A 132,304-nucleotide genomic window follows, 5' to 3' on the forward strand; every position below is an offset into this window, starting at 1 on the left:
ATCTTCCTCTTCTCTTCGAATGGCTCGCGGAAAGAGTATCTAATATTCAAGGGCTTCCGAGTATCAAGAGATACACCTGCTGCTGGTTGTGCGTTCGTGTTTTAAAAATGAACATTTTAGTTATTCGTATACTATTTTTCACAGTATATTTAAAAACTAAATTCAAAAATCAGATTTCCCTCACGCACTTACATATTTATTAAAATTCAGGCCTAATATGTTATTTTATCTTTAAACGTTGGAAACACCTTAGTTTTGTGTCGTTAGAGAATGATGTCGTAATGTGTTCGCGCATCGCAGTGGTTCCGGAGTGTAGTATTAGCATCACCTCCCGGGTCTTACCAGAACACAGATGGCTGCACCCCCACGCCCAGAGTTCCTGACTCATCCGTCCGTGCTGGGGCCCGAGAATTTGTATTTTTAGCAAGATCTCAGGTGATGCTGATGCTGGGTAGTCCAAATGCCTGACAGAACCAATGCCTGACACTGAAACCTGTTTCTAAACTGTAAAAACCTGGATTTATATTTGAATCATCAGCATTTTTCTTACACTTTTTATTCCACGGGATACAGGTTTACTCACCCAATCTACGGAGTGGGCTTTTCCTTCTTTGGCCAGGCTGAGATTGGGGACAATGCCAGGCCTGGAACCTGAGACTGAATGTACCCTGCAAGATGAGTCTACCCCAGTCCTTTACCCGGCTGGAGAGGCTCCTCCAGTGGGATTTTGTACTCTACACCATAACATGTTCCAGTGGTTTGCTGTGGCCATCTATGGTTCTATTTTTTCTGATACAGGCCTGTCCAAGAGGCTTTTGATCTGAATGAGTTGTATTCGCAGTGATTTTGCTAGGATAAAAGCCAGTTTTGCCCCTGCTTGTTCTGAGCAGGGCCTGGGCAGATTCAAATGAATGTAAAGCCTTTAGTGATATTAATTTACAAACACCTTCTTTCCAACATTCAAGACCGATAAAATTCATATTATTCTTGCACATTAAAGTATAACAAAATACATTTTAGGGAAAAGTTGATGTATATTCCTAAAGAAAGGTATTTTTACACCACACAGCTTGGGGAGCCCTGGGGATGTAGCTCAGTGGTAGAGCACATGCTTTGCATGTATGAGGCCCTGGGTTCAATCCCCAGCATCTCCAGTTTCTTGCTGCCCATTGGGTACATTTTTGAAATGCTACATCTTAAACCAGACATACTTGGTTTTTAGGACTTTTGGTATTTCCAAGCAATTTACATTTTAAACAAATAAATCACACTTCATTCTAGTTAGAAAGTCAAATATGCTGCTGAAAAAAAAACCACTTTGCTACCACTGCCAAGAGCACTCAGGTGGGTGCTCTATCCTGTTTTGGAGGACAATTAAGAGACATGAGGGGGAGACCATGGACTGGTTTGTTTCCACTCCTGCAGCTATGCTTTTTCAACAATTCCTTGACCCTGGTCACAAGTGCTTCTACCTTACTGAGCCATAAAAAATGCTTTTTCTCATTCCTCCTATTTTAGAAGAGTTCATATTTGAAGTCAACCACTGAATAGAAACTGCACCACTGGTTTACATGGGTGAAAGCATGACTAATTTCTAATTAGTTGGCTGCTGAGAATGTGCCTAGGAGAAATTGTAGGCAAAGAACAGTCTTCAGGTATAAGAGGGGAAAGAGACATGGTTAGAAATCTAAGGCAGAGAGGGAGGGGGTTTTATTAGCTTTTCCTTGGTTCTTTTTGTAAAGTAGACAAAACTGCTTTTATCAGTTGTCATCAGGGACACAGGCTAAAGAACAGTGTTGTCTAAAAACATAGGCTGAGAAAGTTTGTTCTTGGAAATCCTATCAGTAAAAACAGAGTATCCCGGTTATCTGAGTGATGTGGCTCAAGTGACGGAGGCTTTAACAAAAACTCTGCTATGACTTTGACATAGAAACTCAGACTCGACTTCCAACCACTTCCCAGAGTTTAATAAGGATTCAGGAACATTTTTTAAAATTTCTCATAACTCTGTAGGTTTAAGAAAACAGGATGCTGCCACTTTACTCACAGTCCTGCTTTGCTTTGATTCTATAAAACTCTGCTTCAATTAAATGAAATCAAATCATATTAAATCAAAAAGTTAAACTTCACCCCCACCCCTACCCCCAAATTCTATAACTCTGCCTCTTGCTTTGTTTGGTCAAAGCCTGTACTTCTATTTGCATTGCCCCCCCTCCCCCGCTTGCTTGAGCAACAATTAAGTTCATCTTTTATGTGTTAAGACTGAGCAATTGTAGTTTATTTAACATTTTTTAATATGGAAGATAAAAATAGATATTGTGAGGTTAAGAAACAGAAACTGGTCTCTCAATAAAATTGAAATTAAAGTTCCTGAACTTTCCATAGGGAAAGCCTTCTTAAGACACACAAAAAAAACCCCACAAAACCTTACATAAATAAAAATATTGATTCACTTGCCTGGATCAAATTTAAAATGAACCTTGTGACAAACTGATAAACCAGGGATAAACTGTTAAGTATATTTACATATGCTAGATATGATGAAAGTTGTTATTAAAACCAAATAAGAAGCTTGTACAAATCAATTTCTAAAGGAAACCAATTAGAAAATAAGCAAATTTATGGGCGCCTGGGTGGCTCGGTTGGTTGGGCGACTGCCTTCAGCTCAGGTCATGATCCTGGAGTCCCGGGATTGAGTCCCGCATCGAGTCCCGCATCGGGCTCCCTGCTCGGTGGGGAGTCTGCTTCGCCCTCTGAACCTCTCCCCTCTCATGCTCTTTATCTCATTCTCTCTCTCTCAAATAAATAAATAAATAATCTTTAAAAAAAAGAAAATAAGCAAATTTATTCTTTATCTACCCAACAATTGGGACAGAGGTAGAACCTGTACTGAGGCAACCTTGACTGTTGACTATGTTAATCGATGACATATATAATTCGGTGTGTGTGGCAGATAGTGTTTCAATCTAAAATGAACTGCAAGTGCCATTTCATGTCTTTTGATTTAACAATATTTTGAACAGATGTTAATATCTTGTCTGAAACTCTCATTAGCCAATGAGCACTTGTTTTGAATTCAATCAGACAAATTATAATAATATATTAATAACTTTGTACTTCTAGTTAAAGAAAGAAAGAGAAAGAAGGAATTGACAGTTACGTCTCAAACCTCAGATACAGAGAAGACACGTTCTTTCTCTAAGTCTGTCAGGCTCCCTGCTCTCCAACTGTGAGTTACATAGTCAGTGCTTTACACTGTCTTGTCCACCAGGAACTATAAGGAACACCTTCGTCCCCTCCTGGGTTTCTCCTCTACTCTTACACGACAACCACACTCACAACACTTCTGACACCTCGTTAAGCATCTGCCTTCGGCGCAGGTCACGATCCCAGGGTCCTGGGATCGAGCCCCGCATCGGGCTCCCTGCTCCGCGGGAAGCCTGCTTCTCCCTCTCCCGCTCCCCCTGCTTGTGTTCCTGCTCTTGCTTTCTCTCTCCGTGTGTCAAATAAATAAATAAAATCTTAAAAAAAAACAAAACACATCTGATACCAGATGTGGCTGGGGTTTTCCCATATTAAGCAATTCTGTGACACAAGCTGGTGTCTTACAATTTAACTCAATTCTGACAGATATAGTTAGATCCTACAGGTTAAGGGCACAGTCCCACGAGACTGTCTCCTACTTCAGATGCCAGATGCAAAAACTGGGGGGTCCCAGGTTCCCCACAGCTTGTGTGACTTGGCTTTACAAATCACAGGTTCCCGTGACCTCCTGATTATTTGTTAGAACAGTTCACAGAACTCAGGGAAACACGTTTACCAGTTTATTCAAGGATATGATAAAGGACAATTAACAGCCAGATGAAGAGATACACAGGGTGAGCAAGGTCTGGGAGAATCCTGAGCACGGGAGCTTCTGTCCCCTTAGGGTTGGGGTGTGTCACCCTCCCTGACTGGATGTGTTCAACAGCCTGGAAACTCCCCCAAGCCCCACATTTTGGGGATTTTATGGAGGCTCCCTCATGTAGGTATGATCAGTTATTAACTCAGTTTGCAGCCCCTCTGTCTGGAAAATGGAAGGTGGGAGGCAGGGGTGAGGAAAATCCCAAGCTTCTAATCTAAGCTTAGTCTTTCTTTCTTTCTTTCTTTCTTTTTAAAGATTTTATTTATTTATTTGAGAGAGAATGAGATAAAGAGCACAAGAGGGAAGAGGGTCAGAGGGTCAGAGGGAGAAGCAGACTCCCCGCCGAGCAGGGAGCCCGACGGGGGACTCGATCCCGGGACTCCAGGACCACGACCTGAGCCCAAGGCAGTCGCTTAACCAACTGAGCCACCCAGGCGCCCTAAGCTTAGTCTTTCTGATGACAAGGCCCCATCCAGGAGCCATACAGAGTGGCCTCATTAGAACAACAGATGCTCCTAGTGCTCTTATTACTTAAAATTTGTAAGTCGGGGGGTGCCTGGGTGGGTCAGTCAGTTAAGCAGCCGACTCTTGATTTCAGCTCAGGTCCTGATGATCTCAGGGTCATGGGACCAAGCCCTGCGTCGGGCTCTGCACTCGCACTCTCTAAAACAAGTGAATCTTTAAGAAGATTTAAAAAAAGGGGGGGGGGGAGATTTTATAAGCGTTTTAGAAACTCTGTGCCAGGAATAGGAGGATCAAATATATATTTCTTATTATGAATCACAGTATCACAGAAACTCTAAGTGATGTTTCACTCAGTCATTGAAGCATTCTTAAGTTGTGGCCTGAAACATAATTCTACCTTTCCAGTTTGCTAATATTTTATTGGAATTATTAGACATTTTAGCTCAAATCCCTATCGAAAGTTTCTGAGGAAGGATGGAAGGAAGAGTAAATAAATTAGTAAGATAGTGAGTAAATGAGCAAATGAAAGAAACTTGTTTGAAGAAAATTCCATGCGTGCTTAATCCTTGTTATGGGCTGAACGGCGTCTCTCCCAAATTCAAATGTTGAAGTCCTACCCTCCAGTACCGCAGAGTGTGACTGTCCTTAGAGATAGGCTCTTTAAAGACGTAATTCGGTTAAAGGCGAAAGATTTACGCGATCGGAAGAAAAGATGTAATTAGGTTAAAGTTAGCTCAGGAGGGTGGGCCTTAATCCAATATAACTGGGGTCCTTCTAAAAAGAAGAGATTACCATACAGACACCCTAAGGCAAGACTGCACACGGATGCTGGAAGAGGGTGACCATCCAGGAGCCAAGGAGACAAGGAGACAAGCCTTCGCGATGACCCAGCCAAAACCTGCAGACTACGATCCTCAAGAATTGTGCCGAGAAAATAAATATGTTGTTTCAGCCATCCTGTCTGAGGGACTTTCTTATGGCAGCCCAAGAAACTGATGCAATTCTAAATGCTATCCAGGAAGCACTTTCTAAAAATAACACGTTATTGTTACTCTCTTCACATCTTCCCTCTGGAAAGAGAAGAAAGTAATGGCAGCGTTATAGAGAAAGCAGTCTCCTAACCTGAACCTCGTGTTCCCCAGACCGCAGGGGCAGTGGCATGTTCGGGGCCTCGGCAGTGTTACCGCTAGCTTGCCTTGTAGATGCGTCTATGCGTGGATACTTTTTAGATCAGGGGAGAGCACTAACAGGGACCCATAGGTATTGTTTGGAGTCATACTTAAAGTCTGGGCTAAAGTCTGTTTCTCAATCACTTCTGCTGATTTTGTACTAACCACCAACTTACTGCTGTAGTATCCAACTTACTGTTTTTAAATCCTTCCCGCTTAAAACATTCTGAGTGCTTCCTGTTTCCTACATTGAACTCTGAATTGTGCTTCAGATTAAGAAATATCAAAATAAATACTGATAGTAATGGGTTATAACCTATTGACTACAATAACAACCTATGAAGGAGTCCATACAAATAAACAAGTCAATGAAGAAGAAAGAAATATTCTTCTTCTTATAATAAGAAGTCAAATGATAAATGTAGAAAGAATGATGGATTTAGAAAATCGCCACTTGGAAATCATGACATTAATAATTGATTTAGGCGAGGATCATCAATGAGTGATAAATGGGTCAAAGTTGAATGAGAACACGATATTTACATAGTCTTCTCATAAGATACTTACTAACTGCAATAATAATAATAATAATAATAATAAAAGAATTATGGAGAAACCTGGCAGACATCATCATAAGCAAATGATCAAAATTAACATCACCAGTAATGGGTCAACTGACATTTTATGTCCACTGATATGATGCACTGAAAAAGACACAATATCAGTTGTCTTGTATTGCCACCCAAAATACACACCCTGAATTAATTGTGAGGAGACAGCAGACTAACCCAAATTATGGAATATTTTACAAAATAACTGGTCTGTACTCCTCAAAAATGCCAATGTCGTAAAAGAAAAACAAAGCCTACAGATGAAAAGAGAGGAAAGAGAATGACAGCTGAATTCAGCACATAATCAAAGATTTTCTTTTGCTAAAAAGGCATTGTAGGGGGAGGGAGGCTAACATCAGCAATATGGCACAGTAAGAAGCCCTGGAGCCTCCTTCCCTCCACAAAGGCACTATTCAGCAGTCATTCATGGACAGATTCCCTTTCTGAGAAATCAGAAACTAATAGAAAGACTCCTGCACCCCAGGGGGCTGTAAAACCAGCCTCACTGAAGCTGGTAGGGAGATTCAGAGTATCCCCTCACCAGACAGCCCGCCCCTGGCTTAGTGCCAAACAATCAGGAAAACGCCCCTCAACTCCCAGCTTCATACAAGGGGAGGAAAAGTTAATTTGTGCATTCAGAACCCCAACTTTTCCAGTGGGGCTCCCCAGAGAATCGGTTTTTGTCTTGTTAGCCTTGGGGCTGTGACACGTCTCACACAGCTTATCCATCTGGGGGAGAACTGAAGCAGCAGCTTGGGCTGGTAGGTGTCATCAATCCTCCCTCCTGCTCAACGTAGAGCGCTAGCAGACAGAAAAAAATCCCAGCCCTCAGGCTCCCCTGGGGAGGAAAAGAGCGATTCATGGGCCCAGAGCCCCAACGGTTTGGGCTTCCCAAATAACTAGCATCTATGTCACCAGTCCCGTTGCTCTGATGGCTCTGGTACAGTCTAGGCACCCACAGGAGAATGGACACAGAGGCGTAGGCAGGTAGAAGCAATACCTCCCCACCCACCCCTAGCACAGAGCAAGCAGACGAAAACCAAACTGCCTACTTCTCCCTCGGGAAGGAGTTGTAGAGGCACCCAGAATCTCTGGCCGAGCTGATCAGTGGAGGTCTTCTCCCACATTAGGCCATAAAGACTGAGAGAGGTTAGTGCTTTGTCTAATGTGCAAATACCAACCCAGAGAGTCAAGGAAAATGGAGAACCAAATAAAGATGTTCCAAACAAAGGAACAGTAAATCTCCAGTAACTGACACTAATGAAGTAGAATTACATGATTTACCTGTCAAAGAATTAAAAATAACTCTAATAATGAGGCTCCTGAAGGCCAAGAGAACAATGCATGAACAAAGAGAGAGAAAATGTTAGGAAGTACCGAACATAAATCATAGATTTGAAGAACACAATAACTGGACCGAAAAATTCACTAGAAGGGTTCAACAGCAGCTGGATCAGCAGAAGAAAGGATAAGATAACGTGAAAATGTCACTGGAAGTAACCGAATCAGAGATGGAAAAAGAAAAAAGAGTGAAAAAGAGTGAAGAAAGCTTAAGAAAATTATGGTACACCATCAAGCAGAACAATACACACACCATGGGAACACAAGGAGGACAGAGAAAGGAACAGAAAATTTATTCAAACAAATAATGGCTGAAAACTTCCAAATCTGGATAAGGAAAGGGACATCCAGATCCAAGAAGCCCCAAGAACACAAAATAAGAGAAACGTAAAGAAATCTACACCTAGACACATAATTAAGTTGTCCAAAGTCAAAGACAAAGAATTTTGAAGGCAGAAAGAGAAGAGTGCCCCCATAAGACTCAAAGTATTTTTCAGTAGAAACCTTGCAGATGGGAAGGGAGTGGGATGATATGTTCAAAGTGCAGAAAGAAAAATACTACCAACAAAAACTACTATCCCTAGCAAAACTCTCCGTCAAAAATGAAGAAATAAAGATTTTCCAAGATAAACAAAAACTGAAGGAGTCCATCACCATTAGACCTGCCTTACAAGAAATGCTAAAGATGGCTCTTGAAGTTGAAATGAAAGGATGCTAAATAGCAACACAACATAAAGTATGAAACTCATAGGTAAAAGTAAATGCATAGGCAAATACAGAATACTGTATGTCTGTAATGATGGTAAACAAGTCATTTTTAATTCCACCATAACAGTTAAAAGTCAAAATTATCAAAAATAACTATAATAAAAATATGTTTAAAAGATACCCAATATGGACAAATGTAAATTGTAACAACAATAACATAGTGTGTGGGAGGAGCTCCTGGCTGCCTCACTTGGAAAAGCTTGTGACCCTCAATCTCAGGGTCATGAGCCCGAGCCCCATGTCGGGTGTAGAGATTACTTAAAAATAAAAAAAATCTTTAAAAAAAAGTGTGTGGGAGAAGTTAGTGTCGAGTTTTTGTATGCAATTGAATGTACATTGTTTTTAGCTTAAAACAGACTGTTACAACTATAAGATATTTTATGTAAGCCCCAAGATAACCACACATACACAAAAATACCTAAAGAAGTGACACAAAAGAAAAAGACAAAGGAATAAAAGCATATCAATTTTAGAAAGCAACGAAACATAAAGGAAGGCAGCAAGAGAGAATAAGAGACCAAATGATTACAAGATTAATAGGAAACAACTAACAAAATGGCAATAGTAAAACTCTTCCTATCAACAATTACTTTCTTTCTTTTTTAATTCAGTAACTTTTTTTTCTTAAATGCCTATAAGATTTTGCAATTTGAAATAACCCGGTAACAGAGCAACCCTACAACCCTCAAGCCAAGCCACCCCACCAGCCCATACTCGCCCCTAGCAGCTCTGCGCTTGCGCAGACCTCCCCCTGGGGACTCTGCCCAGCTCCAGCAATTACTTTCAATGTAAATGGTTTAAACTCCCCAAACAAAAAATACAGAAAGACTAAATGGCTAAAAAATAAGACCCAACTGGGGCACCTGGGTGGCTTGGTCTTTTAAGCAACCGACTGTTGATATCAGCTCAGGTCATGATCTCAGGATCATGAGATCAAGTCCTATGTTGGGCTCCATTCTGAGCGTGGAGCTTGCTTAGGATTCTTTCTCCCCCTGCCCCTTTCCCCACACTCTTTCTCCCAAAACAAAACAAAAAAACCCCCAACTATATACTGTCTACAAGAAACTGACTTTAGATAGCACACATAGGCTGCAAGTGAAGGGATGGAAAAAGATACTCCGTGCAAATGGTAACCAAGAGAGAGCAGGGATGGCAATACTTATATTAGAGTAAGTATTATATTTAATATAATATTAGAGAGAGAAAGTCAAAATGCCACAAGAGACAGAGAAGGACATTTTATAATGATAAAAGGATCAATCCACAAGGATGATATAACAATTATAAATATATATGCACCCAATATCAGATAATCTAAATATATATAAAGGAAACGTTGGTAGAACTGAAGAAAGAAATAGATAGCAATACAAGAGCATCCAGAAAGTATGTCAATCAAAGTATATCAGTAAGGAAACAGAGGTCTTGAATAACACTACAGACCTAATAGACCTAACGGTCATATAAAAAGTACTTCACTCAACAGCATCAGAATACATTCTTCTCAAATACACAAGGATTTTTCTCCAGGATAGATCATATGTTAAGTCACAAAACCAGTCCTAACAAATTTAAGAAGATTGAATTCATACCAAGAACCTTTTCTCACTACCATGGAATAGAATTAGAAATCAAATGCAGAAGGAAAACTGGAAAATTCATAAATATGTAGAAATTAAATAACACACTACTGAACAACCACTGAGTTAAAGAAAATATCAAAACAGAAATGAGAAAAAAAACCTTGAGAAACAAAAACAAAAATACAGATACCCAAACTTATGGGATGCAGCAAAAGTGGTACTAAGAGAGAAGTTCATGGCAATAAATGCTTACATTAAAAAAGAAGAAATACTTAAACAATTTAACTTTATACTCCAAGGAATCAAAAAAAAAAAAAGAAAGAAAAACAAAGTAAGCCCAAAGTTAGCAGAAGGAAGGAAATACTAAAAAATAGAGCAGAAATAAATGAAATAGAGAACTAGGAAAACAATAGAAAAAAATCAACAAAACTAAGAGTTGGTTTTGAAAAGATAAATATTGATGAACACTGGCTAAACTAATGAGTAAAAAAGGAGAGAGACTCAAATAAAATCAGAAATGAAAGAAGAGATGCGACAACTGGTACCACAGGGACAAAGAGGGTCATCAGAGCTAACTATGAACAATTAATGCCACCAACTGGACAACCTAGAAGTGGATAAGTTCTTAGACACACATTACCTGCCAAGACTAAATCATGAAAAAATAGAAAGTCTGAACAGACCTACAAACATTATGGAGATTGAATTAAAACTCTCCCAACAAAGTAAAGCCCAGGACCAGATGGCTTCACAGGTGAATCCTACCAAACATTTAAAAAACAATGAATGTAAATCCTTCTCAAACTCTTCCAAAGGCTGAAGAGTAGGAAATACGTCTAAACTCATTTTATGAGGTCAGCATTTCCCCACTATCAAAACCAGACAAATACATCACAAGAAAAGAACTACAGGCCAATATCCCTGATGAATATAGATGCAGAAAATTTAAACAAAGTCTAGCAAACTGAATCCAACAATACATTAAAAGGATTATATATCATGACCAGAGGAATTCATTCCTGGGATGCAAGGATGGTTCAATACCCACAAATCAATCAATGTGATACACAACATTAATAAAATGAAGGATAAAAATCATATGATTATCTCAAAAGACAGAGAAAAAGCATTTGACAAAATTCAACACCTTTTCATGGTAAAAGCTCCCAACAAACTAGGAATAGAAGGAGAGCCCCCTCAATATAATAAAGTCTGTATATGAAAAGCCCACAGCTAATATCATACTAAACAGTGAAAAACTGAAACCTTTTCCTCTAAGAGCAGGGACAAGGCAAGGATGCCCATTCTGACCACTTCCATTCAACATAGTAGTGGAAGTTCTAGCCAGAGCAATTAGGCAAGAAAAAAGAAATAAAAGGCATCCAAAAAATAAGTCATAAAGCATCCAGAAAGTAAGAAAAAAGAATTGTAAACCCTAAAGACTTCATTAAAACTGTTAGAATTAATCGATAAATTCAGTTTAGTTGCAGAATACAAAATTAACATACAAAAGTTAGTTATGTTTCTATACACTAACAATGAGCTATCTGAAAAGGAAATTACGAGAAAAATCCCATTCATAATAGCTCCAAAAGAGTGAAATACCTAGGAATAAACTTAACTGAGGAAGTGGAAGGAAGACTTGTATACAGAAACCTATAACACTGATGAAAGATATTAAACAAGACACAAACAGAAAGATGTCCCATGTTCACGGGTTGGCAGATTTAACACTGTTTAAATGTCCATACTACCCAAAGCAATCTAAAGATCAATGCAATCCCTATCAAAATCCCAATGGTATTTTTTACAGAAATAGAAACATTATTATAAGTTTCATATCGAACCACAAAAGACCACTTATAGTCAAATCAATCTTGAGAAGAACAAAGCTGAAGGCATCACACTTCCTCATTTCAAAACATATCACAAAGCCACAGTATTAAAACAATATGGTACTGGCATAAAGACAGACATATAAACCAATGGGACAGAATAGTGGGCCCAGAAATAAATCCAGGCATATATGGTACTGATCTTTGACAAGGGTGCCAAGAATACCAGTGGGGAAAGGATAGTATCTTCAATATATAGTGCTGGGAAAACTGGATATTCACATGCAAAAGAATAAAATTGCATCCTTAAATCAACACAAAATGAATTAAAGACTTAAATGTAAGACCTGAAACTGTAAAATCCTAGATAAAAAGCTAGTGAAAAGCTTCATGACATTGGTCTTAGCAATGATTTTATGAATATGACACCAAAAGCATAGGCAACAAAAACAAAAATAAGCAAGTGGGACTACATCAAACTGAAAGTCTTCTGCATAACAGAAAGAAAAAAATTAGTGGAAACAAATCTCTTGGTAGACTGAAAAAGCAACTTAACAGAAGGGGAGAAATTATTTGCAAACCATGTGTCTGACAAAGGATTAATCTCCAAAATAGATAAGAAATTCCTACAACACAAAAAACAAACAAACAAAAAACTAATCACCTGATTTAAAAATGGGCTAAGGACTTGAATAGACATTTCTCTGATGAAAACATACAAATAGTCAACAGGTATATAAAAGATGCACAACATCACTAATAATGAGGGAAAAGCAAATTAAACTATGATGAGATATTCTCATTCCACCTGTCAGGATGGTTATTATAAAAAAAATAAAATACAACAAGTACTGGCAAGGATGTGGACAAATTGCAACTCTTGCACACTATTGGTTGGAATGCAAAATGGTGCATCAGCTATAGGAAACAGAATGGAGCTTCCTTAAAAAATTAAAAATAGAACTAGCATATAATCCCACAATCCCACTTCTGGGTATTTATCTAAAATAATTGAAATCTGGATCCAGAAGAGATATTAGTACTCTTTTCATCATCACTGCAGAACTATTCACAGTAGCTAATATGTGAGACATACCTAAATGTCTCTAGATCAATAGATAAAGAAAATGTGATATGGGCATACACTGGAATACTATTCAGCCTTTAAAAAGAAGGAAATTTTATAATATGTAAAACATGGATGAACTTTGATAACATGATGCTAAGTAAAATAAGTTAGTCACAAAAAGCTGCATGATTCCACTTACATGAGGTGTCTACTATAGTCAAATTCATAGAATCAGAGTGGAATGGAGGTTACCAGGGGTTGAGGAGAGGGGGGAAAAGGGGAGTTACTAATCAAGGGGCATAAGGTTTCAGTCAAACAAGATGAACAAACTCTAAAGATCTCCTGTAAAACATTGTACCTACAGTCAACAATAATGTACGGTATACTTAAAAATTGGTTAAGATAGGGGTGCCTGGCTGGTTCAGTCTCTAGAGTGTGTGACTCTTGATGTTGGAGCGGTGAGTTCCAGCCCCACACTGGTGGTAGGGTCTACTTAAAAAAAAAGATTGGTTAAGAGAAGAGATCTCATGGTCAAGTGTTTTTACCAAAATAGAATAAGAAAGTTTCTAAAAGGACATTACAGGGACAATTAACAGTCTGAATAAGCCCTCTTTATTAGATAATGGTATTGTATCAATGTTAATTTCTGATTTTGATAATTATGCTGCAGTTATGTAAATGAATATTATTATTAGGAAACATACACTGAAGTATTTACAGGTAAAGGATCATCATGGTCTACAACTTCCTCTCCAAAGAGCCATCAAAAATTTTATATATATATATAATAGGGTAAACTAAATGAGATAAAATGTTCATATTTGGGAAATCTGGATGATGGGTAAGTAGGAATTCTTTGTTCTATTCTTGTAACTTTTCTGTAAAAATAAAATTACTTTAAAAGTAATAGTTAAAAGAAAAGTAAAAGAATGAAATATAAACTAGAATAGTCAAGTCATCTAACAACGTTCCACATTTGGTTAATGGCAGATCTGGACATGCTATGCCTTTGTCACCCCAAACTCTGTGCTCCCTTCCTTCTGTGCTCAGTCACTTAAATACTAGCCTTTTCTCTGCACTTACAGGAACACAGATTCTATTTTTTACAACAAAAATTTGATCCATTCAGTGAATACTGCTTTCCCCAGAGAGAGGAAAACATCTCTGGACTGAATTCACTTGTTAATTTATGCCCAACGCAGAATCTTACAAAGTTTGCATTATGAAGAAACCGATTCAACTTTTGGCTGAGTTTGAGGAGACGGCAAAGCTCCATTAAGGCATCTTAGATAACCCCTTTCTGAGCTCAGAACCAAAACAAAGGAAGACGAAACAAAGCCAAAACAAAAAACAAAAAAAACTTAGAAGACCTGACCTCCAAATTCTCTTACATCAAATAGTTAGGAACATCCAATAAGAAACAGAATGAAGAGTGAATTTCCAAAGAGAACTCCCCATTAGCACAAATGAATGCTCAGGAATACATCAGTGAGTTCACCTATTAAGTAGAAAGAGGATAGGATTGTTCCTTACTGCTCTACAATTAAGCAGAAGGAATGGATGTATCTGCTTTTTTTTCTGCCAAAGATCATTCTAAAAGCGTCTTGAAAAGGAGTCATCTTCGAGCAATAGCTCCCTGGGAGCTGTAGAAATAAGCTTCCTCAATCTGGGGAATTGTTTCCCTAAAACTTGATGCCAATTCCCTTTAATTAAGTCTTACATTTATGCTTTCTGCACCTCCGTTAGGTTACTTAAAATATTTTTTGAAATTTTAAATCTGTCTTCCAAAAAGAAAACAATAAATAACTTAAGAAAATAAATCTGAAATTTCACACTTTTTGTCTTGGCTGTCGTTTTCCAGAATGATTATGCGTTCACAGTAACTCCCACATACACTGCAGTTGCTCTAAGTATAAAGGAAAAACACCCCAACACGGCGGATAAAAGCCTGTCATAGGTTAGCCCTACCCTTTCCAGCCTCATTTCTCACCTGCATCTGTGCATCCCTCAGTCCTCTGCGCCTTGCCTGGGTTCCTCTGCCTGGATGACTCTATGCTCTACCTCTCTTTCCTACATAATTCTTCCTTTTCTTTGCAACTCAAGTCTCTCCTTCTCTGACTTCCCTGATTAAGTGAAATGTCTTGCGTATGTTCTCCTAAATCTTAGTCATTATTTTTGTGCATTTATCATAGTCATGACATTTTCTTTCTCTTGGTGATCATGTAATTGGTTTCCATCTCCTCCTCCTTCCCGCTAAGCTCTTACCTCCTTTGAGGTGGAGCCCAGAACTGCCAAGCTTACCTTTCCATATTTTGGAGGAGTAGGCATACAATACATAATCCTTTAAATAATTGAGGGAATGAATGAACTTCATAACTGTCAGCTAAAAGAGATGAAGGTAGATCCACATCTTGGGACCGGCTACTAGAGTTGTGTGTGCATGCAGAATTCCTCCAGAACTCATTTCAGTGGTCTCAGATCCAGAAGTATAACGTCTTGAAATTGGCATGCTGGCCCAGAGTCATGACAACTCTAACCAGATGTCTGCCTGTGGTGTCCTAATTTAAGTCTACATAGAAGAGGGATTAAGAATCCTATAAAATATAACATCAAGAAGTAAAATATCTCCCCATAATACCTTATGTTTCCTTAATGCCAATTTTTATTTAATCTATTACTTTATAAAAGTCAAAGATTTTTTTCAGTGGTTCACAGGCACCCAAGAACCTAGGAGGTCAATGAACATCTTTATTCAATTAATTAACATATAATGTATTATTTGTTTCGGGGGTACAGGTCTGTGATTCTACAGTCTTACACAATTCACAGCGCTCACCATAGCACATACCCTCCCCAACATCCATCACCCAGCCACCCCATCCCTCCCACCCCCCACCACTCCAGCAACCCTCAGTTGGTTTCCTGAGATTAAGAGTGTCTTACGGTTTGTCTCCCTCTCCGGTTTCATCTTGTTTCATTTTTTCCCTCCCTTCCCCTATGATCCTCTCTTGTTTCTCAAATTCGTCATATAAGTGAGATCATGATACTTGTCTTTCTCTGATTGACTTACTTCCCTTAGCATAATACCCTCTAGTTCCATCCATGTCATTGCAAATGGCAAGCTCTCATTCCTTTTGATGGCTGCATAATATTCCATTGAATATATATACCACATCTTCTTTATCCATTCATCTGTCGGTGGACATCTGGGCTCTTTCCATAGTTTGGCTATTGTGGACATTGCTGCTATAAACACTGGGGTGCAGGGGCCCCTTCAGATCACTACATTTATGTCTTTGGGGTAAATACCCAGTAGTACAATTGCTGGGTCATAGGGTCGCTCTATTTTCAACTTTTTGAGGAACCTCCATACTGTTTTCCAGAGTGACTGCACCAGCTTGCATTCCCAGGTCAGTGAACATCTTGAAAGAATATACAAAATTTATCCACATGTCTGTGGCTTTTTGCTTTTCTTTTTGGTGGTAGTTATAAGCCAGTTTTCATCAGATAATCTAATGAGTTCATGTGCCATACAATTTTAAGAACTATTATTCTAAACCATATGGACATTGTTTGATTTTATAAATAAAATTATTTGAAATGCAAGACCATGACTTTAAACTAAGAAATACTAGGTTAAGACCCTAGCTTGATTATTTATTTACTAGCTGTGATTTGGGCAAGTTACCTCGCTTCTCTCTGATTCTGTTTTCTCATCCATAAAATGCATAATAATGCTTACTTTTATGAGTATTTTTAGCTTTAAAGGTATGTGAGAAAATACACAAAGTGAAACATAGTAAGTGTTCAGTAAATTGCAACCATTTTTCATCTATGTATGATTAAGTAAGATGGCTTGAGTTTAGAAAACCAGCAGAATCTATTTTTAAATAGCTTGAATTAAAAATTTTCCAATTTTATTTTAGAAATTCTGTCTACGATTGATCTTGAACATCCAGGTAGTTAAATCCACAGAACCATATGATAAATCACCAGTTGAGAGGCAGAGAATCATTGAGAATGCAGGTGTAATGAGAGGTTGCAGAGATCAGAGCTCCCAAGCAGTAGATCTGATATTGAGATTAAGCTGATTTCAGACTAAAAGGTTTGAATAAATTGACAAAAAAAAAAAAAAAAAAAAAGACAAAAAAAAAACCTCCCTAGGCCCCGCTGGGAGTCGAACCCAGGATCTCCTGTTTACGAGACAGGCGCTTTAGCCAACTAAGCCACAGAGCCAGCCGGGCAGCAGGTGAAGGTACTTTTCTGATCAAACTCTCCTGCATTAGGCGAAAGGCCGCGCGGCCCGCCGGCTCCAGCGCGCAGGAACGGCCCCCGGCCGGAGCGGGAGGCGGACGGAGGAGACACGGGAGCTCCGACCCCCGTCCGCACGGCCGCACGGCAGCACGCATGCGCGCGCCCTGCGCCTCGCGCAATTCCGGGCACCGGCGCGGAACGGGAAAGGGAGGCCCGCGCAGCTCTTCCATCCCGCGCGACTGCAGCACTGCGAGTCACCGACCCAGGGGGCTTCTCAGGGTGAGTGACGGGCAGCTCTAGCAAACTCGGTCACTTACAACTCTTACCAAGTGAATGGCGCTTCCGGCTGTTGGAAGAGCGCACACGTGTGCCCTGAAAACCAAAGCAAACCCAAACCGCCCGACTCCTAGCGCCTTCCAGCCGGCTCGGCCTGAGGACGCAGCAGCATCAGCAGCAGGCGCTCGCTCCGGGCTCACTGACCCGCCCGCTGCTTCAGCCCCCGGGCCCTGGCAGCGACGGGACGGAGCCCACCCGCGCCCCAGAGGGTGACGAAGGTGCAGGTGGACACGCGGCTCGCGGCGGCTGCCGAGCAAATGCCTCGCTCGCCACTCTTCGTCTTGCTGTTTGCAGAGGCTGCTCTCCTGTATTTTCCCCATGGAGCCTCAACTTGGGGGAGCTAAATACACATCACCTGATTGTCCAGTCCCTACGAAAAGCATTCATTCTTCAATGATTGCACCCAAGTTTTCTGCCTTTGATAAGAATAAGGGGCTCACAGGGAGGGACGTGAGCTCACCAAAACTAGTAAGTCCCACTGCCCGTCAGCGTGGCTCCCGCTGCCTGGTTACAATGCAACGGCGAGGAATTCTGTGTTTACCCACGCGAGGCTACAAGGGGCTCTGGGATGCTGAGGCCTTTGAATCGCAGAGCCTTTTTTAACTCCTTTCTTGAGCCAAATATTCTGGCGTTCCTATTTTCCATCCAACTCCGAATGTTTTTGTAGTGAGTATAAGCTCGGTTTCTTGCAAACCAGGATGGTCACTTTTAAATTTATGTTAGCAATCCTCTATGACCAGGACGACACTGCCACTCCATTTACTGTGTATTTACCGAGTGTGGAAAGCAGCACGCCCAAATCATAATGGACCAGGGATCATGGCATTTCTGCATTCTAATTAGCTGCACCGTTTATGGTAAGGACTGCGTAAATTTCAGTCCCAAAAGTGCAGCTGGGATGCCAACATGTACAGTGAAGCATTGCCCAACAGGAGTGCTACTTTTTAAATTTTTATTTATTTATTTGACAGAGAGGGAACAGAAGCAGGGGGAGTGGGAGAGGGAGAAGCAGACTCCCCGCTGAGCAGTGGGCCCCATGCCTGCGCAGAGCCCAGTGCTGGCCGGATCCCAGGACTCTGAGATCATGACCTGAGCCAAAGGCGGGCTTAACGACTGAGCTTAACGGCTGAGCCACCCAGGCAACCCAAGAGGGGTACTCTTGAGAGCCTACTACGCGTCAGGTGCTGACAGGAGTTCTATGCATACAGCTAGGTAGAAGATGGCCATAGATGATAGAAAATGAAACAAATTTTAATAAAGTTTGTAAATGTTACAATAAAAAATACAAGATAATAGATGAACACTTAATACGGGCTGGTAATATGGTTATGTACTCCGTACTATGTGCATGGCTCAGTACATTTTTTGGGCATTTCCCTTTATTAGATTTTTCCTAGAAAAATGTCATATATAACACAGAAACTATACAAGCAGCACTTGAAAACATCTTTGAGGGGCGCCTGGGTGGCTCAGTCGTTAGGCGTCTGCCTTCGGCTCAGGTCAGATCGAGACCCGCATCAGGATCCCTGCTCGGTGGGAGGCCTGCTTCTCCCTCTCCCTCTGCCCCTGCCTGTGTTCCCTCTCTCGCTGTGTCTCTGTCAAATAAATAAATACGATCTTTAAAAAAAAAAAAATTTCCTTAAAAAAAGACAATATTTGATACTTTCAAGTTAATTCCAGGTGTTTAACCAAAACAGGAACCTGTGCCAAGGTGTCATGAAATAAATCTGACCAAGGCCCAATAGTAGGAAGGTCTGGAAGGCACTTTAAAAAGAGGCAGAACCAGTGGAACCTAGTCTAATGAGGACCTCCCAGAAATAGACTTGCACTTGGATGTGTGAGTGAATTGAAAGAGCAAATTTAACACGAGACCGCAGAGCAATATGATGTAAAATTGTTGGATTAACATTAGACCCAAAATAGCTAAATGAGGGACATGAGTATGGGTACTGGAACATGGAGATTTTTCGTAATTGCAATGATTTCTCATGACCCCCGGTGAATACTTCTTCTGCTGAGAATAGGGTGAGTCAACGTTCTATAGCTAATAGGTGTAATCTATGAATTTTGTCCCCCTAAACTTTCATATGTTGACATCCTAAGCCCCAGTCCTTCAGAATGGGATACAGGTAGTTAAGATCAAGCTTCTCTGAAACATTATAGATATACAATGTATCTATATATATTCGTGTCCTTGTAAGAGGGGGACATTTGGAGACAGACACGCACACATATGAACGTGAAGGCAGGCATCTGGGTGATGCATCTACAAGCCAAAGAACACCAAACATTGCCAGTGAACCACCAAAGCTTGGGGAGAGGCATGGAGCAGAAGAAACAGCCCTGCTGACTCCCTGATCTTAGATTAGTAGCCTCCAGAGCTGTGAGATAACACACTCCCACTCTTTACGCCTAGTAGTTTGCCTTACTTGGTCATGGCCAGCCTAGGCATCATCTTCTGAGGACAAACTGTGTTTTTTCCTACATTTTGCCCCAAACTTAACGGAAATAAATTTATTTTAAAAGGGAACTAGTGAATAGGGGGTGATGGGAGGAACGCATGAAAGGTTTCTATACCCTAACTAAAAAGCTGAACAACAATTAAAGTGCAAAGACAGAAAAGGAAAGTAAGGGAAGGAAGGAAGGGAGGGAAGGAGAAAAGCAAAAGAAGCACGCGCCTGATCAGCGGTCCAGGTCCAAAGCTCCTGGAAACAACCAGAGGTGGGGAAAGAGTGGAAATCAATAAGGGCCCCTCAGAATTGGAATACCTGACATACGTGTGGGAAGGAGAGAGCTACGGCCTGGGAAGGAAAAGTTAGGGACTGGGGAGCATGGAAGCTGGGGAGGACTGAAGAATCAAACCGAGTAACAAGGTCAGGGACCGCTACAGGGGGAGTAGGAGCACACAGCAGCCCGCGCCTCGGAGGGGGCTGGAGACGGGGAGCCGCGAGAATGGGGAAAGCGGGAAGGTGGGTGAGCGAGATCTGAGGCTGAGGTGGCTGGTGATTCAGCAGCGGGAATGAGGGGTGCAGGAGGCACTCTGCAGGGGGATGCAGCCGGGGGAGGTGCGGCTCTGGCCACAGAGGGGGAAGGGGGCTCAGTTCCTGGGTCAGTAACACAGGCCTTTAGCATAGGGACACCGTGAAGATCTATTTGCTCTGACATGTTTTTCACCCCTTTTCTTCTTACTGGCAAACACTAGCTTCTTACAAACTTTGCTCATACTTTATGGGAGAATCTCATAATTCTGACCTTGTTCTTCCTTAATTTAAGATGAGTTACTTTAGGATACAAGAAATCATCATTACACTTACAGTGGATTTCTCATCAGCACTAGAAACTAAAAAAAGAGAAACAACAGACAAATGATGGAATAACATGATTATGGCACTGAGGGAAGATAACTCTGAGATTAAAATTCTTTATCTAGCTAAATTATTCAAGAATAAGAATAAAATCAAGACCTTTAAAAGTGTATCATTAACTAAGATCTTAGTTGAGATCAATGTGAAGTAATTAATTCGAGGGAAAAGGGAATTGAGCAAGAAGTAGTGAGATGTGAAAAGCAATGGTGAGCTAAATAAACAGGAAGTTTGTAGCTAAGTTTTTCAGAAGCATTTACTTGAATTATAATAGTAAGTAACATTTGGAGACTTTAGGAAGAACAAGGTGTCTCTGTGAGAGCTGGGTTGCACTCTGACCTACAGAACCATAAGATAATAAATTTGTGGTGTGTTAAGACTAAAACACAAAAAAAGAACAAGGTAGAACCAAACTGTTAGCAACAATGTCAGGGAAATTTGTAGGGCAATATTCATAATTACAACATTTTAAAATCCTGGTATTGCTCAAGAAGAGAAGTGGAATATTGGTCATGTTGAGTAGGTGTGATATACCTCTTGTGAATGAGCACCGGGGAGACACCAACATTCACCAGGCTAATGACAAACTGAAGGGGTAACTCTGTGTACTGAGTTTCAGGTGGTAGAGCAGTGCGCAATTTAGGACTAAGAGGCATTCATTCATCACTTAGCAAACTAATGAGGCAGAATGCAAATATAGAAGTTGACAATCAGTAGAAATTTGGACAAAGGATACAAAGACTCAGCTCCCAGGAGCGCCTGGGTGGCTCAGTGTTAAGCGTCTGCCTTCGGCTCAGGTCGTGGTCCCAGGGTCCTGGGATCGGGGCTCGATCGGAGCCCCGCATCGGGCTCCCTGCTCCACAGGGAGCCTGCTTCTCCCTCTCCCACTCCCCCTGCTTGTGTTCCCTCTCGCGCTGTGTCTCTCTCCAGCTCCCAGATGAAGAAACATAAAAAGCCAACAAATATATGAAATATGCTGAACCTCACCAGTAATTTAACAAATGCAAATTTGGAGACTACTTTTACTTTCATCTATTGGCAGAACTTTTCAAGTTCAATAATGCCAAGGCTTGGTAGAGGGTGGGAGGTATTATCATTGGTTGTTGCTGAGAATATAAATTTTGCACAAGCAGTATGGCAATATCTAGAAAAGCCAGAGATGTCCTAACTTTATAATTCGGCAATCCCACTTCCAGATACAGGATTCAGCAACTCTTTACAAACTTGTCCAAGGAGACATGTACAGTGATGTTCTTTGTGGCACTGGTTGGGAAGCAAATATTGGACATAAAGCTGTATCTTCTCCAACAGATTAACTACACAACAATTAAAGTTTAAATGTGATGTGTCTCCTTCTATCATAGGGAATTTGTGTGAAATAGATAATAGTGAACAAAAACAACATTGTAATAAATATGTACAGTGGGACAGGTAAATAGTGTAAAATTTTTATAGGCATACATGTGGTGAAATGTATATTAAAATGTACACTGGAAGGGTACACATGGAGAGAGGAAGGGAAATGAAAAGTGATGGGTGAATTATTTTCTTAGAAAAAGAAAGATTTGGGGGCACCTGGTGGCTCAGTCGGTTAAGCAGCCCAGGGTCCTGGGATCAAGCCCCGCATTGGGCTCCCTGCTCAGCAGAGAGCCTGCTTCTCCCTCCCCCTCTGCCTGCTGCTCTGCCTACTTGTGGCTCTCTCTCTCTGTCAAATAAATAAATAAATCTTTAAAAAAAAAAAGGAAACAAAGATTTGGATAATGGGTTTATGAGGCCTATTGTAATATTCTTCATATTTATACTTTATTCCATCATTAATTTTATTTTTTATAAAGATTTTATTTATTTGAGAGAGAGAGAATGAGAGAGAGAGAGCACATGAGAGGGGGGAGGGTCAGAGGGCGAAGCAGACTCCCCGCCGAGCAGGGAGCACGATGCGGGACTCGATCCCGGGACTCCAGGGTCATGACCTGAGCCGAGGGCAGTCACCCAACCAACTGAGCCACCCAGGTGCCCCTCATCATTAATTCCGATTTTAATAAAAGAAAATGGCATAAACTTTCACATTATCACATTAGAAAAATAATACAGAATAAAGCGAGAGTCCAGTACACTTGCAAATTCCAAGTATTAGCTTATTTGCCACACATGCAGTAGAGCCTCATCCATTCATCAAATATTGCTAGAATTTCTAGACTTTCAAAGCTATGAATTAAATGCCTGAGGGAAATAACAAAGGGAAGAGAAATAGTCTTTGTGCTTTTACATGGCTAAAATGTTAACTGACAAAACAAAATGTATCTGTGGTAATGATACTGTAAATTTCTCTAGAACACATGTTCTGTTCCTTCTTAAAGTGATTCTTATTTCTTCATAAATGCAGGAATCATTGCTTCCCTAGAGAATCGGCACTCTTTTGTTAGATAAAAATTTACACAAGAGAACTGCAGGATCTAAGAACAAAGTGTGACAATTTATTTTTTTGTGTCAACTCAGCTAGGCTATGGTGCCCAGTTCTTTGGTCAAAACCCAGTCTAGTTGTTGTGAAGGTATTTTGTTTAGATGTGATTAACATTTAAACCAGTAGACTTTGAGTGAAGCAGATGACCCTCCATAATGTGGGTCGGCTCCATCCAATCAGCTGAAGGCCTCAAGAGAATATACAGGGTACCCCCAAGGAGGAAGAAATTCTGCTTCCAGATTACATTTGGATTCAAGACTACAACATCACCTCTTACCAGACTTGCCAGACTGCCCTGCAAATTTCAGGCCGTTGTGTGAGCCAATTCCTTAAAATAGATCTCTCCCTTTCGCTGTGTCTCTTTCTACACACACACAATATTGGTATGTTTCTCTAGAGAACCCTGACTAGCACACAAAGTAAGAAGATGCTCAGTGGCTAAGAGAAGAATTCACCTGCTATAAATCCCAGGAGAAGACCAGCACAAACTGAGGGTTCAAGGAACTCCTAGACTCCTAAACCTTACCCTAATTCTCAACATCACTCTTTCCCCATCAGGCCCCTAAATTTCACGTATAAGACCTGGAGAACTTATAAACTTCACTGATTTAACAATTCAGCTATAGCTGAAGTTGGACAAATATCTATAGTTGAAGCTATCGATGATAATCAGCGACCTCATAATCCCTCACAAACATTATTCTATTACTACAGACACAGAAAGTCTGAGGCTTCCGCTGATGCTTTGAGCTGACCATTAGGATATTTAAGAACATTTTTTCCATTAGCATATTCAATGGATAAGGTATAACCACACCCCCTTGCGTCTCATTCACCCTTCACATTATTGTAGGGCAGAGCACCTCAGTCCCTAAAGTCTTCCTTTCAGTAGGCTGTTCATTCCAGGTGACCGGAGGTGGTAACTTCCTTGTGTTTCAGAGATTATCCAAGCATTGTCAGATTTCCTTCTCTGAGTCTTTGAACTCTCCCAGATTTGCTGCATTTTGCTGGGATCCTTTGGCTTGGAATGCACTCTGGTCATATGCAAATGTCCTAGTGAGACGTGTGATTGGCTTCTTTCTTCCGATCTGGTTTGTCCTCTCTTTGTACCTGAAGACCCAATATAGACAAGAAAGAAGAGAAATTTTTAGCCTTCTATGCTATCTATGTACCTGGACATATTTTATTGTAAATCACCAAGAGATCAGTGGTTTAAAATTAAACTGTGCCAGGACTGCCCCAATACTCCAATGTAGGTCTGTTCTGTCTCATTCTCCTTGAAATGAGAAGAGTAAAGTGTATATTTTCATGAAATGACCTAGGTTCACCTCTAATTTTCTCTAGCCAGAAGGCTTTGTAGAAACTACTAAATGCAGTGAAACTCCGTGTAGGCTCAGAAAAGTTTCATTGTTGCTAAATAAAAGGAGTCTATAGGGGCACGTGGGTGGCTCAGTGTTAAGCGACTGCCTTCGGCTCAGGTCCTGACTCCAGGGTCCTGGGATCGAGCCCCTCACCGGGCTCCCTGCTTCTCCCTCTCCCTCTGCCCCTGCTTGTGCTCCCTCTCTCGCTGTCTCTCTCTAATACATAAAATCTTTTTTAAAAAGAGTCTTTAGCCTTTTCTTCAATGCTAAGGAATAAAGATCAGCAAGTAGAATTTTCTTTTTCTTTTAAGATCTTATTTATTTATTTGACAGAGAGAAACACAGCGAGAGCAGGAACACAAGCAGGGGGAGTGGGAGAGGGAGAAGCAGGCTTCCTGCCGAGCAGGGAGCCCGATGCGGGGCTCGCTCGATCCCAGGACGCTGGGATCACGACCTGAGCCGAAGGCAGACGCCCAACAACTAAGCCCCCCAGGAGCCCCGGCAAGTAGGGTTCCCCCCATGTCAGCTCTCTGCTCATTTCTTAGAAAATAGCCCCTTTTCTTTCTATCTTTGCCCCTCCTAATATTCTTTGGGCAGAAAAACTACAGCAAATAAGATCTGGCTTCATCCAATTAAAATAGTCATCTGGTGAAATGTTGTTAAAAACATTATTAATTTTCGGGACTCCTGGGTGGCCCAGTCGGTTGGGCGGCTGCCTTCAGCTCAGGTCATGGTCCCAGGGTCCTGGGATCGAGCCCTGAGTCGGGCTCCTTGCTCAGCGGGAAGCCTGCTTCTCCCTCTCTCCCCCTCTGCTTGTGCTGTCCAATGAATAAAATCTTAAAAAAAAAACATTATTAATTTTCTATCAAGGAGCCAGAACCACATGATACATTAAAACAAGCCCTCCCTTACAAAGACTTAGCCTCAAGTTTCCAATATCAACTCCCCTTTTCTAGGAGATAATTTTATTTCAGGAAACTTAAAAGTCTAGGTCAGAGTCTCTCAGATCGCTGAGAGTACCTCCAAATTTAAATCTGGGAGAGCAGGATTTAGGGTATATCCTTTCTGTCCCAGAAGGCCCTGAATTATTAAGTGATCTGCTTTCTTCCCAATGACCAGCTTTGCCACTAGGGATCTCAGGGGTAGAGAGGGGAGGGGGAAGGGAGGAGGAGGAGCGAGGGAGAGGGAGAGAAAGGGGCAGGGGGGAGAGTGGGGGGAGAGGGAGGGATGGGGTGAGAGGGAGGGATAGGTAGAGAGAGGGAGGGGGAGAGGAGAGAGAGCATTCTTCTACTTAGCAGAGCGGAAAACGTGGACAAGGTGAGCTCCATGCCATTGACGGCCTCCATCTGCCCCTGACTTGGTCTGCAGACTGCTCACATTATCTATGGCTATCGGAGTGGTCAGTGGTGTCTGTAGATAAACCGAGCCTAACAAGAAAGGAATGAACCTGCAGATGACCTCTCTTATGCCTCGTCCCCACTTTGTGAATATTTGGAGATAATTTCAACAGAGAGTGTCCAGGCCAGTGGTTCTCAATCTTGACTGCTTATTCTAGTCACCTAGGGAGCTTCTAAAAATGCCCGTGTCCATGCCACGTTATAGACAAGTTAAACTGGAACCTCAGAGTGGGATCCAGACGTCAGAAAATGGGAGAGCCGTCAGGGTGACCCCAGTGTGCAGCCACGCTGGAGAACCACTGCATTAGCTCTAAAGACATTCAGAGCTCAGGGAACCCTAATGACGTCTATCCTTCCCCATCCCTCCCAATGCCGCCCGCACAGTGTATTCAACAAATAAAATACTTTAGGGGGGAGACCGTTTCTGAACTGTCCCTAACATTTTTATTGGTTGAACTAAAGGAGAGTCTGTGTGGTTTGGAACAGAGGAATCCAAAAAACAATCTTTGGCCAAGTTGATCACAGTCAGGTGATCGTGACGACAGAAGACAAGATGGAATAATCGCAACAAAAACGTGTTACTGTTGCTCCGTAGGGCTCTCCTGATCCCACAGCGGCGGCCTCGGCTGTGGGCAACATGCCACACGGAAAAGTCCGTGGACTCTCCCCTCAGCGACCCCTCAGCTGGTAGATGCCACGCTACTAGTTTTAATCAGCTCAAAGTGTGGCAGTATCGTTAGGGCCTGCATACATACTGGCAAGAGCAAGTGCGCTTGACTCCGAAGCTAACGTGGTGGGAGCTGCAGGGCACCGCACGGCCATAGGCCCATCCCAAGGCCTACACCTTCATTTTGTGGGGTTTTTTCCTTAAGGACTTGGGCAGCACAAGCAAAGCGTTAAAGAGTCTGACGCAAAGGATAGTCATTGTCACTGTTTAGACCGGGCTTCCTGCACCTGCAAGGAATTCGGGACATTCCCCGGGTCGCGTCCGCGGTCCCTGGGGCTCTAGAGCGGCCAGAGGCCTGCCTGGGGGAAAACCCGAAACCACGGAAAACCGTTTCCTCAGTTCCTGCGCTTGTTCGTGCGCCCGGGTGTCCCGAGTGGAGAGGCGGGGGGGTGAAGCACGAGAGACGAGACGCCGCGTTCCGAGAGCGAGCAGCGCTCCAAGCAGGAATACCGAGGAGCGGGTACAGACCGTCCTCACCCGCAGCAGCCGGGTCCACGCGCAGCGGATTCTCGTGCAGGGTCGAGGCGACCGCGCTCACGCCGCGCCGACAGTCGGCAGACTGCAAACCGGCTCCCGCCGCGCGCGCGCACCCAGCGCGGAGCGCACCCCGGCCGAAGCGCGCCTCCTCTGCTCGCGGAGCTGGACCTCGGCGCGAAGGTCACGTTCGGGAGCGGGCTCCACCCCGCGTGTCCGCAGCGGGTCCGCAGAAGAAATCCTCCTCTCTCGTGCTGAGCCTCAACGTGGAAACCCCCGGGGGGCTTTCCGCCCTGCGCCCCCGCCCCGAAACTAAGCGAAGATACGAACCCGTCCCCAAACCTTCTAATTCAGAGTTTACATGGATGAATCGCGTTTTTTCTGGAGCCGGGAGGGACCAAAGCGGCTCCGGATTCGCTTGGTGCGCGAGCACAGGCAATGGCTGCGGGCGCGAGGTGGATGCAGAGTTCACAGCGGAGAGGTCATGCGCACACCCAACCCAACTGCAAGTGCTGGGGAGCAAGACGATTAATTTTCGGAGCCTGCGGGAACGGGCTGGGCCCGGCAGCAAGAAAGCTATTTCCCAGCAAGGGGACAAAAAGAATGGAGATGCTGGGGATCGAACCCGGGACCTCATGCATGCTAAGCATGCGCTCTACCACTGAGCTACATCCCCACTACAGACGCAAGTCCTTCCTAAACTGTCTTCATGAAATGGAGCAAATTTATACCCCCCCCCCCTTTTTTTTACGTTTTAAGTAAATCTGTCTTGTTCTTTGGTAAAGGAGAATTCGAATTTCCCCCTTTCCTCTAGAAACCCACTGGCAAGGCATTCTGACTAACCCGCAGCCTGCCGGCATTCAGGACCCGCGAAGAGCACCCTGGAGTGGGAAATCTCAGTAAGAAACACTCCCATACCTAACTGTCTGAGTGCTCTTCTCGTTTTTCAAAAGGTCTGTGGGTCAAAGGAAAGATACTTCCAGGGAAGAGAAAAACGGTTTCCCCATGACTGTCTTTAACTATGGAACACAGCAAAGTAGCCCCCAATTCTCCTCCGCATTTTTGCGCCGCGTTCCCGGGCTCCAGAAACCGCTGTGACCTTTTCTAGAGAAACAAGGAGGCGGCGGCGGAAATTGTTAACAAAAACAATCTTTCACTGTCAACTTGGAGGGCTAAAGGGGAGAGATGCTGGATTGCGGCCTGCGGGCTTCCGACCCTCGTTTTTCAAAAAATGCAAATCAAATCCAGAGACTAGAAATCCTCAGACCCCGCTCTGATGCTTTGGAACAAAGAGCCCGGAAAGAAGTGAGAAACAAGTTACTTGTAAGATCGAGGAGAAACATCAGCTTCCGTGGTGCTTTATTCGCTGCGGAGGGAGTGGTTCTCCCGCCATCCAGGCGCCCCCCTCCCCAGGGGCTGCAAACCGAGGATTCAAGGCTGCCTAGCACGGCGACCTGTGAGCCAGTCTGCAAGAATGGAGGGGACGCCAAGCAGAGAGGAGGGGAAGCTGAGGCTGCCGCGCGCAGAGGCGCGGACGTGCGTGTGGCTCAGGGCCGCAGCTCCGGAGGGCGCGCTGGCGGGACCCCGAGGAGACCTGGCCGCAGACGCCGGCGCGACCCGAGCACTCCAGCACACCGCATCCTTCCGCCTTGCCTAGAGAGCCTACAGGTTGTTCCTGCAGGGGGGTGGGGGGCCCACACCGTTTGCGGAAATCACGCGTTGTCGAAGATAATTATGGCCTATCCCTTTCTTTTTGCCAGTGACTGCTGCAGTGGAAGGTACGCGACCCTCTGGTGGCCCTCTGGTGGCTGACCGACCAGCCAGTCTGCCTAAAGACTTCAGGGTTTGTCAGGATAAAAAGGGAAACAGGAGAAGACAACCACAGGTCTTCGTTTAGCTTTCCAAGTCGATTTTCAAGGAATATGGTTTCTGATAATAGTCTGGTAGCTTGAGAGAAACAGATAAAGATTATTTTTGTAAATCACGATTATTTACCCAAGAGAAAATTTTTTTAAGGCTTGCTGTGAATATTAGTTATCTACTGCTGAGTAATACTCCAAATTTTAATGGGTTAAGAACATAAATGTTTATTATCTTGCAGACTGTGTGGGTCAGGAACTCCAGAGCAGCTTGGCTGGGGTCTGGCCCCACGTGTCTTGTGAAGTAGAACTCAGGTGTCTACAGGGCAAGTGCCCTCTGAGGTCTGACTCTACAAGATCTGCTTTCAATATGTTGGGAGGGGGCCTCAGTCCCTCCCGATCTATGTCTCCCAGACTGATTTAAGTGGGAGGGAACTGCCCAAGGGTGTGTAATCAGGAGGTAAGGGTCTCAGCGGGCCTTCTTGAAGGTTACCTAAGACACTGTGTTATCCTTAATTGGATATACTGGCATAAGTAAATATTTGAATTTTTTAAGAGTGAATGAGTGAATGGATAGAGAGAGATGCTTGTATATATGAATAAACAATATTTTCTGTTAGGAGATTCTAAATGAAAAGGCAACCTACTAAAATGGGAAAAAAATATTTGCAAATCATGTATCTGGTTAGTTAGCTGATAAGGGGTTAATATCTGAAATATATAAAGAACTCCTACAACTCAATAGCAAAATCTAATAATCCAATTTAAAAATGGGCAGAGGAACTGAACATTTTTCCAAAGACACACAAATGACCAACAGGTATGTGAAAAGGTGTTCACCATCACTCATCATCAGAGAAATAGAAATAAAAACCACAATGAGATATCACTTCGCACCTGGCTATCAGCAAAAAGACAAGATTGTAGGCAAGGATGTGGAGAAAAGGGAACCCTTCTGCGCTGTTGGTGGGAATGACATTTGCGATGCCACTAGGGAAAATACAGAGGTTCCTCAAAAATTCATTAAAAACAGAACTACTATGTGATCCAGCAATTCTACTTCTGGGTGTGTATTGACATGGGTTAGGGTTTGAAGCCAACAGTCAAGAAAATTCTTGAGACATCTTTGGTGCAAGAAGGTGGTTTTATCAAAGCACGGGACAGGACCCCTGGGCAGAAAGAGCTGCACCGGGGTCGTGAGGAGTGTCCCCTTATGTACTTTCTAGTTGGGAGGGGGTAGGGACAGCACAGGCCTCCAAGGTATTTTGGAAACAAGGTTTCCAGGATCCTGAGGGGGCTAGCTACTGTTAGGAAAGTTCATTTATTACTGTTTAGTAAGAACTCAGTCACGCGACCCCTCAGATGTGTATCAGTGGGTCATCTGCTTGGGGGATGGTTGCTACCATACATTTTGGGCGGTAGAGATAAAGGAAGTTTCCAAAGGAGTTTCTATATATTAAAGTAGACTCACAGGACCCTGGGGTTAAGGTTGCCTTTTGCCCTCAGCAAAGTGTCCACATCCAGGCAGCTGAGCTCCCAGAGGAAGGTCACTCTGCCTGTTTTAAGGACTTGTGAGTGGGCTATAAGTAGTAAGGAAATTTAATTTTTCTTTTGCTTTCATTTCCCACATCATGTATATCTGTGATGTTGTGATTTTTAACAAGAAGTCTCTATTTTGTTTTCATCCTGTTGCTGGCATAGAGCTCCTAAAACCCACAGAATTTCCTAAATCATTACAGCAACAAAGGTGTCTTTTATTATGTTAATAGTGACTGCACCTCAGTTTGGGGGCTGGTTGCCAGGAGAACCAGCCCCAAGATTAAAGTTTGGAACTTTCAGTCCTACCTCTCTGACCTTCGAGGGGAAAAGGACTGGAGGTTGAATCAATTGCCAATGGGCAATGATTTAATCAATCGTGCCTATGTAGTCATGCCTAGGTATGGAGACTTCTCCACATAAAATCCCCAAAGAGGATGTGGAGTGCTTCTGGGTTTGTGATCACGTACAGATTTGGTGTGAGTGGTGCACTTGGAGAGCACGGAAACTCCATGCCTTTTCCTGCGCATCTCTTCCATCTGGCTGTTTGAGCTACATCTTTTTAATCTGTAAGTAAAATGTTTTTTTTTCCTCTGAGTAATGTGAGCTGTTCTAGCAAATTAATCAAACCCAAGGAGGGTGGGTCATGGAAACCTCTGATTTCTAGCCAGTCAGTGAGAAGTACAGGTAATGACTCCGGCCTGTGCTGGTGTCTGAAGCAGGGGCAGCAAGTGGGAGGGAAGCCGTTCTCTGCTGGATCGAGCCCTTAATCTATGGGATCTGATTCTGTCTCCAGGTAAATAGTGTCAGAATTCAGCTGAATGCTAGGACACTTGGCTGATATACAGAGCATTGCTTACTGGTGTGGGAAAATTCCCTGCACACACACAGTGGAATTTGGTGACTAGAACCACCTTTTAATATTCAAAGGAAATTAAAACAGGTATCGAAAAGGTACCTATGTTCCCATGTTCACTGTAGCATTAATCACAGTAGCAATAACGGAAACAACCTAAGTGTCCAACAGCAGATGAATGGATAACGATGTGGTCCATACATTCAATGCAGTATTACCCAGCCACGAGAAGGAAGGAAATGCTGCCTTTTGTGACAACATTCATGGACCTTTAGGCGTTATACTAAGTGAAATAAGTCAGACAGAGGAAGACAAATCCTACATGGTATCACTTCTATGGGGAATCAGGGGGGGAAAAAAAGTCAAACTCATAAAAACAGAGTAGAAAAGTGGTTGCCAGAGGCTGGAAAGTGGGGGAAATAGGTTGATAAAAGGTACAAACTTTCACCTCTAAGATGAGTAGGGTCTGAGGATCTCATGTAAAACATGGGGACTGTAGTTGGGAACACTGGACTGTGTAACTGAAATCTGCTAAGAGTAGAACTTACATGTCCACACACACAAGATAAATAAGGAAAACGATGGATGAGGGCGCCTGGGTGGCTCAGTCAGTTAAGCATCCAACTCTTGACTTTGGCCCAGGTCATGATCTCGGGGTCCTGAGAGTGAGCTCCCTGCTCAGTGGGGAGTCTGCTGGAGATTCTATCCCTCTCCCTCTGCCCCTCCCCCTGCTTGTGCATGCTTTCTCTAAGATAAATAAATTTTTAAAAAGGTGATGGATGCATTAACTAACTAGATGGGGAAATCCTTTCCCAACGTGTATGTGCACGTGAGCATATGTGTGTGTATGTGTGCATGAGTGTGTGTGTGTATCAAATCACCCACAGTGTGCACTATAAATATCTTACAATTTTATGTTAATTATACCCTTTGTGATCTATGCCTGACCCACACTACTTGCCCAGAAAACATTTCTGGCAGAACTTCCTGAGATATGTAGAAATTGCCAAGGAAAAAGCCTTAGTAGCCAATAGTTCTAAGGAAACAACAGAATGTAGGAACAGCCGCTATGGGACCAGATCACCCAATCCTATCAGAGACTGCTAAAACTCCCAGTGCTGATTCAAAAGTAAAGACTGCCCAAAGCACTTTCTTGAGTCACCTTTGCAGAACCTATAACCCTCTTTGAGGGAGATACACTAATCAACTCCAGAGAATTGATGCTGACCCCTGGGACTTCTACCTGGACTGTCACCTGAAGATGACTTTTGCCCCAGTTCCATGCCAAATTCCCCACTGCAAAAGCCCCTTCATGAATATGTATCCACTCTTAGGTTAAAACTTCCCAGTTTTGTTGTTGAGGAGACACTGCTTTGGAAAATACCCCTGGTGTTCTCCTTTACTTGTTGCAAATAAAACCATCCCTTTTCCTATTCCTTGGCTTAGTTGTATCTTTTGCCTTGACACCCCCCAAGAGACAAACCCAGTTTCAAGTAACAACAGGAGTCTGGTGTGTTTTTTTCCCAACACCACCAAACAATTCTCCAATTATCAGTGAACAGTGATGGGGCATCCTACAAATTTAATTCAGATCTGACCCTATGTACCTGAAGACAGGGTTAGATCCCACAGGTTAAGGGCTCAGTCCCACAAGATGGGCCCATTTCTTTTTTCTTTCTTTCTTTTTTTTTTAAGATTTTATTTGGGAGGCCTGGGTGGCTGTCGGTTCGGCGTTAGCCTTCGCCTCAGGTCATGATCCCAGGGTCCTGGGACAGAGCCCCACATTGGGCTCCCTGCTCAGCGGGGAGCTCATTCTCCCTTTGCTGTTCCCCCTGCTTCTGCTTGCTGGCTCTTCCTCTCTCTCTGACAATTAAGTTTGAGAGAGAGAGAGAGAGAGAGAGAGAGAGAACAAGCAGGGGGAGGGGCACAGGGAGAAGCAGACTCCCTGCTGAGCAGGGAGCCCCATGTGGGGCTCTGTCCCAGGACCCTGGGATCATGACCTGAGCCAAAGGCAGACGCTTCACCAAGCAAGCTACCCAGGCGCCCCCAGGTGGCCCCCATTTCAGCCAGGCTGTTACCTGTGCTTCTCCCTGACTGGACATAAACTGGAGGTTCACATGACTGCCTCCTCAGATTCAATTAATTTGCTAAAGTAGCTCACAAATCTCTACTCACCAGGTTATTGATACCAGGTTATCTACTTGACTGAGTTATTATAAAGGATATAATAAAAGATACAGATTAACAGTCAGAGGAAAAGATACATGGGGTGAGATCTTGAAGGGTCCTGAGCACAGGAGCTTCTGTCTGCATGGAACTGGGAGCACCCCCCTCCCAGCATGAGGATGCTTCACCAACATGGACAGTCATCAAATCTTGTTGCTCAGGAGTCTTTGTAGAGCTTAGTCTTTAAACCCTAACTTCCTAGAGGCCATTGGTTGAGGCTGAAAGTTGCAACACTGTAACTGCTCAGTCTTTCTGTGACCAGCCCATCGGAGGCTATCTAGGGGTCCCACAAAGTCGCCTCATTAGCATAAAGTCAAGTGACCTCAAAAAGAGCTCCTTATGGGTAACGAAAGACATTCCTATCATTTAGGAAAGTACAAGGGTTTTAGGAAATCAATCCTAGGAATCTGGAACAAAGACTAAATATATTTCTTATTATGCCACAATGAAAAATAATGATTATTAAGATAGGGAAAGCAAATCACTAGGGAACAATATTGGGATTTCCAGGCAGCACTGTCTACCCACTTGATATTCGTTGCTGTGAAGTTAAAATGAATTCCATGAGCATGGATGAGTATTTTTCTTTGGAAAATTTGGGCTTCCCAGGCACTGGCATAGTTAGTTTCAACCTTAAGAAACTTGCCCATAAGTGCAGCGCAAGGAGAGAAAGGAAAGTTGACTTATGGGTACTTACGAGTTTGAAGAGTGGCTAGAGGTGTATACTAGAGTGAATGAGTAGGTAAGTAGTGCATGGTTTGGAGAGGTACTGGAGAGGAGCATTGGGAGTCCTGGGTGATTGATTAGATATGTTGGAGGGGGTGGGCAGGGCAAGGCGCCCATGGAACAGCAAGGTGGAGATGTGCCGTCGGCTACATGGCTCTGACTCTTGTAAGGGACTAAAGATGTATTTTGAGAGTATCAGCTTATAGAGTGCATAGAGCACTTGCAGTACACCAGTGCTCAGGAAGACCGTGTTGAGCAGGAAGGTCATCTAGTTACGAACTTTGAAAAAACATTTACCAAAATATGTGCATTAGATTTAGAGACAAAGGACTCATTGGTGACCCTGATAACCAATTCAGGAGAGCTCCAGGATTCAAGGACACATTCGGAGAGTTGAGAAGGGAGAGTGAGATGACAAACGGAGACGCAGGTAGAAAGGGGCATTTTGAGAAGTATGGCTGGGATCTGGAGGGGAGGAAGAGAGTGTGACTGTAAGAGAACATGGAGCCAGGGGAGAAACTTGAGCCACTGTAGACAATAATGAGAAGCCAGTAGAGAGGGAGAGGTGGTAAGAACAGTTGAGAGAGCGGGGTCCCTGGGAACGCAGAACACGACGGTTTGAGCACCAGTGGAGGACTAGTCCTCAGGGGGGTTAAGTTCTTGCCACAAAAAGTGTCGTGTGGAGCCCAGCAGCACTGACATCACCCGGGAGCTGGTTATAAAACAGAGAATCTCAGGCCTTGCCCAGACCCATGGAATTTTCATTTTAGCGAATGCCCAGGTGATTCTGTATGCACATTCAAGCTAGAGTAGCCCTGAGACAAGGCATGTTTCCTTCATGTTAGCAGACAGCAATTTTTTTTTTTTAAAGATTTTTATTTATTTATTTATTTGAGACAGAATGAGAGAGAGAGAGAGCACATCAGAGGGGGGAGGGTCAGAGGGAGAAACAGACTCTCCGCCAAGCAGGGAGCCCGATGCGGGACTCGATCCAGAGACTCCTGGATCATGACCTGAGCCAAAGGCAGTCGCCCAACCAACTGAGCCACCCAGGCGCCCAGCAGACAGCAATTTAAAAAGGATGGGAACACATATAAGCACACTGTTTACGTTGGAAGGAAGTTACGTTAGTCTTCATTTGATCGCATTGCCCTGTTAATGCTTAAAGTAGGAGGCAAAGTGGATTAGATGTTTCAAGCAAGCAAATAGTCTTTAAGTAGCTGCTGTAAATCTTATCAGGGAAACACAGAGGGGGAGTGGTATCACCAAGGGTAACAGAGAACTCACCTCCCTCTCGGTGCTTGTTCTCTTGCCTCAGAGATGGAAGTTTGGACTGAAGTTCCCCAAAGTCCTCTTCAGACCCAAAGGGATGAAAGTCATAAGGATGCCACTGCTCTTGCCCCTTCTCTCCTGCGGATGACGCCCCCTGGAATCCCTACACAGGAGATGGGCCCATTGCCAAAAAGGGTGCCGTACTGACCCGGTCTCCTTGCTTTTATTCTGAGTGGGTGACGGGGGTGCAACTGAGCTTCCCAGACCTCAGGCCGGGTGGGGATGCAGGGGAGACAGGTGTGAAGGCCTGCTCACTTCTCAGAGCAGCACTAACTCCGCGGGCGGTGCGGCGTTCCCAGCAGTGTGCAGCAGTCTCCGCACAGCCACCAGGAAGCCGCGTTTGGAACCAACTACAGTTCAGACTTCTGAGGGAGGATGCTCAGTATGAAAGGAGCCTGTGGACATTCTCAAAATGTGATTGACGGCTCAAAGAATCTAATCAGGACAGTGTGTGCAGGATGCTCTAACAGAATACTACAGACTGGCCGGTTTATAAACAACAGAAATGTATCTCTCACTGTCCTAGAGGCTGGGAAGTCCAAGGTCAACACACAGGCAGATTCGGTGTCTCCTGAGAACAGGCTTCCTGAATCATGTGTGTCCTCACAAGGTGAAAGGGACAAAAGAGTTCTCTGAGGTCTCCTTTATTTTTTTTTAAAGATTTTATTTATTTATTTGAGAGAGAGAGAATGAGAGACGGAGAGCATGAGAGGGAAGAGGGTCAGAGGAAGAAGCAGACTTCCTGCCGAGCAGGGAGCCCGATGCGGGACTCGATCCCGGGACTCCAGGATCATGACCTGAGCCGAAGGCAGTCGCCCAACCGACTGAGCCACCCAGGCGCCCGTCCTTTATTTTCTTTAAATTTATTCATTTTGGGGGCATCTGAGCGGCTCAGTCATTAAGCGTCCGCCTTCGGCTCAGGTCTTGATCCCAGGGTCCTGGGATGGAGCCCCGCATCGGGGTCCCTGCTCCACGGGAAGCCTGCTTCTCCCTCTGCCGCTCCCTGCTTGTGTTCCCTCTCGCTGTGTCTCTCTGTCAAATACATACATAAATAAAATCTTTAAAAAAAAAAAGATTTATTCATTTTTATTTGACCAAGCACACAAGCGGGGTGGGGGTGGGGGCCTGGATCTCACTCATGGACCTGAGATCATGACCTGAGCCAAAACCAAGAGTCAGATGCTCAACTGACTGAGCCGCCCAGGTGCCCCTGAATTCTCCTTTATACACTAATCATATCATGAAGACTCCACTCTCATGACCTACTCACCTCCCAAAGGCCCACCTCCAAATACTATCATACTGAGGACTAGGTTTCAATCTATGAATTCTGGGAGGGCACAAACATTCAGTCTAAAGCAATATGGAAATAAGAACATGTAAGAACAGAAGATTCACAGCAAGAATGAAATGTTAAGGAACAGGAAGTTTCATTTCAGTAGAAAACCAGAAGTTGTGGGAGCACCTGGATGAAATTGCCAGGAGAGATGGATTAGAATTAGATTGTAGGCTAGTGTGCTACATAGAATGGCAGCCCCCAAAGACACCCGTGTCCTAATTCCCAAACCTGCAAATGTTACCTTATGTGGTAAATGGGACTTAGAAGATTGACAAATTTGAAAATCTTGAGATGGAGAGAGTATTCTGGATTATTCACGTGTAATCACAAGGGTCCCTGTAAGGGAAAGAGGGAGTGAAGTCAGTCAGAGAAAGACAAATACCGTGTGATCTCATTATGTGTGGAATTTAAGAAACAAAACAGATGAACCTATGGGGAAGGAGGGAAAAATAAAATAAGATGAAATCAGAGAGGGAGACAAACCATAGGAGACTCTTAACTCTAGGAAACAGGCTGAGGGTTGCTGGGGAGGGGGATGGGGTAACTGGGTGATGGGTATTGAGGAGAGCACGTGATGTAATGAGCACTGGGTGTTATATGCACCTGATGAAACACAGAACTCTACCTCTGAAACTAATAATATGCTACATGTTAACTAAATTGAATTTAAATAAAAAAAATACTGTATACCACATGGACTTAATATTTTAGCATAATATGGATTCATGCTAATATGGAGGATGGTATGGATGTGAGCAGCTACAGCAGCATGGAAGTGAAGGCTTTTGGAAAAACAGATATTGGAGGAGCCAGAAGCTGGGGTCCTGAATGACCTGTCTACACGGGTGCTCATATCACCAAACCGAGTGGAAGAAGCAGGGCACCAGTCTCCATTCATCTAGGAAGAATCTTCTTGATGAGAAATGTAACATAATTGTATAGATCATAGTTTCCCAGGGACACCTTTTTTTTTTTTTTTTTTAATGCAGATAGAAATGTAATGGTTTGGAAATTGGAATGTGGTCTCAGGAAGGGGCCAACCCATCTCCTGATTCTGAGATTGAAGAATGTGCTGATTCTACTTGAAACAGTCATGTCAATAGGAAGAGCCGGTTGAAGTTGAAGCAGGAGAGTTCATCCAGGTGGGCTGTTAAAGACGTGAGTTACAGAGAGTGGGGTTGAAGTATTCAGGTGAGAAGTCATTAAAATGGAAGGACAGAGGTATGTACATCTTGAAGGTACCAGATAGGGTGGAGAATTGGAGGGCTCATGTCTGCAGTGGCGAACTGGGACAGCAAGGGTGAGAGACAGAGGCTTTAGCTGGTCAAGTGGTCTCCAAGTGAATTAAGCATTCCCCATAGTCCAAAGGATCCCACTGAAAGTGGAAAAATGGGTGAGAAGGAGTGAGTAAGAAATTAAAAGACTGAAATGGGGCGCCTGGGTGGCTCAGTTGGTTAAGCGACTGCCTTCGGCTCGGGTCGTGATCCTGGAGTCCCGGGATCGAGTCCCACATCGGGCTCCCTGCTCAGCAGGGTGTCTGCTTCTCCCTCTGACCCTCTTCCCTCTCGTGCTCTCTATCTTTCACTCTCTCTCTCTCTCGAATAAATAAAAATAAAATCTTTTAAAAAAATAAAAAAATAAAAGACTGAAATGGGCAAGGGGGCTCTCAGAATTCAGCTTCATCCCAGAGATGGATCCCCTCCTGGACCTCAATCTCTTTGAAAAAAATGAGCTGTGCCTACTGTCCAGGTCCTTGGAGCACTCAAGCCTCTGACCCTTGCTCTGGGGTTCTTAAGGAATGGTCTCAGCTCAGGTCTTCATGTCCCGAGGCTTACTCCTGATGGAGGTCCCCACCACAGCTCCTGCTACTCCTGCAGTATTGGCTGGATAAATTTTGTTTTCACCTTCTTTCATCGCCATTCGTAATCCACTTTTCACGCTGTTTACAGAATAATCTGATTGTGGCAATGTCTTGTTTATAATGCTTCATTGTCTCCTCACTGCCAGATGGGTCCTCTGGGAAAGCATACACGGGGACACTGTCATCGGAAGCTTGTGTCTGCAGTCCTTTATTGTGCTTAGGGAATCTGACAGTTTTAAGAGTCAGATGCTTGCTCTCAAGGATACTGGCACTGATCTAAACCTGGCCAGGTAAAGATGCTTTTCCACTTAGGTTAACCATGTTCAGCGTTTGCTTTTGGCAACCAAGAACACTGACTGAGAGTCCAAAACCCTTGAAGAGCCATGTAGTCCTACATTTCCCTGTAGCGTCCTGTGATCCAGCCGTATGTAACTACCTAAATTTTTTTTAACATTGTGTGTCAAGTCTTCATGCCATGTCCATGTTTATTATGACTAGAATCACACTATGATCCTCATTTCCAGCTGCAAACCTCCCACTTATTCTTTAATACACATCACTAGTATCTTCTTTAGTGAGATTTTCCTGACCTACCTCCTCAAGAAGAATTTATCCTACCCTCCGCTGTGTTCCCAGTGCATCTCCTACAAACCTCTAGAATGCTAATTATGACAGACGGTTTATAAACTGTCTCTCCTCCTTTCCGTTATCTGATTTAGCACAGTTACGCAGTAATATAGAAAAGCTACGCAACAAAGACTTTATTAAGTAAATTGTTGGATTTCCTTTTAATAAGGGCAGACAAATACATGCTGCCATTTTACTTTATTTTTTAATGTGAACAGAAACGGTAAATTACTGTTATTACGTTATCAATATTTCAAAGCACCGAGCTGAACTGAGGAATGGATGTAAGTGCAATTAGAAACCACATAAGCCTAAAAACCCCATCTGGTGAGAGACGGCCAAGAACGGGGCTCACTGGGACCCCCAGTGCTGCCAGGCACGCTTCTGCGGGTTTCTAACCGACTGGGCCTTCCATGTCCATGAGCTATTTCTAACCTTACCTAATTTCTCAAACCTCCTGCGCTGGACCAAGACCAGCTCTCCTGCACAGAATCCGTAAGTACAGCCAAAGAAGCAGTGAGAAATAAAATGGTAACTAGGTTAGTAACCGTGGCCTATGAAGAAATTCCCCTAATGGTCTTAGGGTGGAGCCTTGAATATTGATATGCCAACTCGCACCTCAATACCAAAAATCCTACCCCACCCGCCCCTTAAAACATTACTAGAAGATATTTTACTTTTACTGATTATTTTCCAGGGGAAGTGAGAATGGATGGCCCTCATTTGAGTTAAAACATTCTGTGATGTGCAGCTGTAGTCCCTCTTCCTGGGTGCTTTCAGAGGATGAATTTCTTTTGAATTGTCCCTCTGGCTTTGTTTACTTCTCACTACATAATAAAACATCCCAGGGAAATTTCCAGAGAGCAGGGAATATGCGGCGGTTCATCAAATGTTAGAGAAATAAACATACAGACAGCAAATAGCTCTACTGAAAGGGAACGATAACGGTTAAAGATGAGAAAGGACTAAAGTGTCTCACGTGGGAATTCTAGAGCAGAGGCCGAACTAGTTAACAGTTCCGAACGGGAAAAAGAAGCTGCTCTGGAGATGCCGGGGATCGAACCCGGGGCCTCATACATGCGAAGCATGCGCTCTACCACTGAGCTACATCCCCTGGCGAGGGGCCTCGGCCGGGCAGCGTTCCTGTCCTGTCCAAAGCGCGCAATTACCCGGCGCTCTTTTGTCCTCGACCTGCGCGTGGCGGCCCGGGAGGGAGAATCCCGCCTGCAGCCTCGTCGGGTGGTCCAGGCAGCCTCCTTCCCCATCCGCGGCTGCCCTCAAGCCCGCTGCCAAACCCAGCATCAGGCCGGAAGAGGGCAGGGGTCCTCCAGGATCCTCTGAACAACGTTCTACCGGCCACAGGCTCGTGGCAAATGCCACCCCCAATTCCTTGCCGCTGGGAGACGGACTCGATCGCGGCGGCTGCCGCACCAACGGGATCCGACCCTGTGCGGATGGACGAAAACGCGCAAATCGTGCCCTGCTTGGTCCCGAGGCAACGGCTCGGCCCACACAGACCTCCGCCACCGGACCTCGAGCCCTTACCTGCAAGCCTGGCTTCCGGAGAGTCTCAGATTCCAGAAGCCGCGATTCCTTCCTTCCCTCTCTCCCTGGTCCACGGGCCAGCTTCTCTGCTCGCGTCCCTGGGCCCCGCGCGTCCGCGCCGAGGGAAGCCCGCACCGGCCCACGCGAGCCTCCCGACAGCCGCCATCCACTGGAAGGTTTACCACCTGAGACCCGGTGGCAGGCACAGAAGTCATACAGGAGAGAGAGCGACTGTTCAAAAGTAAAAATGACAGCACCAAAGGCACACGATCCGTAAAAACAAAAAAAAAAGTCATTGATAAGTCGAACTTCATTAAAATTAAAAACTTCTGCTCTGAGAAAGACACTCTCAAGACAATAAGACGACAAGCCAAAGACTGGGGGAAATATTTGCAAGGCACAGATTTGATAACAGAATGGTATCCAAAATATACAAAGAACTCTTAAAACTCAACAGTAAGAAAACAAACAACTGATTTAAAAAACAGAAAATACCTTAAGAGACTCTAACCAAAGATACACAGATGCCAAACAGGCATATGAAAAGATAGGCCACACCAAAAGTCATCAGACAAATGCAAATTAAAATAATGAGATACCAGGACACACCTATTGGGATGGTCCAAAATCCAGAATACCGAGAGCACCAGGTGCTGGGGAGAGTGTGGAAGGACAGCAACTCTGATTTATTGCTGCGATAAACCATTAAATGTGATACTATTGATGGTGGATCCATGTCTTGATACATTTGTCAGAACCCATAGAATGTACACCACCAAAGTGAACGTAATGTAAACCATGACCTCTAGGTGATAATGAGCTATCCAGGTACATGTTCCTTCTGTTTACCCTGATTTCTTCTCTTTTGTCTTATTAAATCAGCTAGTACTTCCAATGATACTGAGAAGGAGTGGTGGGAGGGGACATCCTTGCTTTACTCCTGATTTTAGCCAGAAGCCTCCCGTTTCTCACCATTAGCAGTTAGCTATAGGATTTTTGTAGATACATATTCTTTATCAGGCTGAGGACACTCCCTTCTATTCTGAGTTTGCTTAGAGATTTTATAATAAATGAGAGTTGGATTTTGTCAAATGCTTTTCTGCATCTATTGATATGGTCATACGATTTCTCTTTAGCCTGTTATATGATGGATTACATCAACTGATTTTCAAATGTTGAACTAGCCTCCATACCTGCAGTAAATCCCACTTGGGCATGATGTATAACTCTTTTTTTATACATTGTTGGATTTGATTTGTGATTTTTTGAGGATTTTTGCATTTATGTTCATGAGAGATATTGGTCTGTAGTTTCCTTTATTGGGAATGTGTTTGGTTTTGGTGTTAGGATAAAGCTGGCCTCATGAAATGATTAAGTATTCCTGATGCTTCTATCTATTGAAAGAGATTGTTGAGAACTGGTATAATTTCTTCCTTAAATGTTTGGTAGATTCCCCAGTGAACCCATCTGGTCTCAGTGCTTTCTGTTTTGGAAAGTTATTGCGTATTGATTCAATTTCTTTAACATATATAGATTTATTTAGACCTTTTTTTTAAGATTTTATTTATTTATTTGATGGAGAAGAGTCAGAGAGAGAGGGAACACAAGCAGGGGGAGTGGGAGAGGAAGAAGCAGGCTTCCTGCTGAGCAGGGAGCCTGATGCGGGGCTCGATCCCAGGACCCTGGGATCGTGACATGAGCCGAAGGCAGACGCTTGATGACTGAGCCACCCAGGCGCCCCCAGATCTTCTATTTCTGTCAGAGTAATTTTTCCTTTTCCTTTTTATTGTAGAACCTCTTAACATATATGAAAACAAAAGGAATACTGTTAGGGATTTCCACATATCCATTCTCAGTTTTATTAATTACGAACTCATAACCAATTTGCCTCATAATCAGAGTGGCTTTGATGTGCAATTCTGTTCCTATGAATGAGTTCAGGCATCTTTTCATACATTTAATATATTTAAGACTCATTTCTATTTTCCTTCTGTGAGCCATCTTTCATATTTGCCAAATTTTCGAAATTTTCTAATCGATTTATAGGTTCCTTTTATATGTATAGGAGCATAGTAATTGGTATTTTTCCAAATATGTCCCTTTTCCATTTCTGGATGCATGCTCTGAACATGTTTTTCTGCTCCCTTTAAGTTAGGTGTGACCATTTTTTTTCCACCCCAAAAGCATGTGGCTTCTCACTTCAACTTTAAAAGGCATGTGCATAATTCTTTAGAGCTCACTTTCATAATTCTTGCAGTGCTCGCTTTCCCTCTGAAATAGCAACTGACAACATTCTAGGTAGAAGCTAAAACACGCTACCTCAAAATGTCACTTTGGCAAAATGGTTGAGTTGGAGGCAAATGAGAATCAACAGATGCAAAAAGAAGCTCTTCCAGAACTTCCTTTATCTACGCAAAACCTGAGAAATGAGGACTGTCACAAATTCCCTCTCCTGGGGAGGTTTTATGGCCACGAAGAAGTGGAAAGTTGGTGCTGAGATGGAGTCACACACGACAAGCCTCACTCCATTGGTTTCCCCCACGTATTTACCTTCCCACAGTTAGCTGCCTTTGAAAGTCCAAAGCCCTCGTCCTTTATTTTGTCACGTCTCTACAAATTTATTGTTCTTTGCTAAGATGCTATATAAGCCCAAGTTTGAGCTACCCTTTTTAGTTACTCATCATGAAGTACTCCCATGTGACACAGGCTGCATGCATTAGTAAAATTCTGTTCAAGTCTCCTCCGGTTAATCTGGTTTTTGTCGGTTTAATTTGCAGGGTCCCAGGCAATGCATTTAAACTAGATAGAAGAAAAAGAGTGTTTCCCTCTCCTATACTACTTTATCGTCCTAAATCCCAGATTGAGAATACTGGGGAGGAAAGCCATCAGCCAACCAGTGAGGAAAAAAAATGTCATGTGCTAAGAATAAGTTTTTATTGTTAAGTCACTGAGATTCTGTGGCTGTTTTCTCTTACACTCTGATCAAGCCTACACTGAGTGACATGGGGAATCCTTCTGGTGATATGAATAGCAATTCTATTTTCCTAGCTTGAGATTTCTCTTTGACTTTGCTTGTGGATTTTTACTCTGTCATACAGGAGGTTTTGTTTTACTCCATGATTAGTCCAATAATACATATCTATTGCATAAAATTTGGAAAGTAGGAGAAGGGTAAATATACTAAGGAAAAATTCGCTATACTCTTACCACTCTTTCAGAAGTTCTCTTGAAATAAAATTTGCCAATATTTTCCTTTAAGTAATTCCGGATTTTTAAAATGATTTTATTTATTTATTATACAGCAAGATAAAGGGAGAGAGAGGGCAAGCAGGGGGAGGGCCAGAGGGAGAGGGAAAATCCCAAGTAAAGTGCAGAGCCCCATCCTGGGGCTTGGTCCCAAGACCCTGAGCCGAAATCAAGAAACGCTTAAGGGCTTAACCGACAAAGCCACCCAGGCGCCCCTAATCTTATGAAACACCATTTGGAATTCATCCTGCTTTATGTTGTGGAATATGGAATCAATTTTTTCTTCCTACATAACTGACCAGGGAGCAGAAGGCTAGCTGATACCCTGCAACCTTTCCCCACCCCCCACTCCTGGGTGCGACACGTGTGACATTCTTCCAGGAAGCTCCCAACTGTCTTCCTGTTAATGCCTTGCTAGAGGGAAAAACAACCTTGACTTGACAATGGCAAGGCCTCCGGTATCGGGTAGGTCCTCTTTTGCATAAGAAAGTCCTTTTGAAAACCTCCCTTTTGCCTCACCTCCCCCAGCCGCACAGTATATAATCAGCCACCGCTCACAACCCCGGGGCAGCCGCTCTTCCTGCCCACCGGTCCTGTCTCCGGGCTTTACTAACACCACCATTTTGCACCAAAGATGTCTCAAGAATTCCTTCTTGGTCGTCGGCTCCGGACTCCACACCACCAAACTTAACCTATATTCCAAAACCACATCAATAACTACCCAGATTTTGCCACATCAATTATTAAACAGCCTATCTTTACCCAGAATGGAAGATTATAACTCATAGGCTTGTAGTTATAAATCTAGCAGACAGAAATAAAGTATGCATATAGAATAGTTGAGCCTAGTTAACTAGTTAATGACAATTGGCTAGTTTGATCGAAAAATGTATATAGAACTCCTGAGAACAAAGTTCCCTCATGATCAAAATAACATTATACCAATTAAGAGTCTTAAAACCCAACTAAAAATTGTTTTACTTCTTTACCTCGTTTTCTTCCCCTGAAAGATACCGTGACTGTTTTTTCAAATGTATATCTGAGTTTCCTTTCAGATGTGAATTTTACCCTTTTTTTGATAATTTCCTTTGTTGCAAATATGTATATCTGAATCTCTTTTCAAATATATATCATCTTTTTACTGTTACACATTCTGTCTTTAAAAGCATATACATACTTGAATAGCTTTAAAAATATATTATCAACATTTCGAAGGTGATTTTGTGAACACAGGAATTCCTCTCCCCAGTGGATCACCAAGTAATTTCTGGAACACTAGGGGATTCAGAGGGTTGTGGAAAAAGCGCCACAGACTTGGAAAATTTAAATATGGCTTTCTGCCTGCAGGAAGTAATGGAGGGAATAACCATGGGCAGAGAGTCAGTGGGCTCTTTCCTTTCAAATCTTGACCCAACCATTTTGTGAGTGAATGATTTGGTTAGAAGACAGTCTTTTGTCATTCACAGAAAAACTATATCAGTCTTTAGGTACCAGAAAGAAAAAAGATGGGGGGGGGGCACCTGGGTGTCTCAGTCATTGAGCGTCTGCCTTCAGCTCAGGTCATGATCCCAGGGTCCTGGGATCGAGTCCCGCATCGGGCTCCCTGCTCAGTGGGAAGCCTGCTTCTCCCTCTGCCTGCCACTTTCCCTGCTTGTGCATGCTCTCTCTCTGACAAATAAATAAAATCTTTAAAAAAAAAAAAGATGATAAAAGAATATGAAATATGAATCACTTTATCAGAAAGAACTCAGATAACTTATTTTTTTTCAAAGATTTTATCCATTTATTTGTCAGAGAGAGAGCGAGCACAAGCAGGGGGAATGGCAGAGGGAGAGGGAGAAGCAGGGTCCCTACTGAGCGGGGAGCCCAACGCGGGGCTCGATCCCATGACCCTGGGATCATGACCTGAGCCAAACTGACTGAGCCACCCAGGTGTCCCAGATAACTTTAAATCGTGGCAATTTATGAGTGCCTAAGGATCGCCTCACAAAAATGAATGAAAATTTGCCTACAGATTTTGGAATGTGAGTTATGGAACGGCTTTCATTTGTGAGCACTTTGCATATTCTATATATTTTCTCTTGTCTGTTCAAATGTGTTAGTTCTTAGAACTCTGCTGTCCAGTATGATAGCCTGGTACATGGAACTTTTGAGCACTTGAAATATGACCAGTCTGACTTGAGATGTGCTGTCTGTATAGAATATATACCGGTTTCAGACTTAGTATGAAAAAAAGAATGTAAAACAAATATCGAGGCAATATGTTTATATGGATTACTTGTTGAAATGATAATATTTTGTATATGTTGAATTAAATAAAATATGTTATTCATTTCACCTGTTTCTCCTTTTTTCAATGTGACTACTAGAAAATTTTAAATTCTGTATATGGTTGGTGTTTGTGGCTCACGTTATATTGGGTGGTGCATCCCAAGAACACTACCATGCTTTTGCTTAATGTATTGTCCAGGGTGACAGAGCAAGATATGTCTTATAATCTTTAACATTCAATTTTGCAAATCAGTGATTAATCACACGAGGATGGACCACATTCTCCAGACTGCCCCCTCTTAGCACTGCTGTGGGCCTTGGTTTCTGGTTTCTTTCCTTCCAGAAGACGAACTCCTTGCAGTGACTAACTAGCAAAGGACCAAACACATATTGTGAGTTCTAGAAAGATTTGATTTCAGAATAATTTTTACAGCTTTTTTTTCTCTTATTTTAGAAGAAATGCATGTTCTTTGCAAAAAAAATATGGAAAAATGCAGATGAGCAAGAGGGTGAAATAAAAATCAGGACAGATTCCACTACCTCGAATTCAAATCTGTTAACATTTTGTTGTATGTGATTCCAGTATTTTTCCCTGTGTCTGGGTATGTGTTTGTTTCATTTTTTTAATAAACTGGAAACACACTGTCATATATTTTTTCAAATGTATCTAGGTAATTGTACTTTCTGTCAGCCCCACAAACCTGTGGGTTCCTTCATGTTGGGAACTGTGTCTTATTCACCCCTGTATCTTCAATGTCTAGAATGTCATTTTTAGTAGTTGTATAATATTATATTAATGTACTAAAATTTATTTCTGCAGCAGTAAACGAATACAAACAAGCAACAGTACAAGAAAGCAAAATAAAAGCAAGAGATTTAAATGATTGGGAAACAAAAAACAAGTCATTGTTCACAGACAAAAATAGCCAAGGAGAATAAAGTCAAAACAGACCTTCAGCGAATAAATGGAAAATAATGTGAATGACCCATATCGCTGGGAAAATCTTTCAATAGGAATTTTCTTTACATAATGCAATTGAATAGCTGTCTCAACTGTCCCTTGTGTTTGAGTTTTCCTGTGTCACAGTGCAAGCTAGTGGGCATATCCTTGTTACAAAGGGCCACACTGCCTCCCAAGATTTAAAAATTCTTTTTTTATAGAATTAAAAATTCTCATTTGAAACACTCAGTGTTGCAAAACTTGAACAGTGATGATTACCATCTTTTCATATTGATCAATAAATGACTGTGATAGAAATACTGGAATGCAGTGTAGATGCCTGGGTCACCACGTGAAAACAGGAGACCTCCCCTTTTGGTAGAGAGTTGCCCATAGTTGGTCAGCTAAGTTCAGTAACATGCAGTTTAGTGGTTGGTCTTAGAACTTCCATAGTTTCGACTCGTGATGAATGTAAACCACATCTGTGATTTTTCTTGATGACAAAACCACGGATACTGCCCACACTTCTGTGGGTTGCTGCCTATATTCATTTAAGGACTAATAAATTATGGTTGGAGGTAAGTAAATATAAATTTGTAATTTTTTCCCATCCAAGTTCTTAAGCCCCTGAAATCTATCCATAGACTCCACTGGGGATCATTGGGCTCTGGGTTTGCAATCTTTTTATTATTTTATCCTTGTGTTAACTTATTTAAACTTCATAAAGATCTTATGCAGTAGACACTATTATTATCCTCATTTAATTGCCCAGAAAGTGAGAGACTAAATATTCCCTCCAAATCCATATGACTAGTAAAAGGCAGAGCTGGAATCTGAACCCAGGATAATCAACTCCAGTGTATATGTCTTATTTTTCATTTTGCTTTTTTTAAGATTTTATTTATTTGAGAGAGAGCATGAGCGGCTCATGGGGAGGGACAGAGGGAGAAGCAGGCTCCCCACTGAGCAGGGAGACCCTCCCCGGCACCCCTTATTTTTTATTTTAAAGTAAGAGTTTATGTATATTTAGTCCCATATACTTTTAGCAATATCACTGATCTTTCTGTCTATTCCTGATTCATTTCCATTTTGGTTTAATTATTCTAGATTTATAATATGTTTAATATCTACTAAGGCAAACCATCCCTTATCATTCTGACATTTTTTTTCAATATTCAAACTAATTACATCTGAATTTTGAGGAAGGAATTTTTGATTTATAGGCTAATACGGGGAGAACTGATATTTGAAAATACTAAGCATTCTGACCTCAGAACAGGATATTCTCTCCATGCACTAAGATAGATATATAAGCCCCTCGTTAAGATAATGTTGCTTTTGGGGGCACCTGGGTGGCTCAGTCAGTTAGGCGTCTGACTCTTGATTTCAGCTCAGGTCATGATCTCAGGGTCCTGGGATGGAGCCCATGACCAGCTCCACACTGGGCGTGGAGCCTGCTTAAGATTCTCTCTGTCCCTCCCCACCCTCCAAAAAAGATGTTGCGTTCTTTATATAACCGATGTACTTTTAGTTTAACTTATTATTAGTTTATACTTTTATCACAATTACAAATATCTATTTCCCCTATATTTCCTTCTAATTGATCACTGCCTGTCATGGTGGTTTAAAAATGTGTACAGAAGGGGCGCCTGGGTGGCTCAGTCGTTAAGCGTCTGCCTTCGGCTCAGGTCATGATGCCAGGGTCCTGGGATCGAGCCCCGCATCGGGCCCCCTGCTCCGCGGGAAGCCTGCCTCTCCCTCTCCCCCTCCCCCTGCCTGCGCTCCCCCCCGCGCTGTGTCTCTCTCTGTCAAGTAAATTTTTAAAAATCTTTTAAAAAAAAGTTTTATGTCTTCCCTTTGGTATTGGTGTATTACAAGGGATCCCTGAGAAAACTGGATTGGACCGGCACGTAACAGAGAGTTCTTCTTCCACTCCCCCTTACAAAAGGCAGGTGAGAACATTCTGGCGCAGGATGACCACGTGTCCTCACTGAAAAGGCCCTGTATCCCTCTACCTCAGTCCCTCGTGACTATTCTGTTCTTTCTGGTACTTCTTTCCTCCAAATTCCAGAAAAGAAAAAAGTTACTTGATTTAACTTCTGACAATTGACCTGTGCTGTCATAGTGGGGATCTGTCAGTCAAAGATCCTAAGGGAAAGCAGGAACATCATCAAACAAATATTTGAATGCCTTCAATGGGCCTGGACCCCTTCCAAAAAGGCACAAAAGGCTTCTGTTTTCCCTCAGGACACAGATGGGTTAGACATACACTTTATGTTTGGGGGTTTTCTTTTTTAAGATTTTATTTATTTGTTTTAGAGAGAGACAGCATGAGCAGGTAGGGCAGAAGGAGATGGAGAGAGAGAATCTCAAGCAGACTGCACACTGAGCACAGAGCCCAGGACCCTGAGATGATGACCTGAACTGAAACCAAGAGTTGGACACTTCACCGGCTGCGCCACATAGGCGCCCCACATTTGGGCGTTTTCTGAATAGAGTATTTTGGTCACGGGTGTGTTCTGTCTTCTGATTAAAATGAGTTCCTCAGTTTCTCAAAAAATTCTGTAACTTAAGAGTCAATCCCACAGCCTTCCATTGAATAGATGTTTCAGTAACATTGGCAAAGAAAGTTTGGACATTGCCACAAAAATTCAGGGAAAATGTTTGAGGTACAGCTGGAAGTAAATGGAGAGGAAGCCTCCATGTCAGGGATGTACAACAGCCCACTCGGGGACCAGCCTGCTCCAGCCGAGGTGCCGAGTGATGACTTAACGGGAGCACTGGGCATGAGCCTAGGTGCGCTTTGCACCAGGACACAGAGCCAAGTTAAAACAGCCCATCTCCCTCAGCTCACGCCTCTCTCTTCCCCAGAGTCTAGCAGCCCAATGAGACAACTGAGAGACAAGCCCTGAAGACAAACAAGATCCTCAGAAGTTCACCATCGACTGCAGGGGACCTCTGCGAACATGAACAAGAGTCTCTTACGGGCACAGGAAGGCAAAGAGGAGATAGCAACAACCTTGCCTCGATTTCTAGGCACTTCCTGGGATTTCTAAGGAAGTTCCAAAAGCATTATGCTATCTAGAATGAATCCAGAGCCAAGATCACTCTAGCTCACAACAGGGTTTTCCATGAATACCATTAATGCGTTCCCAATCTTCAAATCACCATGAACCCTTCTCAATTCTCACTCTATGCACTGTCCCTCCCCCCTGTAGCTACATAATTAATAATTTTTTAAAAGGGTACCTGGGTGGCTCAGTTGGTTAAGCAACTGCCTTCGGCTCAGGTCATGATTCTGGAGTCCATGGATCGAGTCCCGCATCCGGCTCCCTGCTCAGCAGGGAGCCTGCTTCTCCCTCTGACCCTCTTCCCTCTCGTGCTTTTTATCTCTCATTCTCTCTCTCAAATAAATAAATACAATCTTTAATTTTTTAAAAATATTTTATTTATTTATTTATTTGACAGAGAGAGGGAACACAAGCAGGGGGAGTGGGAGAGGGAGTACAGCAGGCTTCCTGATGCGGGGCTTGATCCCAGGACCCTGGAATCATGACCTGAGCCAAAGGCAGACGCTTAACAACTGAGCCACCCTGGCACCCCACAATTAATAATAATTTTTAAAGAAAATCTTAGAATCATTCTTACAATAGCAGTTTTCAGGGATCGCTGTGGTTGTCAAATATTTTCACAAGACTGCATCTTAAATGTGTAGGTATCTTAAATTCATCAGGTTCAAATCCAAGTTCCTCTCCCCTTCTGGAGGAAACAGAGTAACCTTCCAACAAGCCGGAGAACATTCTTTTCATATGGTAAAAGGCACCTCCCTCTTACACAAGCAAAGACAGAGTACCCACTCCCCGTGCCAGGATCCAACCCCCTTGACCAGGGAGGGAAGTACCGTTAAGGCTTTTTTGGACCTGAGAATATACGAAGGAAAAAAAAAAAAAAAGTGAACTCAACGCCCGAACAGGGACTTGAACCCTGGACCCTCAGATTAAAAGTCTGATGCTCTGCCAACTGAGCTATCCGGGCTCATGTGCCTGGCTTCTTCTGACAGCCTGGTAAAGGTAAGTGTATTAGGCTATTGTTGACTTTCTTCTGCCCTTCTGGGTATGTTGACAGCAATCACTTGCACACGCAACTCCTACTCTCAAACAAACAAAGCAGCCGGCGGACCCCGCTCCCACGCTCACGAAGTGCTCCCACCACAACCAGACTCCGGGGTGGCACAATCGGGCTTCCCTCGAAAACCCAAGCACAGGGCGCGCTCCGAAGGGCTCAGGTTTGGAAGGAGCCTCCACGACGCTCTCAAGTCCCACCGTTTGGGTAAAAACGAGTGGGGTCTTCTCGTGGGACAAAAGTTTTCGTCTCACCTCCCTTAAAATACACGGGACTCCAGTATTTCTTTGTACCTAGAGGATGTAGAGAAACGATGCAGAGCTGGACACGCCCTTCCTGCCCATCTACCCAAATCCTCTTCATGTTTAAAGATCCCTATTCAAGTCCTCTTCTCCCTACTTTGCTAACCGTGTCACGGTGGGCAGTTACTGAGGCTCTAACGGATGCCCCGAGGCCCGCAAGGAGGCGGCCGTGCCCGCTGGGGGGAAGGTCCGGGGCCTGTGCTGGCAGCACCCACGAGAGGCCGGATCCCCCCGGACAGGCCCACGGTGGCGGCGCCACGACGGGAAAGCCCTGAGCAAGTGAGGAAACCCCGCTTCCAGCCCCAAGTAATAAATATTCCGCCATATAGTTAGCAACTGTCAATAAAAGATAGAAACCCAACCCCCAGGGGCGCATCTCGGCGTCTCTCTCACCTGCTCTCACATCACGAGAGTGTACTTTTGCTCAAAAAAAAAAAAAAAAAAAAAAACACCTTTCCCGCTTGTGTCGCTCATCACCCGTGCCGCGCGTCTGTCCTTAAATTCCTTCTCCTGAGACTCAGAATCTTTCTCGACATCTTCGGGTCGGGCTGGGTGGAGGCCCCTGGGCCAGGGTCTCTTCAGTTCACCCGGCGGCAGCCCCAGCCGGCCTCCTCCCTCGCCCCAACCACCCAAGCCTCACCCCCCCTTCCGCCTCCTCCTACGGGAGGCCTTCCCAATTACGCGGTCCAAGCTACCAGGTTCTGGGTTCCCAGCTCTCGGACCCGCCAGATTTTCAATCTGGGGAGCTTCTCAGGAGTATAAATCTCTGTGCACCCCCGCGTGACTACCACACAAGGGGGCCGAAGGCGGAGAGCGTGGCCCTCGGCGACCCGGGGCTGGCTGCAGACGCGCTCCGGTCGCACGGCGCACCTGGTTGGAGCCGCGCTCCCGGCGCACGGCGCACCTGGTTGGAGCCGCGCTCCCGGCGCACGGCGCACGTGGTTGGAGCCGCGCTCCGGTCGCACGGCGCACCTGGTTGGAGCCGCGCTCCCGGCGCACGGCGCACCTGGTTGGAGCCGCGCTCCCGGCGCACGGCGCAGCCGGCCGCACACGCAGTACTCCGCGCACCGCGCCCTCGCGCGCTCCTGACTCCGGGGAGTCCCCTCCGACAGCCGTTCTGGGTCAGAGGAGGGCGTTCTCCCTCCTCCGTCCGCGCTCCCGTCCCGCCCGAACAGACCCTCCGCGGGGAACGGTGCCGCTGCCCCGGGCCGCCCCGGGTTGGCGGCACGCACCGTCGCCGCGTCTGTCCCGCCAGGTGCCGTGAATTCTCACCGCGCCGCCCCCTCCCCGGGAGGGACCGGAATGCCGCCCCCCGCCGCACGGCACGGCCCTTGTCCTGTATCCTGCCGCAAGACCCTCGCGGCCCTTTCGAAGGCTTTGAATGCAGAGGAGGAGGGAGCTGGGGGGAAAGTCGGAATTTGAAGCCACAAGTACACATCCCCGTCCTGAGATTTGTCCCGGTTGGGATGGAAATGCTTTCCCGAGAATTAGCTGAGGAGCGGGACCTCGGAGCAAGCTGAGAGGAGCAGGAAGATCCTTGAAGCACAAACGATGAATCCCAGGGTCCAAAACCAGTCTCAAGCCCGCCTTTCCTTTTTTTCCAGAAAAACAAACCAACGATTCCTAACTCTCCTGCCCCAGTGGGTCTCTCTGGGCCCTCGCGGTACCCTCACTTTCAACATCGTAATACCGCCTTCTCTTTGAGAGCCACGTGAAATTCCAGGTCCTGGATGCGAGCTCTCAGCAGAATTCCGCCCAGGGATGACAGTGCTTGGCGGACGTTGTCATCATCCTCCTGAAGGTGCTTCGTTGACGTTTCAAATTCATTCTGTCGGAAGAGTGCCAGAACAGTGATTGTGGCAGACCCTTCCCCTTTTCCTTTAGTAGCTGAGATCTTCGGTCTTCTCTTTCCATCTGGACCTAGATTTTCAGAGACAACTTTTTGAATGTTTTTTGTTTGTTTGTTTGTTTTTTCCTTTGTGCCCACTCCTCTGCATTTTCCAGCAGGTCCCTGGTAGTCAGGAGCAGGGACCCTGGGGTGATGGTGTGGGAAACCCATGCTACCACGGAGATTGACCAGACCAGGTCAGATCTGGAGGTCCAAGCTCAGGGCCACTTGACCCCTGCGGCCATGTGGGGGCCAAAGATGAGGTTTAGACACCCTCGGTACTAGCTATTTCCTTTGCCTGAGAAGAGTGCCCAGCATATGGAATCCCTTGGAGACTACAGTGGCCAGACTCCCAGTGCTCTTTTGAGACTTTCTTTCATGGTTCTGCCCCACTGCCATACTTGAGGCCATGCAGAAGCTTCATATTTAATCCAGTGAGAATAGGAAGTGTAAGAGGAAAAACACACTTTGGTGCTCCTGGAAGGGAAAATATCAAGTGCAGCCTTTTGTTCTCTGCCAAGAGTTACCACAAGGAAAATTCAAGAGAACAGCTAATTCACCCAAAAAGGAATTTAAAAGCAGTGTTTACTTGGCATCTGCCCTGAAATAGCCACTGCTTTCTAAAAGTAGCTCTTAGCTGGGAGAGTCTAAAAGCAGCCCCCTTGAACACCTGTGCTTTAGGTGGTTCTGGCACCTGCTGTATAAACAGGGCATCCTGAGTCTGAGTCTGGAGTCCTGTCTTCCATTTTCCTGTGTGAATGGCCAATCCCACCCTTTCTGACCCGACTGCCTTTGAGAAGGGAGATCTTTTGTGTGTACACATGAAGCAAACCTTGTTCTGTCTCTTGAAGCTCAGCGTTTACAGATTTTCTACACCTTTGATACACAAACTGGCATCCAAAAGGAAATGAAAATAGAACTCATTTTGATACAACCACACAGTGTAGAATCATGTTTAGAAACAAAGTAGTTCTATAATTGTACTGGCTCCTCCTTTATAGGACAGTGTTTGTTTTAGGAAACACAAGAAAACTCACACATCTATCTACCCTTACCCTTCCTCCAGTCCCCACAACCCCCTTCCCCCACCACCACACTGCCCCTTTGGGCTGCATCTCTCTCTGGGATCTTTGGTGTGGCCTTAATTCATGGATTCCACTTTATGACTTTCCTTAAAGTTCTAAAAACAAGTGTTAAAAATGATTGCAGAAGAAAATTGAGGTGATGCAAACTTTAACACTTCATGAAGTGGACACTCTCAGAGGACTGCAAAAGGGGGTAGAAGGCAGGAAACTTTTATAGGAGAAAGAATAAAGAACAAGGAAGTGACAAATAGAAAATTGCTGATTGGCTGGGGCCACATCAACCTTATTTGGGGCCAGGAGGCCCAGAACTGGCCGGGCATTTGGGGAACGACTGGATACTCTCCAGGTCTGGTCAAGCGGGTCATTCACAGGGACGTGGAAGTTACCTAAGTCTAGGTTTGCTGACATGGCACTCCCCCCCACCCCCCGCAGAAGCTGCTCCGTCTTGGGCCTGGCAAATGATTTCAACCCAAGAAACTAGAATTCAGTGCGCCGAGGGAAGACGTGTGGAAGGGAACCCTAACCCTTGCGATTTTATTTCAGCCACGTGTGTGTACAGATTTGGGTGTTTTCTACCACGTGGCATGTGGAAATCTCCAATGAGACTCAATTTACCATCTGCAAGAACGACCGCTCTGCCAAAATCCGGCGTCGAACGAAATGCCTTTAATACCCTCGGCCCAATTTCCCAAATCGAGCTTTTCCTGAGGGCTGAGAGCCTCCAACTGTCTTTTCAACGTTCGCGCTGCGGTTGCCCGGTGTTTTCCCAATCTCTCCCCCAAAATGTTTGGGATCCGCCCCCTGCACCCCAGCTGCGCGCGTGAGGTGATTGGCGGTGGTTGCGAGCGGGGAGGCCCGGGGCGAGCGGAGGGGAGGCCAGACCGCCAAGGCCTGGGGGCCGGCGGTCCTCCCCGCGTCAGACCACCCAGGCCCGATGAGCACAGCTGACAGAGAACTGGCACTGAGAGGGAGCGTAGATTTCCTTTTTCCTTCGGTCTGTCCTGTCTCTGTCCTGCCCTTTCTGGATAGACTCAATAAAAGCCACTTAGAATGTGCGGGTTGGAGTGGCTTCGGAAGGAGGAGATTCTGGTGGGCTTGGTTCCTTCTTTCGAGCCCCTTCCCTCTTGTCTTCCTTTTGCAGCTGCGGGTGCTGGGAGGTGTAAGCCCCAGCGGGAGAAATGCATGAACAATAAAAGCAATCCAGAAGATTTCCTAATCCTGGAGAAAACGGAGAGTGGAGGTGCCGGGGATTGAACCCGGGGCCTCGTACATGCGAAGCACGCGCTCTACCACTGAGCTACACCCCCCAGCTCCCTTCTGGTTTTCCTGCTTTGTAAAATACTACTTCTATTTTCCCATTTTTCAAGCTATAAGAATTGGCCTGCAGAGTATCTACTGGACTAAATGTCACTCTTTTTTAAGAAATTACTAAAGTGGGTAGTACTTACAGGCTTCACCGGGTAACTAGATTGTAATCCGAATAGCGCCTTTTCTCGTGCTAAGACGCCCCACTTGGGTAGCCTGCTCCAGGGTCCGCTCACCAGCGGTGTTGGGGCAAAGCTACTTGCCTCCGCCACGAAAGCTCCAGGAACGGCCCCCGCCCGGGCCGCAGCGGTAACGGTGCGGATCGGCGCGCCTCCCGGCTCAGGCAGCCGGGCCTCGGTGGGTGAACCAGCCGTTGAACTCGGCACCTGCTGGCTGTCGCGTCGCACACTCCGCGCTGGTCCTCGGCCTGGTTCCACTCTCCCTCTCTGTCCCTCTCTTGACGATTATGTCCACAAAAGGTTTTACAAACAACAACAGCAACTTCAAAACTCTCTCCACTTTAAATGAAGTGACTTTTTCCCGCGGACTGGAGGAATGAACAGGGGCGAGGGCAGGCGCAGGGCCGCGGAGCAAGGTTGGGGGACCCAGCGAAGCAGGCAAACTGCCTTCGCTCTGAAATCCGCCGACACAGCGAGAAAGCCCGCGATAGATGTGGATATTTGAAAGAATGAAGTCACAGCCCTGGACACCTCCAAGGGAAGCCATCGGTGGGTTGGAAAATTCGGGGCGTCCTGGACCCTCAGAGCAAGTAAGACGGCTGGCCTGGGAAAGAGAAGAAAAGCCATTTGCTCTGGAATGCTCGCTTTCAGCTTAGCGTGTCCGCGGAACATCTACTCACTGACTTCAGAACCTACGGCTCTTTTTCATCCAAGAGCCTTGTGTAATATTGACAAACGTATTTTGGGCAGATTTTCATTTAAAGATTTAAAAACGTTAAGTATTTGCTAGTGAAGGCAAGAAAAATGGAAGACTCCCAGTTCTGATTCTCGTCCCTGAGTCCTCTGAAAAATTTACTGGAAACAGTGAATGCAGAAGGATGGTTGCGGTCAGCTGACATACTGTGGGAAGAAGAATTCCTTGATGTCTTTGTGGACCTTCCAAACTGGGGATCTGGGACTTGTAGACCTGTAGTCTATGGCTTTCCTGACTTATTTCCACTGCACCTCTGACTTCATGGACACTAACAGTTTTCTCAACTTTCTGTTCAGAAAGCACTGCATTCTTGGAGAAAGGGCTTTCCCTTGCTCCCTCCCTCAGAAGTTGGGATTGATATCCTGCCACATTTGGTGATTGATCTGGCCTACTGACATCTCTCTCTCTCTCTCTGTCTCTCTGTGTGTGTGTGTTTATATGTAAGGAAAATGAGGGAAGAGAAAAATCAGTAGGTAGGTTTTCTGTTCCTCAGCCTTCACACACATTCAACTGAGAATACAAAAGAAAATTTAACGAACATTGCACAAGGGCCTCTTTTTCTCTCCTTTCCTCTTTCTTTTTTTTTCTTAAGATTTTATTTTTAAGTAATCTGTACACCCCACATGGGGCTCAAATCACAACTCCAAGATCAAGAGCTGCATGCTCCACCAACTGAGCCAGCCAGGTGCCCCTGCTCTTTCTTTCTCTCTCCTGTTCCTTGGTGAACTGTGAAACCCATGGAAGGAGCAGGAGCTTATTCATGTGGCCATAACATGCTTACTCCTCTCCTTCCCAGAGATCCTAAGGGAGCATGATCTTTCTTTCTGTCTCACTCCTTCTTGTCTCTCTTGTGCTGATGCAACCTGGATGTGTACAGCTTTGAAGGGGAAAGAGAAAGGGTGTATTGAAGGAACCCAGGGAAAAAGCTGGACTCTCCTACAGCTCCCACGGAGCTGCACACCTGGATAGACCCTACACTACAGTAAATCCCTACAACGGATGATTGCCCTTATTTCTGCACTATTATAGGATCAAACACTTGGTAGAACAAGGCTTAGTGTATTTAACTTGCCTATTTCACAAAATTCTAGCCTGAAACTTTTTTCAAACCTATGTCGAGAGAAGGCTATCTGACCAAAGAGCATTTCTGCCACTAAAAGCCCCCCAGCCTAGCCCACTCCAAGGTCTGCTCACCAAAAGTCTACCAGAGCACCAGTTCTAATTCTGCACCAGGGAGAATCCCAGCTGGAATATTCACTTCTGTCTCCAATTTCCTTTTTCTTCAACTTCTGTCATGACTATGAGGCAAGGGAGACCCTGTTAAAATTAAATACAAAATAGAGACTAGACTGGAAAATTGCCTTAAAACAATTTAAGCCACATAAGCCAAACTAAATCTAGCTTATCTCATGAACACAAGTGAAACGTAGGTTATTTCTCATAAACACCTCTGATGATTGTAAAAGAAACAAGTCATCTTCCTAAAACTTGGTGTAAAACAATCACTTTCAAGCGATCCTCAACCATCAGGAACCCCCCACTGCAATAACCAATCACTATAAAAATTAAACAACTTCCTCATTTTCACATTATAAGCCATCCTGTGATGTCATGCCCTGAGCTTCCTATCAGCCTTAAATGTGAAAGCTCCCAGTTCACGAGCTATTATTATATGCACAATAAACAATAAGTACTATTTTATTGATTTGGTGGTTTTAATTTTGCTATTCTTATTTTTGATAACCCATAAGATAGTGCAGCTGTATAGAAGATTAGCAGTGTGTTACCTCGGGGAAATTAGGTCCATGTGGGAGAAAAGAAAGAAGTTGGAATAAAGTAATAATGTTGGTGAGAAATGAAGCATGGTAAGATGGGTGACCTGAGCGCTGATCTAAAAATTTAGGCTAATTTGGGGGAGATTCGACAGAAGAGGAATGAACTGATCACAAAACTTGGTCATAAACGAAGAACAGTGTGTTTTACCATCACCGCTCTCATCATCCCTGGTGTAGACCCAGTTAGCGGATGCTTCGGCTCTGGGTTCAGGAGACCCCTCACAAAAAAGGGGGAAGAGAAAAGGAAGGAAAAGCTACAATTTATTATGGAGACTTGTTTGGACAGAATTCTCCCCTAAATAAAGAAAGCTCAAAGAGGCAATATGTGAGCTGGGACAACAGGTTTTGTAGAGCTTTTGCAAAAATCTAAAACCTTTTAAAACCTCCATAGGCCTAGAGAAGTCCTCACCTGCATCACGTAAGACACAAAGAGTGGCCCTGAGTTTGCCCAATATTTTGTGTGACAGTCAACTCCCACAGGAACCTGTTGTTGTTTTTAAGATTTATTTATCTATCTTAAGAAGAAAGAGAGTGCTCAAGCCAGGGTGGGGGGAAGGGCAGAGAGAGACTCTCCAGCCGACTCCCTGCTGAGTGCAATGCCCCACGCCCCAGGCTGGGCTCAACACAGGGCTCCAAGTGGGGCTTGATCCCATGACCCTGAGATCATGACCTGAGCTGAAACCGAGAGGAGAAGCAGTCAATAATGTCTGTGATTTTAAAGTCTCCCAGGTAATTCTGTTAATCAACCAGTTTGGGAGCCACTAGCCTGGAAAATCAAGCACCCAGAGATTGGATTGGATTAATATATTGGCAAAATTTCATCCAAAAGGAGACGAATTTACAGGTGGTCCACTGTATCTTTCTCCCTAACCTCTGAACACACACATACATACACACACACACACACCCAAAATGGACAAGGTCCCCTTTCTCCTAGAGAAAGAGAAGGTGCGGGAGACGTTCGTCCCACAGGAAGATGGGACTTGTCTAGCCCAAAGTTGTCATGGCTTTGACAGCGCCCGGCTGCTGGGTACACAGGGTGAACATGTGTGGGCTGGCCCGGGTCCCTCCAGGCAGGAGCCTCTCTTATGGGTAGCTCCCACAAGAACCGCAGGAAGCCAACTTTTCTGAAACCCTGTGTGTAGCTGCGTTGGGAGCAGTGTCGAGTGTTTGATTCAGGCTTGAACTTCTCAGGTATAAGTGGGAGCAAAATCAGTGTGGAAACCTGGAATAAAGAGAAAGTATGAGGCAAAAATCCACTTGATTAGATTTCTATGATTTCTTTGCCCATGAAGCAGCATAGCTCAGCCAGTGACGGTTTAGTCTTTGAATGTGAGATTTCAGAATTTAAGCTCCATGTTAAAGCTAGTCTTTCCTTTCACCTACATATTTCTAATTCTTAGAGGCTAATTGAAACCTGGCTTTCTCTTATAGTGTGCACTTCCTTCCATACATCTTCCTGTTTTCTCAACTGGCTTCTAAGTCAAGACTCTGAGGGAGAAAACCCAGAGTTGCAATCGAGTAAGAAAACCATTGGTCAAATGTAGGCAACCCAGCAGTTTTTGTATTCTATCCTCCCACTGTAGGCAGAAGGACAATTTTGGAGACTCTTACAAGGTTTAGATGGGTGAACACATGAAAAAGAAAGATTTGAGAGTTCAAGAAAAATGTGGATTGAAAGTAGATTGACACAGGATTTAGAGCCATGTTTGGATCTGGGGAGTGAGGGATTCAGCTAAGAAAATCTTCAGGTAGCTTACCCAGACTTACATCGACCTAGTAAGTACAGAGGGAAGAACAGGAATTTGTCTAGGTTTTTGTTGTTTTTTAGGTTAATTTTTTTTAATTTTTTTTCTACTGAGAAAATAATTTATTCAGTTGTGAATCAGGAATTTTCTTATTGTTTTTTTTTTAATGTTTAAGAATAACTACTCATGAGATCTTGAGTTTGTTCACTTGGGATTTAAATTTAAATGAATAAAAAGAAATCAAGATTCCCTCAAAAGTAAACATCAACCCTTTCCCCTAATCTTTTAAGATAGATCATTTCTTTGGTGTAGGACTTAAATGCTCAACTGTCTCTACTCCAGGATGGATCCCAGAAAACTTGAATCCTGGAGAGGCAGCATCCTAACTGACGTGTGGTCTCCGTTTTCTTTCACGAAGTCCACTTCTTCAGGATTTTTGTTGGTTTGGTTTGGTTTTGCTGGGTTGTGAGATTTTTTTGGCAAGGACTAAAGAGTAGGAGATACAGTGAAATGGTAGGAAAAAATGTGGGTTTCATTTGGATCACATAAGCCCATTGTGCCCACTGTGGAGCCAGGGCAGTGGCTCTTCAAATCCATCACTTAAAAATGGAAACAAAATGACCCAAACTGGAATACAAGCAAAGTATAAATATACCTGCCTATGTAGATGTTGCCTCCCAACTTCCTTGACACTGAATCGCTTAACTTTAAAGAATATGTAGGATTTCCGAGCTTCTCTTAGAGAAGGGAACTGTATGTTAAGATGTTCAGTCATGAGGACTGGATCTCCCATCGCCATCCCTTCTGCTTGTGATATAAAAGCAATTATCCATTTTATTCACCATATCTGGTTGTTACACTGCTTTAGTGCAGACGGGGCAGGGGAAAACGAGAGTGTTTTTCCAATCCGGTCCACTCCTGGTTTGTCAGCCCTCCCCTTTGGGGTATGATGGGCTGGGGGCCCCTGAGGGTTAGAGCAGGCAGCCGCAGGACACATTGACGACTGATTGTCATGAAGCCCAGGTTTGGAAAGTGGAACTCCTAGCCAGCCTCTTCAGTCCACCATGGGCCTTTGCCTTCTCTGACACCATCCACTTCCTCCGGCCACAGAACTGAAGACACACAAGTGGCAGTCCGCCAGACTAAAAGTGAGTTGGGCAAAACAAGAGCATCTTCCATGCCAGCCCCCGCCGCTCTGGTTGTTGTTGGTCTGAGGAGGCCGGAGATCGCCCACATGGCCTCCCACTCAGCACCTGGATCCGTGCTGTGTTTAAGCACCAGCCCCGTACCCTGAGCCCCTCAGGGGTGGCTCGTCTTTTCCCACTCTCTGCCACTTCACGGCAAACTCACTTTCAGTCTTTTGTTTTCATTCCATGCTGAGCCCCCACCGGCTCATTCACATTCCCTGGGACTCCAAACCTTCACCACCATGATATCCATTGGGAATCTCCACCAATCTTCTGTACAGAAGCCAAATGACATTTTCCTGATGGGAATAGAACATGGACAGCCAATGGCCTGAAGCAGTCTGCTACTGAAACCATCCGAGGATTGCCAAGGGGGACTGTGTCCTTACTCCAGAGTTCTGCTGCCAAGCAACTCAGCAAGGACAATGAAGTCAAGGGGATGACCCCCCACAACCGGATCTTGTTGCCAAACACTTCGTTAGCACTCTTTTCTCCAGTACGTTATCCGGCATGTGCAGAGTGTTTCTGGCTTTTTCTTTGCCTGTGTCAACTTTTTTTATTTTTTATTTTTGGTTCAGTTGATAGTATTTTCCCCAAACCCCAAAAAATAAGAAATCACTGGGAATTTACATCTGATTACCATAGGTTCATTCTCCCATACTGCAAGGTTCGAAGTTATAAGGAAGAAGAGCAAATATTTGCTGTATTGGTGTTTTGTTAGTATTGTTTAAAAGTTAAGTGTTACTCTTCTGAGAAAGCCGCCAGAATCATACTCTCTCAAATTCGGAAACCTACTGGCATAGTTTAAAGTCAGATATTATTTCTAACCAAATTATACTCTTTTGTCTGCCAAGATATCTTGACAGTCTTAATATCTGAAGGCAGGCCTATGTGATAATCCCAGCAGTATTCTGGGGATAAGATTTTAGTGGGTTTGTTGAGAAGGAAATACTTGTTTAGGTGACTTTCATCATGCCACTCAGCTTCTATGTCATTTTTCTTATCCTGAAGGATTCCCTTGAAGCACTCCTGGGTGATGTTTAGGACCTGAGTGGGTGTTCCTCCAAAAATGGCTGCGTGGTGATAAAAATCCCCCTGGCCAAATGGAATGTAGGCTGCAGACTCCTTCCGCCTCTCATAGGTAAACTCATCGGGATCTGCCTTGTACCACCAGGCCTGCAGCTGAGCCACGACTGGCCCAGGGTCTCCACTCCAAAGCTATTTTGGAAGACCTGGCCCACGTCCATGCAGAAGAGGAAGTCCACTTCATGCCAGATGTGGGCCACAATGTGCTCCCCAATGGTCTTCATACGCATCATGCTGATGTCCTGCCACCTCTTCTCAGGCTCGATCTCAAACACTTTGAAGGAACGCAGAGGACCCAACTCTATCAAGGGCATCCTGGAGACACCGTCCACCATGATATAAAATATGACTCTGTGGCCAACCATGAAGTACCTATTGGCAGATATTAAGAACTCCTCCAAGTAATGCTCAATGTATCTACTATTGTTTTGTTCTCAGCCCTTCGGGGTCCTCAGCAGAACGGAGATGGAAACTGTCCTGTTATAACATTCTCCTATCTTCCAACAGCAAAAACCGTCAAACCCACAGTAATTTTCTGTTTGGCATAGTAATTTTCTAGGATGGTCCTGTTGTAAGTGTCTTCCCACACGACCAGCACCTTCCATCCGGTCATTGTCAGAACCTCTGGACGTTTCTGTGGGTTAAACCAGTCTGATAGCTGAAGCTCTTCGTTGTTTTCCTCTCCTTGTTCATTTTCATCGTCTATGTCTTCCTCTTCTTGGTAAATGCGGGTCCTGTTGTTAAACCAGCTTGGAAACCACCAGCCCTCTGAATTCTGCTGTCACCAACTTCTGGGGTTTTTGAGTGATATATCCACAAGAAAGAGCCTTCTGGGCTGTGGATATATTCCCAAAACACAACAATTAACAGTGGAGACAACCAGCATTGACAGAATCACTTTTCCTTTCACATTCATTATTTTCTCCTCATCATCTGCTTCTCTCCCCGCAGAGTGAAAGGCAAAACAACAAAGTTCTATTAAGCTCCGCTCCGCAGAAGGAGGCAGGGCTGGGAGGAAGGGAAGGTGCTGTGCTGCCTTCCAACTCCTAGTTCCAGGTAAATGGAGGAGACAATGAGGCCTGTGCTGGAGTCAGCAGGCAAACGATAAGCCGATAAGCCGGTTAATTTGTTTTTAAATTAGAAGCAAGAAACAGAAAATTCCTGCCACCATTATGTGGTTTTAGGCTTTGTGTTAGCATTGAGAACACTGGGACATGAATTAACAATGTAGCTTAAGACAATAACGATAAAACACCTAGTTCCCAACCAGCAGATTAAGAGCTCACAACTAAAATTGGAACAACACCCTAAAACCTCCTTACCTTCTTATATGAATGGGTAACTTTGAGCCCTTCCCACTACACATCCTCCGAGGACCCTCCTCTTCATAGCCTCATGAAAATGCAAAACTCAGGATAAGAGTTCCTGACTCAGAGATTAGAGCCTTCTGAAACTTCTATAAATTGTTACTTAGATGTAATAGACTCTAAAATGAAAAGAAGTGTCATGGTTCCTGCCAATAATGCCCACCTTGGTCACTAATAATGATGACTGGGTTTGGGGAGGAGATGTCTGGTCCAGGAGATAAAGTGTGCCACGAGGCGTACAGACTACAGTAGAGAACAAGGGCGGACAAGGCGTTCAGAAGTGGGCAGCCTATTTCTTGGCATGGGCTGCTGCTGCTGCTGCTGCTGCTTCTTCTTCTTCTTCTTCTTCTTCTTCTTCTTCTTCTTCTTTCTCATTTCCATCTTCCTTTCCCTTCAGTAATATTGCAGAATGGTAGCTCAGGTGAAAAAGCTGGTTAATCTAGTGGCTACTTGTTACTCATTTCTCTCTTACGTGGTCCCATTGCGTAGGGGTGGTCCACTGTTGTCAAGGAGCAGAAAATAGTGAGAAGAAGGGGGTGAACGGAGACAATGCTATATTACTGGAGTCCTGGGAAGACAGAGCAGCCCTAGATCCACCAGGAACTGAACCCAGAACTTTCACACATGCCAGAAACACGGCCTCCCATTGAACCACACCCCTGACAATGGCAGTTTCTTGCAGCATCCTGCAACATATATACATTTCGCCTATTTTCTGTGGGTCTTTGAAAGCCTATCTTTTTAAAGCAAAGGCCAGGGTGCCTGGGTGGGTCAGATGGTTAAACGTCTGCCTTCAGCTCAGGTCATGATCCCAGGGTCCTGGGATCGAGTCCCGCATCGGGCTCCCTGCTCCTCGGGAGCCCGCTTCTCTCTCTGCCCCCCCCCCTCTGTCTCTCATGAATAAAATCTTAAAAAAAAAAAAATAAAGCATCATGAGTTCAAGCCCTGTGTTTGGCATGGAGCTTGCTTACAAGAAAACCCACAAAAACTTGATGAAAAGAAAGTCCATTGTGTTAAGCTCACTATGTGTACAACCTCTAAGCTAGATCCCTTTTTTGCACCGACACAAAGGAAGGATAATACCAATTCTAGACTGCATGACACCGCTCCTGCCCCCAGAACCTTGCCTGTGTGTCCAGCCCTCTCCCAGATCCTCTTACTGGCCTAAATCCTCTTTTTATCTCATTTTCCAGCCACTTCCACCGAAGTCCCAGGATGGAATTTTCACTTCTTCTCTACAGTTTCTTTCTCTTGTGGTATAAACCAGTTTCAACCAGTCTCTCTAGACCCTCTCGTCCATACCCCTGAGTTCAAGTATTATCCGTCTGCGGTTAACTTCTGGCTTTATTTGCTGTACCAGGCCTTGCCTGCTCCACCTGCAACCAATAAAGCCCAAGAAATACCTCCTTGCAAAATCGAGAAGCACCTCAACACCAACACATACAAAATAAGAAGCGTCTCCTATTTCCAGTTGTCTTGTTTCCCTCAGTGTTGTGTCTTATGACATGGCTACAGCTGGGAAGACCAAACAGTAGGTGGTTACCAGGAAGTCTTGCGGGGTTTGATGTATTTGCCTTCTGACCTTACGTACTCCCAACTCCTTCAGGTCGGGGACTACTTCATTCACTCTGAGTCAAGTGATTAACGCAATAATTGTTTCATAATAAAGAGCAGATACATGACTTTGATTAAATTGTTGCCGGGTGAACTGGGGAGCACACCCGCCTCCCTGTCCTGTCCTGGGTCCACCACGCAGCCAGACCCAAAAGAGTCACCTAAGGTTCCTGGTTGTGTCACGAGAAGGAACTCAAGGACAGACACGCAGCACAGAGGACAAGCGACACAAGAGGGAAAGTTTATTAAAGTGAAAAGTACAATCTTCAGACCTGAGAGCAGGAAGCCAGAGAGCGAGAGCGAGAGCGAGAACTGTGCGCCCTGAGGGTTGGGTTTCTTTTACTGACAGTGGTTAACTAGGGGGCGGGATATTCATTATTTGGGGTGGGGACTTCTTGGAAGCAGGGTTTGGGGGGTTTTCTTCGTTATTTGACCAGGGGTTTCCTGTCGTGGTGCCGCTCTCGTGGGCCTGTCTGGTGGGATCCAGCTTCTCAGCTTCTCGTGGATGCTGCCAGGACGGACCTCTGACCTTCCCCGCGGCCGGCCACGGCCGCCTCCTTGCTGGCCTCCGGGCATCCCGTTAGAGCCTCACTGACCGCCCACTCTAACAAAATGAATGGAAGATAATGTGCACGGCTACTGTTTTTTTATTCTTCTTGAAGGGAAACAGTGACTGCATAATATTTTTTTTTTCAAAAAAATAATCACTAGTACTTTCTTTGGTCTAGATTCATAATTCTCCTTTAAGGACTGAGGAATTATGGCTTCAAATCTCCAAAGTGCTAGGATAATTTAAGTACTGTTGAGGTTTCGATCTTCCTCCTCTAGAGCTTCATCGGTATCATCTGGCTTCTTCTAAATCTGATTGCCGTTACCTCCTTCAATGGTAAAGAAATTTCCCATTTATATTGGGAAGTTCTCCCTTTCCTTCCTCTTTCATTTACTGCTCCTTTTCCTCCTCTTTCATCTCTCTCTTTTTTTCACTCCTGCGTCCCATGAAGCCGCCTTAGCCCCTCCTGCCAATCTAGTAGTCTTTAAGTTTTAGCAAGCACCCTTAGCGCCTCTGACTGATGAACTTAAACCTTTCTCTGTATATGTAGAGATCGTGCATTCTTTCCTGGAAAGAATGGAGCCCTCCTATAGCCGTCACCAGGCTGTCCTGCACCATCCCGGGCACCAAGGAACCAAACCCTCTTGCAGAACCTCGAGCACCACGATGATGTCTGTAGCTAGCACCATTGTCATCAAGAACTGTCATAGACCAATGCACCCCCTTAACTGATTAAATTTCTTTAGAAATTCCTGGACCAGGCAGAAGCCTTAGAATTGGCTTTTGGACAAGAGTATGCCTTTTCTCCCCAGGGGCCCGGCCTCTGAAAGCTCCTATTTCTTTCCCGTCAAAACTCTTGAGTACTGGTCTTTCAAGAGACGGGCAGCTGAACTTGGGCTTCGGCAACACTCTCTCTAAACTTTTCTGTACTTTCAATCTCTGTCTCCCTCCAATGCTTATGCTAAAAAAGGGGTTTTGGGGGGTTTTGTTTTGTTCTGTTTTAATATCAGGTAAAGTTTGATGAAGGTCAGCCCCGTTTCTTAAATAATATTGCGGCTTATTTGGCACCCTCACACGCCTCTTTAAATCATATTTAACTTCCATATAAAGAAAATACAAAATCCGATTAAGCCATCTTTTGGTGATATTTCCTTTTGTCCTAAGGTACACTCCCCTTTTGGTATCCTGTTACTCAAATTCCGAGACATAAGGAGAACTGTAATTAATACATCTTATGTTATAGGGTGGCTGTGCTGAGTTGATGGTGCCCCTCCCTCCAAATTCATGGGCTTCCTGGAACCTCAGAATGTCACTTTGTTTGGAAATAGGGTCTTTGCAGATGTAATCAAGTCCAGATGAGGCCATGAGGGTGGGTCCTAATCCAGTATGATTGGTGTCCTTGTGGGACAGACACACAGGGAGACTGGTGTGACCACAGAGGCAGGGTTTGGGGGACTGCAGCTGCAGACCCAGGAGGCCGGGGGGGCGGGGGGAGGGCTCCCAGCTCTTACAGTACTTGTGTCTGCCCCTGCCCGCCTTTACAATTCTCCCCTCCACCCCCCTTCTTATTCCCGTTCCATCAGCAAGCTCTGCAGCCGGCTGGAGCCTTGTCTGGCAGAGGGAGTCAAATCTGCACTGCTGAGAGTTCCCTATAATTGCAGGGCTCCCTAGATCAGGTTATTATCCTTCCCACTGACTTTAATCACAGTACATGAAGATTATTAAAAGCTACCCTCAGGAAATCTCCTTGAATTTTGCGCATATTCCTTTGTAACCCGATTGCACAGTAACGCAACGTCTCTTCTCTGGAGGGTTTCCGAAACAGCAGAGTTGCACGGAGCGGACCCCGACCCTCTAGCTTAAATATTGGCGCCCCAGCAGACAATAGCGGCGGCCCGTACGGTGGAGACCGAAGCATTGGCCCCGCACGGGGGGTGTAGCTCAGTGGTAGAGCGCGTGCTTAGCATGCACGAGGCCCTGGGTTCGATCCCCAGCACCTCCAGGCGCACTTCCTCCCCGGGGGATGGCGGTGGCCCCCACCCCCCCCCGGCCTGGCTGCCTCGGCACAACCAAGCCAGGAGGTGACCTCAACGCCACGACGGGCAGGCCGCCAACACGCGAATAGCGTGCTCTTTTGACTACGTCAAGTGCCATCACCGCCGCGTGGACGCAGCCGGGTTGGAGGAACCAACGCCCTCGCAACTGCATGCAACGAATTACTATTAAATTCTCAACTGTGAAAGGGAAAGAAAAAGAGCAATGGAAAGGCTTTAAAAAAGAATGAGAATCTATCGGACAAAACCCACTGGATTTCTTCCCTTTTTCTCGCGCTATTCTCGTGTCAATAGGGAAAGAAAAAGAGCAATGGAAAGGCTTTAAAAAAGAATGAGAATCTATCGGACAAAACCCACTGGATTTCTTCCCTTTTTCTCGCGCTATTCTCGTGTCAATAAAGAAAACTCTCACCCCCTTTCTCCAGGCTCTGCTCTTCCCCACACCGTCCGCACATGCCCGGCGGGGAAGCGCCACCGGGGGAAGGAGACCTTGTACGGCATTCAGGCCAGTGTCTTGGGGCGGCCGGGTCCGGGGAGGTCAGGGCCACGGAATTCTTGTGAGGGTCGGGCCCTCGTGGAGGTGCCGGGGATCGAACCCGGGGCCTCGTGCATGCTAAGCACGCGCTCTACCGCTGAGCTACACCCCCGCCGCGGGAGCCGCCGCCTCCACCATACCGGTCGCCCTATTGTCCGCAGGGGCGCCAGGTCTAAGCGAGAGGGTCGGGGTCCGCTCCGTGCCACTCGGCTCTGCGGAACCCCTGCAGAGAAGGGAAGCTGCGTTGCGAACTGCAGGCCGCGGAGCGCGAGAAGCTCTCCCCCAAGTGTCGGCGCTCGGGGCCCTGCTCGAGGCCCACCTCCTGCCCAGCACAAGGGGCGTCTCGGGACGGAGTATGCTCCTGGTCCTTCAACCTCCTTCTCTCCTATCGGCAGCGCTCGCAGACACATGTAAAAGGGCGCAGGGCAGGCAAGGACCAGCCCCTCCGTAGGACCGAGTGAGAGAAAGATGGAAGGAGAGGAAGGAAGAAAAGAGAGAGAGAAGGAAGGAGGAAGAAAGGAGGGAGGGAGGGAAGGCAGGCAGGCAGGCAGGCAGGCAGGCAGGAAGGAAGGAAGGAAGGAAGGCAGGCAGGAAGGAAGGAAGGCAGGAAGGCAGGCAGGCAGGAAGGAAGGAAGGAAGAAGGCAGGAAGGCAGGAAGGAAGGAAGGAAGGCAGGCAGGCAGGCAGGAAGGAAGGAAGGAAGGAAGGCAGGCAGGAAGGAAGGAAGGAAGGCAGGCAGGAAGGAAGGAAGGCAGGAAGGCAGGAAGGCAGGAAGGCAGGAAGGAAGGAAGGAAGGCAGGCAGGCAGGAAGGAAGGAAGGCAGGAAGGAAGGAAGGAAGGCAGGCAGGAAGGAAGGAAGGAAGGAAGGCAGGAAGGAAGGAAGGAAGGCAGGCAGGCAGGAAGGAAGGAAGGCAGGCAGGCAGGAAGGAAGGAAGGAAGGCAGGCAGGCAGGCAGGAAGGAAGGCAGGCAGGCAGGAAGGAAGGAAGGAAGGAAGGAAGGAAGGCAGGCAGGAAGGAAGGCAGGCAGGCAGGCAGGAAGGAAGGAAGGCAGGAAGGAAGGAAGGCAGGAAGGAAGGAAGGCAGGAAGGAAGGAAGGAAGGAAGGCAGGAAGGAAGGAAGGCAGGAAGGAAGGAAGGCAGGCAGGCAGGAAGGAAGGAAGGCAGGCAGGCAGGAAGGAAGGAAGGAAGGCAGGAAGGAAGGAAGGAAGGCAGGAAGGAAGGAAGGAAGGAAGGCAGGAAGGAAGGAAGGCAGGAAGGCAGGAAGGCAGGAAGGAAGGAAGGAAGGCAGGAAGGAAGGAAGGAAGGCAGGAAGGAAGGAAGGAAGGAAGGCAGGAAGGAAGGAAGGAAGGAAGGCAGGAAGGAAGGAAGGAAGGAAGGAAGGAAGGAAGGCAGGCAGGCAGGAAGGAAGGAAGGCAGGAAGGCAGGAAGGCAGGAAGGAAGGAAGGAAGGCAGGCAGGAAGGAAGGAAGGCAGGAAGGCAGGAAGGCAGGAAGGAAGGAAGGAAGGCAGGCAGGAAGGAAGGAAGGCAGGAAGGAAGGAAGGAAGGCAGGAAGGAAGGAAGGCAGGCAGGCAGGAAGGAAGGAAGGCAGGCAGGAAGGAAGGAAGGCAGGAAGGAAGGCAGGCAGGAAGGAAGGAAGGCAGGCAGGCAGGAAGGAAGGAAGGAAGGAAGGCAGGCAGGCAGGCAGGCAGGAAGGAAGGAAGGCAGGCAGGAAGGAAGGAAGGAAGGAAGGCAGGAAGGAAGGAAGGCAGGAAGGCAGGAAGGAAGGCAGGAAGGAAGGAAGGAAGGCAGGAAGGAAGGCAGGAAGGAAGGAAGGAAGGAAGGCAGGAAGGAAGGAAGGAAGGCAGGCAGGCAGGCAGGAAGGAAGGAAGGCAGGCAGGAAGGAAGGAAGGCAGGAAGGCAGGAAGGCAGGCAGGAAGGAAGGAAGGAAGGCAGGCAGGCAGGCAGGAAGGAAGGAAGGCAGGCAGGAAGGAAGGAAGGCAGGAAGGCAGGAAGGAAGGAAGGCAGGAAGGCAGGAAGGAAGGCAGGAAGGAAGGAAGGAAGGCAGGAAGGAAGGAAGGAAGGAAGGAAGGCAGGCAGGCAGGCCGGCCGTACCACGAGAGGTGCTCAGGCAATTCAGGTCCAGGGGAGGAGATAAGACTGCGGTGTAACTGCTTCACAATACGGGTGTGCAAGGAGCAGAGAGTGTGTCGGTCACTACCCTCCTAAATCGCTGCGCCCCACGTCTCTGGAGAGGGGCCGTCCTCGCTGGGTCCCGGGCACTGCTTCTCTGGTTCTGAGAGCCCCAAGGACCAGAAACAGGAAAGGGGATTAGGAAGCGCGTTCCTGTGGACATTGCACCTTTCAGAAAAAATGTTTCCGAGGGGAACTTGAAGGAAGAGAAAGAGCCCATTCCTAGCACAACACACTAAAAATCAGTCCCTTCCAACCATAATGACGGAGGTGTAGGTGGATCTTTGAACTCAGGGCTACTTCCACCAAAGTCACAGTATGAGGGGCATACCGTGGTAAAGAAAACTTCCTCCCCTCCCTCTTCCTTTGATCAGTGTAGACTCAGGCATTCTTATCTTAGCCATTAAATTCATTTACTTATTTTTGTTTAAGTGGACCCCACCGCCAGCCCATTGCGGGGCTCGAGCTCGCCCACCTGAGATCAAGGGCCAGATGCTTAACCGACTGAGCCACCCAGGCGCCCCGGATTTTCGTCCATTGTAATGCTCAGTGCTTCCAAGATTTGTCCAGTAGACGCCGTGTCCTAAGTCAGCCAGCGTCTGTTGAGCATTTCTTACATTCTGGCAGGGAGAGATGGTCCAGGCTCCTCTTGTGATTTCCCTGCCCCAAGCCTCGGGGACAGGAGATCCTTCCGGCAGCCTTGGTTCCTGCTGGTGGGGATCCGTATTAGGAAATTAAGATAGGACACCAGCTCTCCTCACTGTCACCAGGGTGTCGCTCTTTCAGCAGACAGAGCCAAGACGCGGCTCTTCCCTGACGTCTTCTCCTAACCCTTTGTGTGTAGCCCCGGATTTAAGGTGGGCTGAGCAGCACGAATGGACCTTGGGAAGGGTGCCTTTCTGTCCAGCATCATTGCCTTCCTCTTTATGCAGCCGGAAAAAGAATGCAATCTAGGGGGCTCCAAAATAAGGGAGCTGTATATAAAGAGCCTTTGTTCGCAGTCTCAGGTCCTCAGGACTCCCGGGGAGGTAGATGGCTGTGATTAAAGTGCTTCTGAAAAAAAAGGGAAAAGAGGAAGCAAAAGCCCTGGGGGTGTAGCTCAGTGGTAGAGCGCGTGCTTAGCATGCACGAGGCCCCGGGTTCGACCCCCGGCACCTCCACCTCCCCGATTCCTCCTGCACCTCCGCTATAGGGATCTTTTGGTTTCTGGATGAAAAACCCCAGGTTTCGGTCTGCAATTCTCCGTTGTGTTAGGAGGATGCTCTCTTAGCGAGCTGCCTAGACAGACATCTTGGAATACAAGGTGATATTTAATGCTCGTTTACTCAAAGTCGGCATTTTTATTATCCATCCACCCTGAGCAACCGCTGCTGTGTTCTCTAAAGTCTCATACTCCACAGAAACTGAGTTGTGTGGAAAATCTGAGTTCCGAGAGCAGGAACCTCTCCAACCTGAAAGGGCAGCTCCTAAGACAGTTAAACCATACCCACCTCGTCTTCCATGCGCCCCAAACTAGCATCTGGAACCAGGTCAAGAGGGTTTTTCCCGGATGGGAGGGAAAATTTAAAATTAAAGGCCTAGAAAATCTGAAAAAGTCAACCTGCTCTAGTACTTTCGGGGAGAACAGTTTCTTCTCTGGAACGAAGAACACGGGAGTGCCCAGTAATGAGAGGCAGCACCGGCCAGCTGCAAAATTTGCTGGGTCTTGAGCCCTGCCAGCTGCGCTGGTCACCGTCCCCTGCAGCTGGCCCTGATGACAGGTCAGGTGACAGGTCGGGGACAGTCCATCCCAGCCGAAGAAGCAGGCCGCTCTCTGTTCCCTTGCCATCTCTAGAAAGACTGAGAGATGTTCAAGGATGCCGGGTGTGAGCTTAGAAGGCGGAAGATGCTCGTTTACTACAGAGACCTGCCACACTGCCCTGCCCTGTTTGGATTCCAAAATTAAAGAGGTGACCAGAGTATGGGAAAACTTCCCTCCCACTGGTCCTGAGCTCAGACTCTGGGGTAGGAGTCCTGGGTACTTGGGGAAGCATCAAAGAGCACAGACGCACCTTGTCCCCCGACTTGGGGCGATTGCTTTATGTTGTGGGACAACTCTACCTTCCTCCAAAGGGAGTTTTGAATCCACAGTCCCGATAACAATAATAACTTTGATGAGTCCTCGTGAACTTGATCAGACCACCCAGTTCATAAAGTAAAATAGTTTTTGTGTCTGACTTACACCAGGCGAAAATATTGTACAGGGACCCTTAAGTGCAAAGCAAGAGATCTGAGTGAAAGAGAAAGGCTATTCTTGATCACAAAAGAGGTGACTGGTTTGGTTTCTGTTAATTCAGTGTCGCAAATAATGTGCCACTTTCAGGAAACCAAACCGCTGCGTCAATCAAGAGGCACTGTGAAGGTTTTGCTTCATGAGTTTAGGAGCCCCTCATCTCTCCCACCCCATAAATGTGGGCCACATTGGCAAGTCATGACCCATCACCAATTGTTCAGTGAATTAACCTACACCAACTCGAGGGGGCGTGCTCCACCCAAAGCAGACCTTCCTTTCCTGCAAGAAGAGTCGCCAAGCAATTCTGCACCTCCCGGATTTCACACAGCATCCAAGCCACGGAAGACACACCTTCCACTCTTCCCGAGACCTACCTCTACCCATCCCTCACACCTGGTGATTCCATCAAACATGTTCTAAGATTACACTCTTATTTTCCTCCAAATATCTTCACTCCTTATTTTGAATTCTGTACATATTGTAAATATGTAGTTATTCATAAAAGAAAAAAATTTTTTTTGCCACACTCCAATCTGTAAACAGTGTTGGTTTTTCAATTTATTATGAGCACAAGCAGGGGGAGCGGCAGAGGGAGAGGGAGAAGCAGGCTCCCCGCTGAGCAAGGAGCCCGATGCGGGGCAGGACTCTGGGATCATGACCTGAGCCAAAGGCAAGCGTTTAACTGACTGAACCACCCAGGCGTTCCTGCAACACACTTTTTAACTCATTGCTACCCTGAGGTTTTCTATGTGTGTGCATGTAGTATGAGGGTCAGTCAAAAGACACCTTGAAATCTCCCATAAAAGAAGTATCTCTATATTGTGTGTGGGGTGTGTGTGTGTGTGTGTGTGTGAAAGTGCTGTGCATGTTCTTATGAGAAATTATTTGACATTAGGCCATCTTGATTTCTCTGGTGACATGGGGAAAATTAATGAACATCTCTGGTCATTTTAATGAGCCTTTTAATTTTTCTTCTGCCAAACAGCCTTGCCGATGACATGCCATCGCTGGTGGTTTTGCACCAGTCTGGAATTTCTAAATTTTAAGGGCTCCAGGAAAGAACAACACTAAGCATATTCTTAAATGAAGGATAAGGTCACTACTGAGATTAGAATACTAAAAACTGAAAGCAGATGAAAGCTAAGGTCATAAAAATTCAGATATGAAAACTCAATTTCATGAATAACTTCTTTCTTGGTATTCCTTGGGTGGAAACTAAATCACCTTATTTTATTTTATTTTGCCATATATTCATTCACCATTTCTAGGTCAACATCTTTGATGCAACCCTTCACTAATGTCTTGGCAATCACAGTTTTTGATAAAGTACCATTTTGTAACAGCCTGGATCACTAATGTTATTATGTAAAATATTGAACATCTGCTCTTGGATTCAATCTTCCTTTCAAAGAACTCTTTTTGTTTTGAATATATTTCATGTTTTCGTGTTAATGTAACTTAAGTTTTAATGGCTTTGTTGCTTGATTAATCAACACATTTCTGCAAATACCCCAGCATGCATTAGCACTTCACCATCAGTGAAAACTGCAAAACTAAATTTAACCTATGAAAGATCACCTTTCCACCTAAAACCAGTAGGACCAATTTTGGTCTTCATTTTTTGCAATCATTTCTATCCTTATCATATTGAGATACTCCTGCTTTTTTGACCAAAAAAAAAAAAAAAGTCAAAATAAATCTAGTCTTCAATAAATTAGGTTTAAAAATAAATGACATGGGGCACCTGGATGGCTCAGTCGCTTAAGCATCTTGACTTCCACTGAGGTCATGATCCTGGGGTCCTGGGATCCAGCCCTGAGTTGGGTTCCCTGCTGAATGGGGAGCCTGCTTCTCCCTCTCCCTCTGCTGCTCCCCCTGCTTGTGCTCTCTCCCTCCCTCTCTCTTTCAAGTAAAATAAATAAAATCTTTAATAAATAAATGACATAAATGTATTTTTTTGAATTTTCTTTTTTTATTTAAATTCTATTAATTAACATATAATGTATTATTAGTTTCAGAGGTAGAGGTCAGTGATTCATCAGTCTTATATAATGCCCAGTGCTCATTACATCACGTGCCCTCCTCAATGTCCATCACCCAGTTACTCCATTCCCCAAAACCCCTCCCCTCCAGCGACCCTCAGTTTGTTTCCTATAATTAAGAGTCTCTTATGGTTTGTCTCCCTCTCTGGTTTTGTCTTGTGTCATTTTTTCCTCTCTTCTCCTATGATGTTCTGTTGTGTTTCTTAAATTCCACATATGAGTGAGATCATCTGATACTTGTCTTTCTCTGACTGACTTATTTCACTTAGCATAATACCCTTTAGTTCCATCCACATCAGTGCAAATGGCAAGATTTCATTTTTTGATGGCTGCATAATATTCGTGTGTGTGTGTGTGTGTGTATCTTCTTTATCCATTCATCTGTCGATGGACATCTGGGCTCTTTCCAGTTTGGCTATTGTGGACATTGCTGCTATAAACATTGGGGTGCAGGTGCCCCTTCTTTTCATACATCTGTATCTTTGGGATAAATACCCAGTAGTACAATTGCTGGGTTGTAAGGTAGCTCTATTTTTAACTTCTTGAGGAACCTCCATACTGTTTTCCAGAGTGGCTGCACCAGCTTGCATTCCCACCAAGGGAAGAGGGTTCTCCTTTCTCCGAATCTTTACCAACATCTGTCGTTTCCTGACTTGGTCATTTTAGCCATTCTGAATGGTGTGAGGTGGTATCTCATTGAGGTTTTGATTTGGATTTCCCTGATGCCGAGTGATGTTGAGCACTTTTTCATGTGTCTGTTGGCCATTTGTATGTCTTCTTTGGAGAAATGTCTGTTCATGTCTTCTGCCCATTTCTTGATTGGATTATTTGTTCTTTGGGTATTGAGTTTGGTAAGTTCTTTATAGATTTTGGATACTAGCCCTTTATCTGGTATGTCATTTGCAAATATCTTCTCTTACTCTGTCGGTTACCTTTAACGTTTTGTTGACTGTTTCCTTTGCTGTGCAGAAGCTTTTTATCTTGATGAAGTCCCAATTGTTCATTTTCGCTTTTGTTACCCTTGCCTTTGGAGACATGTCTAGCAAGAAGTTGCTGCGGCCGAGGTTGAAGAGGTGGCTGCCTGTGTTCTCCTCTAGGATTTTGATGGATTCCTGTGTCACATTTAGGTCTTTCATCCATTTTGAGTCTATTTTTGTGTGTGGTGTAAGGAAATGGTCCAGTTTCATTCTTCTGCATGTGGCTTCCAATTTTCCCAACACTACTTGTTGAAGAGACTGTCTTTTTTCCATTGGATATTCTTTCCTGCTTTGATAAATGACAATGTTAAAATTCTAATTTGGCTACCAATGTTAAACTGTAAATTTTAAAAATTGACTTAATTGAAAGTATTTAAATATAACAAGATACAAAAAGACATACTTGTAACTTCTCAGGTCTTCATATGCTCTGGGGTTAGCTGACAAATTAACCCTAAAATATCACCCGCCATAACATCGTCCCACTACACATGATGAGGGAGGGAAGGAAGCCAAAATTTGTGACCCAAAATATATCACTTTGACATAAAAATTACTTTGAGCAGAAAGCAGTTAAGAAGCAACCAACACAAGGAAAGCGCTCTCTACCCTCCCCATTTCTGCCTAAAGTCAGGACGTAAATTCTCCTTTTACAGGAGGCTGACACTTATCAGCCCAGAGAGGCACCAGAGGAATCAGCAAACAAACCTTCTCCATTACTTTCTTCCTGTGTATCTACCTTCCCAGTTTGCTACCCTTAGAGCCTAAAACTGCTTTCCTCTGTCCTGTCATTTCTCTGTAAATTTACTGTTCTTTTTCGGAGATGCTAAGAAGTTCTAACCTGCTGCTTTCAGTTACTGTAGATTTAGGTTAATCCCATGTGATATGCACCACACGTGTTAATAAACTCTGTTTTTCTCTTGTTCATCTGCCTTTCTGTTAAAGTCCCCGCTGAAAACCGAAGATGGCTACAGGTAAAATTTCGCCTCCCTGGACCAGCCTGCTGGTCTCCGCACTGTTTCCACTGAGCAGGTGGACAGCCTGCGCCAGACCCACACTCGGTTAGATACCTCAGGTCCTCTGGTCAAGCACTTGGGGGTCAAAGCTAGTAAAAGATTCTACAACATTTTTAAGTCCTTATCTCCATGTTTACACTCATTTCATGGAGACCAGGAGCAAATAATGGAAGACAGCAGGTACAGTATTTTTCTGAACTTCTTGGATTGTCAGAGAGCATAGCTCAGCAAGTAGAGAACATGAAATGAAGTGCTGGGTTCAATATCTAGCTCCGTCATTCCTGCCCTTCCCCTTCAGTCTCTTAAACCATTTCAGACAAACCTTTCTCAGTTTCCTCTCTTTGTATTAATTTACTCACTTTTTCCTGCTCATGTCAAAGTTAGATGCATGGGTTGCCTTTGCTCTTGACCCATTTCAACTCCATGGGCCTCATCATTACTGATGGTGCCTGTCCTCCCAAGGAACGTCTGTGTGAAGCACACAAAAAAGAGAGATCTGGCTCCTGCAGGATCTCTTGAACCAGAGACCCCAGACACGGAAGATTTAGATCAAGCTTGAGGACTCTATTCCATTGGCAATATGTGGACGTGCATGAAAGGAAAAGAACAGGAAGAGAAAGAAACAATAAGAGATTATTAGGCAATTATCTCTGAAAGGGCATTATTTTTTCAAATGTGCCTGGGTCAATGCCGTAGCTGCAGATCAAGGAGGAGCAAACCTGCCCGGCGACTAGCCCTCCGCCTTCTTCTCCGCCCTTCTGCCTCCGAGTGCAAATCACCCTGTGCAGTCACCAGAAGGAGTGAGCCATGCACCATGACTCTTCCCAAGCAAGTAAACTGGGGTGCTCCACAGAAGAGAACTAATCACTCTTTCCATCAACTCGGTGCTTCCAAGGTTGAGAAAAGTGGAGTTGGATATGAGGGGGTTACTGAATCCACACTGCTCTGGTGTAACCAAAATAGGTCTCCCATCCTTACCGGATGTAGGAAATGTGCTCAGTTCTTGTCATGAAGAACTCTCATCCCTCCGCTCATTTACACAACTTAACAGACCACACCCTCCTCCACTCGGTCCTGAGCTGAATTCTTCAGAGACTGGCATCAGGAATGTAGGGATTTCATGTCTTCAAGTTCTCCTTGGCATCCCCCCTAAGACCACCTCCCCAGCTCTTTTTAACTCTTTAAATAAAATCATGCCTGTTGTACACGAGTTCCAATCACACAGAGAGCACTGGAAGAAACATGTAAAGGCTTTGGAGTCAGAATGAAGGTCATCAGTGCCATAGACAGGAAGCACAATGTTCCTGTGGCCACCAGCTATGAGGGCAGAGGGACTCGGTCCCGTTTCCTCTCTCTGATTCCTGCAACCATGAATCCTGATGAGAGAGTTACGGTGCCATACGCTGGTCACTGATTCAGAGCATTTACCCCCTCCTGGAAGTCATTACCCTAGCTCCCAGGAAATGTCTCTTGGCTTGTGCCATAACCAAGTATTTGAAAGGTCATTCCACCATCATATCAGGTCAGTTGCTTGCTTCGGAGTGATGGCAACATGATAAGACCAGCCAACTCCAGAATATTAGCCCATTGCCGTACTCCGTTTGCTATAAAATGGTTCATTATCTCAGAAACAATGCTGTGGAATGCTGTGGAACATAAGACATTCCGTAAATTCATGGATGGTGGTTTCACAGGACCACTGTGAGAGGCAAAGGCAAATCTATAGCTAGGGTAAGTTTCTATTCAGGTGAAAATACACACTGACCCTCTAATATGGACGGGGTCAATTGTAATGAACCTGACACCAGGGCGGTAGCTGGCTCCGTCGTGGAATGATAGCATATGGAGGCTCAGAGTTTGTCTGTAATGTTGGTAGTTGGGTCATTTAGAGGAGGCTTGAACCAGATTTATTTTGCTGTATAAAAGTCCACGTTGCTGAGCCCATACATGACCTCCATCCCTGTCACCATGGCCACTCTGTTCATAAGCTCATTGGACAAGGATAGTGATGACTAAGGAGAAGCTTACAGACATCATCCATCAGAATGGGTCATCCTGTTCACCTGCCTATTAAGATTCCCCTCTGAAGAGGTTGCTCTTTGGGGAGCATTCACGGGGAAACAAATATCCTTAGATTCTGCACATTTGGAGAAATCTATCCATCTGCCTCCTTCCCAGACTTCTTTGTCACCACTTTACCAATAATTTCCCTTCCAAACTTCTACTCATCTAGCCAAACTATTAGCTATTAATTAGTGTAGACCTCTACCTCACATCTGCCCTTGTAAGCAAAGCAGCCAGATGCCTTGCTTGAAGCTACCCCTAGTGGGAAGATTTGCCTTTACCACTGGCCTTCAGGTTCTTTGGAAGCTGCTAATTTTTGTGTGGTTCCAGCATATGATGCAGAACCACCTGTAAACCATGCCTGGCCTTTTTTTCTTCTTCAGTTATAGGAAATGCCCTATGAGAACCTTCCTACACTGTTGGTGGGAATGCAAGCTGGGGCAGCCACTCTGGAAAACAGTGTGGAGGTTCCTCAAAAAGTTGAAAATAGAGCTACCCTACAACCCAGCAATTGCACTACTTGGTATTTACCCCATAGACACAGAGGTAGTGAAAAGAAGGGGCACCTGCACCCCAATGTTCATAGCAGCAATGTCCACAATAACCAAACTGTGGAAAGAGCCGAGATATCTATCAGCAGATGAATGGATAAAGAAGATGTGATATATATACATTATGGAATATTACTCAGCCATCAGAAAGAATGAAATCTTGCCATTGCAATGACATGGATGGAACTAGAGGGTATTACACTAAGTGAAATAAGTCAGTTAGACAAAGACAAATACCATATGATCTCACTCATATGTGGAATTTAAGAAACAAAATAGATGAACATAGGGGAAGGGAAAAAAAAGAGAGAGGGAAGAAAACCATGACTCTTAATGATGGAGAACAAAGTGAGGGTTGCTGGAGGGGAGTGGGTGGAAGGATGGGGTATTAAGGATGATGGGCATTAAGGAGGGCACTGGATGTGATGAGCACTGGGTGTTGTACGTAAGTGATGGATCACTGAATTCTACTCCTGAAACCAATATCACACTATCTGTAAACTAACTAGAATTTAAATAAAAATTTGAAAGAAAACCCCAGAGAAACACCCTATGAGGCTGTAAATGTAGGCTGAAGATACGTACCAAGTGAAAGGGCCAAGACAATATATGCTGTTTTCTCATGCAAATTATTCCTGCATGGAGACCCGCTCAGATATTCTATTTCTACTTGATGAGGAACTGATGTTATGCACGCCCAGCGTTACAGCTGCACAGATTAGGGAAGACCTCCGTCACGCCTGGAAGCTCTATTCTCATGGTAACTTAGTGACTCGTGCTCAGCCATTCACGCTCTCCTGCACCCAGTAGCAAGCCAGAAACTATTTTTTTAAAAGAGGATAATACTTTGCAGAGGATGCCATAGTTTTGCTACTGAATCCCAAAGGTTTGTCCTGTGCGTCACTTATAGAAGAATGCTAAAACTCCAAATGCCATCTCTGTCTTTCACACACTTCCGAGTGCTCTGGTGGGTCCTAGGGGTGAGGTGTCAGTGTCGCCCTCGTACAGCCTGGACCTGCTGCACAACTTTCTTTTTTCTGGGCTCCACACAAATGGAGAGCTTTCCTAGATACGGAGGAGAGATTTGTAGTTACTAGAGGCAGGGCTGGGGGTCGAAATGGGTGAAAGGAGTGATTCCCATTCATAAAATAAATAAGTCATGGGGATGTAAGGTACAGCATAGTGACTACAGATAATAATACCGTTTTGCATATTTGAAAGTTGCTAAAAGATTACATCTTAAAAGTTCTCATTACAAGAAAAAACATTTTGTAACTATGTATGGTGACGGACCTTAACTAGACTTACAGTGGTGATCACTTTGCAATCCACACAAACATTGAATCATTATGTTGTACACCTGAAAGTAATACAATGTTATAGGTCAATCATACCTCAATTTTAAAAAACTGATAGCTTTCCAAGGTACTTGGTAAGTCAGTCAGAGTATTAGGTCCAACTGACTCTGTATTGCCTCCAAAGCTTAAAGAGGCCCACTGGACATTTTCCTTCTTTCCTAGTGGTAGGAGCCAGAAGCAGCAACTCGTTCACCACCTCTGAAGGGCTATCTTGACATACTCTATAGAAATTTTACTGAAGGTGACAAGCTACTGAACTTTTGTAGGGCTCATTTCTCCCCCTGCGGCTTGCACGTATTGTACCAAGGAGTCTAAAGCACCTGCTACTTTTAGACCAAGGAGTCAAAAGCAGGCCCAATAAGCGTGTTATTATCAATATAATGGACCAATACCGCATCCCGCAAAATGGAGACATGATCAATGTCCTGTGACTCGATTATTAAAGGCTGGAAATGTTGAATGTCCTCAAGTGAGAGCAGGAGGATCTTGCTGGCCCTGCCAGCCAAAGACAAACCATGCTTGATGGCTGTATTAGTTTGCTAGGGCTGCCAGAGCAAAATGCCATAGACTCGAGGCTTACACAACAGAGGTTTATTCTCTCTCAGTTCTGGAGGCTCAAAGTCCAAGATCAAGATGTCAGCAGGTTTGGTTTCTTCTGAGGCTTTTCTCCTTGAAGCAACCTTCTTGCTGTGTCTTCACATGTCTCCCCTCAGTCTGCATGTTGTCTGTGTCCTTGTCTCTTCTTCTTATAAGGACACAGAACTTACATAAGTCATACTGGATTAGCGCCCACCCATAGGACCTCATTTTACCTTAATTATCTCTTTAAAGGTCCTATCTCTAGGGGCGCCTGGGTGGCTCAGTCAGTTAAGCGTCTGCCTTCGGCTCAGGTCATGATCCCAGGGTCCTGGGATCGAGCCCCACATCGAGCCCCACATCGGGCTCCCTGCTCTGCGGGGAGCCTGCTTCCCCCTCTCCCACTTGCCCTGCTTGTGTTCCCTCTCTCGCTGTCAAATAAATAAATAAAATCTTCAAAAGAATAAAAAAATAAGGTCCTATCTCTAAATACAGTCACAGTCTGAGATCCTGTGGGTTGGAACTTCAACGTATAATTTTGGAGAGACAGTACTCAGCCCCAAACAGTGGTCAGTTTCTATCAGCATAAAGAATGAACTATTTTCTACAGCAATTGCTGCACATAAGTACCAGTGGTTGTGATGATTTGTTCCAGCAAGGAAATCTGGGACAGCAGCTAGAACTGAAGTCACCACTTCCTTAAATTCACAAAAGCACGCTGCCACTTCCCATGACGGTTCTGTCTTCTGCACAGACCGACAGGCAAGCTGAATGGAGATGTGGGAAGAACCGCCACCGAGCACATCTTTCATGTCCTTGCTGATGGCACTTGTCTTGAGAATTCTCCCAGAACTGCAATATCCTTTGTGTCTATTATTTTGGCGGGTAGAGAGAACTCATGGCTTCCAGCTGGCCTTTCCTCACTTCATATCTCCCACGTCAGGAGTCCAATCCAGATATCCTTGAGTGAAGAGGAGGCTGGCTCCATGTGAGAAGGGAACTTGGTACACAGCTAATAATGTACATGGCAAATATTTCTTTTCTAGCCTTCCCCACAGACAACCCACTTACCGAGGCGATTGTTTGGAGACTATTGAACACGGCTCTGAGCCGACATTAAATATTGGAACACAAAATGCCGCTGTGGTCTACCAGTCAGGGGGGTGGCTTATAGAGGTCGTGTGACCGATAGAATCAGGTCTGTTTTACCACAGGTCTATTTGAACCCCTGAATCCGCCCCATAGTACTTTCCCAGGACCCAGGATGCCTGGTTGGAGTAGATATACACAGCCCCTCCAGCATCCCATCACCAGAGCTGGATTCAGGGAGCCATTTTAATTGTACCCTCTATGACTGCCACTCCGGAACAGCAGAGAATGGCCACTGCAGGGACTTTTCAGGAAGGAGGCTGTTACTCTCCTCTCCAACACATTTCTCAAGGACTGGGTGAAGATAGTCCTCTAGACCAGGAGTTTCGGCAAACTTTTTTTTAAATGGCCAAAAAGTAAATATTTTAGCATTGCAGGTCACATGGCAAAATCAAGGATATAGGTACTTATATAACAAGAGAGAAAAAATTTCCACTTTTAAAAATGAAATTAAAGTATAATAATAGTTGAGTACAATTATTATTACTCCTAATCATTAGAAGAATGGAATTATCTTTGGGGATAGCATTTTGCTTAATTGGGGTTCAAAGTTAGTGTTCCCTATTATCAAAATTTCTCAGCATTTTTGGAGATAATGAGAGACGAAAGGATGAAAAGAAGAGAAAAATGACGAACCTCAAGAAGTTTTACCTTTGGTTTCTTTTATTCTCTGAGCGGTGCCTGAGTCTACTCACAGGATGCCGCGGAGCGAAAGGCTGCCAGGGTTGCCCTCACCACCGCCGTACTCCGCCCCCCTCCTCCACCTGCCACCCCCCCTCCGGGACCCCCACCCCTCCTCCGCCCCCTCCTCCACCTGCCACCCCCCCTCCGGGACCCCCACCCCTCCTCCGCCCCCTCCTCCACCTGCCACCCCCCTCCGGGACCCCCACGCCTCCTCCGCCCCCTCCTCCACCTGCTACCCCCCCCACCCCCCGCGGGGACCCCCACCCCTCCACCGCCCCCTCCTCCACCTGCCACCCCCCCACCCCCGCGGGGACCGCCACCCCTCCTCCGCCCCCCTCCTCCACCTGCCACCCCCCCTCCGGGACCCCCACCGCTCCTCCGCCCCCTCCTCCACCTGCCATCACCCCCTCCGGGACCCCCACCCCTCCTCCGCCCCCCTCCTCCACCTGCCACCCCCCTCCGGGACCCCCACCGCTCCTCCGCCCCCTCCTCCACCTGCCACCCCCCTCCGGGACCCCCACCCCTCCTCCGCCCCCTCCTCCACCTGCCACCCCCCCACCCCCGCGGGGACCGCCACCCCTCCTCCGCCCCCCTCCTCCACCTGCCACCCCCCGCCGGGACCCCCACCCCTCCTCCGCCCCCTCCTCCACCTGCTACCCCCCCACCCCCCGCGGGGACCCCCACCCCTCCACCGCCCCCTCCTCCACCTGCCACCCCGCCCGCCGGGAACTGGATCAACCCGCGCGCACGTGGAAGACGGTGGACTCCGAGTCTTTCTGGGTCGGCGAAGATATCGGACAACTAGACAGTCACACTTAAGAAATCTAAAACCCCCCGAAACGAAGGTCGAACACAATCCGAGTATTGGAGGGGGAGGACCAGCGGGAGAGGCGAGAAAAGGGTGTAGGTAGACGGCCGAAATAGCTCAGTTGGGAGAGCGTTAGACTGAAGATCTAAAGGTCCCTGGTTCGACCCCGGGTTTCGGCACAACGAGTGTCTTTTGGTCCCTCTCCAGCGTCTTGCGGTTCCTGTGAGCTCAGGACCGTTGAAAATGTTCATAGATACATTGTGTCATGGATACAATTGGCCAAGCTAAAGCGGTAATTGCACGGAAAGCTCAGGGCACTGCTGTGCATAACTCAGTGACAAAGGGGCTGGCGGTCGAAGCCCACTTTCGTTCCTTCCACGGGAGGACTGGTAGGAAAGAAGGCAGTAAGACGTCCGGGCAGACACGCGCGAGACCCTGACGAACTCGTGCGCCCGTCACTGCCGCTGCGGCAAGTGGCGCGCGCGGGGCGGGGGGAGGAGAGGGGGAGGGGGAGGGGGCGTCACAGACCGTCTCCGCGCAGCGCTGGGCTGCAGCTCGCAAGCAGCTGGACAAAGGGCGCGGGGTGCGTGTGCGGCCCAAGCGGGCGCCAGTTACTGCTCCAAACATTGGAAACAATAAAGGAAGAACAGCACTTAGTGAAAGATGAAATTTATGAAATTCAAATTTCAGGGTGCATCTATAAAATTTTATTCGAACACAGCCAAGTCACTCATTTACAGTCCTGAGCTCACAGGAACCGCAAGACGCTGGAGAGGGACCAAAAGACACTCGTTGTGCCGAAACCCGGGGTCGAACCAGGGACCTTTAGATCTTCAGTCTAACGCTCTCCCAACTGAGCTATTTCGGCCGTCTCCCAACACCCTTTTCTCGCCTCTCCCCCTGGCCCTCCCCCTCCAATACTCGGATTGTGTTCGACCTTCGTTTCGGGGGGTTTTAGATTTCTTAAGTGTGACTGTCTAGTTGTCCGATATCTTCGCCGACCCAGAAAGACTCGGAGTCCACCGTCTTCCACGTGCGCGCGGGTTGATCCAGTTCCCGGCGCGCGGGGTGGCAGGTGGAGGAGGGGGCGGTGGAGGGGTGGGGGTCCCCGCGGGGGGTGGGGGGGTGGCAGGTGGAGGAGGGGGGCGGTGGAGGGGTGGGGGTCCCGGCGGGGGGAGGTTGGCAGGTGGAGGAGGGGGGCGGGAGAGGGCGGTGGTGAGGGCCAGCCTGGCAGCCTTTCGCTCCGCGACCTAGGCTCCGCTCAGAGAATAAAAGAAACCAAAGTTAATACTTCTTGAGGTTCGTCATTTTTCTCTTCTTTTCGTCCTTTCGTCTCTCATTACCTCCAAAAATGCTGAGAAATGGAATTCAAGGACTGTATACATTTGCTGAAGGAATACAATATACATGAACGTTGCCAGGCTAGACGCTCATCACAATATTCCCAACTCACTGGAAAGCAACCGTCCCAGAGATGAGAAACTGAGTTGGCAGAGCGCATCACAGACGAGGCGGGAGGAGGAGGAGAAGCACCTGCCATTCCCCTCCTGTTCTCCCCATTCGGTAGAAGACTCTGCCTACAACAACCCAGGATTCGATGGGGGGGTTCCTCTTTGGGGTTTTCAACCCCAAGTGTTAGACCCCCGCTGCAGGGTCCCCGACCGCCCTGCTGGGCCGGAAGAAGATTGCGGCGCGGTGCCGGTCCGGCCCGGCTTCCTTTGGCTCCTGGGGGTCTGGGGTTTTGTCTCCACGTGGGCCGGCCTCCGGGGCAGCTCTGCAAACTCGCGTCCTTACAGCCCCGCCGAGCGCTGGTGGTGGGGGCTGCCACCTCAGGAGCGGGGCAGGGCCCCCGCGCCACGACGCACGACCCGGGCAGGCGCAGGGCCCAGTCCGCAGGGACGTCGTGGGGCCGGGGACTCGCCGCCCGCCTCTGGCCACAGCGGAACATAGAGAAGAAGGTCTGAGGCCATGATGCTGTGTCGCCCGGCCCGGCCCGGGACAAACGGGCCGCGGTGGCTTCCGCGCCGGTATCCTGCGCTTTCGGAGGGAGTCTGCACACAGCGCCTTCCCCTCCGTCTGCTCGAGCTTCGCCGCGGCGGCATCGAGGCTCCGAGCCTAATGCAGTGAGGTTGTGCGGAACAAGGCAGCGGGAAAACCACCGAACCCGTGCGTGGGCCATGGTTGCTCAGGGCGGGGTGGCTCTGGGCGGATGAAAGCCCAAGAAAGGGGTGGGGTCCGCTGAGAAACACAGCTGCAGGGTAAAGTCATGCTCGGATGCAAGAAATTCCAGCCCGTTGTAGACGTGGGCTCCGTGGCTTAGCTGGTTAAAGCGCCTGTCTAGTAAACAGGAGATCCTGGGTTCGAATCCCAGCGGGGCCTTTGCAGTGACTGTGTTCACAGGCTTGTATAATTTCCGTTAGGGCTTTTTTTTGCCGGTTTTCCTAAACTTGGACTTGCAGTTTTTATTTCTACCATCGGCCTCCCTCCGCACACTCTCCAACCCTCACCCCGCCACCCCCGACTTCGGACGTAACAGGTAATATCCCAAGGCCTTGGACACAAAATGGAGCTGATTTTGGTACAGCCACACAAAGCAAGACTATGTTAAGAAAGCAACGAGCAATAAGGTGATACTAGTATGCTACCCTGTTTTCTTGATATGTCTTTTTGTAAATACAAACCACAGGTTCCCTTGGGGTTTTCCGGGCAATGTGATCTCGGGTATTCCAATCCTGATTTCATACAGTTCATGAATGGACCATTTGAAGTTCAGAGAGGGAACTCTGTGGGCATGAACTTTAATAGGATACTTGCCAGTGCTCTAGAGATTGTAACTCAACTGCAGGTGTGGGGGGGGCCTGGGCGTGGCCATGGAGGTAGATGATTTAATCCAAGAAATGTGTGAATGTTGACTGAATGCTGATCGGCGCGGGTTACATCCGGCGGGACCCAAGGCAGAATGAAAATGTAAGGTCCCTTATCCGAAACAGGAGGGGAAGCCTGCGGCCACAGACACCTGGGCTCCACGCGGCCCTTCTGCACCTGCTGCCTGTGTGCCGGCCATCAGACTTGCGCCTCCCTCTGCGGGTGTAAAATCCGGGCTGATACCTGCTGTGCTCTAACGGAAATCCAGAATCTCTACCGCTGTGCGTGTGAGGCCGCGCTTTAATTCTTCCGAAATAAGAGTCTGAGGTATAATGTGGTGGCTCTTGGGGGCATGTGCAAGCGGTCGTTTGTGGCTTGCGCCCCAGCATCGGTTTTTCCTCTTGACCGTCCCTGTAGCTCATCAAATAAATACATAAATAAATAAATTTTTTTAAAGGAGAGGGAAAGTGCCATTACAAGTAGTAGTAAAATATAAAGTTTTTTTTTTCTTCCTTCCTTGGTCTCTCTCGACCTGTTAATGTATTTTTCATTTGCTTATTTAATGTCATTCTGATTAAATGGAATCCACATTGCAAATTACCAGCATGAATGTTATTGTTGACCTTTATTTCACACATCAAGATTCACGGGGCATGGCGATGGCTGTTTGCAGAAAGGGAAGCAGGGAAAGCCGGTCGCGCATATTGCGCTCACTCCCTTTGTTCAGATGCCTTGTTCGGTTGTCCCGTTGGACATCAATTACAAAACACAAATTCAAAGGTGTAATTATTATGGAGTTTCAAGATGGCAAATACGGGTCTCGGGGTTGCAGGAGCCGCCCGTCCCTGTCAACAAAAGCACTCTTCTTGCCGAAACCCGGGATCGAACCAGGGACCTTTAGATCTTCAGTCTAACGCTCTCCCAGCTGAGCTATTTCGGCTGCCCAAAAATATAGCTTCCCGATATTTATTTTTCGGGACATGGATTGTTTTCAACTTCCGTTTTAGGAGATTCTGGATTCTTCGTGCTGCTGTCTAACCGTCCAGGACATTTATCCACCCAGAAATTGGAGGGAATCTATTGTCTTCCGCCTATATCGCTTGGACCCAATTCCTGGCAGCGTGGGCCGGTGGGTGAGGGAGGAAGACACGAGAAAGGTAACAGGGTTCCAACAGAAAGCCTTTCCGCTCTTCCGCACGTTGCAGGTTAACCCAGACACATCTCAGAAAATTAAGGAAACGAAAAAATTTCATGGGGTCCCATACATAAGAGAAAATCTTCGTGACCCTGGGTCAGACAAATATTTTGTAGATAGGACAACAAAAGCATAAAATTCGATAAATTTAACCTCATCAAAAAATGTTAAATTCTGCTCTGTGAAAAGCATGTTTAAAAGGACAGAAAGGCAAGTCACAGACTGGGAGACAAGCTTTGCAAACCATATATCTGATAGAGGATTTACATCTAGAATATATAAAGGGCTCTAAATAGTCAACAATAAGAAGATCTGGTTTAAAAATACCAAAATATTTTAAGTAGAGATTTTGTCAAAGAAGTTATAAGGAGGGCAAATAAACAAAAGATGCTCAACATCAGTCATTAAGGAAATACGAATTAAGACCATAATGATATACCACTTATAACTGCAGTTATAACAGTTACTAAATTTTTAAAAATATTTTATTTATTTATTTGACAGAGAGAGACACAGCGAGAGAAGGAACACAAGCAGGGGGAGTAGGAGAGAGAGAGGCGTGCTTCCTGCTGAGCAGGGAGCTGGATGCGGGGCTCGGTGGTCCCAGGACCCTGGAATCATGACCTGAGCCAAAGGCAGACGCTTAACAATTGAGCCACCCAAGAGTTGCTAAAATTTAAGAATGCTAGCCATACCAAATGTTGGTAAGAATGCAGAGGAAATGAAACTTTCATACACCATTAGCAGTAGTGAAAAAGAATTTCTTTAAAAGTTGAAAATGTACCAACCCCATGATCCAAGCATTCAAATTCTAAGTACGTATCCAACAGAAAAAAAAATAAAACTATTATGTCCATACAAATTCTTGTATACAAATATTCATATCAGCTTTATTTGTAATAGCCAATAACTGGAAACAACCCAAATGCTTATCTTAAATGGATGAATGGACAAACAAATTGTGGTATATCCATACCATGGAATACTACTCAGCATAAAATGGAATAAACTATTGATACGTTAAACATGGTGATTTCAAAATAATTATGATGAATGAAAGAAGTAAAACCAAAAAAGTAAATATGATATGATCCCATTTGTATAAAACTTCAGAAAATACAAACTAAACTAGAGTGACAAGAATTAGGTCAGTGGTTGCTTGGGAATGGAAAGGCAGGGAGGAGTAGGAAGGAAGCTGAACTCAAACGTTTTCTTCCTCGCTCTCTCCCCCTCCCTCCTTCCCCTCCTCCCCCTTTCTTTCTCTTTTCTAGACTTGCCAACCATCTGCAGGGTGAAGACCATTTCTCAAGATATGGAATTGAGGGACACAACACAATTAGAAATAAGCAATACTTATTTTCATTCTTCATATAGGCTGTCAAAGTGCTTCCTTGGTTTTCTGGAGCAAGATATCCTGGTCTTGAAGATGGCTGGTGAGCAGGCAAGGTTCACTGTAGAAAGTGAAGGAAGAGAGTAATTACAGACCAAAGACACTTGAAGAGGTGGGTACAGACAAGGTGGTCAATGAAGATCAGGTAGAGTGATCTATGGAGGAGAAAGACACCGTAGAGAAAAAGAATGACGACAAGTGAAACTCCCAACCTGAGATTTTCCAGTGAAGTGGTTCTCAAAAACAAAACAAAGCAAAACAAAACAAAATGAAGGCAATAGGATGGTAAGGAGCTCTTAGAGAAGACTGACCCCAGCTGGGAAGAACCTAGGAGCAAGAATGGTATACATTTGGACTTCGAATTTACTATATTTGAGTCTAGCCAAAAAAGAAATCCAATTTAGAAATTGTAGAATTAGTGTCATTGACAGAATAAATTTTCTGACACACACAATAATGGCCTTGCCAAAGAATACAGAAGATAGTCATTATTTCCTAATATATCACAAAAGAAGAAGCTCTCACCTGGGGGGTGTAGCTCAGTGGTAGAGCGCATGCTTTGCATGCATGAGGCCCTGGGTTCGATGCCCAGCACCTCCAAGGGCGCTTCCCTTTTTCCTATTTCCAATGTGTTCCATATCCATACACTCCTTCAGGGATGCCAAATCTGCTTTTCTGTTTCTGTTTTTTGTTAATTCTTTTTTCTGCTCACATGAAAAGTAAAAATGATTGGTACGACATCGGAAGGAAGAAAGGAAAAGAAAAGATTTATTCAACATCCCTGAATGCAACCAGCTTTGTCACCTGGACTACCATTTTACAATATGACTTAAAAAAAAAAAAAAGATCCAAAGTGAGAGGGAGAGAGAGAAGGGATGAGTGGGGGGGGGAGGAGAAGAGGGGGAGAGAGAGACCTGGGCCATTTCTTTAGTTGGAACAGCTAATCCTAAAGACAAGGGCATGAGAAAAATTAGGGTGATGTGAGCAGGACTCCAGCTGTGTCTGGAAAAACACTTTGGACTGCAATCTGAGGGCCTTGGACAAACACCTATTCATGATCCTTTATTATATACCAGGAATAGAACACATGAACTCAAACATGGACTTTTGTTTCTTCAGTAAGAGCCTGGAAAATGACAAAGTAAGGAAAAGCCCATCATCTATATGCTTTAATTTTGGAGACAAAGTAATATTCATCCCCCACAATATAGAACGCTTCGCTTTCAGATAAATCCACGTAATGGAGAGGACTTGGCTTCCAAGAAGTCAGCCATCTCCTTGATTCCTTCCCATTCCACTGTACCTGAAAAAGTTGAGAACCAGATGCTCTGCACTAGTGGAGGCAGGAGACCCCCCCCTTTTCAATAAACCAACCCCTGTGGACTACTTCTGCTCAGAGATGGTCCTTTGGGGACTAGAGGAACTGATGTTGTGTCCTTGCACAGACGTAAGTGATCTGCAGTTTCTGCTTCGGCTTCTCTTGAAATGGCCCCTCTCCGAAGCTGCTCTGTGAGGAGTCTGACTACGGGGAGGTCGCCTTGCTACAAGAAAGGCCAAGCTAGAACCGTGGAGAGAAAAGTGAGCAGAAAGCCACATAGGGTAGTGCTGATGCCTCAGAGTGGAGCCTCCTCGGACCTTTGAGGCCAACCCTGCTGCCAGCTAAAGGAAGAGCAGTGAACAACCCCAATTCCAGGAGCAGAAGAGGGCCCAGCCAAAATTTCTGACCCAGGGAATTGTGAGCAATTGTAATTAATGGTGGTTTAAAGTCACTGAATTTCGAGAAGTATGATACATTGCATTATATAACTAAAATAGTCACAGATTGGCAAAGACGGACAAAGAAGGGAAATCACCTTATCTGGAAGCTGATGGTAGGAAATGGGACTTTTACTGGTGTTGTAAGGAAACTTTAAGACCATACAAGGAATATAAATTTTTTTAAAAATGAGATCAGTTAGGGGGAATCTCATTTTTTTCATTTTTCATAAATACCAATAATAAGTTATTTATCTACTGGTCTTATTTTTAAATATTTTATTTATTTATTTGAATCTATTGACCTTAATGGATAACTTTGAGTCCTTATTCTAAGAAGCCCTGTCCTCCCAGCCACATGAATGTCTGAAAATCAGGTTCAGGAATATTTGCAGAATTCCAGACTCAGACTGTAATGTGCTTAGGCAGACATCCTCAGGAGGCTATCATGTAGACATTTAAATTATGTCATATCCAAACCCAAACTATACATTTCCCCCTTATTGCTCTACCTGTGCTCCCAAAGCAAAAACAAGTCAACAGACCAAGAAGAACAACAAACTAACAGAATTCTCACTCCCTCCTCCTATATTTACTATTCTTTGCACAAGGCATCACCACCTGCGGAATCCAACCTGCAGGCCTTCCTAAGTACTAAGTATTAGACTCCAGCGAGAGTCCAAATCCTGTGTCAATCTACCTTGTTCCTCAAATTTCTCCCTTGCCTTTCATTATTAAATTCATTGTTTTATGTATCTGGCAGATCCCTGAAAGAACCTCCAAAGTTGCCTGCTTAGGTTAGGACAGAGCGAAAAAATCCCCGGGCCGTCCACATGTATGGCTTTCTCGTTCTGCGGCAGCCTGACCTGCCCCCCGACTCCCGCTTCTCAGAAGCCAGTTGAGCCAACAGGCTGTGAGACGCGGAGGAGCGTCCACTGACGCGCTCCTGGGAAAGCTCCCGCCGGTTCCCGTGTCAAAGTTGGAAGTAATGGAGAGGAAAGGAAAACGGTTCCTCAGCAGGCCTTGAACTGAAACTCGTAAATCTCCCATTAAGAGCTCAAACTCCACGGCTGACCTCTACCACTTTACAACAGAGGTGCTTTCTGAAACTTAGTCGGGCTGGACACCTTCGGTTTCTCCAACAGAAATATAAGGTGAGCCACAGATACAATTTCCAAATTTTATACGGATCCCCAGAGGCCTTCTGTGGTTGGGGGTGTAGCTCAGTGGTAGAGCGCGTGCTTCGCATGTACGAGGCCCCGGGTTCGACCCCCGGCTCCTCCACCCGTGCCTTTTCCTTCGCTTTACCATGTTTCCCCTGCTCCCATTAAAATAATAGACAGTCCAATGTATTCCTTTCAACATTATGCCATTTGTACTCCTTGGGACTTGGTGCCACCAAGACGCGAACATTCACAGAAGAACAGTGAAGAAAAGAAAGCCGCACTCGTCAGTCTCAAGGCCGCCCGGAACACCAAGGTGCAGCCACATCCACAGACCCAAGCACTTCAGGTCTCATTTGGCAGAATCCCTAAAGAGCAGGGCAGAAAAAGAACAGAAAAGAGAGAAAATAGATCTGTGAAGGTTCCTAGGTTTTGCGAGCACTGTGCGGTCCAAAGCGCAGGGGCCGGTGCCCCCCTGCGCCCCCCGCCTCTGGGAGCGCGCCCGGAGCCGCGGCCTGCAGGCGTCAGATGCAACTGAGCCCCGCGCGGAGCGGACATCATCTGGGAGCTGGAGACCCCCAGCTCCGCTCGATGAGCGAGCGCCCCCCGACTGTAAAGGATACATCCTGGAATTTGGAGCCCGGTTACTTGTATCCCTTGTTAAATTGACTTTCACAAAACGTTTACACAAAACGTATACTGGAAGGCTCCCACTAACTCCCCCGCAACCCCTTGCTGAAGCTAAATCTCAGAAACTCCGGCAAACAACGGATTTAAATTACTTACCTTTGCCATTTCCCTGCTGAACTCTTTTGTTCCTAAATCTTTAAATGAATTAACACCTCGTGTAGCACCACACCGAATGTCCAGGAGAAAAATGTGGCCAAAGGTCTTTGGGTGGGAATAAGGACAAATATATAAGTTGCTTGTATTTAAACAAACAAATTAACAGCACTTGTTAAAGAGCCGGTACAAACTACGGAATATGGACTATCAATGCTCTGCACTTTGTTTTCTGTGCAAGTCACACTTTGGGTGAATGCACCAGAATCGTTCCATTTTTCTTTGCAAAGCCTTTTTACATGCTACCTTTTGTATTAGAAAAGGATGCTTTAAAATGTGAAGTCAAAATTTAAAAGATGATGTCTAAATTCCCTCATTTGGAAAGGCTAAAAGCACGTTCCTCCTAGTTCCTCTGAGATCATGAGAGGGAGCAGGGATCCATCACAAGCTCGGTTTCCTTTAGGACTCAAACCCCAGACTGCCACATTAGCCAGCTGAGCCACAGAACCCCCTGCCAGGGCCATCTCTGGGCTACCCTCACTCTGGTATGTTGTTATGACACTGCTGTCTAAATTATTCCAGGGCAGAGGCTAAGTGAATGAGCTTTCCTTCTCTTTGATTCTCATTCTCTTGCCTCCTGACTGGGACACTGAGTAATCAGCATCGGAAAACAGCTTGGACCACCCTCTTGCATTTTGCCAAGCACCCATTCTTGGGGCAGGATTTTCTTCTTGCTCTTTACGGCCTCACTGTACTTCCCATGGAGCCCTGAAACTGCCTCAGAGAATCTCTCAAGCAGCTGTTAAAAGCCATGAGATATAAGAAGTCACCATAAAGCAACCAAACACTGGCCACATAACCCGTGAGGGCATCAGTGTGTGGGATGCGTTGTTCCAGGGGAAGGGAGTAGCTGACCCCTAGACGCTCAAAGCCTCAGGCAGAGGCGTGCATGGCCCACCCTAACTCAGGTGCATGGTTGGAACTCCAAATGTGTCACTCCTCCAGCTAGTTTGGCGGTATCACGGATTTCCCACATCATTTCCCACATCAGGTGCGGGGTCTCCGCACCTGCAACACTTCTGGCTGTCCCCCAGCAGGAAATGCTGGAGGAAGAGCCCCAGAGAACACGACCTGAAACGTTGCCTCAGGAAAGTTAGGTCCAGATGGAAAAAGGAAACATCCCAAATAAAAAACGGTAATTGTATGTTGTCAGTCATTGCTATAGCAAACTCTGGAGCCCAGCATCCTGGTCAGGAAACCGGGCAGTGGTTTTGTCTGGAGGACTCTGCCTTCTGTCTCTGGGACCCACAAAGAAGCACAGGGAGGAGGCCTCCTGGGGGCAAGGCAAGAACTACTTCCCAGTAACAGCTTTACTTTTATAACAACCTCCCCACCCCAACCCCCCTTGTGGACAAATATTCAAACCTCAGCCATCACAGGGGTGCAAAGAATAGATACTTCCCTCCTGTTGCAAAATTTGTGGTGACCAAATATGAGTCTGGGGGAGTAATCCTAAAGGACTGTGTCTTCTCTTTTACTTTTCATTCGGATACTTTTCTCCCTGTGCGAAAGCTGTACCTTCCTGAATGTCCCCGTAAGGTGTAGATCAACTCTCCGGTTCCCCAGCCTCCTCCCCTCCTCTCCCTCGAATCACAGGGCGAGGCTCAGTTGGCGCCGGGACGTCGCCAACAGGGGCGCTTAGGGGCGAGTGGACGTTCAAAAGTAACTTGGCGCATAACTTCATCGCCCAGAAGCGACCCTCCAAATACAGAGGTGAAGACTGTGGATCAGAACGCAGCGGTTGCCGAACACGGGGGACCGTCCGAGACATGGGAAATGTCCCACTTCCACCTGAAGGCTCCAGTGCGCGGACACCCGCCGGCTGGGGGGTAGGGGCGGGGGGCGGCCTAGAGAACGAAATGCCCCCCACCCCCGCGGTCGTGCCTACCGTCCAGGTCTGAGAAGCGCTAACCTAGAAAGCGCAGCTGCGGGACTGCGGTGCGCTGAGCGGCTGGGAGTGTTGAGAAGGGAGGAGGCGATGCGAGCGGAGGGAAGGGGAGAGGGGGCGAAGTGGGGGACAAGGCGACACCGGACGCGGTGAAGAACGGGGCGGGGGACAGGAGGAGGAACCGGAAGGAGACGGGAGAAAGCCTCGCGGGGCCAGGTCTCTGCACCGAGGATCGTCACCGGCGCAGGGGCTTTGCGTGGCGGGGGAGGCAATTCGTGCGGGCGCTGCCTCTGCGTCTGGTCCACCAGGGAGGTGGGAAACCAGAAGGTTCTCTTCGTCCTGCGGAAAGTGGGCTTCCAACCGTTCGTCCCACGGGAAGGCGTAGCCCGCCGCTCTTTCCACCTCTGGAAATCACTGTTTCGGCAATGGGTTTTGGTAGCCTCCGAGGTTCACCAGAAGCGCTTTTCCCTTGGACAGTATACTAAACACCTTTTCACAAGAAAAAAACTGGGATCACAGAGCTCCCGGACTGGTGATTGGGCCGAACTTTTGCTGTGTAATCAAGATTATGGGGGGCGGGGCGCATGGCGAGAGCGGACAGGACAGAAGGGGAAGGACAAAGGTCCCCTGAGCCAGCAGTCGGGCCACTGACACAGGCGCAGGTGCGGCAAAGCGGTGGGGGAGTCTGAAGGAATTTTTCCGAGGGCCTCCTTCCCCCACTTTCTGTTTTTCTTTTCCACCCCTTAACAATAATGAGAATTTGCAGCAAAGGAGAACCGGCCGTCTACGGATGGTGCTTCGGAGGGAGCACGCTCTTTCTGGCTCTGTTGGGTGCAGCAGTCCGCTGGGGAGACTGAGGAACGTCAGAGCCACTGTAGAAACGGTTGTGTCCCATGCCACACGCGATTAAAGGAAAAGCGTGAAACCGGAGCGCTCCTCTCCCGCCGAGGCCCAGGGCCCAGTGGAGGTGCCGGGGATTGAACCCGGGGCCTCGTGCATGCTAAGCACGCGCTCTACCGCTGAGCTACACCCCCTCGGCTGGCGGGGGCTCGCACGTACCCCACAGTATTTATTTACAGCGTCGTGTGAGGACGTGGCCCGCTCTTCCTTCTCCGAAGGCTCTGTCTCACAGGTGCGCCAGGAGAAGCAGAAATGCACTCCGAACCGAAAACCCCTCAGTTCTTCCCCAGCAAGGGCGGCTCTCGGCCCCCCGCCTGTTCCGTCGGCTCCGGTCCTCCACGAGCCTTGAACCTGTGGTATGTCTTCAGATCCTCCCTTCTTAAAAACCTCCTGCTCTGCCCACGAAGCTGCCAAAAACACAAAAGGTAGTGGGGGGGGGGGGGCGGAGGATACGAAGTCGCGCCCCGTGAGCGCCGCGGAGCGAATGCGACAAGAGGTAACGAATTCACAGCACTTGGCCGAAAACGAGCGACAAGTGTGCGTCTCGGGCAGCCTTGCGCGCTCTTGCCAACGGCGGCAGTGGGCGCCCGGCTTTGGAGACCGCACGGCGGCTGGTTTCGGCGGTAGCTCGGGCTCTGAAGACAGGACACGCGAGGCGGACGACGGAGGACGAACGGGGACACCTCTGTCGTTACAGCGTCTCTTTCAGACCGAGCTGTTCGCGCGCGGAGCGAAGCGCAGGGCCGCGGGGAGCAGACCGCGGACCCTCTCTCCGTAAACCGCCCCGGCGCAGGCCGCGGATCTCAGCAGGCCCCGAGGCGCGAAGTCGCCACTTCCCACCTCCGGGCAAAACTGGGTGCAACTGTGAACCGACAGACGAGTTTGGGAGAAAACCCTAACCCTTCTGGCAGGAGAGGGGCCTGCATAGCTTCTTTTATCACCAAACGCGGAAGGCAAGTGCCGGGGCTTGGAAGGAGCTGAGGACGGCCACCGGCGGCGGTTGGAGAAGGGGCAGTGGCCTGGAGACGTCCGGTCTTCCATCCCCGGCGGGACACAGAGGCAGCTGATGGAGGAGAGAAGAGACAGCGAGCAGTTCGGGGCCGGACAGGTAGCACATGGACAGGACTGAAGCTCGAAAGTGACCAAGCCCCGAGCTCCTGCCACACGGTCTCCCCGCCCTCAGAAGAGAGGGTAAGCGGTTTGGAAGGGCGCTTGCCACAGATGCGTCTTGTTTTGCAGAAGATGGTGTGACTCTTGAGTGTGTCCTGTCGCAGCAAACAGAGGCTCAGCATTTTCGCGGCAACCGTGGTCCAGCATCTGGAGTGGTAGCCCCTGTGTTGGAAGTTTTGGAAGGGCGAGGTTGTATGTGCCCCATGTGCGAGCAGCGCTGAGTTCAGGAACGCTCTGCCCCTGGTTTTCTGCTTGGGCATTGCACTGGCAGCCACGGAGCGTTAGCCTGTTTGGGTTTAAAATTCGAGGGAGAGAATGAGGGGGAAGGTGAAGCAGTGGCCAAATGTCTTGGGTTTGAATTCCCACTGAAACCATCCTACTGCTGGATGGCTCAGCTGGATGCGCTTCAGGCCAGGTGGGAGGATTCACCACCAGTTCTGGTGGGGACTCTTTCATCTTCCCCTCACCTCTTTTAAACTCACATGCACAAAGGGCTGAATCCAGCTCCCTTTTGGAGTGGCTCTGGGAATATTTGTCGTGTACTTTACCTTTCACATAATTAGGATTTTGTTTTACCCCATGTTGAATGTGACAAGGAATTCTCCATAGAAATCAGCAGCAGAGGCCGGGTAAGTCACCCTCATGCTCAGTGTGAGCGCTGTCCGGTCCAGGAGCTCTGTAAGAAATGCACTCACTTGGCAGCAAAATCTTTGCTCTAAAACACTTTCTTCTCTTTTATGTCCAAAAGAGAGATTGTTTTTATTTTGTAAATAGAGCTTAAATTTGGAACAGTAATAGATTTTCAGGGAAAAACTGAGAGGATATTACAGAGATTTCTTATATACCCTACACACAGTTTCTCCGATTAGTATCTAACATTAAGATGATACATTTAGGGGCACCTGGGTGGCTCAGTCAGTCATGATCCCAGGGTCCTGGGATTGAGCCCCGCATCAGGCTCCCTGCTCAGCAGGTAGTCTGCTTCTCCCTCTCACTCTGCCCCTAACCCCCATCATGCTCTCTCTCTCTCAAATAAATAAAAAATCTTTTTAAAAAAATATGATACATTTATGAAATTAAGAAAACATTGATACATTTTATTTTATTTTTTAAAAGATTTTAAAGTAATCTCTGCACCTGGGAGGCTCAAACAGCCCCCGAAATCAGAAGTCACATGCTCCACCAACTGAGCCAGCCCAGCACCCTAATACATTTTTTTAAAAAGATTTTGTTTATTTATTTGACAGAGAGAGACACAGCGAGAGCAGGAACACAAGCAGGGGGAGTGGGAGAGGGAGAAGCAGGTTTCCTGCTGAGCAGGGAGCCCAACGCGGGGCTCGATCCCAAGATGCCCAATGACTGAGCCACCCTGGCGCTCCCCCAATACATTTTTATTAAATAAATTCCGTAGTATATTCAGATTTTCTTGGAACAGCCTTTGTCTGTTCCACAATACCATATTACATTTAGTTGTCAAGTGACTTTAGGCTTTTGTTATTGTTGTTGTTTTTGGCTGTGACAGTTTCTTAGATTTTTCTTGTTTTGCATGACTGTATTAGGGTTCTCCAGAGAAACAAAACCCATAGGATATAAAGAGACTGTCAAAAATCCAAAAACAGTAAAAATTAAAGCTAGATCAGTGAAATAGTATTGACTAAGGGTTTACTGTGCACAAAAGGACAGTTTCTGAACTGAGAGTCTTCAGTTTCAAAACTGATAAAAAGCTGGGGGGCCATGACTTCGCAAGATGGCTTGTAAAGTAAAAATGAGGAAGTTGTTTAGCCTTTAAAATGGTTATTACAGGGCACCTGGGTGGCTCAGTTGGTTGAGCGGCTGCCTTTGGCTCGGGTCATGATCCTGGAATCCTGGGATTGAGCCCCGCATCGGGCTCCCAGCTCAGCGGGGAGCCTGCTTCTCCCTCTGACCCTCTCCCCTCTCACACTGTTTTTCTCTCTCTCTCAAATAAATAAACAAATAAACAAAATCTTTAAAATAAAAATAAAATGGTTATTACAATGGAGGTTTCAAGACAGAAGGGGATGGTTAAAAGTGATTATCTTATACCACTTTAGGAAGATGACTTAAGTTTCTTTTATGATTATTAAAGACATTTACAAGCAATAACTTCAGTGAAGGTTCACTTGTATTCATAAAATAAGCTAGATTTGGTTTTGCTTATGTGACTTACATGGTTATGTCTGCTTGGGGGATATTCTCCATTTTATTTTCTTGTAACAAGGTATATATAAGAATCAGATGCTAACCTCTTCAAACACTCTCACAGATACACCCAGAGATAATGTTTTACCAGTTATCTGGGCATCCCTTAGTCCAGTCAAGCTGATGCAAAATTAGCAATCACAATGACTATGATAGTTTAGAGGAATTCTGGTTGGGTATGTTGTAGGATGCCCCTCTACTGGAATTCATCCGTTCTTTTTGTCATGATTAGGCTGGGCTATGAGTTTTTGGGAAGAAGACCACAGAAAGAAATATATCTATATCTATATATAGATATAGATATATTTATATTGTATATATAAATCTGTAGATAGATCATATATTTTTTATCACATATTAAGGGTACATATGATCAGAATGACTTATCATTGTTGGAGGTTAACTTTTGAAAAAAATTGTCTTTGGGGGTCTTCCAAGCAACTGTTGGACTACACCAAATATTTTTCCAGCACTTTGTAGAAAAAAAAAACAAAAGTAATGAGCTGTACTTGCTGTGTTCTGCATCTTTAATTAGCTCAAAAATAATTTGATGCTTTCTGTTACAAATTTCACAGTTCAAAAAAAGAGAAAACTTACTTAGGTTAATTATACAAACAATTATATATATAATTAATTATTACATGTAATGGGTAAATGTTTTTAATTTACACACTTTTTTAAAGCAGTCTCCACACCCGGTGTGGGGCTTGAACTTGCAACCCCTGAGATCAAGGCTTGCATGTTCTACCCACTCAGCCAGCCATCTCTAAATGTTTTAAATTTAGGTATGCTTCAGCTACTGTGTACAAAGTTCAGACTGGAGTGGGAAGTTTCTTGAATCAGAAATGATTCAACAAGAGAGGCTCTAGCTTAATGATTTCAAAATTAGTGGACTTTGCTTTTCAACTGTTAGGTTTTTCAAAGCCATCCAAAAATGACAGGGATCCTTTCTGAAGAATGTGTAACCCAAGCTGATTTTTAGGTACTTCCGGACTGACATGCAAGGTCTTGAGTACAATCCCTGTATCTCCGTGTGTGTTCTTTCCTATGTAACCAAACCTTTCTTGTACTTTTTCAATCATTCTCTCATGACTTCCCTGCCTACAGGACAAGAAAACCAATGATCCAGTGCATTGCCTTTGCAGCTGCCGGGTCCTACCCCATAGTCTTTGGTACCACACGGGATGGCTGCTTTGGCAAAAGGAAGACAAGATGGGACAGGAAAAAAAGTGGGGGAGAACCCACTTTACCCTAAATTTTCATCAAGAAACATGCCTACAACAATAGTTAAACGTTCACCTTGAGTTCTATTTTTCAGTAACATCGAAGAACAGAACAGGAAAAAAAAAAGTTCTATTTTTCAGTAACATCGAAGAGCAGAACAGGAAAAAAAAAGTTCTGTTTTTCAGTAACATCGAAGAGCAGAAAAGGAAAAAAAAATGGAAGAAGAGGAAAAATAAAGAAACTAACAGACATCTTTGTTGAGTCTCTTCATTCTCAGTCAGGAAACAGTAAACAGAGATCGGAGTTGTTCCGACAGAACTTCCCTACCTCTCTCTTTTCTTCTGGCTCCCTCCCCCAAGCATCCATTCAGCACCACCGAAAACTGGATCACAAATCTTTATGGGTGAGTATAAGTGCATGACTGGACAGTAATAAAATGGCGATGCTTAAGGAACATGAAATCTTCCAAAAGTCAAAGTTAAAAATCTTATGAACAGGGGCGCCTGGGTGGCTCAGTCATCAAGCGTCTGCCCTCGGCTCAGGTCATGGTCCCAGGGTCCTGGGATCGAGCCCCGCATCGGGCTCCCTGCTCGGCGGGGAGCCTGCTTCTCCCTCTCCCACTCCCCCTGCTTGTGTTCCCTCTCTCACTGTGTCTCTCAAATAAAAAAAAATCAATCAATCAATTAAAAAAATAAAATAAAAATAAATTTTGTGTCTCTCAAATAAAAAAAAGTCTTATGAACAATTGAAGAAGCAGTTGAAATATTAATCCCTCTGAGTGGCTCGGAATAGTTCAAAAGGGACACCCTGGGGCTGACTTGATCCCTGGTTCAGAAGCAAGTTCTGGTAAGATGACCGGCTGTATTGGTCAACGTCAAGTCATCCTTCACAGGACTTTTCCACAAATCATGTGACGGAAAACGCCAACACCCTGTGCTTATAGTAAAGGCAAATAGTGGAAAGATTAGAGAATAACTGACTTGCTAGCTTTGAGTAAATTCTCAGGAAAAGTTGGATTCTCAGGAAAAGTTGGATCCCGGATAGTGCAGTTTGATAAGCAACAGACACTATGGGGGTTCAGATTTCGAGTGGCTATTCTGGCTGGGCTCAGTATCCCCCACCCCCTCCAAACTCCTATTTTTAACTCTTATATAGAAGCCCTTTGAAACCCAGGTTTCCAGAGAAACGTTTGTAGTTGGCTTTTCTACCCCTCCCATCTTTTCGTTGGCCATGATCAGCCAGTTCTAGAGCAGGGCTTCTAGCCAGAAATCCACGCTTGACACATTGCCAACAACCATTCATTAGTCCTTTACTACTTTTATTTAGTGATTAGAGGCCAATGACAAAATGTAGGTTATTAGCAACTCAACAGCACCCAGGCTTGCTCTTTTCAGGACTTTTGGCTCATTTCAAGGTTTCCAAAGACTACTCAAGGGTCCGCCGGTGGACGTCAAATGAAAGTTTCCATTGCTTGTGACAAGAAAGAACCGACCACAAAGGGATTTGAACCCTCAATCTTCTGAGCCAGAATCAGATGCCTTATCCACTAGGCCATGCAACCATCTGATGGAAACATGTTTCCAAACCTGGAAGCTGAGATGAAATAGGTTTCTGTTTTCCCAAAGTTTTAACTTTGCAACTGGGGGAAGATTTAATTATCAACACTTTTTAAAAAAGGATTAAAAGGAATAAAACTCCATCTGGAATCCCTAACAATTACTTAGAACTAGTGCACGGTGAGCTCGTGAAAATATTTACATTCATACCAGAGGCTTTAACAACTTGACTGTCCACGAGACAATGAGAAGAATCACCCCACATGGGTCGGGGTAATGGGTCCTCAACCTCCTTAAGAGAATGGAGCACATTGCCACCATGTCTGAGGGGCAATGTGGTGACTTCCAAAGTACTCCCAGGTGGGGAGGAGGTGAGGGTGACAGGAGCTTGGAGGAGCGTCTGCCTCACCGACTCCTTAACACCCCAAGCAGTTTGCCTAAAGGTGGTCTGCTTGCTCCGCGAGCCCCCTCGGATTCATCCATGGAACAACCCAGGGCCATGTGTCCATGAGTCCAGCGGACCCTCAAACTCACTCACAGGCAGAGATTGTTCTCAGTTGCGGTGGATTTTGTGCTTGACGAATAGCAGACAAAAACTTCAAAATGCCACCAAATTTTTTAAAACTGGTATTTTTTCGTTCAGTCTGGGAGAGGAAAAAATTCACAGGTAGGCATAAGCAGCAGAGTAAGGTTGGTGGACTGAGCACAACCATCAACATTTCTTCTTTCCAGAGAAGGCTGTGGCCGGACAGGAAAGCATGGCACAGAGATTTTAAGTGATACTAAATAGCTAATAAATAGCTTTTGAAAACCGTATAAACCTTTCTTTACATGGGTGATACCATTTCCCTCCAAAGCCATTTAGTGTTTCTTTCTCTGAGATTTGTATCTGATGTGCTCCAAGCAGCATTTCTTTAAAATTTTTAAATATTTTGAACAAAGTATTTTGCGAGGAACCCAAGGAAGATCGGAAAGCCTGGAATTCCTATTCTTGCTGCATCAATCTGTCGAGATATCTTACTTGAGGAAATGGGTGGAGGAGGGTGTCTGTAGTCAGAGGAGGCTTCTGTAATGTAGTTTTGAAAAAAGAGTTCTTTCTCCCTGCCCCGATTTTTTTACTCCATCAGATGACCTGCCAAACCATGGATCACATCTGACATTTGCACCTTTAGAGCAGGAATCTCTCAATGTGGTTATGTCAACCACTTAATCTATGACCCCAATAATTTTCTTATTTCTTGAATTTGGAAAGCACAGCATGTCCTGTGTCCCGTGTGCCTCACTGATGCAGGCACAGGGAGAGGAAATTATCTGTGGTCATCTTTTCCGATGTTTCTTTCGTTCTTTTTTCTTTCTTGCACTTTAGGAACGCTGTGCTTGAGCCCAAGGCGCGTGGCCGGGCTGATGTGGCGTTATTGCCGCCTGCTGGAGAGATCCTGAGTGAGCGCTGTCTTTGCTGCCTCCTGGATCTAAGAGGCCCTGCAAGGCCTCAGTCACACTTGAGGGGTACCAAGGCCCACGGAAACACTTTTACTTTTGATGTGAGCAGCAAACCGCGAGAAAAGACGTGAAGAAGGAAGAGATGGTGAATTTGGTGGGAGAAGTGGAGGGGGAGGAGAAGGCGGAGGAAGGGAAATTAAAGGAAAGAGGACTGGCTCAGTTTCATCCTGAAGGTAAGGGTGGCAGGGCGGAAGATTAACCCCAGGCCCCTCTGCTTGCTGAACGCTCCCTCTCCCACTCAGGTGCATGTGGTGGACACTTGGCTGTTTTAAAAAGTCCCTGATCAATTAACGCCATTGTCTGTGAGTGTTTGGAGAAGGAATACTTGGCAGAACAAGGCTCACTGTGTTTAAGATTTATTTGTTTGAGAGAGAGGGAGAGAGCACAAGCAGGGGGAACAGCAGAGGGAGAGAGAGAAGCAGACTCCCCGCTGAGCAGGGAGCTCGTTGCCAGTGGACCCCACGACCCTGGGATCATGACCGGAGCCAAAGGCAGACGTTTAACCGACTGAGCCCCCCAGGCGCCCCCAGCACTACTCTTTCCGAAACCTTGAGGCCGCAACCACGCCGGGGAAGAGGCTCTGCATACCAGGCTGACCCCAGGACGCCTCCCTGCGTGGCAGTCCATGACATCGCTCAGCCCCTGGGTCTGCTGGTCAGGGGAGCGCTGGGGAGGCAATCCCACCCACCAACAGGAAGGGGCCCGTTAGGGAACATTTTCTTGCGTCTTCAAGTTCTTCCTCCGTCAGCTGTCTTCCCCTCTGATACAAAGGCCGCAAGACAATGCAGAAAGATACAGAGAGAAGCAGTGTGAGTACTAACTCCAACACCTTAGGTGCAGATCCTTGGCAAGAAGTGAGACGCTCTGTGTCTAGAATGTGGTCTGAAACCCGACGGCTTTATCTGGGAGACGCTGCATCCCTGGTTCTGAAAAACTAGAGGCAGGGGGAGACAACGAAGAGAGAAAAAAGGGAAAAGCTCCTAGAGACTGTAACATCTCTCTAAAGGGCACTTCTTCACTGTGAATAGAATTCAAGCATGTTATTTGAAAACTAGGACATGAAACATAGTGAGGATTGGCCAAATAAGCAAAACCTAGGTTAGATACTCACGGAAGGAGAAGACTATGAGAGCCTGGGTAGCTCAGTCGGCAGAGCATCAGACTTTTAATCTGAGGGTCCAGGGTTCAAGTCCCTGTTCAGGCGCAGCATCCCTTTTTTTACCCTAAGTAATGTCCAGTAAGTACACCAAGGGTTTGGGAGAGGATGGTTCTACTCGCACCTTGACTGAGACTTTGTTTACTCTTTGGTTTCCAGAGATGATCTCTAAAAGGTTGCTGACCTGGAGATTTGTATTTGTATGTGGTTTTTAGAGAAGAGTCATCCGTTGACTGGAAAAAAAAGGCAATCAAAAAAGCAATCAAAATGTCTGAACTCTAAAAACAAGAAAAAAAAATTGAAACCAGAAAAATAATTTGAGTGACAGTGGTTATCTCATCAGGAACTGCAGAGGTCGGGAAGAGTGGCACACTGTTCAAGTGCCAAATGAAAAGAATTGTCAGTCCACAATACTGTATCCGGAGAAAATACCCCACAGGAAAGAAGGGGAAACAAGATATTCCAGATCAGGGAAAACTAAGATCATTGCGTCACAGAACTGCCCTAAAACAATGGCTCCAGTAAGTTCTCCAAACAGACAGAAAATGATAAAAGAAGGAATATTGGACATCAGGAAGGAAGAAAAAACATTTTAAGCAAGAAACATGGTAGACACAATAAATTTTCTTCATCTTGAGCTTTCTAAGTTATGTTCAACAGTTTGAAGCAAAAGGTGTAACACTGTCTGATGTGGTTCTAATGTATGTGGGAGAAATTGCTAAGACAATTATGCTACAAGTGGGGAAGGTAGAGTGACAAGAATGCAGGTAGGATCACTAGCGTTCACCTGCGCTGGCAAACCGTGGTAAGGTAGACCCATACGGCAAGACCTGTGCAAAGAGAGACAGTCCAAAATGCTGTAGATCAATCAATATGGGATACTAAAAGATGTACAAGCAGTCCATAAAAAGGCAAAAAAAAAAAAAAAGGAACGAAAAGTGAAAATCACAGAAACAAGCAGAAAGCAAAAAACATAAAATGCCAGACTGGAGCCCTAATGTATCAATAATTACACTAAATATAATCTAAGCACGCCAATTAAAGGATGGGTAGTAATAGGGCGGACCCAACTGTATGCTGCTACAAGAAACTCACTTCAAATATAACTACAGGGGCACCTGGGTGGCTCAATCAGTTGAATGTCCAGCTCTTGGTTTCAGCTCAGGTCATGACCTCAGGGTCATGGGATCAGCCCTGGGCCCCAAGCTCAGTGGGGAGTCTGCTTCAGATTCTCTCTCTCCCTCTGCCCCTCCCCCTCTAAAAAACAAATCTTTAAAAAAACAAATATAACTACGGAGGCAGGTTGAAATAAAGAGGGTGAAAAAAGATATGTCGTGCAAACATTAATTGAAAGAAAGCTGGAGTTACTATGCTAACATTAGTAAAGTAAACCTCAGAACAAAGGTTATTAACAGAGACAGAAAAGGACATCATAAAATGGTAAAAAGTGTCCATCCACCAAGATGTCAGAGCAATCTCTGATACGTGTGCACCAAACAACACAGCTGCAAAATATGTGAACAAAAAACTAAGAACTGATAGAACTAAAAATAGACCAATCTACAATTATAGTGGAAAACTTCAAGACCTCTCTCAGAATAATTGATAGAACAACTAAACAGAAAATGATCAAGCATATGGAAGAACTAAAAATACTATCAGCCGACAGAACCCCATCAACATAAAGCAGTTCACTCAATGAAAGCAGAATACACATTCGCTTCAAGTCTTCCAGAACATATAACAACATAGAACATATCCTGGGCCATACACCAAACCTCAACAAAAGATTTTTATTTTCTTCTCAGTTTTACTGAGATGTAACTGACATACGGTGCTGTATAAGTTTAACACATACAGCATAATAACTTGACTTACATATATTGCAAAATGAGTATCGCAGTGAGTTTAGTTAACATCCATCATCTCATACAGATCCAAAAAAAAAAAAAAGAAAAATGTTTTTCTCCTTGTGATGAGAACTCTCAGGATTTACACTCTTAACAACTTTCAAATATACCAAACAGCAGAGTTAACAGCAGACAACATGTTGTACATTGCATCCCTAGGACTTATCTGTCTAGTAACTGGAAGTTTCTGCCTTTTGATCACATTCATCAAATTCCCTGCCTCTGGGACCCTAAGTCTGATCTCTTTTTCTGCTAGTGTCTTGGGTGCTTTATTTGGTTTTGTTTTGTTTTTGTTTTGTTTTGTTTTGTTTTGTTTTTTAAAGAGGAAGCACTTTTTAAAAAATTTCAGGCTTAGTTCATTCATTTATAGTATGCACATAACTCCTGATTTGCCTGATTCACAAGCTTATTGTGAAAATCAAATGAGATTTTTTAAATGCACTAACTTCATGCTGCATGCAAAGAAAAGTTGCTTTTGTTATTTTATCTTATATATGCATCAACCGTTAGGATGAGTCATTTGCCAAACAATATTAACTGTAGTTTTTCAACAGGGATCTTTTCTTCCCATTTAGCCACATCTTTCTTTTAATTTAAATTCAATTAATTAACATATAGCATATAATAGTTTCAGAGGTAGAGGCCAGTGACTCTTCAGTTGCATATAACACCCAGTGCTCATTACATCCATTGACCTCCTTAATGCCCATCACCCAGTTACCCCATCCCCCCACACCCTCCCCTCCAGCAACCCTCAGTTTGTTTCCTACAGTTAAGAGTCTTTTATGGTTTGTCTCCCTCTCTGATTTCATCTTGGTTTTTTCCCCTCCCTTCCCTTATAATCCTCTGTTTTGTTTCTTAAATTCCACGTATCAGTGAGATCATATGATAATTGTTTTTCTCTGATTGATTTATTTCACTTAGCATAATACCCTCTAGTTCCATCCACCTCGTTGCAAATGGCAAGATTTCATTTTTTGATGGCTGAATAGTATTCCATTGTGTGTGTGTGTGTGTGTGTGTGTGTGCACCACAAGTTCTTTATCCATTCATCTGTCAGGGACACTTAGGCTGTTTCCATGTCTTGGTTATTGTAAACAATGCTGCGATGAACATAGGGGTGCAGATATCTCTTTGACATCATGTTTTCATTTCCTTCAGATATATTCCCAAGAAGTAAAATTGGTGGATCATGTGGTAATTCTATTTTTTAATTTTTTGAGGAACCTCCATACTGTGGCCATACAGTGGCTGCACGAATTTACATTCCCACCAACAGTGCATGAAGTTTCCTTTTTTCCACATCCTCACCAACACTTGTTATTTCTTATCTCTTTAATACCAACCGTTCTGACAGGTGTGAGACAAAAATCTCATTATGGTTTTGATTTGCATTTCCCTGATGATTAGTGATATTGAGCACCTTTTCATATACCTCTTGGTTATATTTATGTCTCCTTTGGGAAGATGTCCATTCAGGTTCTTTGCTTATTTTTAAATTGGATTATTTGGGTTTTTTTTTTTTTGCATTAAGTTTTATGAGTTCCTTATATATTTTAGATATTAACTCTTATCACACATATCATATACAAACATTCTTCCCCTTCTGTAGGTTACCTTTTCATTTGTTGATGGTTTCTTTTGCGGTGCAGAAGCTTTTTAGTTTGATGTAGTCCCACATGTTTATTTTTTATTTTGTTGCTTGTGCTTTATGTGTCACAGCAAAAAAATTCATTACCAAGACCTTTGTCAAGGAGCTCTTTTTTCTGTTTTCCTCTAGGAGTTTTATGGATTAAGTCTTTAATCCATTGAGAGCTAATTGTTGTGAGTGGTGTAAAAAAGGGATTTAGTTTCATTCTTTTACATGTGAATATCCAACTTACCCAACACCATTTATTGAAGAGACTATTTTTTCTCCATTTAATATTCTTGGCTCCCTTGTCAAATATTACCTGACTGCATATACATAGGTTTATTTCTGGGCCCTTGATTCTGTTCCATTGGTTTATGTGTCTGTTTTTAATGCCAGTAATATACTGTTTTGGTTACTTTCGATTTACAATGTAGCTTAAAATCAGGAAGTGTGGTATCTCCTGCTTTGTTTTTCTTTCTCAGGATTGTTTTGGGTATTTGGGGTCTTCTGTGGTTCCATATAAATTTTAGGATTGTTTTTCCTAGTTCTGTAAAAAAAAAAATGACTTTGAAAACTTGATAGGGATTGCACTGAATCTATAGATAGCTCTGGGTAGTAAAGACATTTTAACAGTATTAATTCTTCCAACGTATGAACATGGGATACCTTTCCATTTATGTGTGTCTTCTTCAATTTCTTTCATCAATGTCTTGTAGTTTACAGTGTAGAATCTTGGTTATTAACCACTACCTTGGTTAAATTTATTTTTAAGCATTCTATTGTTTTTGATGCTATGGTAAATAGGATAGTTTTATTTTTTTCAGATAATTCATTATTATCATACAGAAATGCTACTGATTTCTGTATATTAATTTTGTACCCTACACAACTTTACTGAATTTGTTGATTAAAACCTCAACAAATTTAAAAGAATTGAATCATACAGTGTATTCTCTGACCACACCAGAACCAAATCAGTAACAGAAAGATAACAGGAAAATATCCAAACAGTTGGAAACAAAATAACAGAGTTCTAAATAATGCATGGAACAAAGAGGAAGTCTTGGTGGAAACTTTTTTAAAAAATGGACTTGAATAAAAATGAAAATACAATGTATCAAATTTTCTGATATACTAAAACAGCCCTGAGAGGAAAATTTATAACACTCAATGCATACAAGAGAAGGAAAAAATCCTCCAATTAATCATCTAAGCTTTCATTTGAAGAATCTAGAAAGAACAGGAGTGAAAGAAATCCAAGGCAAGCAGAAGGAAGGTAGCAATAAAAAATAAGAGTAGAAATCAATGAAATTCAAAATAAAAACAAAAACACCAGTGAAACAAAAAAGCTGTTTCTTTTAAAACATCAATAAAAAAAACCTCTAACAAGACTGATGAAGAAAAAGAGAGGACATAAATTGCCAATATCAGGAATGAAAAGAAGAATCACTATACACTCTGCAAACACCAAAAAGACAATAAGGGAATACTATAAGCGACTCTACACGTATAAATTTGACAACTTAGATGAAATGGACCAATTTCTTGATACACTCAAACTGCCACAATTAACTCAATACGAAATATATATATATTTCTTGGGTACAAGACTGGATAAATGTTTTTAAATTAATCTATTGTAATTCATCATATTAGTAGACTAAAGGAAAAAATCACATGAGCATATCAATTGAAGTAGAAAAGGCATTTGACAAAATTCTACACCCATTTATGATTTTTAACACTCCAAAAAAAAAATAGGAATAGAGAGGAACTTCCTCAATTTGATTAATGACATATGCAAAAAAAAAAAAAAACCCACAAAGCTACAACTAACATTATATTTAATGGTGAAAGGCAAACTGTTTGCACACTCCAAGAGGGGTCAATGCTGGGTTGTCCGTGCTTACTACTCTTATTCAACATATTGCTGGAAGTTCCAGCCAGTGTAATATAAGGCATGAAAAGAAATTAAAAAGAATACAGATAGGAAAGGAAAGAAAATTAAACTGACCTCAGGGAAAATGACATAATCATCCACATATAAAACCCAAGGAATCTATGAGGTAAAAAAAACCCTCTTAGAACTAAAAAAAAAATTTTATTAAATATTTTATTTATTTACTTGACAGAGAGAGACACAGCGAGGGAGGGAACACAAGCAGGGGGAGCGGGAGAGGGAGAAGCCGGCTTCCCGCGGAGCAGGGAGCCCAATGCGGGGCTCGATCCCAGGACCCTGAGATCATGACTCGGGCCAAGGCAGACACTTAACTGAGTGAGCCACCCAGCTGACCCAGAATTAAAAAATTTAATTCAACAAGGTCACAGGATAATATAAAAACATACAAAAATAAGTTGTATTTCTGCATACTGTCAGTGAACATGTGGACAGTAAAACTAAATATGCGATACCAGTAAAGTAAATCCTTTGAGTTCTCATCACAAGGAGAAATTTTTCCTTTTTTCTTTCTTTTTTTTTAAAGATTTTATTTATTTATTCATGAGAGACAGAGAGAGAGAGAGAGAGAGAGGCAGAGGGAGAAGCAGGCTCCCAAGGAGCAGGGAGCCTGATGCAGGACTCGATCCCAGGACCCTGGGATCATGACCTGAGCCGAAGGCAGACGCTTAACCATCTGAGCCACCCAGGCGCCCTCTTTCTTTTCTTTTTATTGTATCCATATGAAAAGGTGAATGTTAGTGGAACCTCTTGTGGTAATTATTTCACAATATGTGTGAATCAAACCATCACGCTGTGTGCCTTAAATCTATACAGTGACACATGTCAATTATTTCTCAGTAAGACTAGAAAACTATAATCTCTGACAAAAAACGTACATCTAACAAAACACACACAGGACTTGGATGTGGACACTACACAGTGATGTTGAAAGAAGTCAAAGGAGCTTAAATAAACAGAGAGACAAACTGCATTCATGGTTTGCAAGATTCTGCATGGTAAGGATGTCAGTTCTCCCCGAATTGATATATAGAAAGTTTTTTAAGATGTTTATTGATTTATTTGAGAGGGAGGAAAGGACAGAGGGAGAAGGAGAGAAGCCGAATCCCCACTGAACACAGAGCCCCCTGCAGGGCTCCATCTCATGACCCTGAGATCATGGCCTGAGCCAAAATCAAAAGTCAGATGCTTAGCCCACTGAGCTACACAGGTTCCCCTCCCCAAATTGCTACATAGATTTAACTAAATACCTATCAAAATCCCAGCAAAATCTTTTGTAGATATAGACAGGATTGTTTTTAAATTTATATGGAAATTCAAAGGAATTAGAATAGCTAAAACAATCTTTAAAAAATAACAATATAGGAGAAAACATAAGTCAACCTGATTTCTAAACTATTATAACAATAATTAGGAATGTGTGTTGGTGATTATTGGGGAGATAGACATAGATTAATAGAGTAGAATAGATAAATAAGCCCACACAAATGTTCCAGACTGGTTTTTGACAAAGTTGCAGAAGTCATTCAGTGGAGGAAAGAACATACTTTTCAACAATTGGCACTGGAAGAATTGGACATCTACTGGTAATAAATAAATAAAAATTAAAATAATCTCAGCCTAAGTCCCATAACATACAAAAAATTAACTCAGAATGGATCATAGTTATAGATGTAAACCTATAAAACTTTAAAAAAAAATTTTTTTTTTAGATTTTATTTATTCATTTGAGAGAGAGAGAATGAGAGATAGAGAGCACGAGAGGGAAGAGGGTCAGAGGGAGAAGCAGACTCCCCGCCGAGCAGGGAGCCCGATGCGGGACTCGATCCCGGGACTCCAGGATCATGACCTGAGCCGAAGGCAGCCGCTTAACTGAAAATGAACACAGAAGGAAAGCCTGGGGATCTAGGTCTAGACAAGGAATTTGTAGAATTGCTGCAGAAGCGTGATGCCCAGATCCTGTAGAAGCCCACTCCCTCTTCCCTCCCCTCTCCTGCGGCCTCAGGCACCTCCACTGATGCCAAGGCTTACAGGACAGAAACAGAAACTGGAAAGCATTAAAGGCAACTCGCTAGGTCATGTTTTTATTTTCTGTGTGATGAGGAAATAAGGGAAGAGGAAAGGAAGGCGAAATAAAAAAGAAGAGAAAGGAGAATAAGAAAGCTCATTGGAAGGAATAAGTCAGAGTTCCTTGAGAAGCAGGTTTTGGCAGAGTCGGGTCAGAGAAAAGGCACAGGGAGTTGTACCGAGGGCCTCAAACATCCAAACCCGCGTTCTCCCACCGTGAAATAAAAAGAGATCTGCACCTAGATAAGGGGAGACTTTATTCAGAGGTGGATTATTACAAACCCGGACAACGCTCCAAACTCAGACATCTGTAAGTGTCCCAAAAATCACACAGAAAAGACTTTTCTTTTACAGGCAAGGAGGGGTAGACAAAGCTTTAGCAAGAACTTTTAAGGAAAGTGGGGCAGGAAAGGGAAATGACAGTGCGGCGGAGGTTGGCTGATTCCCAGGATTAGCCGATGGCGGGGAGGGGCATGGCCTACTTTTCAAGGCCTGCTCCTGCTCAGGGCCAACAGCCAGAGGCCCACAGGGAGGAGGAAAGCTTGACTCGAGTTTGGTCAAGAAAATGCAGAGGGTAAGAAATGGGCAATTGTAACACTTGGTAACTACCATGACCCTCCCCCCACTCTTCTTTAAGATACATCTGATTTTCAGAAGATCTCAATTTCTGCATGTTTTGTTAGTAGTGGTAACATAAAGGGTGAATCTGAGCTTGCTTGGGACAGGAAGAGCTCAAGAATTGGAGGAGGGAGTGACTGGTTGGGATGTCATTCTTTCATGTGTAGGACTTGGGCTGGAAGGAAAGCACACACACGCAATTGCTGCTTGCACTTTACGGTGCAATTCTAGACCGCTGGATCGTTAAAGCTTCAGTCTTCTCTTATGGGTGGTAAGACTCAAGTCTTCTTAGGACTTTGCTGATTTCCTCCAGAAATACCTTCCCCTAAGACACAAGGATATTGAAATTCAGCTTTTCCCTGGCTAGGACACTTTGTGTGCCTGTTGGCTCACGGAAATAGGGCACAAGTTGTTGGGGAAAATGGGCGTCAAAATAGAAACTGAGCAATTCATTCAGCATTGTTTAAAACCTCTTTTTTGTTCTGCTCTAAGCACAGAGGCAATTTAGCAAGCTCTGTCAATAGTCCAAAGGGCGAATTCTTAGGGCATGAACTGCACAGCCGCCTGAAGGAGAGAGGGAATGGGAGACGTGTGAGACTGAGCCGGAAGGTAGACAGACATGCAGTGAGGAAGACAGAATGAAATTTGGAGAAACGAAATTGCAAGGTTACTTAGCAAACAGGAGAAGCGGAAAGGGACCATACGTCTATCTTTTTGGAGGGAGAGAACAGAGGATGGAGATGAGTTTGGTTTTGGACGTGTCGACTGGGAGACACTTGTGGAACACCGTGCTGTCTCCTAAGCACGGAGACGGCGGACTCAGGGGCACTGGCCTGGAGGCAGGTTAGTGAGGGATCATAGGCTCACCCTTGCACGAGTGAAGGGAGTGAGAACTCAGGTATCTCTTCAAACTGGGGGTCAGGAATTCATTAATGATACTTGTGGAAAATAAAGAAATGAGTTCATGGCTAGACTGTCCTTGAGCCCTGGTCTTTATACTGGTTAATCTTACGTTCCTCGGAACTTCTGAAGACCAAGAGAAGTTCCGTTTTATGGCACCACGTTTTTCGTATCTGTTTGCCCTTTCTCATCCTACTTTGCCTGACTGTGAGCTCTTACCTGTATTTGTAAAAGTACCTTTGAACCTGTTATGAAAAACAGAAACTGATTAGTCTGGCAGAATTTCCCTTAACTGACTTAGAGAACTGGCAGAATAGGAAAGAGAGAACGGATGGACTTCGCTGAAGAAGAATCTAGAACAGCATCAAACACAAAGATCTTCAAGGTCTGATGTGTGAGTATGCGTGTGCCGGTGGGTAAAAATGCTGGTGGCAGAAGGAGAAATGTACTCCGCTACTGGATCACACACGAGCACAGTTAGGCAAGTTTCCAGAATTACCCAGTGACGTTTCTTTGTTTTTACACCTGGAAGAATCTGGGTATCGCTTGGATTCACGGACATCCATATTAAGGAGTTGGGTTATTTTTTCCTGCCTGCTTCGTGAACACCATAAGCATTGTTTATTAAATGTCTAATACGGTAGCTGGACGGTGTGCCTACAGCACTGCAACATCAACAGAGAAGGTGTTGGATAGTTTCTCAACAGAGAATCTTTCAAAGATTTAAACATTGTGCTCAAGATAGAGAACACCCTTATGCCCTATTATATGTAATTCAGAAAACCTACCATTAATAATACTATATGGCATATATGAAAGTTGCTAAGAGAGTAGATCTTAGAAGTTCTCATCACAAGAAAAAAATTGTTTACCTATGTGTGGTGATGGACGTTTGTTTTTGCTTTTGTGGGGGTTTTGGTGATGGATGTTAACTAGACTTACTTGATGATCATTTTGCACAGATTATTGTACACCTGGAACTAATATAATTTTCTATGTCAATTATATACCAATTTAAAAAAGAAAGAAAACATAAATGTGAAAGAATACATTTAAAGAATAGATTTAGGGGCGCCTGGCTGGCTCAGTCAGTGGAGCATGTGACCCTTGACCTCAGGGTTATAAGTTCAAGCCCCAGGTTGGGACTTTTTAAAAAAAATCTTAAAAAAAGAAAAGAAGGATAAAGTATCACCAGTGGGCCACCCGTCATGGTAATGACTGAAGAAAATTTATCAACCTATTTTAAAACTATGGTTAAAATTTTGGTGAGGCATGAAATACTTGTATGGCCTCAAATATATCCCCACAGATTACAAACTAAGTTAATGAGGGGGAACTTTACATTTAGTTAAAACCACAAATAAATGAAAAATGTTATGTGACACACTGAGAACAGAACATCATTTATATTTTTGCCAAAACTGCATAACCTCAATCCAATCACAAAGAAATATCACATCAGCCCAAATTGAAGGACATCGGACTCAACAACTGGCTTGAATTCTTCAGAACCTGTCAGAGTCATGAAAGAGAAAGACAAATGGTTGAGAAACCATTCCAGATTGAAGGACATTAGAGAAAGCCAATGCCATATATGATCTTGAAGTGGGTCCTGGACTGGGGGAAAAGTTGCTCCAAAAGACACTTTTCTGAATGATTGGTGAAATTAGAATATGAACTGGATATTATCAGTTAATAGTATCCCTATTAATGTTAAACTTTCAGAACTTGAAAATTGTTTTGCAGTTTATAGGAGAACGTCCTCTCTTAAAAACACGTCCGGGGCGCCTGGGTGGCTCAGCCGTTCCGCTTCTGCCTTGAGGTCAGGTCATGATCTCAGGGTCGTGGGATCGAGCCCCGCATCCGGCTACATGATCGGCAGGGAGCTTGCTTCTCCCTCTCCTACTCCCCCTGCTTGTGTTCAGTCTCTCTCTGTCAAATAAACAAGTAAAACCTTTTTTTAAAAAAGAAAAGCAACGCGTCTGAACTATTAGAATAAGATATGAGAGCATGCAATTGTTCCGAAATCAGAAAAACAATCATTTGCGTGTGTTCACATTCCGACGGCGGAGGAAGAGGACAACAAACGTGGGTAAGTCTGGGTAAGATATGCAGGGTCATTCTTGGTACTCGTTTTGCAAACTTCTCCGTAGGCTTGAAATAATCTGGAAATAAAAAGTTTCGTTTCTCTCTTCAGTTCGCGCGCGGGCCCGGCCGCCAGGACCACAGCCGGGGGGCGCGTGGATACGGAACCGCGCGTGAGCGCTCCGCGGGCGCTGGAGCGCTGGTCCCCGCGAGGACGTGGGAAGGAGCGGAAGCCACCGTCCCGGGCGCTCCTGGAAGACCCGTAAGTGGGTCACCGGCTGTCGCCACCGTGGCCATCCCCGGGGGCCCAGCGCCGCCGTCGCGGATCCGGCCCCGGGTTCGGGTCGGAGACGCACGGAGAGCGAGGCTGGGGTGGAGCGGCGCGGAGGGCGCAGCGGCGGGCGCAGCGGCGGGCGCAGCGGCGGGCGCAGCGGCGGGCGCAGCGGGAACGCGCGGCCGGCCGCCGGCTCTTAGAGCCGGGGGTCCCCGAGCAAAGGGCGGGCGCTTCCGGCCCTCAGCCAAAGTGTGCGACAGTTCGGGAGGAAATCCGAAATCTTCTGGGACCGGGTCAGCCAGGAACCGACGACGTTTAACAGCCGGCCGCGGGGGTTCTGGAAACCGCGGGTTTGGCAGCCGGAGGCCTAGAGACCCCGCGGCAGGGGAGCTGAGCGGCCGAGGACGTTGGCTCCGGGCGGGCTCGGTGGGGAAGGGGGGACCGGGAGCGCGTTGCGGGCGGCGGGGAGCACAGCGGAGGCGCAGCGCCAGCAGGCGCCCGAGGAAGGGCGCGCGCGGGTGCGCGGGGTCTCGTGAGCTCCGACGGCGCGGAGACGGGCGCGGGGCGTCCGGGTGAGCAGGCGCCGCGGGCAGGAAGGCCCGGGCCCGGCCCCGGAGGTCGCGGCGTGCAGAGCGGCCCTGGAGAGAACGCGCGCGGCGGAGCCCGGTTCCCGGTGCGGCCGGGGAGCCGCGCAGCTCGGATCCCCACGTGCTGGCGGCCGGAGAGGCGCTCCGGGTGGAGAGAGCTTCCGCACCCCAGCGAGTGTTTTGTTGGGTGTTGAGACTGGAATACAAGACCTGAAAAAGCAGAGAGTGAGGCAGCAACCGAGTATTTTTAACTTGGAATGGTTTTCAGAAAGGCAGCCACGGTGTCTGAACAGCTCGGTGTGCAGGGTGTGGGGGCTCCCTGTGAGCGGTGGCATCTAGACCTCCTTTGGCCTGCGCGAGCCTGGGGAATCCAGGTTTGTCTCAGGATCTCAGCCCGCTTTTGCAGCGGACTCCTGCACCGCGCAGCTGCGATTCTCGCAAAAGCGTGGAGAGCGGCTCGGCCGCGGCCGGCGCAGGCCCGGTGAGAGTTCCCGGGGAGAAGGCCGCGGCTTAGGCCGGGGGGAGGAGGGTAGACGGGGCGGAGAAGCAGGACTTCTTGCAGGACACGGAGGAGCGGCCTGGGGGCCACCAAGTCTCTGTCCGCAGCACAAGCCTGACCTTACCTAAGGAGATGTTTTCATTACGATTCACTCATAGTCTTTAGCAATTTGAGCCTTGACGAGAGAACTGGCCAAATTAGTAGGGCTGGAGCGGCAGCGCGGGGGGCGGACAGTTGCTCTCCGCCGTAGCGGCTTGGAGTCGTCCGAGTGTGGGCTTCTCACTGGGAGACCCAGATAGCTTCGTCGGTCCCCAGGCATTTTGTTAGGGGAAGCCTCCTGGGGCCCGTTTGAGTTCATCCATAGAAAACTCAAGGGGTCTTTGGTGTGACCTGCAAAGTCGCCTAAACTATTGCTCTGGGTTGGACCTCTAATTCCACCCAACCCTCCACTTTAGTGTCCTAACATCCCACACACTCTTTGCTTAAACACCTACAGAAAACAAGCAGATAAGAAAAAATACGTGACATGACTACATTATCTCCCTCCAAGAAATGTGTCCTATAACAAAGAGGGGGCCCCAGGGCACGCGGCCAGTCAGCAGCTGAGCAGGTTTCTGAAGCGGACAGCCCGCCTCGGGAGGGCCTGCTGTGGATATTTTCACTGGAGAAGGGGATCTGGAAATAAGGACAGCCCAGCCGGGTGGAGGGTGAGAGTTATGAACTGGAAACAAATTTCATTCCCTCCCAAAGACACTTTGATCCAACAGGAAATAAGTACCCAGATAGCAGCAGTTTTGAGACCATAAAGCTTTGGAATTTCTGAACAGGTGCTGTTATAGGGGTGTTGGGTGGCTCATTCGGTTAAGCGTCCGACTCTTGATTTTGGCTCAGGTCATGATCTCAGGGTCACGAGATCAAGCCCCTCATCAAGCTCCATGCTGGGCGCGCAGCCTTCTTAAGATTCTCTCTCCCTCTCCCTTGGCAACCCTCTGCTCCTCCCCCTGCTCATACTCTCTGTCTCTCTCTCTCTCTCTGAAAAAAGGTGCTGTTATGGACTGAACTGTGTCCCCCCCCCCCAAATACATATGTCAATGCCCCAGCCCCCAGTGTGACTATTTGAAGACAGGGCCTTCCGGGAGGTAGTAAGGGTTAAATGAGGTCCTAGGGTGGGGCCCTCCTTCTAAGAAGAGGAAGAGACACCAGGAGTAGGCACACAAAGGAAAGGCCACGTGGGGCTACAACAAACAGGGAGAAGGCAGCCCCTGCAAGCCAGGTAGAAAGGTGTCACCAGAAACCAACCCTGCAGGCACCTTGATCTTGGACTCCCGGCCTCTGGAACTGTGAGGAGATACATTCTGTTGTCTAAACCACCCGGTCTGTGGTATTCTGTGACGGCAGCCTGAACACACTAATGCAGGTGCCACCAGTGGAGCAGAAATTCCTGGGAGTCCCCTGGTCATGCAAAGCTGATGTGGTAGGATCAGCTACAGAGGAACAGAGGAGTGGCTGTCCTTCACCTGCAGAGCCATCCAACACACCTGTGTTCTCGTCGCCCTTTGCTTTGCACCTCTTTTCCTTTGTGACAGAAAAACCTTTTCCTCCCTCTTCATATGGGGGCCTTCCTTCGGCGTTAACTGAGGTTTGCAGGCAATGTTTTATTGAAAGATGTAAAACAATGGTGCAATGGGATGAGCAAAGAAATGTAGGAAAAATGATATTATGGAGTACCAGCTGAGAATGTGTTGATCCGTATTTATTTCTTTCGTGTTTGGAAGTTAATTCCCTGACCATCTTTTCTCCCACACCCAGCACCCTGTGGCTTACTCCTCCGCAAGGACTCAGGGTTCCGCACCCATTAGGGGGCTGAGCTGTTGGCGGCGCTCTCCATGCAGGTCCTGTGGCCTGACACCTCAGCCAGTGGGGTCGTGCTTCTTGCCTTTTGTCTTTGGCCCCGAAAACAAAAAGAACTAAAGAAAATGTAGGTGGGACAATGCTGTTTCTTCTTCGTTGTCTTTCCCTCTCTTTAATAGTAGTATGCAATGGGAACCAAGGTGAGTCGCTCATTCATGTGCAAGACTTTGTCGGGTCCAAAAGATGCTGTTATAGGATCTCATTCTCCGCCTGCCCCTTCCCTTTGTCTTCTGCCCCAGTTGCCTTAGGTGATATGGAAGTTCACAGCAAGAGATGAAGGGGAATTCAAGGCAATCTGTTAGGTTATGTTTTTTCGTTCCATTTGTGCAGGAATGGAACAAGAAAAAAAGTTATGAGTGCTATATCAGTATTTTTTGAAAAATGGCTTTGAGTGATGTTAGCTCAGAAAGGGGTAAAATGGAAATTAGAGCTTGGAGGTGCCGGGGATCGAACCCGGGGCCTCATACATGCAAAGCATGCGCTCTACCACTGAGCTACACCCCCTTCGGGAAAAGGCATTTTGCTAATGCTTATCTGGAGATAAGTTTGTTTTCTGAGGCCCTCAATCCCCTTGAGCATCATGGTAGCTCAGTATTAAGGGACATCAGCAGCCCCTGGGCAGAAGACCTTCAGGAGCTAGAGAAGGGGACCGATTCTTCAGAGTGTAGAGCTTGAAGTGGAAGGCAAAAGATTGGAAACATATCAGATATTAACCCAAGAAACTTCCACTCTGGCCTTAAAACGTACAGTTTCCTTCTCCCATTCTTGGCAAGGAATCAGTCGAGTCCCGGTTTTCAGCTCTTTTAATTTCCTGCAGCTATGTCTTAACCTGAGACACAAGACTGTTGAAATTCAGCTTTTTCCTGCCTAGAAAGTGTCATAATATTTGTCGTTTGCTCCGTCGGAAGGTTAAGGACTGAATTTGATAGAGAAAAGTCATGACCTTAGAAGGAAACCCTAGAGTGATACATTCAGCGTTTCATTTAAAGGGTCGTTTCATTCTGAATCTAGGCACCCAGGCAATGTAGGAGACCCTGCCAATAGTCCCAAATCTCTTGTTCAAAAGGCGTTCATAAGGCATGACTGAAACATTGGGGGATGGAGAGAAGTGTTGAATTGTATGAGTGAGACCAAAGATTTAAGGACTAGAGAAAAAGATCTATCAATCTCTATCTATCTATCTATCTATCATCTATCTATCTATCAGAGACATCATGCCATTAGAAATGGCCAGCCAGAAGAAAATGCAAAAAAGAGGAGGTTATAAAAATTCTTTTGGAAACAGGGTGGTATGGGGAGGTTGGAAGATGGAGAAGACAAGCTAGCCTTGCTCGTATTAAATTCAAGATCCAAAAAATAAATAAAAATAAATAAATAAATAAATTCAAGATCCACGTATGTGGTGCACGTATGTGAGGATGTCACATGACCAGCTCAGGCAATTACCTGGGTTTCAGGCCTTGGATTTGTGAGTAATCAGTAGACCCAAGTATGAGAGGGCAGATAAAGACTGAAAAGTGTGCTTGTTAGTGATGGTCATTAGAAAAAAAAAGTTCACTCTGGGACATTTCTTGAACCCTGGAATTTATCATGGTTAAGACTGTGTTCTTTGAACTACATGAGAAGACTATGAGAAAACCCATTTCCTGGTACCAGTTTCTAGTGGTTAACTCTTTCTCATTCTGGTTTCCCCATATATGACCAATATTATGTATATATATTATATACATATATATTCGTAAATAATATTGAGTCATTTCTGAAATTGGATGAATATGATTTGTCTGGCAGATTTGTTCTTTCATTTGGCTTATGGAATCTTTATTTTCTTATTTTCTTTATTTTATTTTAATTCCACTATGGTTAGTATACAGTGTTAAATTAGTTTCAGGTGTACAATATAGTGATTCAACCCTTCCATGTATTACTCAGTGCTCATCATAAGTGTCCTCTCTTAATCCCCATCACCTACTTTACCCATCCCCCACCCACCTCCCCTCTGGAAACCATTGCTTTGTTCTCTATAGTTAAGAATCTATTTGTTTTGTCTTTTTTCCCTATGTTCATTTGTTTTATTTCTTAAATTTCACATGTGAGTGAAATCATATGGTATTTGTCTTCCTCTGACTGAGTTATTTTGCTTAGCATAATACCCTCAGATCCATCTATGTTGCATGTTGTTGCAAATGGCAAGATTTCATTCTTTTTTATGACTTTGATGTATATTCCATATATATATATATGTATATATATAGACCACATCTTCTTTATCCATTCATCTGTCGATGGACACTTGGGCTGCTTCCATAATTTGGCTATTGTAAATATGCTGTAATAAACATAGGGGTGCATACATCCCTTCAAATTAGTGTTTCATATTCTTTGGGTAAATATCCAGTACTGTGATTACTGGATCATAGGGTAGTTCTATTTTTGATTTTTTGAAGAACCTCCATACTGTTTTCCAGGGTGGCTGCACCAGTTTGCATTCCCACCAGCAGTGCATGAGGATTCCCTTTTCTCCACATCCTCGCCAACACCTGCTGTTTCTTGTGTTTTTGATTTTAGTCATTCTGACAGGTGTGAGGTGATATCTCATTGTGGTTTTGATTTGCATTTCCCTGATGATGAGTGATGTTGAGCATCTTTCCATGTGTCTGTTGACCATCTATATGTCTTTGGAGAAATGTCTGTTCATGTCTTCTGCCCATTTTTAATTGGATTATTTGATTTCTCGGTGTTGAGTTATATAAGTTCTTTATATATTTTGGATACTAACCCTTTATCAGATAGGTCATTTGGAATTTTTAGAATAAAACCAAACACATTAGGTGATAGGTTTCACAGAAAGAGGGACTAGAGAATTATCAGACATAAAACTGATGGGTATTTGTGTGAGTGTGTGTAAATAATGAAGGCAATTATCTTGACTGTTTGATGTTGTCAAATATTAGGTTTATGATGCTTTACAACATTAGGAAAGTTTGCAGAAACACTGCTTGGTCTTAATGTTGTGTTGCACTTGGAGAAAACTGGATATCTGTCTATTGGATTCTCAGGAATTCATAATAAGAAGGTATGCTTTCTTTTTCTGTTTGCCCCATGAACAAGATGGGAATTTAAAAAAAAAATTCAATGTCTGTAGCCATCTTCAGACTATGGATTCATTTAATACAGAATTCTTCAGAGGCATTAAACATCTAAATTTGGAGACAGAATGCACTCATGCCACATATACTCAATTCAGAAAATCTGCAAATATATAAAATATATGTTTAACCCATCACTGTCCAAAAGGGTAGCAGGTAGCCACACTGAGAATTAAACACTTGAAATACTGAGATGTGCTGTAAGTATAAAATATACACTGGATCTCAAAGACTTAATTCGATATTTAAAATGTAAAATATATCACTAATAATTTTAAGATTGATTGTTGAATGATGTTTTAGACATCTCAAATTATTTAAATATATGTTAAATGAATATAACTTATTTATTTTTTAATCTGATTACTGGAAAATATAAAATTACAAGAGTGGCTCTCATTTATGGCTTTATTATATTTCCATAGGACAGCTCTGGCTACAGAAGACATTATGTTTAGGTGCTCTTTTGGGAGAATCCTAGAGCCAGAGAATATGAAACATGGTCTTTCATAGCATGAGAGGACTTGACAGAATGCATTCATATGAATGATCTCCTTTGATCTTTACAGACAATTCCCTTTCTATGTAGACATCATGGACCTAATTTTTAAGATACTGAATGGAAGACTCATTATGTTTGGGAATTACCCTAGACCTCCCCCCTCAATAGAAGGTAAAGGAAGCATTCATGTGCTAGGCGGTAAAACATGCAGTGATGCTGTTTGTCTGATCAAATATTTTTTAATGAGACAGATTGCCATCTTCTGAGTTGAGGAGGGGTATGTGGCTAATGGACAAAGTGTGTAATTCCAAGCTCCTGTGAAGTCAGTGTCCCTGCCCTGATGTTGATTCTCATTTTGTACCAATTTTCCACTTGCAACTTGAGGAATTTCTTACCATTGGAGTACTGCAGGTTATTTTCCTGACAGTGTCCAGAGTTGTCAGGGAAAAACAGTTACTGTTGTGGCGTCTGGGTGGCTCAGTCGGTTAAGCATCTGACTCTTGGTTTTGGCTCAGGTCATGATCTCATGGGTCATGGTATCGTGCCCTGTGTTGGGCTCTGTGCTTAGCCAGAGTCTGCTTGAGGTTCTCTTTGTGTCTCCCTCTGCCCCTCCCCTCCTCAAAATAAATAAATCTTAAAATTAAAAAAAAAGATATTGTGAAACCAAGACAGTAATTTGAAAAGATAAAGAGTTCAAAATGACACAAGAATGACCTAGTCTTCCTAACAAATAATTTCAAGAAGTTGAAGGAAAATATGGAGTATTTGTCTCTGTCTTGATGACTTTACTGTCCATTTGCTTTCATTTTTCTGTATTCTGGGTTCCCTTGTGAATGTGCAACAGAGTAATGCTCACTGCAATGCTTATTTTCATTCTTTCCTGAATACCAAAACAGAAATAACTTAAGGTGTGCAAATTCTAGACCGGAGTGCAAAACTGAAGGAATGTCTTGTCAACAAGAAAACTCAGAATGTTCCTATAACCATTTAAAAGCTCAATGATGCTCAAGAGTGTCTCTGATTCCAGCAGTTTAATAATGGCGTGGACTCAAGATAGAAATCCGGATTTTCTGATGGCAAAATTGTCCTTGCATATACCACACCCACATACATCTTATTACATACACTGTAGGGGGCTCCTTTTCTAGTTTTCAGGTTTTCCCCTTACAGTTCTCGTGATTAAAAACCACACCCGCACACACACACCATCAAAACAGAAATGAATCGTAAGTGGAACAGCACATAGCATATTGGAATGTCTTAGATTTTAAAACTTAAATAAAATATTCACTGTCAGTTAACATTTCATAGAAGACCTCAGTGAATAGACAACCAAAAGAGAGGGTGATAAAAATATGAATGTACACTCCATGATCGGATTTGCAAAAAGAAGTGAAAGTTGTAGGTATAGATACACTTTTTGGAACTAGGTCCCAACCCTTGAGTAAAGGGGTGAGATCTATACCAGAGCAAAACCGAAGTGCCGAAACCCGGGATCGAACCAGGGACCTTTAGATCTTCAGTCTAACGCTCTCCCAACTGAGCTATTTCGGCTCGTGAAGAATATCCTTTTTAGTCATTCTTTCAAATAGTGAAGTTTTCATTTGCAGGGCCAGGGTATTCTTCAATGTCCGTTCTTATTTTATTCAATGGCATCCATTCACTCACCCCAGAAACAGGGCTGCGCAGAAATCCACGTGTGGAAGTGAGATCATTGGAGACCGCGGGTGGGTTAGCAGAGGAGGAGGGGCGAAAGGGGCAGAAATAGGTACAAACAGGGAGGTGCCTTCTGCGCGGGCGCCTTCGGCTGTTGCACGACTCACCGCTCAGAAAATGAAAAGAATTCAAGGTGAAACGACGGAGCTTCTTCTTCCGGTGGTTTCTCCGTCTTGCTCTTCAGCGACAGCGCCTCAGGGAACCGAGGATTCCTGGGCACCGGGATGTGGTGACGGGCTTCTTGCTTAGGGCTGAAGAAACCCGGGACCAGCCGTCCGCCTCCCCCGGCCCTGCCCTCCCCTGGTCCTCCCTGCGCGGGCACTGCGGGCCGTCCGGGCGCAGGCCCAGGGCGCACACGACCCGCGGCTGCTGCGGCCCCTCCCGCCACAGGGTGCCAAACGGGTCTGGAAACGGAGAAAAGGGCAGGATTGCCCGAGACGGACAGGGAGATGCTTACGCATGGTTTTGAACCCTCCCGAGGAAAGGACGCACCACCACCAGCCACACGTCTCACAACGGAAAGGCCCTCAGCCTCCTGGAAACATGAGCCCTATTTCCTGAGGGTTCTTCAAACACACGGAGGTTGGCTGGCTACAAGATCCACGGTCTCAAATCCCACTATTTCTTAAACCTCCAAACTGTATCCTCTGAAACGCTGTACGAGGAGAAATGCAGGAGGATGACCCGCCAGGTAACAGTTTCTGCTGCAGAAACTTGTGCCCAGTCAGCCCCCCAGCAAATTGCTTGGGGTCTGTTTTCTGCAAAGGCACCGGGAAGGGGCGACTGGGGGGCTCAGTCGGTGAAGCGTCTGCCTTCAGCTCAGATCATGATCCCGGGGTCCTGGGGTTGAGCTCCAGGTGGGGCTCTCTGTTCAGTGGGGAATCTGCTCTTCCCTCATGCTCATGCTCTCTCTGTCTCACTCTAATTAAGGTAAGTAAAAAAAATCTCATATATATATGTATATATATATATACATATATATATGGATATTTTAAAAAAGCACCAGGAAGATCCCTGGATGGAACTTTCCTTTCTCCTGTGTCTTCAACATCTCTCCCCTTCTTTTCTTTTTCTTCTTCTTAGAAAGTTTTTCAAGCCTGCTCCTCCTTAAGAAAGGAAGATGAAAATCAATCAATCAATCAATCAATCAATCTTTTAAAGGGGGGGCGCCTGGGTGGCTCAATCGGTTACGTGTCTGCCTTCTGCTCAAGTCGTGATCCCAGGGTCCTGGGACTGAGCCCCACATCCGGCTCCCTGCTCAGCAGGGAGTCTGCTCCCCCCCCCCCACTGTGCTCTCTCTTACTACCTCTGTCTCTCTCTCTCAAATAAATAATCTTTAAAAAAAGAAAGGAAGATGAGCCACAGTCTGAGACGATATTTCAATACTTTAAATTACAGAAGAGTCTTATTTGGGATATGTGAAGAACTTCTACAAAACTCCAAGAAAGGATTAAAATCTCAAAAAGAAAGAGCAAATTAATATGAACTTCACAAAAGGGGATGCCCAAAATATCCAATAAGCAGTTTAAAAGGTGCTCAACATCTTTTGCTAACAGGCAAATTCAAATTTAAAATCAATGAAATAATACTTCTCTTCACCAGCATCACCAGCAACTTAGAAGAACTGACAATATCAAGTCCTCCTGAGGATGTGGAGCTACTGGAACTCTCAGGCATTGCTGATGAGACTGCAAACTAGCACCCACGGTGGGAAACTATTTGGAAACATTTTTTTTTAAGATTTTATATTTGAGTAATCTCTACACCCAACGTGGAGCTCAAACTCACAACCGCAAGATCTAGAGTTGGAGGCTCCATCAGCTGAGGCAGCCAGGCACCCCTAGAAATAGTGACTAAAACTAAATATACATATAACTCTGACCCTGAGACTCCACAACTGTATTTATGCCTAAGAGAAATGCATGAGTATTTCCTTTGTGAAGGGGAGTAGAACGTGCCACCCCAAAATATGCCACTTTGGCATATTATTTTAAATTAAATGTAAATGTATTTGAGAAATAACCAGTTGAAGAAGGACACTCTGATTCTCTTTGGTGTCCCTGGAAGCAGGAGATAAGTCTCATGTGAAAGGTACCCTCCCTGTACCAAGAGGGTGGAAGGCAGCCTTAGTACCAGAGACAGGGAATTTAGGGTAGAGAAAGCTCTATAAATAAACCTTGTTGCTTCTTCACCATTTACTACCCCAAGCCCAAGCCCCTTTGTCTTGTAAATTGAGTGAAAGAATCCTCAAATGAGTACATGTTATATGATTCTATTTATATTATTTCAAAACACAAGAAAAACTACTCTATGATGGTAGAGGTCAGAAAGTGATACAGGTTGTGCTGAGGACCCAGGAAGCTCCTGGAAGCTGAAAAATCTTGGATCTTATCTGGGGTGTTGGTTACATGGTGCATGTATATGTTGTAACCATAGAGCTCATTAATTAAGGCTTGTGCATTTTACTTTAAAACTCAGTTTACACAACAAGAAAAGAAGAGCAGGGAAAGAAGGATGTCCTTGAAAACCTCCCCGCCTCCAGGACATACTGTCTCTTCATTACTGCTTTTCACACTGTGGTCTCCACACTGGTGCCTAACAACTGGTTTTATCCATCTGTAGCCTTTGAAAGTCTTACAACAATTCGACAGTGCCGGGACTTTAGACTCCTTTGGTTAAATAACGTAGAAACACTTTCAGGGGCTTTCAGAATTTCAGGAACAATTTTCTTTGGAACCAGGAAATGGCAACCACGAGGGACCCACCGTCTGGGTGAATTTTAATGAAACCCTGGGTTTGTCTGGACAGGTTCTCAAGTCCCCATCTCCAGGGGAGGCTTTTTTACCTTTAGCCCAAATTTGGTAGGGGGGTAAATTTGGATGTGAGGTTTTGGATGATTTTCTCCAAAACTATTTTGATTCTTTTCCAGATTCTTCCTCCCCATCACAGGAAACAGCATTCATCTACTGAGGGTCTGCCCCCAGCCGCACACCACGCCCCAACCAGGCGGAGCCTCTGCCCGTGCGGGGAAGAGCTGAACTGGGAGGAAGGAAATTAGAAAGTGAGGTGGAAAATGTCAGTGCAGAGATTCAGGTGGGCGATACGGATCCTGGGGGTGCGCTGGGCTGCAGTGGAGTCTTCAGGTGCGCACGGTGGTGCAGGGAGAGAGGAATGGGAGGAGGACAAGGGTAACATCCTCGGAAGGAACAGAATCTGCGGGCAGCTGAGGCTGGCGAAGCTGCGCTCGGATCTCTCCGCGTATTCCTGCAGGTGTAGGGCCAGAGAAGCGCTCCTTTTCTCTCCAGGGAGGCGGGCTGGTACCACCAGAGGATCTGGCCCATCTTGCCCGGGACTGTGGTGGCTTCGGAGCCTCACGATTCTCGGCTGCCGGGTGGACAGGCTGCGCGCTCTGGGGACGCGTGAAGCTCGTTTGCAGCTCCCGAGCTGCGGGGACTGCGCGGTTTCTGCGCGTGGACGCGGTGTGGGAGCAGGTCCGGAGCAGAGCAGGATTGGGGGGGTGGAGCTCAGGCGAGATGCTGCAAGCGCCGTATTTGAGGAGGTTTTACCTGAAATGCAAAAGAGAAGAAAGTTCTCATTTGTTTGCCCTGCTTATTTCTAACTCCTAGAAAGAAGCTCATTGAAACCCACCTTTCTCCGGAAGAAACAGTTCCGGGCATTTGCGAGGCGCTCCTTTCCTTCTCCCAACCTGCTCCTGCCTCAGCAGAAGCCCGGCTCGCCCAACAGTCGGTGACAGCCCGGGGCAGCCCCCTCCTCGGGCCCCGCAGAGTAGTGCAGACGCAGTACGGCGGAGTCAGGAGGATGGTTTGTGAGCTCCGGGGGCACAGGGTGGGAAGAGGGGGCGCGTTATGGAAGATCCCCAGGTTTCTTGGCTTCTCTAGATGGAGAGGAGGCTGCTTTTCTGCTGTCTGGATGTTTAGTACCTTGATTGCTTCTTTCCTTTGGTGACTGAAAATAAGACTAGATTTGTAAAAGCAAGATGGTGTTAAGATGCCTGCATTGTGCCCTGTGGATTTTTGCTGAGGCATTGTGATATCAGAATCCGAACTGCAAAGAACTCTGATCTGGAGACAGATTGCTCTGAAGTTTGGAAAGAAGGTGTTCCTGGAAAATCAGTGGATTGAACTTGAAAAGATCTATGGTGTTGAGGAGGGCAAGAGCTCAAGATGAGTCATCCCCTGGACTGATGTTGGACACGGCGTTCAGAGTGCTTGCCATTTCAGACTAGAGGCACCCATAGAACACCCAGAAAAGTATGTTTCTCTCGACCTGATTTCAGTCGAGGTGACTGCTGTCTTTTCTGTGAGTAAGCTCCAGAGCTGAGGGTCTCTGATAGAAAAGGCGCATTAAGTCATCCACCACCGGCAGTGAAATCTAGTGAAGTATTTCAGTGAAAGCTTCTAAGCCCTCTGCAAGCTGGGTTAGAAAGAGATAGAATAATAATAAGAATAAACCATAAGAGAATGGAAGTGTTTAACCTGATCCAGGATCAGATGACTTGTCCATTAGGCCACACAGATCTACATTTCCAGATGCTTTCAGATTCCGCACAACTGGAAATTGTGCGGTTGGGAGAACTGCTTGCTACTGTTGGAGGCAGTTAGGGAGGCTCTAACGGATGCCCGGAGGCCAGCAAGGAGGAGGCCGTGGCCCGCTGTGGGGAAGGTCAGAGGCCTGTCCTGGCAGCATCCACGAGAGGCCGGATCCCACCAGACAGGCCCATGATGGAGGCACCACAACTGGAAACCCCTGGTCAGATAAGGAAGAAAACCACCAAAACCCCAACTAATGAATATTCCACACCCTCGTGAACACCTGTCAGTAAAAGATAGAAGCCCAACCCCAGGGTGCACAGCCCTCTCTCCTTTGAGCTGCTGGCTCTCACATCTTGAGATGGTACTTTCACTTTTATAAACCTTCCCGCTCATGTCGCTCATCCACCGTGTTGTGTCCACCCTTGGATTCTTCACCATGAGACCAAGAACCATAAGACCAAGAGCCTTTGGCAACATCTTTTCAGTGGGCGGGGTCAGGGTCTCCGGGCCTGAGGTCTCCGGCTCACCTAACAATGCTGCTGGATTCTGCAGCCTACTGGCGGAGGCCCACATGCTCGTGACGCCGAGAGTGCTTGTACGGATTGGGTGAATAGCAGGATTAACAGAGAACTTCAGCAAAGGAGCAAAACTACCCCCTGTGTCCCGGGGAAGTGAAGAAAGAACAGTGGCAGCCAAGACAAGCTAAGTTTGACAAGCTATTTGGGGCAGCAGGGGATGTTAGAAGTGCAGGTGGAGAAGGGAAACCAAAACTGGAGGTGCTGGGGATTGAACCCAGGGCCTCATGCATGCTAAGCATGCGCTCTACCACTGAGCTACACCCCCTTGCTCTTGCTTGGGCTTTGAAGACTTTTGATGACCCTCTTGTGACTACAGCTGTCTGAGTCTCAGGACTAAGCAAAACAGAACCAGTTTACGTTCAGTTCCGTTATTTCTAAAATCCCGACAGTACGCCCTGTCTGAGGCACGGCTACTCTGGGAGAAAGGTACCTCAGTGGCAGAGAAAGGCACCGCTCCTCATTCGTGGTCAGCTCACGGTCAGCCCTCCTCAGAGTCGGCTTCCCACCCGATGGGACTGCCTGGACCACGCTTCCATCCCAGCACTGTGTGCCTCCCCGGAGAACAGCCTCTTGAAATTTTTCTGAGCATCACTTTTAGTATTCTTTTAACTCTTGGGTACATCAATGTTTTACACAGTAAAAAAGTTAGATTGACCCAAGTGTTTGTACAGATACTCTAAAACTGAATATAAACAGAAACAAATCGAACATAACATAACTACATTGAAAAGGAAAAGAACAGATCCAAGTAAAGGTTTTACACAGTGCTTTGTCTTAATTGTAAAGCCAGGGAAAAATAGGCGAACATCTTAATCTCTACATAGCAGGGTTTTGTGTTGTGTTTTGTTTTTGGTGTTTAAGGGTATAGCAATTCTGATATTTTGTGTGAATTTTTTTCATTTGTGTGTATCTGTGTGAATTTATTTTTGTGTGATTGAAAAAATGAATACATATTTGGTGTTGGAAATTGAGGCCCTCTCTGTTAGAGAAGGAACTAAGTGAGGGTGGCCTGTTGGCTCTGGATGAGAATTAGAGGTATCAGTATGAAATTATACATATATAAAACTGCCATTTCCCCCAGATTTGTCTGCTAACAAGGCCTAGAAGAAATTATACTTCTGTAACAAAAAGCAATGCTAGCCCAATATCTTGATTTTTAAATACCATCCCCCACCAAAAGGAACCAGAGATACTTTTAGAAATCACTGACTCTAGGACTGGACCAGGGAAAGTACAAGATGAACCTAAGGTATCTTTCTGTGCTAGAATGTCGGTGCTTAAAAATGATGGGGATAACTCAGAAGGACCTAGAAGTCAACTTAAAGGACCTGTCAGTGGTCAAATTGGACATGCTTTGAGCATGAATAATGACAAGTGATTATAATCCTTGGATACTTAAATAAATAAATATGGAAGAAGGGAAATGTTTCCTTATGGTGATGTGTGAAGTAATAATAGAAGTAATAATGAGTTAGAAAATCACCCCTTGGCTGCCATCAGAACAATGATAGATTCAGGCAAAATTCATAAATCAATGCTAAAAACAGGTAAAAATTTGATGAGGATCAGGATTTTATATAGTCTCAGAGTATTTCCTTATAGGTTACTTATTAATTACAAGGGGGAATGATAATTTTAAGGGGAAAAAACCTGCTGAACACAACCTTAACCAAGTGATCAAAGCAAACATCACTAATAATGGGAAAAACTGACATCACATGCCTCCTGACGTGATGGAGGGAAACACCATTTCTGTGATATTCCTCCCAAATATTCACAACCTG

At 45.2% G+C, this 132,304-nt stretch overlaps 21 non-coding genes and 1 pseudogene across 21 annotated transcripts; 8 read left to right on the forward strand and 14 right to left on the reverse strand.

Annotated features, from left to right (window-relative positions):
• Nucleotides 1–1,082: 1,082 nt before the first annotated feature.
• Nucleotides 1,083–1,154, forward strand: TRNAA-UGC. The gene has a single exon. It is a non-coding gene; the product is annotated as a tRNA-Ala (tRNA).
• A 15,753-nt stretch (nt 1,155–16,907) lies between these two features.
• On the reverse strand, nt 16,908–16,981 carry TRNAT-CGU. Its single transcript has one exon. It is a non-coding gene; the product is annotated as a tRNA-Thr (tRNA).
• A 10,740-nt stretch (nt 16,982–27,721) lies between these two features.
• Nucleotides 27,722–27,793, reverse strand: TRNAA-AGC. Its single transcript has one exon. It is a non-coding gene; the product is annotated as a tRNA-Ala (tRNA).
• A 12,728-nt stretch (nt 27,794–40,521) lies between these two features.
• Nucleotides 40,522–40,593, reverse strand: TRNAA-CGC. Its single transcript has one exon. It is a non-coding gene; the product is annotated as a tRNA-Ala (tRNA).
• A 10,850-nt stretch (nt 40,594–51,443) lies between these two features.
• TRNAK-UUU lies at nt 51,444–51,516 on the reverse strand. The gene has a single exon. It is a non-coding gene; the product is annotated as a tRNA-Lys (tRNA).
• Nucleotides 51,517–56,113: 4,597 nt separating this feature from the next.
• TRNAA-CGC lies at nt 56,114–56,185 on the reverse strand. Its single transcript has one exon. It is a non-coding gene; the product is annotated as a tRNA-Ala (tRNA).
• Nucleotides 56,186–62,689: 6,504 nt separating this feature from the next.
• Nucleotides 62,690–63,764, reverse strand: LOC113927350 (annotated as a pseudogene).
• A 4,669-nt stretch (nt 63,765–68,433) lies between these two features.
• Nucleotides 68,434–68,505, forward strand: TRNAA-AGC. Its single transcript has one exon. It is a non-coding gene; the product is annotated as a tRNA-Ala (tRNA).
• A 627-nt stretch (nt 68,506–69,132) lies between these two features.
• Nucleotides 69,133–69,204, reverse strand: TRNAA-AGC. Its single transcript has one exon. It is a non-coding gene; the product is annotated as a tRNA-Ala (tRNA).
• A 3,143-nt stretch (nt 69,205–72,347) lies between these two features.
• TRNAA-AGC lies at nt 72,348–72,419 on the forward strand. Its single transcript has one exon. It is a non-coding gene; the product is annotated as a tRNA-Ala (tRNA).
• Nucleotides 72,420–84,862: 12,443 nt separating this feature from the next.
• On the forward strand, nt 84,863–84,935 carry TRNAF-GAA. Its single transcript has one exon. It is a non-coding gene; the product is annotated as a tRNA-Phe (tRNA).
• Nucleotides 84,936–85,551: 616 nt separating this feature from the next.
• TRNAF-GAA lies at nt 85,552–85,624 on the reverse strand. The gene has a single exon. It is a non-coding gene; the product is annotated as a tRNA-Phe (tRNA).
• Nucleotides 85,625–87,061: 1,437 nt separating this feature from the next.
• TRNAT-AGU lies at nt 87,062–87,135 on the forward strand. Its single transcript has one exon. It is a non-coding gene; the product is annotated as a tRNA-Thr (tRNA).
• Nucleotides 87,136–88,488: 1,353 nt separating this feature from the next.
• TRNAF-GAA lies at nt 88,489–88,561 on the reverse strand. The gene has a single exon. It is a non-coding gene; the product is annotated as a tRNA-Phe (tRNA).
• A 2,173-nt stretch (nt 88,562–90,734) lies between these two features.
• TRNAA-UGC lies at nt 90,735–90,806 on the forward strand. Its single transcript has one exon. It is a non-coding gene; the product is annotated as a tRNA-Ala (tRNA).
• Nucleotides 90,807–93,173: 2,367 nt separating this feature from the next.
• On the forward strand, nt 93,174–93,245 carry TRNAA-CGC. The gene has a single exon. It is a non-coding gene; the product is annotated as a tRNA-Ala (tRNA).
• A 3,572-nt stretch (nt 93,246–96,817) lies between these two features.
• Nucleotides 96,818–96,889, reverse strand: TRNAA-AGC. The gene has a single exon. It is a non-coding gene; the product is annotated as a tRNA-Ala (tRNA).
• A 5,968-nt stretch (nt 96,890–102,857) lies between these two features.
• TRNAQ-CUG lies at nt 102,858–102,930 on the reverse strand. Its single transcript has one exon. It is a non-coding gene; the product is annotated as a tRNA-Gln (tRNA).
• A 2,626-nt stretch (nt 102,931–105,556) lies between these two features.
• Nucleotides 105,557–105,629, forward strand: TRNAK-UUU. The gene has a single exon. It is a non-coding gene; the product is annotated as a tRNA-Lys (tRNA).
• A 14,825-nt stretch (nt 105,630–120,454) lies between these two features.
• TRNAA-UGC lies at nt 120,455–120,526 on the reverse strand. The gene has a single exon. It is a non-coding gene; the product is annotated as a tRNA-Ala (tRNA).
• A 4,628-nt stretch (nt 120,527–125,154) lies between these two features.
• TRNAF-GAA lies at nt 125,155–125,227 on the reverse strand. Its single transcript has one exon. It is a non-coding gene; the product is annotated as a tRNA-Phe (tRNA).
• A 5,486-nt stretch (nt 125,228–130,713) lies between these two features.
• On the reverse strand, nt 130,714–130,785 carry TRNAA-AGC. The gene has a single exon. It is a non-coding gene; the product is annotated as a tRNA-Ala (tRNA).
• Between the last annotated feature and the right edge of the window lie 1,519 nt (nt 130,786–132,304).

This window comes from Zalophus californianus, chromosome 7 (assembly GCF_009762305.2).
Source record: "Zalophus californianus isolate mZalCal1 chromosome 7, mZalCal1.pri.v2, whole genome shotgun sequence".
In the NCBI taxonomy this organism is placed as follows: domain Eukaryota; kingdom Metazoa; phylum Chordata; class Mammalia; order Carnivora; family Otariidae; genus Zalophus; species Zalophus californianus.